Source organism: Plecotus auritus (genome assembly GCF_963455305.1).
Source record: "Plecotus auritus genome assembly, chromosome: 7".
Lineage (NCBI taxonomy): Eukaryota > Metazoa > Chordata > Mammalia > Chiroptera > Vespertilionidae > Plecotus > Plecotus auritus.
The window spans coordinates 71434275-71572538 of record NC_137774.1 but is presented as its reverse complement, the minus strand read 5'-3'; the positions used below and the strand labels follow the sequence as shown (position 1 = coordinate 71572538).

Sequence of the window (138264 nt, the reverse complement as noted above, 5' to 3'; positions counted from 1 at the left end):
TGTTTACTTCATTCCATTCCCTCCTGGCCTGATGCATTTCTGTTGAAAAATCATTTGAAAGTCTAATGGGAGATCCCTTGCAGGTAACTTTCTGTCTCTCTCTTGCAGCCCTTAAGATTCTTTCTTTGTCATTAATGTTTGCCATTGTAATACGATGTGTCTTGGTGTGGGTCTTTTATGTTTCATCTTGTTTGGGTCTCTGTGCTTGTGTGAATTTTTCTTCCCCAAGTCAGGGAAGTTTTCTGTCATTATTTCTTCAAATAGGTTTTCTATTCCTTGCTCTTCTTCTTGACTTTCTGGTACCCCTATTATGTCGTTGCTTCATTTCATGTTGTTCCAAAGCTCCCTTAAATTCTCCTCCTGCTTTTTAATTTTTTTTTTCCAATTGCTGTTCAGATTGGGTGTGTTTTACTTCCCTGTCTTCTAACTCATTGATTTGGTACCCTGCTCTTTCTAGTCTGCTGTTGAAACCTTCCATTGTGTTTTTTTATTTTTATTTTTTTAAATACATTTTTTTATTGATTTCAGAGAGTAAGGGAGAGAGAGAAAAACCTCAATGATGAAAGAGAAACATTGATTGGCTATCTCCTGCACCACCCCCCCCACAGGGGGGATTGAGCCTGCAACCCAGGCATGTGCCGATGGCTGGAATTGAACCTGGGACCCCTCAGTCCACAGGCCAGCGCTCTATCCACTGAGCCAAACTGGCTAGGGCCCATTGTGTTTTTTTAGTGTAGCTATATCATTTTTCATTTTCTCTTGATTCTTACATATGTTGTTGATTTTCTCATCCAGCTGGTTTAGGAACTTTATGACCCTTACTCTGAATTCTTTCTCTAACATATTGCTTGCCTCCATTTTATTTAGTTCCATTTCTGATGGTTTCTTCTTTTCTTTCCTTGGGAGGTTGTTTCTTTGTCTCCCATTTTTGCTGTCTCTTTCTGGCCCTGGGCACCCTGCTTGGGGTTTGAGAGGTTGAAAACCCTATCAGGCCAATTTCTGGAAATCATTAGCCCAGAGGCTGGGTCTGCCTTGAGTCTCATGCCTTTATTGTCTCTGCTCTGAGTTGTATGCCCTTCTCCCACGGATCTGGTCCCTCAGTTGTCCACTTCAGATGCTCAGGGTGGTGGGAACATGTGCACAGTTCCCTGATTTACAACTTCCTGTGAGGACCCAGAGCCCTCTGGCATGCAGTTCACTGTGCAGCCCAAGCACCCATGGCAGGGTGGCGCTCCAGGTCCCTCTGGCAACACACTTGCAGTGCGGTCCTGTGGCCCCTGGATGGGCATACCAGCTTGCTCCTGGTTGCCCTGGCAGTGCTCTCCTGAGGCCCAGAGTAGGGTGTCTGCTGAGTTGCTCGGAGTATTCCCTGCAGAACTGTCCCAGAGGCCAGGGTGGAGCAGGTGTGGGTTGCTCTGGGTCACAGAGTCAGAACTCTCCTGTGGCTTGGAGTGGGGTGCACAACTCTCTTTTCTTAAAAAACTTTTCTAAAGTTGTATAATGATTTCTTTTTCTTCCCTTTGTTTACCATAGAAAAATTGAATGCAAACCTTTTCCTTTCATATCCTGAGAGGGTTTGAAGACTCAATCTTTCTTACCCTTGAGGAAAGAAAAATTATTTTTCCATTTGCTAGTGACTTGGTCTCAAGGCTTAATTTGCCATCAAGGTCTTGTGAAAGAGCCAGTGTGACTCAGTGGTTGAGTGTTGACCTATGAACCAGGAGGTCATGGTTCAATTCCCAGTCAGGGGACATGCCCGGGTTGTGGGCTCAATCCCCACTAGGGGCCATGTAAGAGGCAGCCGATCAATTATTCTCTCTCATCGTTGATGTTTCTCTTTCTCCTCCTCCTCCCTTTCTCTCTGAAATCAATTTATATATATATATATATATATATATATATATATATATATATATATATATTTTTTTTTTTTTTTTAAAGCTCTTGTGAAAGAGTAGGGTACAGGTTTGAAGAGAGAGGAGATAAGAAATGCCTCAGCTAGGGACAGGAAGGGGAAGGATTTCCCCAGGTCTAAAAGATAAGAGGACCTGAAAATCTAGCAAAGTTCCATTTGAGTGTGCTGCTCAAATGTTCAGGAGCTGCAGGGAGCTAAGGCTTCACTGGGAGACTCCAGCCTTCCAGTGCCAGAGCCTGGGAGTGCCCAGAGAAGACTCACCTGATCATAATCTGCCCCCCACCCATGCCTGCCCTGCACAGGGCTCTACTGCCAATATCCACTTGTCCCACACCTGAAAACCAAACCCCTATACTCCCCTTAAGCAAGCAGATTTTCAGCCAGGATGTTCTGACAGAGCCAAACTGAATGTCAACTACAAGTTGGTAAGCAGCCACTTCCTGAAGCCCCTATTGCCCCTCAATGCCCAGCCATCCCCTTGACCACCCCCAAATTCTAGCAGTTAAAGAATTAATGACTGTTGAGACAGGAGACCTCCAAAGGTTCCAACAAGGTTATTCTGTTTCTTGCCTGTAAAGAACTGATTAAATATTTTTAATCTTGTCCCTGCACTTGTCCTGGGGAGAGGGGAGGAGAAAGGGTAGGGAGCAGTGCAGGAACTGACCCAAACAAGTCCCAGACTCCCTATACTGGAATAGTGGTTAATATCAACTTCATTTCTCCTGCTTCCTCCCAACCTGATTAACCTTGAGTCCTTCCCAACTTACTTCCAATGGGCCCACAACCTCTCATAGTTTGTCAGCCTAGACCTACAATTGGTAGAGCAGCCCACACTGGTAATGGCTAACACTGCTTCTGAATCATTTGGACTTGGTTCCAACAACTGCTGACTGCCATACTCAACACATGACCTCATATTATCCTCCTTCTTCTGCCCAAAGCATAGTCTTCCCCAATGCACATATGAAGAAATGAGCTCAGACAGGGAAGGAACTCACCCCAATTCACAGGGCAGTCGGGAAGGGCAGAAGTCAAATGCCTCAGTGCCATTTTACGATCTTGATAAGCCTAGAACATTCTTAGTTTTGGAGACTTCACTACATGCCATCAAACATGAACATCTACAGAGTAAATGCAATGGACCAGTAACCATATGCTTTAAGTTGCAGTTGGTTAGTGGACACAGTTATGTTTTGGAGATAGTTAGTAAACATCTGTTCTTTTCAAATTGGCAGCTCCCTTTTCCTATTTTTTAAAATATATTTTATTGATTTTTTACATAGAGGAAGGGAGAGGGATAGAGAGTTAGGTTAGAAACATCAATGAGAGAGACACATCGATCAGCTGCCTCCTGCACACCTCCTACTGGGGATGTGCCCACAACCAAGGTATATATGCCCCTGACCGGAATCAAACCCCCCAGTCCGCAGGCCGACACTCTATCCACTAAGCCAAACCAGTTAGGGCTCCCTTTTCCTATTTGAGAGCAAGAATAATGTTCCAGACTCAGACACCTTTGTAAGCTCTACTGTGATGTAATACTGAAAGGATACAATAGGCTGAAACCCTGGTATTCTCACTGTATGACCTCCCCATTTCCCCTCAATATGATTTCCATTTTACACACAAGAAAACCACATACAGTCTTCCTCTGGATGCAGAGGACTATGACTCAAGTGGCTGAAGGAAAAGAACATGACTGTATTATGGTGACTTCATTATTCTGGAAAACACCTGCCCAGGAAGACAAAAGATGGAAATAACCTTACTCTTTCACTTCAGAAAAATCCATTTAAAACCACATGACTTTTCAGCAGGTAGCACCAAATAACTGTTGAAGTTCCAAGACTCTTTAAAACCCTTACCTCACATGACAACTCCTAAATTACTATGACTTACAATCCTAAACTGTATAATGCGATCTTGACCCAATCCTTATTAAGTGCTGCATCAAAAGGCTCACCTTAAACCAGACCCCAAAACCTCAATACCTCAACTTGGCCCTTTCCATCTCCACTCAAGAACTCTTTCAAGATCGTGCTCTCCCTGAACAAGAGAAGCAACAAACTCAGTTTTGTCTTAGCAACCGGTTGTTTTGATGGTATTTTCAGGGAGCCAGCCTTTAACAAGGGGAACAGGATCCAACAGTGGACAGAGTCCATCAGGTCGAATGCAGCGCTGGAGTACATCTCCCTGAACGGGTGGCCAACAAGGAAGAACAGGGCACACATGCCAGGGAGGCAGCTAACAGTGTCTGCTGCAGAAACCAAGTTCCGTCAGGGTTAAATGCCTTGCCCAAGGTCACCCAAACAGTCGGCAGAGGGCCTGTGAGGAGGATGCAGGTTTCCTGACCCAACTCCCTGGTATTCTGCGGCGCAGGGCCTGGCCCTCTTCTGCATCCGCAGCAGAAGCCTGGGTAGCTTCCTTCCCTGATCTCCTGGGCGCTGCTGCCTCAGGGTGACTCAGGCGGAAGGAAGTTCCTGTGCCTCGTCCCTCTTGTACTCATCCAGCCGGGCTTAGGACCAGGGAAAACATAAGCCAATTGCGCTGTGATTAATTAACTCCTGCAATTAGCGACCTAGACTTGCTCTGGATCCCTAGCCAGCGGAAGTGTGGTCACTGCGCGAGGGATGCCAGGAAGGCGGAGGGGCGAGCTGCCTTCCAGCCGCAGAAGCTGCTGGGTGCGGTTAAGGACTAAAAGCTGCGTGGGCTCCGCGACTACGAGGGGATCGGTGGACTGAGAGCCTGGTTTTCCAGACCAGAGTCCTACAATGGGGACCGCCCCACCGCGCCCCGAGACCCAAGTGGAGGGGAGGAACCGTAGAGCCCAGGGGCTTCTGCCTTGGCTGCTTGCTGGCTGCGTACTAGCCTGTGTCTGTCGCCTCCCGGTGGCCGTTGTGAGGAACTAGAGCCGGCCTTGGTTCTCCCCAGTGAGCCCTGTTCCTCCTCTTGGCCTGGAGTTTCCGAGCACTTAAAAGACCCATCAGTAAGCAAAGTATGCCTGGCTGGTGTTGCTCAGTGGTTGAGCGTGGACCTATGAACCAGGAGGTCATGGTTCGATCCCCGGTCAGGCACATGCCCACGTTGCAGGCTCGGCCCCCGGGGTAGCTGAGCAATGATTCTCATCATTGATGTTTCTATCTCTCTCTCCCTCTCCCTTCCTCTCTGAAATCAGTGAAAACTTTTTTTTTTTTAAGAAGAAGTATGAACCATGCATGCAAGGAGACAACAGTGTGCTGGAACCAGCTTGTCAGGAGTCGCTAGAACTCAGAGTTAAATTTTCAGAATTTTGCAAGCTGGATGTTAAATACATTCATTATCTTTTTATTTTTTATTGAATTTATTGGGGTGACATACAGGTTTCAACTCAATAAAACATCATCTGCACTCTGCATCCTTCCTCCATCGCCCCAAGTAAAGTCTCTTTCCCTCCCCATTTTCCTTACCCTTTGCCCACCTCCACCTAGCCCCCACCCGCCTTCCCCTCAGGCTATCACCACACTGTTGTCTATGTCTGTGTGTAATGGATATATGTTTTTTGGTGAACCCCTTCACCTTCTTTCATCCAGTCCCTCAACCTCCGTCCCCTCTGACAGCTGTCAGTCTGTTCCATGTATACATGCCTCTGTTTCTATTTTGTTCTTCAGTTCATTAGATTCCACATACCAGTGAGATCATACGGTATTTGTCTTTCTCTGACGGGCTTGTTTCACTTAACATAGTAATCTCCAGGTCCATCCATGCTGTTGCAAAACGTAAGATTTCCTTCTTTTTAAAAAATATATATTTGTATTGATTTTAGAGAGAGATGAAGGGAGAGGGAGAGAGAGAGAAACATCCATGTGATTGGTTGCCTCCCATGCCCTGACCAGGAAAACCTGAAACTTTTCAGTGCTCAACCAACTGAGCCACACTAGCCAGGGCTAGATTTCCTTCTTTTTTACAGCCATGTAGTATTCCATTGTGTAAATGTACCATAGCTTTTTTTTTATTTTTTTATTTTTTAAATAAATCTTTATTCAGATTATTACAATTGTTTCTCCTTTTTCCCCCCATAGCTCCCCTTCACCCGGTTCCCACCCCACCTTCTGCCCTTACCTCCCCCCACTGTCCTCATCCATAGGTGTATGATTTTTGTCCAGTCTCTTCCTGAACCCCCCATACCCCTTTCCCCCTGAGAGTTATCAGTCCACTCCCTTTCTATGCCCCTGATTCTATTATATTCACCAGATTATTCTGTTCCTCAGGTTTTTAATTCACTTGATTTTTAGGTTCACTTGTTGATAGATATGTATTTGTTGTTCATAATTTTTCTCTTTACTTTTTTCTTCTTCCTCTTCTTTAAGAATACCTTTCAGCATTTCATATAATACTGGTTTGGTGGTGATGAACTCCTTTAGCTTTTTCTTATCTGTGAAGCTCTTTATCTGCCCTTCAATTCTGAATGATAGCTTTGCTGGGTAGAGTAATCTTGGTTGTAGGTTCTTGCTATTCATCACATTGAAAATTTCTTGCCACTCCAGTCTGGCCTGCATAGTTTCTGTTGAGAAATCAGCTGACAGTCGTATGGGTGCTCCCTTGTAGGTAATTAACTGTTTTTCTCTTGCTGCTTTTAATATTCTCTCTTTGTCTTTTGCTCTTGGCATTTTAATTATGATGTGTCTTGGTGTGGTCCTCTTTGGATTCCTTTTGTTTGGGGTTCTGTGCGCTTCCTGGGCTTGTAAGTCTATTTCTTTCACCAGGTGGGGGAAGTTTTCGGTCATTATTTCTTCAAATAGGTTTTCAGTATCTTGCTCTCTCTCTTCTTCTGGCACCCCCATAATTCTGATGTTGGTACGCTTAAAGTTGTCCCAGAGTCTTCTTACACTATCTTCAACTTTTTGGATTTTTTTTTTTGCTTTTTGCTTTTTCGGTTGAGTGTTTTTTGCTTCTTTGTATTTCAATTCTTTGACTTGATTCTTGTGTTCCTCTAGTCTGTTTTTGGGTCTCTGTATAATATTTTTTATTTCAGTCAGTGTATGTTTAATTTCTAGTTGGTCCTTTTTCATATCTTCGAGGGTCTCGTTATATTTATCGGCCTTTTCTAGGATATTCTTGAAAAGCCTTATAACCGTGGTTTTGAATTCTATATCCAGTCATTTGTTTTCCTCCATTTCTTTCGTTTGTGATCTGTTTCTTTGACGCCGCTTTTTCACTGCTTCCCCGAGTTGGTAGGGTAAATTTGTGTGCTAGGTTTCCTATATGGCCCAGTGGGTCGGCCTCCCCAGTTAACCTGAGGTGGACACTCTTGGTGCACCCCTTTGTGGACTGTGTGTACAGCCTTGTTGTAGTTAAGTCTTAATTGTTGTTGGTATCACTGGGAGGAATTGACCTCCAGGCCAGTTGGCTGTGAGGATCAGCTGTGTCTATGCTGGGAGAAGTTCGGTGCTGGAGACAGCCTTATAGGATTAGACTTGCCAAATTGCAATAGCCTCTGTGCTCGGCTTGGATGGGGTGGAGTCTCAGGGCGGAGCAGACAGTCTTGGCTTCCTGGCAGCCTTGCCCTTGTGCGCACGCGCAGACCTCTGCCTTCCCCGGCTCCCGAGTCTCCGCCCAAGAGTCCAGACTCCCCCCACAAGAGTGTGGGTCCCCAGGGGCTCGCCTGAAACTGGGGTTCAGTGCAGTCAGAACTGGGGCTCAGTTCAGTCAGGAGCCTCTGACTCCCTTCCACTAGGGAAAGCCTATGGCAACCTCCGCAGCCTTTGTGCGCACTGGCACGCGCGCGCCTTCTGACCTCTTCCTTCCCCGGCTCCCGAGTCTCCGCCCGAGAGTCCAGACTCCCCCCGTAAGAGCGTGGGTCCCCAGGGGCTCGCCCGGAACTGGGGTTCAGTGCAGTCAGAACTGGGGTTCAGTGCGGTCGGGGGCTTCCTTCCCCCTTCCGCCAGAGAAAGTCAGCCAGGCTCTCAGCCGCCCTTCCTCTCTGCGCGCACAAAGACCCTTTGCCGTACCTCCAATTCTCTGTGAGCTTTTCTCTTTCCTTCTAGTTGTAGAATTTTCACTCAGCCAGCTTTCCTGTGGTTCTGGATGGTGTCCGTTCTGTCTTTTAGTTGTAGTTTTGAAATTGTTGTGCGAGGCAGCAGTTTAGGTGCTTACCTATGCCGCCATCTTGGTTTTCCTCCTACCATAGCTTTTTTTAATCACTCATCTCCTGATGGGCACTTGGGCTGTTTCCAGATCTTTGGCTATTGTAAATAACTCTGCAATGACCATAGGGGTGCATATATTCTTTCTGATTGGTGTTTCGGGTTTCTTAGGATATATTTTCAGAAGTGGGATCCCTGGGTCAAAAGGCAGTTTTATTTTTAATTTTTTAAAAATATATTTTATTGATTTTTTACAGAGAGGAAGGGGAGAGGGAGAGAGAGTTAGAAACATTGATGAGAGAGAAACATCGATTAGCTGCCTCCTGCACAACTCCTACTGGGGATGTGCCTGCAACCAAGGTACATGCCCTTGACCGGAATCAAACCTGGGACCTTTCAATCCGCAGGCCAATGCTCTATCCACTGAGCCAAACCGGTTAGGGCTCATTTTTAATTTTTTGAGGAAACTTCATGTTGTTCCCACAGAGGCTGCACTAGTATGCATTCCCACCAACAGTGCACATGCATTCCTTTTTGCCATATCCTCACCAGCACTATCTTTTTAAAATCATTGTTAAAAATTGAATTATATAAACCTACAATTAAATTATATTAAAAGCAAGGGTAGAAAATATTCAAAATTCATCACTTCCTAATTATTTTGCTACATTTTACTATTATCTACATTCTTGAGATGTTTGTGTCTGTTATAGCTATATGCTGGAAATGCGATATAATGGTTTGGTATGGTACATTTATTTCCAATTCTATAGTCAGTGACCATGTTTGTAGCTTGACATAATGGGAATATTTACACCATAAAAATTGGCAACCTCTAGAAATCACTCCCCCACCTGCACAGATTCTGTTGTTAAACACTCACCAGCACCCCAGTTGAGTCAGACAATGGTTTGGGTGGAGCTCTTTATTAAGCAGCCCCTCCCACCTGCACAGGTCCTGACCATGGTGCTCAATAAAAGTTTGAGGAAGGGAGGGAGGGAGGAAATTATGTGTTAAACAGGGCCCTCTGTCAGTTTACTTAAGATCAGCTTGCTTAACCCTGCCTGACCCTATGACTTTCACCTGCCCTTTTTCTCTCTAACTCTCCTAACAGCCCTCATTGCAAGGTCTTGAATGCCAACAATTGAAAGAGTCCCTGGGGAGGGTCAGCTAGAGGAGGAGTTTGAGTTGCAGGTGACATAATCCAAACTTTGCTTTAGGATGAGAATCAGACCTGTATGCAGGACAAGTTGAGGAAAAAAAGGAACAGAAATAGGGAGACTATTCAAGACTGTTCATTCAAGACTTTGTTCAGCACTCACTGTGTGTCAGACCTGTGTAGGGATGGGGCTGTATAGCTTAATTTAAACCACAACCCATGGCTCCAGGGAATTCAATTTCATGGGGTGAGAGATAGTAAACAATTACTACAAATGTAATAAGTGGATTGAAAAAAGGCAGGTCAAAGTGTCAATGGGTGAGTCATTCTGTATGGAGGAGGCAAGGAAGCTGTGACCCAGCCCCGACAAGTGGGGCTTGTAGGCAGAGGAAAGTTGTCAAAAGAAAAGAGTGATGATCCCAGGCAAAGGCCTAGGCTTGTAGAGGGCCTAGGAGATTGGGCTGGAATGGAAAGGCAAAGGGGAGGAGGGGAGGAGATGGATCTGGAAAAGGGCTGGTGTTGTCACTGCTGAGCTGGAATGGTCAGCTGTGAGGGCAAAGGGTTCTGTCAGAATGAGATTGGGGAAGTTCTTTATTATTCTCCAGTTGTGTGCTCTATGTCTGCAGCTACATTCAATTTTTCAGCTATATCTCTTACCTTCTTTCTGTGGTCCAACCAGAAAGGAATACAGATTCCCCAGTGCGGCCTAGGAATCCTGACTCCATACCTGGTCGACGCTGCTCTTATACCCAAAGCTCTCTTCGAACACACATCTTTCTTTCTTTCTTTCTTTCTCTCTTTCTTTCTTTCTTTCTTTCTTTCTTTCTTTCTTTCTTTCTTTCTTTCTTCCTTCCTTCCTTCCTTCCTTCCTTCCTTCCTTCCTTCCTTCCTTCCTTTCTTTCTTTCTTTCTTTCTTTCTTCCTTCCTTCCTTCCTTCCTTCCTTCCTTCCTTTCTTTCTCTCTCTCTCTGAAATTTTACCCAACTTTATCAAGTAGCTGGATGTCTTGATTCAAAATCAGTCCCATGAGATTCTTTTCTTTTTTTTAATCCTCACCCAAGGATAATTTTCCCATTGATTTCTAGAGAGAGTGGAAGGGAGGGAGGAGGAAGGGAGAGAAAGAGATGCATCAATTGGTTGCCTCAAGCCCCTCGTGCTGGGGAACTTGCAACCGAGGTACGTGCACTTGACGGGAATCGAACCTGGGACCCTTCAGTCCGCAGGCTAACTCTCTAACCACTGAGCAACCAGCCAGGGCCTGTGAGATTCTTTAAAAAAAAAAATCCATAGCACAAATTTTAAAAATAAAGCTGCTTTTAACAACTTTAAAATGCAAATTTTTCTATTTTTATGATGTTTGCATTTTGTTTCTGCATACAGAGGGAGAGAATAGACTTTCAGTCAAAATCTGTGAAACAAAGATGGTCACTATATTATGATAAAGGGGTCAATGCATAGAGAAACTATAACAACTGTAAATATACACTGAGTGGCCAGATTATTATGATTTCTGAATGCATAATAATAATCTGGCCACTCAGTATATATATTAGAGGCCCGGTGCATGAATTCGTGCCTGGGTGGGTCCAACCAGCCTGGCCAGGGGGAGGGGACATGGGCGGTTGGCCTGCCTGCCTGCTGGTCTAACTCCTGGTCAAGGGGACAATTTGAATATTAGCCTTTTATTATATAGGATATACACTGAGTGGCCAGATTATTATGCGTTCAGAGATCATAATAATCTAGCCACTAAGTGTATATGAACCCAATATTGGAGCACCTAAGTATATAAAGTAAATATTAACAAAACTGAAAGGGAGAAATAAGCAGCAATACAATTATAGTACAGGACTTCAATATTCCACCTTCAACAATGAATAGATCATCCAGCCAGAAAATCAATAAGGAAACAGTGGACTTGAATAACACTATAGAACAAATGAACCTGACACACATATACAGAACATTCCATCCAAAAGCAGCAGAATAGACATTCTTTTCAATGCATCTGGAGCATTCTCCAGGATAGATAATATGTTAGACCACAAAACAAATAAACAAATTTAAGAAGCTTGAAATCATATCAAGTATCTTCTCTGTCCACAATGGGGTGGAATTAGAAATCCACAATAATGCCAAAACCGGTTTGGCTCAGTGGATAGAGCGTCGGCCTGCGGACTGAAAGGTCCCGGGTTCGATTCCGGTCAAGGGCATGTACCTTGGTTGCGGGCACATCCTCAGTGGGAGGTGTGCAGGAGGCAGCTGATCGATGTTTCTCTCTCATCGATGTTTCTAGCTCTCTATCCATCTCCCTTCCTCTCTGTGAAATATCAATAAAATATATTTTTTAAAAAAAAGAAATCCACAATAAGAGAAAATTTTATAAATATGTAGAAACTAAACCGTAGGCTCCTGAACAACCAATGAGTCAAAGAACAAAATCAAGAGAGAACTCAAAGAGTATCTCTAGACAAATAAAATGGAAACACACACACCAAGACTTATGTGATGCAGTAAAAACAGTTCTAAGAGGAAAGTTGACAGTGATAAGCATTAAGAAAAAAAAAGATCTCAAACAAATAACCTGAAAAAAAGGAAAGTTGCAAGACCAAAGTTAGCAGGAGGAAAAAAGTAGAGTAGAAATAAATGAGACTAAAAAGACAATAGAAAAGATCAACATTTTCTCATTTCAAATAAAATATTTCATTTCAAATATTTTTATCTTTGAAAGATAAAATTGATAAACATTTTGCTAGACTAACCAAGACAAAATGAGAAAGGACTTGAATAAATAAAATTATAACTATAATGGGAGACATTATAACTGATGCTACAGAAATACAAAGAATTATAAGAGATGGTATGAACAACTACATGCCAACAAATTGTATAATCTAGAAAAAAATGAATAAATTCCTAGAAACAATCAAACTACGAAGACCGAATCATAAAGAAATAGAAAATACGAATGAATGAATGAATAACAAGAAGATTGAAGCAGTACTACTGCTACTACTAATAATAAAAACTCCCAATAAAGAAAAGCCCAGTGCAAAAAGGCATAATGGGGAAATTCTACCAAATATTAAAAGAAGAATTAACATGAATCTGTGTGAAATTATTCCAAAAAATTGAAGAGGAGGTAACACTTCCAAACTCATTTTACACGGTTAGCATTACCCTCACACCAAAGCCAGATAAGGACACTATAAGAAAAGAAAATTACAGGCTTATCTCCTTGAACATAAATGCAAAGACTAACAAATACTGGTAAACCAAATTCAACAGTACATTAAAAGGATCACACGCTATGACAAAATGAAATTTTTCCCTGGGATACAAATAAACATTGCATTAACAGAATGAAGGATAAGAATTATATGATCTTCTCGATCTATCTATCTATATATAAAAGGCTAAGTAACCTACCATCTGTCCGTCCAACCGTCGGACCGACCGGTACATTTGATGTGCACGGGCAATTTAAAAATAAACGTTGACTCGTGCGTGCGCGATACATATAAAGCTCTCATTGGTGCCAATCGCACGCATGTGTTTCTCAAAGCTCAAGTATTAACAGGATCTGTGGAAGGAGAGGTTGTTCTGATTCCAAGAATTGATTTTTCCCTGACACTGGCCTCCCATTTAAATTAATTCAATGACAGTTTCCCGTGATGCCAGCATTTGAGATGACTATTAATAAATCACAAGGACAAACTCTAGACAGAGTAGGAATATCCCTACCTGAACCCATTTTTGGACATGGTCAGTTATATGTTGCTTTCTCTCAAGTTCGAAGAGCGTGTGAGATTAAAGTTAAAGTTGTAAATACTTCATGACAAGGGAAATTAGTCAAGCACTCTAAAAGTGTTTTTACTCTTAGTTTGGTATACAGGGAGATATTAGAATAAGTTTAATCAATTTATCAGTCATTTTTTATCAATGTTTTTATATCATGTTTTTGTTTATATTTCATGTCTTTGTTGTTGTTATATCATGTTATTGTTTATTAGTCAATTTATATATTATTTTCATATATATTTTATCTCTGACACTTCTATTATAAAGGGCAAATAGCAATATTAAAATCTTTCTTCTAATTAATTTCCTTTCAATGTGCATGAATCCGTGCACCAGGCCACTAGTTATTTATAATAGCCAAGATATGGAAGCAACCTAAGTGTCCATCAATAGATGAATAAAGAAGAAGTGGTACATATATACAATAGAATATAACTTAGCCTTAAAAAAAAAGAATGAAACCTGCCATCTGCAAGAACATGGATGTATCTAGAGGGTACTGTGCTGAGTGAAATAAGTCAGACAGAGAAAGACAATTGCTGTATGATTTCACTCATATGTGGAATCTGAAAAAAATAACACCAAAATAAATGAACAAACAAAATAGAATCAAACTCATAGATACAGAGAACATTGCCAAATGCGAGGGGGATGGATGAAAAAGGGGAAAGGATTAAGAAGTACAAATTGGGCCCTGGCCAGTGTTGCTAAGTGGTTAAAGTATTGCCTCCCCTCCCCCCACATTAAAGGATCACAAGTTCAATTTCCTGGGTTACAGATTTGTTCACCGACTCCTGTCTGGGGGTGGGGTGTGCCGGAGACAACCAATTGCTGTTTCACATCAATGTTTCTTTCTCTCCCCATCTCCCACTCTCCCTCCCACTCTTTCTAAAAACAATGGAAAAATATCCTTGGATGAGGATTTTAAAATAAATAAATAAATAAATAAATAAATAAATAAATAAATAAGGTACAAATTGGACTCTGGACATGTGGTTCACTTGTTTGGAACATTATCCCGTACACCAAAAGGTTGTGAGTTCAATTCCTGGCCAGGGTACATACCTAGGTTGTGGTTTGATCCCCAGTCAGGGTGCCTACGAAAGGCAAAGGATTATCTACCTTCTCTCTCACATCGATGTTTCTCTCTCTCTCTCCCTTTCTCTCTCTCTATAGATTAAAAAAAGGTACAAATTGGTATTACAAAATAGTCATGGGGATGTAGAGTATATCATAGGGAATATAATTAATAATATTGTAATAATTATGCATGGTAGCCGGTTTGGCTCAGTGGATAGAGTGTCAGCCTGCAGACTGAAGGGTCCTGGGTTCGGTTCCAGTCAAGGGCCCGTACCTTTATTGCAGGCTCGATCCCTGGCCCTGGTTGGAGCTCATGTGGGAAGCAGTCAATGTGTCTCTCTCACATTGATGTTTCTCTCTTTGTGTCTCTTCCCCTCCCTTCTGCTCTCTCTAAAAATCAATGGAAAAATAATTGCCTTTGTTGTTGTTGTTCATTTCTTTGTACTTACCCAGATTTTCCAATTCTCCACAAGGTCAATTCCATTAGAAAATATCACTTCCTTTTTTCTTCTTCTCTGCTGCATCCCTCCTTGAGATCCCCATTTCTCTTCTCTCTAGAATGTCCCTTTAGATGTCATCCTTGGAATTTTATTTGTCTTTCTCCTAGTCTAAACTTTCTGTTATTGGAGAGAGAAAGAGAGAGAGAAATTGATTTGTTGTTTATGCATTCATCGTTGTTTCTTAAATGTGTCCTCACTGGAGATTGAACCCACAAGCTTGGTGTATTGGGACAATACTCTAAACAACTGAGCTACCTGGCCAGGGCCCTTTCTCCTGGTTTAAATTCCCTATGTCCTTGGCTTCCTCTTTCTTCATTTACATCTTGTTTTGCTGGAGCACATCATTCAACAGTTTCATCAGATTGAAAAGAGTGCAATGGCAGAGGGCATGATGAGGACAATGTCAGCATTCCTGTCCCCTTTGTCCGTGTTCCAATGAGGACTGATTGCCCTCAATGCTTGTGGCACAGCTGTCATTCCAGAATCTCCCTTTATCAGCATCCTGGAGATTCCCTTCCCTTCTTTTCTGTGTTCGATCTGTTTTCTACAGCCACATTTTCTGCTTTCTTGGTTTATTCCTTCTTTAGGAAGAGAACATCTTTCCTCAAGTGGCTTCCCAAGAATGGTGCATGGGAGGTAAATTTTTTGATACCTCCCATGTCTTTTATATATATATATATATATATATATATATATATATATATATATATATTTTTTATTGATTTTTTACAGAGAGGAAGGGAGAGGGATAGAGAGTTAGAAACATCAATGAGAGAGAAACATCGATCAGCTGCCTCCTGCACATCCCCTACTGGGGATGTGCCCGCAACCAAGGTACATGCCCTTGACCGGAATCGAACCTGGGACTCTTCAGTCCCCAGGCCGACGCTCTATCCACTGAGCCAAACCGGTTTTGGCGATACCTCCTATGTCTTAAAAGTCTTTATTTCACTCTACACTTGACTGAGAGTGTGGTGCTTACAGGATTGCTTCTTACTGACCAGCATCTTTCCCTCCTCTTCCTTTCTGTAAACAAAGTCTGTCCTGTGGCCACATGGTGGCCATGTGACCAACCTGGGTTAGTCATAGGGCCAGGAGTCAAGTTGGGCCAGTTAATGTCCTTCCCTGAGATTGTTCTTTCTGAAGGAACAATCTTACTACAGACAGGCAGAGGAGCTCTGTCCCCCTTAGCTGGCATTCCTTAAAGAAGGGACTCCAGCGGCAGCTACGTTCCCGGCTCCTCCAAGCTCCAGGAGTAATTTTGGGGGTTATGGAATGCAGTCACCACCAGAGAGAGGCAGAGCGTCCTGAGGGTGAGAAGGGAGGCTGTCAGAACCACCCTGGGTCCTGCAGCTCTTTCTTCAACTGGGGAATCACAGGACAGTCCCACAAACTGGGTCCCACCAACTAGGACCAAAGGTCCCATGAACACCCGTTGTGCTTCATGAGTCTAAGTTCCTGTCACCTGCTTTTGGAAGAAACCCACAGGACTGCAGAACCACTCCTAGCCCGTCATTGCTGAACATCCCGCCACTTTTCTTTTGGATTGCTGCTGTTCCTTAGAAATTTAATTTCTTTTCATAGTTTTTATACTTTTACAAATCTTCATGCCTGTCTTTTTAAAATTTGCTCTTATAACATGAGCATTTTCCATATTTACCCAATCTTCATGGAAATGTCATTTTTATACATTCTTTTCAGAGGGGGTTTTTATTTATCATCACCCAACTAGTGTTTTATTCCTTTATTTGTTTCGTGTTTGTATGTTTGTTTTGCAAATGTAAGGAACCTGGGCCCTAACATCTTTGGCCATAATCCTTTTTCTACATTATTCCTCTTAGGCTAGACTTCTAGCAGTGAAGTCATTGCGTCAAAGGAAATAAATATTTTTAAAAGCTGAAGCCACAGACTGGCAAACTGATTTACAAAAGGGCTGTGCCAGTCACATGCCCACCAGCTGGCCCATTTCCCAACAGCCTTGCCTAATAGCATTCCTCCAGTGCTATGCTCACTCTATAGAGAACTGGCAAGTCTTTGCCATGGTTTTGATTTGCATTCATTTAAATACTGAGGCTGAACATTTCTCAGTAAGTCTATTAACCAAATTGGTTTCCTCTTTGGTAACATGTCTGCATGCTTCGTTCATTTCACCTTTAGGGTCTCAGTGTTTTTCTTATCAATTTCTTGAGAACTCTGCTACATTTCCTGTAAATATTTTTCCTATGATTTGCCTTTATATCTTGTAACCAATTTTCCTTCCTCTTCCAGAGTTGGTCAATGTCCACTTCTATTTTATTTTTATAAGGGATTAACTTCTTTAAAACATATTTAAGTTCTTGAATCCCTCTGCCTGGCCTCCTGCCCACACTGCACTCCTGCCCGGTTCCTGGCTCAGCCTTGAGGCTGCAGACAGAAAGCCCAGTGGTGTTGGGTTAAATCTGGGCTGCTGCTTCCTAGTCACTGGACTATCGGGGTCCTCTGAGTCCAACTTTCTCTGGCATCCTCACTTTCTGACCACATCTTAACTTTTGTTGCTTGTGTGATTTTAAGGCAGAGTTGTCCTTAGAAGAATTGGCTTTAAAGGGCGCGGGGGGGGGGGGGGGGGGAGGAGGGAGGGAGAGGGGGAGCGCAGAGAAAACTGAGAAAGGTGCCTGAGAGGAAGCAGTTGGGAAGAATCTGAACCTCTGAGATGGGGTCAGGTGCCTGGAGAAATGTGGTCCTGGACGTTTTGAAACACTTCCCACAGTTTGTGATTAGACATTTTCTCCCCCACACCTTAAGCTAAGGACTGTTTGGCTCACCTTGCTGTTCCCCATTACTGGAACAGTGTCGGACATCAAATGTGCTAAAAAAATATTTCTGGAAGGAACAAATGGAACGAATGAGTCTGGAATCCTTCCTCCCACACCCTGCGCTCCCTCATTCCCTGCAGCTCCCACAGGGAGCCCAGCTCGTCCAAACAGCCCACCTACGAACTCCAGGGACATTGCGGGTGGGGTGCGGAGGAGGAGCAGGGGAGGCAGGGAGAGAGAGAAGGCGGGCCGGCACCTGCGTGACAGTCCCTAATTGAGGGTGCCTCGTCGAAGGGGTGGAGTGAGAGGCGAAAGAGATTGCCCCGCCCACGCACCCTGCCCAGCCAGCCCGCAATGTCACTGGCGTCCACTAGAGGACTGAGCTGCGCTGACCAGGAGCTCCCGCCAAGGCCAAGGTTGAAGCGGGGGTGGGGGAGGCCCCCCACTACTCCTGCGGCGCACCACAGCACACCCAATCCACACATATCCATTGCGCAGGCAGGGAAACTAAGGCAGTGCTCTGCCTGGCGACCAGCGCACCCCACCACAGGCCTAGCGGGGAGCACCGGACCCTGCCCAGGGCTTCGCCCCCACCCTGACCCCGCGGCCCAGGCGGGGACTGGCCACCCCAGCTCCGACCCCGGCTCTGACATCAGCCCCATGTGCCAAAAAACTTCCTCCTCAAACTGCTTCCTCCCTTCGGCCACACGTCCTGGAGCCCGGCTGGCCGCCGGCCGCACCCAAGGGAGGGACGCAGGGGAAGGTCATCCCGCTGGCCCGGCCTTCCCAGAACCAGCTTCCGCCCCGCCCGCCAGAACCCGCGGGTTCCAGGAAGCCTCCTCCCCCACCCGGTCCCCGGTCGGTCGGGAGAGGAGGGTGCAGCCCTGCGAATGCGAGCTGGGGCCACCCTGGGATGTGTTTGGAACAACATGTTTGGGTGGGCGCTTCTGGGACCCAGTTTCCTGGGGAAGAGGGGAGCCCGTGAGAGGCACTGGGGTCAGGTGGGGACACCCCAACCACGTCTGGACTCCTTCCCCCGCTGTTCTTCGTTGCAAAAGTACAGGTGACCTGGACTTCTCCCTCCCAACCCCCTCCCCCACCCCCACCCCCACCCCTGTCCCCACCACACACACATTAATGTAAGCCCCAGCCTGGACTCTGGCTCACTGATGCCTGGTACATAGTAGGTGCTCAATAAATATGAATGAATGAACAAATGGATGAATGAAATAGGGAAATTCTCCTGGGTGGATTGCAGTCAACTTGCCTATGTGAGAACTGTGGTCAGTTGCGGGGTGTTTGTGGTCAGTTCAGGGTGGCAGGCAGAAAACCCAGGCCACAGGTGCCCAAATGGGACAGCTGCACCCTTACTCCAAGACTCTAAGGTGTTAGGGTGAGGGGTTTGGTCTTTTGGGATTCAGGGGGTTCAGGGCCAGGTCATGGAGGAGTTGGGGTTCTGGAGTGCCTCCTTCCTTCCAATAGGAGCTGGGCAGGCTGGGCCAACAGGTTGGGTGGCATAGCCAAGCTGACACTCACCTTCAGCATAAAACCCCACTTCATGGAGGCCAGTACCTCACACTAGTGCTCTCAGAGATCCCGTCACTGCTGTCCCCCATCCGGCGCCCCAGCCAGGCCTGAGATCATGAGGCAACCACCAGCTGTGGCCCTGCTCCTGCTGCTGCTGCTTCAGTTTGGTGAGTCCTAGGTGTTGCAGGAAGTCTTTCCTCCCTTCCCAGAGGGGCCTCCTCTGCCCTGCTTGGAGCTCTAGCTAAGCCCTACTCCCTGGCCAGGCCTGGGGCTGCAGCACATGGCCCCCTTCCCTGCTCTAATGGGGGGCCTCCCAGGCAGGTGGGAAAATCTAGATGTCCCACCTGGGGAAGTGAAGAGGGGAAGGTAGGATGCGGGGAGGGGGGGGTAGGCACAGGCCCAAGAGGCAGCGACATAGGCAGGGCCTTTGCTCTCCTCCCCCCACTTGTGTCCTGCACTCACTGGCCAAGCTCTGGGCTTGTTGCCTTTGCTTCTTCTCATCTGGCCTCTCCCTATCCTACAGATGAAGACACAGGCTGCATGAATACAGGACCTGAACTCAGGGCCCCTGGGTTCCAAATCCCTGAATGGCCATCAGCTGGGCCCCCAGAGGGCGGAGCTACCGCCTGAGCCTGGGAGCCCCAGGAAGCTGGTGGGGATTAACTGGGGATCCAGGGATGCAGGCTCCTACTCCCACTAGAGAGAAAGGGTATGGGGAGAAGCAAGCCTTGCATCCCTGTCCTGTCTTCCAATTCTGGGCTAGGGTCAGCAGGTGCCAGCCAGGGAACCCCAACTGCCAGGCCCTTCCTGGTGGGGCAGGCTACTCTCTACAAGGGAAATCTTCCCACATTCCTGCACTAACCTGGCCAGTCCAGCCACCACCTCACTTCCCTGTCCTCACATTACCTCCCCGGGCCAGGCTGGGTCATACTAAGCTGCAACTTGGCCATGGCTTCAGGCTTCCCACCAGGGTGGCACTTGGGTATGGAGGGCCAGCCTCTCTTGGCCCCCCAGGCCTCCACTTCTGGCCTCCTGGCATAAGAATAACAATATCCTTTGAGGGAGCCCAACTCAGTCAGGCGTCAGGCAGTGTTAACACAGTGATGGCTCCTGACAGGTTGAGTAATCAAGGTCAATGCCAGTAGAAACAGAGGCCTGCATTTGACTCACAAACAGCTGTGACCAGAGACCTGACTTCATCAACACCCTCCTAACCCCCACCTCTAGCTCTTTCTCCTGGAGCTGCTATCCCCACCAGCCAAGCCCCCACCAGCTGCAGGAGCATGGGGGCCCTGGACCCAGGCAAGGGGCCTGACCCCATGGCCAGCTCACCCAGCCCCTGACAGGACACCCACCCTGCAGAGCCCAGGTCTCCACCCCTTCCTGGTCAGCCCAGCCCCCATAGCCACTCTCCTTCTGTCCCTCTATATTCCCTGGGCTCAAGCCCCTGGATGTGGGCCTTCAAGGAGCTCCTGGGCTAATAGGTGAGGTGAGCAATTCTACCTCCAGGGTGAGCAAGGTGGGCAGAGCTCTGTGAGGCCTGGAGGGAAGACTGAGCGTTCAGGAGAGGGAGCCAGGCTTCCCACATGCTAGTGCAAGCAAAAGAGCTGCCCAGAGAAGGTGGCATTGCTTTTATGCCTCAATCTGGAGTAGGACCTGTAGGATTTGAACCTATAGAGACCAGAAGTAAAGGGCCTCCAGGAAGAGATGTGTTGTGAGCAAACCTTCAGAAGCCAGAGGACTCGGTGGGAATGAGAAGCAGAGTTGCATTAGGTTGGGGTGAAGCAGATATGCTAGGGGGAGGGTCTCTCTCTCTCTCTCTCTCTCTCTCTCTAGCTCGAGGCAGGTATTTCCAGATTGTTGCTGGCACTGGATGAGACTATCGCCCGGCTGGTGTCTCAAGGCTGGGGTTGACGTTCCTGTAAAGGCCTAGCAGCAGGCCCTGTGTCTGTGTCCAGAGATGTGAGGGGCAATGGATCCTGGGGAGATGGGTCCCAAGAACAGCTCTACCTCATTCCTCTGTCCCCTCACTCCCCCATCTTAGGGTGCCATGGCCAGCAGAGGGTCTTGGGCTCCAACTGCAGAGCATGCTAAAATGCCTGAGTGAAGGGTCAGCTCTTGGGAATCTGGAATCTTGGGAAGACTAACCCACAATGACCGCTGACTGGCTTTTCTCTATTCCCCTGAGACTAGAGAGACCTGTGGGCTGGGCTGTAGCCTTGGGATTGAAGTTAGATTGGAAACATGCTCCTTGGAACAGACTGTGAGAACGTCCAGACCTCTGAAATGCAAAGGCTACTCTCAGGGACTCTTCCTTTATCCCAGCTCAAAGCTGTCCAAGGTGGGAAATGCAGACCCCACAGCATCAGGACTTAAGGCTGGATCCTCCCTAGAGCTTCCAGACAAGGATGTGTGTGGGGTGTGGAGGAAGAGACCTCTTCAGGGACTAGAGGAGCCAACCTGCCCTAAGCAGGAGAGCCAAACCATGACATGGCCTCCTCATTGGAATCTTCTGATTAGCTCCATGTATGGCAAGGAGTCTATCTGCCCTTGCAGATAAGCTCTGGCCCATAGGCCTGGGCCTGCAGACCTTGAAGTGAGGGCCTGTGGGGAAAGTTGAAGGCCCCTAGCCTCTCCTGCTGGGTCCCTTTGTGGACTGTCCTGAGTCCTCAGGGGGCTGGGTATGGAGCAAAGGAGGGTCACACTGACCAGCAGTGAGGAAAGGAGGAGCAGAAACTGTTCTGGCAAAGTTGGCTGATGACCCCCCCTTTTCTCCCTTTCAGGGACTCAGATGACCAAAGCATTGAACGGTAAGCAGCAAGACCTTTGGGTGGGGGGACAGGAGTAGGCTTGATAGCGGCAAGACTGGCCAGAGGCTCTCACACTCACCCGGAAGGAGACCCAGAATAAATGGGAAGAGCAGGGCACGGGGAATCCCAAAGTAAGGAAAAGTTGTGGCTCAATGGAATTGGAGCCCAGACAGGACGAAGGTCTGTACATTGCAGATCGCACAAGAGGGCCATTGAGGCATGAAGCATGGAAATGGGGCAGGAAAAAGTGACAGGAAAGAAGCAAATGATAGAATCTGAAGATCATTCTGCTGTAACAATAACAGACTCCCTTGGGGTCACCCACCCTGGGTGAGACCCTCCCAACATACACTGTGTTTTCAGGAGCCACTGTTTGTCAGGTCCTGGGATCAGATCTCTATATGTGTTACCTCAACCCTCCTCATGGTGTCACCATTTCATGAGTGAGGTGTTTGAGGCCCATGGGGGTGGGGTCCTTTCCCTCTGACTTGCCCAAGGTCCCCGAGCAGGTCAGGGACAGGGAGGCCCCAGGATTGAGCAGAAAGTGGAAGCTGGAATGTGGGTTTGGGGTAGGTAATCAGCTGATGGAACCAACCCCCAAGTGAGTGCTGCCCTGGTTGTGTTCCCCTAGTCTGCGGGCGCCCGAGGATGTTGAACCGGATGGTGGGTGGGCAGGATGCCTTGGAGGGCGAGTGGCCATGGCAGGTCAGCATCCAGCGAAATGAAAGCCACTTCTGTGGAGGCAGCCTCATCACAGATCGGTGGGTCCTCACCGCGGCGCACTGCTTCTCCAAGTAAGTCCCCCCCGCCACACACACACACACACATTCTCCCTCACTACCGACTGCCTATGTCCACTCTGCCTCTCTCCACACCAGGGGCACCGCTGACAGAGCCCCAAGCTCCGCCATGTTTCAGCACCTTGGACAGTGCCTACTGCCCGTCCAGCACTGACCCACCTTTCTGGCCAGTCCCCACTTTGAGACTAACTTCCAGGTTCAATTTCTGCTTCCCAGCCTTTGCTCCCTGCAGCCCAGTTGGAAGGTCCACTGCTGGTCTCACTAGTGATGTGCTTGGCCAGAACTGGGGCCCTGTCCCTACAAGTGCTGGCGGGCTCCTCCATGACCTGGACCTGATCCCCGCCTCACACACCTCAGATCCCTTTCCCAGCTGTGACTCTAGTTACAGATGAGCCCAAGGACTGGAGTAGATTGTCTCTTCCTCCTCCTCACCCTGTCTAAGATCACCCATGTCATTCCTGACCAAAGGGCCAGGCTACACATCCCTGCTATTACACTGTGAATCACCTGGTCCCTGACCTTCAGGGTTTCCCAAGCACCTTAGCTCTTGCCTCATCACAGCTCTGCATTTTAAATTCAGCAATGCAGGTTCAGAGGGAGTAGCTCACTTGCCCAAGGCTCACGGGAAGGGCTGGGCCAAACCCCCAGTTGGCTGGCCCCCAGCTACTCCCTTGCGGACAGTCAACTCCTTCACCCCTCACAGCAAGCCTTTTACTGTCCCCTTTTCACAGCCAAGGAAACTGAGTCACAGAGAACTTGATAGGTGAATTGCTCAACGTCACCCAGCTGGCCAGGGGTGGACCTGGGAATTAAAATCAGAATTTAAAGCTGCTTTAGCTTATACATCTTTAACCACCTCACCCGGATGTGTGTCCCCCTGGAGATTACTTTTTTGTGCAGAGATGTCAGGCACTGGACCTGGATACCAGGAGGAAGGTGTCTGGCAGCAGGAACAAATGAACTACTCCCTTTCCCTCCTCCATTGAACCTGCAGCAATTCCCCCTTTGAAACCTCAGAGGGGCTGCCTCACACCAGCTCTCTGCTCTTTCTCACCAGCACCTCTGAAACATCCTTCTACCGGGTCCTGCTGGGGGCGCGGCAGTTGGTGAAGCCAGGACCACATGCCACGTATTCACGCGTGAAGCGGGTGGAAAGCAACCCCCTATACCAGGGGATGGCCTCCAGTGCCGATGTGGCCCTGGTGGAGTTGGAGGCACCTGTTACCTTCACCAATTATATCCTACCCGTGTGCATGCCTGACCCCTCTATCATCTTTGAGACGGGCATGGAATGCTGGGCCACCGGCTGGGGCAGCCCCAGTGAGCAAGGTAATGCGGCAGGTTCAGGAAAGAATGGGGGACATGCCATAGAGAAGGTCCCAGGCAGGTTAGGGCCACTCTGAACCAACAATCTTTTTCTGTTGATATTGGTACACATGATCTCTACTCAAATGGGAGAAGTTGGTATGGGAAAGGGGCAGCAGATGCAGGAGGAGCCATGGGAAAGTGGAGAGACGACAGAAAGAACCCAGCCTGGTGCATGAATAAGGGAAGAAGAATTCTGTTTCACAAAGCCCTAAGCGAGAAGAGGTCTAAACCCAAGCACAAAATAGGGAGGGACGGAGCTGTGCTTCTCAAGGACTGTCCGCTGAGTTGAGGCTGTTTGCCCCTCCCCAGACCGCTTGCCTAACCCTCGAATCCTCCAGAAACTCGCTGTGCCCATCATTGACACGCCCAAGTGTAACCTACTCTACAGCAAAGATGCTGAGTCTGGCTTTCAGCTGAAAACCATCAAGGACGACATGCTGTGTGCTGGCTTCGCTGAGGGCAAGAAGGACGCCTGCAAGGTAGGAGCTGAAATAGGCTGTAATGGAGGCTGAGCCCTACGCCAAGGTCAAGGTGAGAGCCAGCCCAGCCCGATGAGGCCCACTATGTGGGTCCATGGTCCAGACCACAGCTGTGTGGTCAGCCGAGAAAAACAGATTCCTGAACCCCACCCAGAGGTGTCAGTAGGTCTGCAGTGGGACTCAGGAAAATACAATTTCAACATACCGCTCTGAGCAGGTGGACTGGAGATGCTAGAGAAATGGGCAACCCAGGCCAAAAAAGGGCCAGCCATTGGGGTAAGGGGAGCTGGGCAGGGACATTCCTAGGGTGGGGAGGTGAGGGACAATGGGAGGAAAACAGGTGTGTGTGCTTGTGTACCTGTTGGCTCTCAGGCCCATATGGTTTTTGATGGTACCTCTGCTTTCCCTGCAGGGTGACTCAGGGGGCCCTCTGGTGTGCCTTGTGGGCCAGTTGTGGTTACAGGCTGGAGTGATCAGCTGGGGCGAGGGCTGTGCCCGCCGGAACCGCCCAGGTGTCTACATCCGGGTTACCTCCCATTATAACTGGATCCATCGGATCATCCCAGAACTGCAGTTTCAGCAGGCCAGGTCGGGCAGCCAGAAGCGGGGGCCCCGGGTCCAGCAGCCCCGCATTCAAAACTTTGCACCCTGCTTGGCGGCCCACACTGCCCTCCTGGTCCTCATGGCCCTACTCACCTGCTTCTGAGTCCTGCTCAGGCAGGTAGGCGAGTGTAAGCCCCGGAGCCCACATGTACATTTGTAAATAGCTGTTTCTCTCTTCTTTCAAATGCCAGTTATTTTTATTTATGTTCACCCTCCAATAAAAACCTAACCTCAGTACCAGCTGCCAGTTATGGGCTCTTAGATCAAGAGGGGAGTGGAGTGGAGAGGTACCTGATGGGGAGGTGTACTGAGGAGTGTGAGTTGTGGGCAACACTGGGTGGGGTGTGTGGAGGGCAAGGCTCCCAGTGAGAAAGGAGCTGCAGCAGGCACACTGGAGGCTGGATCACTGGAGTCCAGATCCTCAGTGTCCCGTGACACCTGCTCCCAAGATCCCCTCACAGGCAGCTTCCCTGCTCCCACCCCTGCCTGCCTCATTGTCCTTGCCAACAGCCACCCTCATCATAAGTGCTGCCGCAGGGCACCCTGGGCTAAACACTAGGGGCAGCAACCAAACCAGCAGAAAGAATGGGGGCCTGGCAGAGGGACCTGAAGAAAGAGGGCTTTGTGAGGCATGGGGGACTCACAGCCCCGACTTTCTATTTCTGAATCACCCCAAGACTTCTTCAAATAACATCAGGGGTGATGCCCCCACAACCATACTTTCCTATCCCAGTGGGGAGTAGGCAGGGGCCCCTCCAGGGGCTCCCTGTTCCCCAGGTTCCCCTTGACCCCCAGCTCCTTTTCCTCCACCTCTCCAGCCTCCACCTCCATCCTGGTGAGTCCAAAGCTGCAAGAGGAGGCTGGATTTGGGGCTCATATCCACTGGGAGACTCAGGGGGCCCTCTGGTGTGCTTTGTGGGCCAGTTGTGGCTACAGGCTGGCGTGATCAGTTGGGGTGAGGGTTGTGCCTGCCAGAAGCGCCCAGGTGTCTACATCCAGGTTACCTCCCATTATAACTGGATCCATCGGATCATCCCGGAACTGCAGTTTCAGCAGGCCAGGTTGGGCGGCCAGAAGACCTGCCCCTCCTTCTCAGTGCACCCTGCTGTAGCTTGTCAATACCAGGAATCCAGCACAAATAGGTCTCTGGAGCTCTGGACCGCAGGGTGCTCAGGCCCTGCCATGATGGCATGTTTACCCATGGGGCAACATTAGGTTCGCAGGCTGGTTCAAACAGGTCCACAGCAGGCCTCTTCTGTGGCCATGGTCAGCTCTCCCCCACATGTAGACTGACTCTCAAAAGGTACCTGGGCTTACCTGCCATGATCAGCAATAATGAACTGGATGAGACTCCTAGGAGGGCCTTGCACACACATATAACCACATACCCATGCACACACTCCCTAGCACACCACATATACACATTCATGCAGACGTGTGCACACCCATGCCTTCACTCACAGATGTTAATATTCATGCACACATACTCACCGGTACTTAACATGCACACACCCATGCACAAAGAAACACCCACACATATGCAAGCCCATGCACACACCTGTGTATACACAGGCAGAGCTTTCCACCTGGTGCCATGAAGAAAGTGGGCCTGGATATTTATGGAATGAATCAGTAAGAACTTAGCAAGCACCTGGTGTGAACTGTGCCTGGGGACAGAGTGGGAACAAATACTTAACTCCTCTCTGTGTTCCACTTTGCTGGGCACATCCCTGCCTGCAGGCAGGACCAGAAGGTGCAACTGGCAGAGGTTCATGGTGGCCCCACTCCCCTGCTGGCTGCTCTGTGACCCTCTGGGGACTGGACTGTCTGCTACACTCCTTCTCTAGACCAGAGATGGACTCTCAGTCCCTCAGGGGCCAGCAGGTACACCAAGGCCCCGGCTATGGGTATCCTGAGGACAGCCGTAGGCAAGTTCTGGATCATCCTGGCTGGGATCAGGGTCTGGCCTGGGTCCCGCAGCCTTGGAAAAAGGCCTGGCTGACCCCCCCCCCCTCCCGGCCCCTGTTCTGGAGGTATTAAAAAGCTTCATGCCAAAAAAATAAAAATAAATAAAGCTTCATGCCGAGAGCCGAGGATGGGAGAAGAGCAGTGTCTGAGCAGCACTCCCAGCTTCCTCTCCTCTCTGCACCTCGCTCTCACGGCCTGCCCACCCTGCCCCCCTGCTGCCTGCTCACCCCCCAGAGCAACTTTCACCATGTCCACCTCAGCGAGTTCCCACTTGAACAAAGGCATCAAGCAGATGTACATGTCCCTGCCTCAGGGTGATAAAGTCCAAGCTATGTATATCTGGATTGATGGTACTGGAGGACTGCGATGCAAGACCCGGACCCTGGACAGTGAGCCCAAGAGTATAGAAGAGTTGCTGAGTGGAATTTTGATGGCTCTAGTACTATGCAGTCTGAAGGCTCCAACATGACATGTATCTCGTTCCTGCTGTCATGCTTCAGGACCCTTTCTGCAAGGACCCCAACAAGCTGGTGTTCTGTGAAATCTTAAAGTACAACTGCAAACCTGTAGTGACCAACTTAAGATATACCTGCAAACGGATAATGGACATGATGAGCAATCAGCATCCCTGGTTTGGAATGGAGCAGGAATATACTCTCATGGGCACAGATGAGCATCCTTTTGGAAGGCCTTCCAATGGCTTCCCTGGACCCCATGGTCCATACTACTGCAGCGTGGGAGCAGACAGAGCCTATGGCAAGGATATTGTGGAGGCTCACTACCAGGCCTGCTTATATGCTGGCATCAAGATCACAGGGACAAATGCCGAGGTCATGCCCGCTCAGTGGGCATTCCAGATAGGACCCTGTGAAGGAATCAACATGGGAGATCATCTCTGGGTGGCCCGTTTCATCTTTCACTGAGTGTATGAAGACTTTGGAGTGATAGTAACCTTTGATCCCAAGCCCATTCCTGGAAACTGGAATGGTGCAGACTGCCACACCAACTTCAGCACCAAGGCCATGCGAGAGGAGACCGGTCTGAAGTACAATGAGGAGTCGATCAAGAGGATCAGCAGGCAGCACCAGTACCACATCCGAGCTATAATCCAAGGGGCGCCAGGACAATGCCCGGCCCCTAACTGGATCCAACGAAACCTCCAACATCAATGACTTCTCTGCCAGCGTCACCAACCGTAGCAACGCCAGCATCCGCATTCCCCGGGCTGTGGGCCAGGAGTATTTTGAAGACCGGTGCCCCTCTGCCCACTGTGACCCCTTCACAGTGACAGAAGCTCTCATCCACACGTTTTCTCAACGGAACTGGTGATGAGCTCTTCCAGTACAAAAACTAAGTGGACTAGACTTGCAGCCATCCAGCTCCTTCTAATTACTTCATCCCGCTCCCACTCTCGCCCCTCAATTGTCGTAACAAATGTAACTCAAAGGGCAGAATATCAAGGTCTTTTTTAATTCCCTGTGCCCAGTTAATATCTCTTGCTTTCTTTGGCCAGGTTAGAGGGGTCAAGTTCTTAGTCTCTACACACACACACACACACACACACACACACACACACACACACACACACACCCTTTTTCCCCCTATCACTGAAGCTTTCTAGTGTGTTAGTTGGGGGGAGAGGGGCAGGGAAACATAACCACTGCTTCACTTAATCAGGTGTTTGTCCAACAGACATAGCTATCTGGACAGTGAGCATAGTATTTGTGAAGGGAGGGGAGGACCTTTTTCTTCTTTGAGGTAACTGAAGGGGGTAGGAGTGCTGGGCTTGCTCTGTGGTTAGGTTAGATATTCCCTTTTGTGGGGAAGTTCCATTTCTTAAAAGGTTATAACCAGCTTTTTTATTTTTTAATTCATTTCAGAGAGGAAGGGAGAGGGAGAGAGATAGAAACATCAATAAGAATCATTGATCGGCTGCCTCCTGCAGGCCCCCTACTGGGGATGGAGCCCGCAACCTGGGCATGTGCCCTTGACTGGAATCGAACCTGGAATCCTTCAGTCCACAGGCCGACACTCTATCCACTGAGCCAAACCGGCCAGGGCATAACCAGCTTTCTAATTAAAGTGAGAATTAGGAAAGGTGGGGGGCAGCAGGCAGGAATATGCCCTCTTACCTGCCAACTATGACCCGTTTGCAGTGATCTGCTTCCCTGACCTGGAGCTAAGTGCCCTCACTGGAAGGCAAGCTCAGCATAAAGGGACAGGATGGGTAGCCCTACCTCCAAAGAAAATGTTCTCATTGCTTGGTCCTCCATTTATAACACAAATCAGAGTAGTGTTTTTATATTTAAATGCAAAAATAAAAAAATTACATATATGGGTATGCAGATATGTGTGCTTTTTCTAAAGGAGAAAACCCGCTCTGATCACTGGAAGCCACATTTGAGGCAAGTAGTCGGTTAGAAATAAGGCACTCTTTTGGGGGGGGGGGGGCGGTGAGGGGGGCGGTGCTTTAGAAGTTGGCTGTTAGGGGCTGTTAAACCCTCACTACCATTTAAGGGTTTCTCTGTGCCCTGCCTGCCCTTCTGGACACGGTTGGCTAACAGGAGTCAATAGCAGCAGTCACTCGAGCCCCATGACTTTGGTTTATAGACACATGTATGCACAAGGGGTTTAGAAATATGAGTTGGCTGGTCAACTTGAGCCTGTATGTTACTGACAAGGGGGTATTGGGTTATTTTCTGGGGGACTAGCATGTCACTAAAACAGGCCTTTTGATCTATTAAAAAAATTTTAAGCAAAAGCAATTTAGATTTTAATCATATTTGTAAGGATTTGAAATCTTTGTTTTACAGAATTGCTTGTTTGCTTCCACGGTCTCCTTCCTGTCTGCTCTTAGAGGGGAGGAGGACAGGACTGGGGTTAAACACTTGTAATTTTGTATCCTGGTGTCTGTTCTGAGTGTGAAATATTCATTTTTGCTCATTAAGATTCTGAGGAGTTATTTTTTCTTTTATAATAAAAAAACAAACCCCACCTTCAAAAAAAAAAAAAACAAAAAAAACTTCATGCCTAACTTGCGTGGCTCAGTGGTTGAGCATTGACCTATGAAACAAGAGGTCACGGTTCGATTCCCGATCACGGCACATTCGGGCTCAATCCCCAGCAGGAGGTGTGCAGGAGGCAGCCGATCACTGATTCTCTCTCATCACTGATGTTTCTCTCTCTCTCCCATCATCTCTGAAATCAATAAAAACATATTTAAAAAAAAAAAAAAAGAAGGCTTCAGGCCCTGTGATTAGAGATTAGGTGGTCTCTGGAGGAAAGCTCCTCTGCAGCCTCTGTGGGGAGGCCAGAATGAAGCCTTACTGCCTGGAGATGGGTGAAGACCAGGCTCCTCTCAGAGGACTTGCCACCCTATCTCTGCCTCCTCCAGCCTGCTGTCCCAGCTTTCTTCCCCCATTAACACCCCCTCCCGATCTACTACAGGGCAGGGGTCTGGTCAGGTTCTGTGGGGCCAATTGGGAGGAGGGGCACAGGTGGCAGGACACCCTAGCCTCCAGTGACACCACACCCAGTTGGGCTGGGAGGGAGAGTCTGGAGTCCCGGGTGGGGTCCCTGATGCAGCCAAAGTGGTGGCCAGCATATGACCTAGGGCACAGTTCCCCCATCCCTGGTCTCCCCCAACACTGTCCCCGCCCAGACCCAGAGCAGATGCTCAACCAGACGGCTGTGCAGAGGAAGGGCAAATACTCTTGGAGAGACCAGGATATTAAAAGGGAAAGCAGATTTATTTCATGCCTTTCACAGTTCACGGCACACTTAGTGTTGTGAACGGAGGTTAAGGAGAGACATGCCCCCATCTGTCATCAGTCCCCTTTCCCACCCTTGGCAGGGATGTGGCTCTGACACAACTTTCCACACTGTCTCCAAGCAGTACGTCAAGAGTCATCTGCCAGGGGGTGTGTGGCAGTACCAGGTCTAGGTCAGTAGCAGGAAGAACACTTTGGAGAACCGGAGACTGTCTGCTGCTCCACAGCGGGCAGAGGGGAGCAGGCCCAACCCAGGGCAGGAACCACATCAGCCTATAGGTGAAGCAAGAGTTGGGGGACCAGATACCCCTCCTGCGGGCCACAACCAAGCCCAGAAATCCACAAATATGCACCCACACCCACACATGGGCATGCACACATAAGCATTATGATCAGCCCACAGGAGCCCCAGGAAGGAAAACTGCTAGGCCAATACCCCAGACCCCTTCTAGCCTCAAGGACCAGAGGTCAGCCTTGGCTCTGATGTAGCAGGATGCCTGACTGTGTGCCTCGAGCAGAGTCCTAGGTCTGTGCCACCCACCAAGAGCTCAGGTGCGCAGGAGGCATGGAGCAGGAGAAGACAAGAGGAGATGCAAATCAAAGCCCCTAAAGCCAGAGCCTCACCTCTTCCACCGGGGGTTGTGCATGTGTCAGATTTTCAGTCTGTCTCAGGGAAGCACAGCTCGCTCCAAAGTTGCTGGAGTGGAGCTGCTTCCGCTGAAGGCGCACCTGGGCCTCAGCACCCACAGGCCTGCCACAGGCTCCGTGGGACTAATAGCTGCCCTATAGGCTCAACTCTTTATTGCCTCTATAGGGCTCAGTGATCAGTGGGTAACAGGGCACCCGCCAGCCACTGCCACCAGCTCAGGGCAAGACAAAAGATGCCAGAAGCACCTGTTGGTTGGACACAAGTAAACACAGAGGAGAGGAGGGGCAAAGCAAGGGGTCAAGGGGTGGTGCCTGCCCCTGTGCAGAGAGCCCTGGAAGGTTCCAGATATGGGCTCTGCAGGAGGCCCAGCAGCTGGGGATCCTCGAAGGGAGCCGGCACACACCAAGCACCCGCCTTCCCCTCCTATCCTGTCCTCTGGCTTCCTGGAGCTACAAGGCTGGTCGCCCCGAGGCTGCCCTGAAAGTTGTCACCTGCCCCTTCTCACACACCCCCATGGCAGGCAGACTATGCTTGGAGGATGAGAACCAAGGGGCAGGGCACCCTCATCAACCTCAGGACCCAGATTAGATGGCTGTTTTCTTTCCAGTCCTTGGCTCAAACAGAAGACAATCTGAGGACTTTGACAGAGATACCCAAGATACTCTGTAACCTCTCCCAAGTACCCACCTGGCAGAGGGAACTAGAGGCATGTCCAGGTTTGCTGTTGACATCAGGGAGCTGGGTGATGCCAAGTTTAGTCTGTTCAGAAAGCAAACTCCTCAGAGCAGAACTTGAAGTCCTTTGCCATGTGCCCTGTGCTGTACATGGAACTATGGAAGAGCCCAGCCCCCAGGCAGGCAGTTCCTACCCCAGCCTGGGCAGGTAGAACAGGTCCCCATCCAGGGCCCTGGGGCCCCTGGCCAGGCTGGCCCCACACCTGGAAACAGGACAGACACTCCCGAGAGGCTAGAAGTTTGGAATGCCGGAGACTCCAAAACTTTGTGATCGAGGACATCCTAGACAGCCTCAGGGAGCCAGAGCTCTCCAGGGGACACAGGAACAGGAATTTCCCTAACGCGTGGAGAGCACCCAAGGAGCTGTCACACAGCAGCCACCAGTGGGAGCCAGAGTGACTGCGGGGAGGGTGGCATTGGGGGTGGGAGGCTCTCAGTGCCCAAGGACGTGAAGGAATTTGAAGCTGGTGTTACTGGCCAGAGTAAGAGACAAGATAGGTGGGCACACTAAACTTGATGAGACATCCGTACTTTAAAATAAGTCACTCAAAGATGATCTTGTCCCCGGACATGTGCTGCACTAATCCCCTAGCCCAGTGGTCCGCAAATTGCGGCTCGCGAGCCACATGAGGCTTTTTGGCCCCTTGAGTGTGGCTCTTCCACAAAATACCACGGCCTGGGAGAGTCTATTTTGAAGAAGTGGCGTTAGAAGAAGTTTAAGTTTAAAAAATTTGGCTCTCAAAAGAAATTTCAATCGTTGTACTGTTGATATTTGGCTCTGTTGATTAATGAGTTTGCCGACCACGGCCCTAGCCAGTCCCCAGGCTGGACAGTAATAGACAGGTGGATGGCCCAGCTCCACCCTGGCCACTAACCATGCCCAGTGTTGCCAAGAGCTTTTCCATGCATTTTAAGATATTAACAGTTGCTCTGCTCATTCATAAATACACAATTTTATTTACTATTTTTAAGGGAAACTTAGGCATTAAACTGTCAGCTGATAAAATACGGATACCTAAAAAAGTATAAAAGTATAAATATCCCCTTAGAATAAATTTTAGCGAATTAAGTCTTAATATCTTTAAATTAAAAAAAAATCCTATCTATAATGTCAAGGTCACAAATTAAACAACAATAAGCGGCCAGCAGTGCCCCACAGGTACACCCTGAGGCCCGCAAAGGCCGCCCTCCTCCCAAGGCTCCATGAGGAGAACGGGTCACCAGGGGCTAAATATGCCCTATAGAAAGGTTGCTATAAATGGTTGAAGCCAAACATTTAACAACATACAACAGACCTTACAAAAAGTAGGTAAGTCCTAGGTGCTGGAGAACTTGGTTAATCAGGTTATTTATTGGCAAAGGAGAAGAGGGCACAGGTGAGATGCCTCTGGAAGCATTTGAAATTAGACGTGCCAGAGCCTCTGCCTGACATGTCAGCAGCCCCGGTGTCAGTGTGCACAGCTCCTGGGGGAAGCCCTAGGTCAGGAAGCAGAGAGCTGCTTGTCCGAGCCAGGTCCCCCAGACTCTAACAGTTTCCACGACCAGCTCAGAAAGGTCTGTTCTTAAAGCATGTGGATAGCAGGTTTTAGAGGAATCCTTGTAGTTCCAATGTCATGTAAGGTGGGCAGAGCCCATGTGTGGAGTCTCAAACATCCCAGAAATATCAGAGAACTGCATAGTTATACAAAGAAAATGAAAGAGCCGGCAAGAAAGATAAATATTTGTGATGCGCTGTAAACATCCAATTTTCAACATGACCCGGAATTTCAGCTCCAGAAGCTAGGTGGACAGGCCTCCCGCCTGACCTCCATCCCAGGCGAGACAAAGGCACTGACGAGCGCCAGCTCCTCCAAGAGCCCATGGGTGGGAGGAACAAAACAAAATTTCTACCTCCCTTTAAAGGACTTAACAGATCAATCCAAAATGCAGCAACACTTTTAGGCATTTCTAAAAAGTAAAAACATTGGAAAGTCTATCCACACTGGAAATAAGAGATGCAAAGGTCTCTTGCCTGGAAAATACAAGTGAAGACGACTTGACTGTTCCAGGCCAGGTCAGGCCAGGGGATCATGGCTCTGAAGGAGGCCCAGCCTTGGGGTGAGGGTCCAGGAAGTAGTGAACATACAGAGGCCATCTCTGTCAAAAGCTGCCCAAGGCTGTAAGAAACCAATCATACCTAGGCATGACTCTCTGACCCGAGAACGAGGGCCTGGTGCGGTGTGGGTAACCAGCAGACACCCAGAGCCTGGGGCCACAGCACTGCGACCACTTCCTACCAGCAAGGCCCAGGCTCCGTTACAGACTGTTTATGTAGCACCAAGAACGCTGTCCTCTAAATGATCTTCGGTGATTAAAGGGGTTGGTCAGGAGCATCCTTCCTTGGGCCTGTGTGGCACTTGGAAAAATCGAGCGAAGGCTCCCATAGCAACGCCCGCCTGGCCAGCACACCTCCTCCTAGTGGGGGATGCCCGGGCTTGGACAGCTGGTCACGTCTCTCACCACCCACCTCAGAGGCAAAAAAGGATTCACACCCAGATCTCTATAGAAAATTGTCAAAAGCAGGTTTCTTCTCACGGCCAAGCTTCCTCAACATGGCGGTTCATTTCATCTTGGGAAAAGTAAAATGTTTCGTCAGCTGTCAGCATTGTGTTCCTCACATCCTTGAACCTCGTTCTTGCAAAATCTGAAAATTCCAAATGCAGAGAATGAGGACTTGAGTTTTGCACAGGGAGGTGGGAACTATGCAGCCCTGGAACCAAGTGCCCTGCTTCAGGAAGTGGAGCCCACTGACCCCAATCAGCCTACAGATGGCTCGGCTCAGGGGCCTGAGGAAGCCAGCACCACAGCTAGGGTCTGAGAATAGGCTGGGGCTCAGCCCAGCTGACCCTCGATGTAGGGGCCTGGCTTGCATACCTCCTGGCCGACATGAGGGGCTGGCCCCTCCAACTCTCTCGACCCTCCATCCCAACCTAACATCAGAAAGACATGCTCCCACCTCCATCAGGTGCCTCCCTCGGCTTTCTCCAGGAGGTCTGAGGAACACAGGTATGGCTGGAGGGGGGACAGCTCCTTATCAGGCCCCATGGACTGCCAACAGCCGCCTCTCTCCCTCCCACTCTTCCTTGGCATTTCAGGGCCAGAGCGGCCGTACACCCCACCCAGCCCTTCCCTCACCACTGGGATCAACTGCGCATCCCATCGACTTCCAAATCGGACTGGGGAGCTCCTCAAGGCCTTGAGCCACCTGGGGACATGCCTGTGCACTGGCAAATGCCTATAGAGTTGAACCCCACACAGGTGGAGAAGCTGGAACCACCCTGTGTCCCTAGGTGGGGACTTCAGGGCTGGCAAATATTGCTGTTTCCATACATCAAGTATGGCTGCTAAGCATCAGGTAACCAGGACAGATAGGCCACAAGTCCCAGCCTTGCCCATCCTAGCCAAGGCCAATGCTGTAAGATGACCCTCCCTAGGATCCCATTAGCAGTGTAAGAGCGAGCCACCCAGGGGCATTCTGCACTTGAATTTCAGAGCTGAGAGATATGGCTTCGAGGACACTGTGTACTTCTGAGCCCTGGGGCCCAGGCACAACACAGGTATGTGCCCTGGAAGGGAGCCAGTTCTGCTTGTGCCAGGCCCAGACCCACATGGATGCTCTGGCCAGAGTGAGGTTCACTGCCTCCCAGCAAGACCCTGTAGAAGCAGGCAAAATTCTCAGGCTCACATTGCGTGTCCTGCTGGCCCCCAACTCACCAGCCAGGGCACCGCCCCTAGTAGGCACAGTCCCTCACTCAGTCATCTAGGGCTCATCTGAATGACTCAAGAAAAGGCACAAGTTCTTGGGAGTTGCTCCAGCTGTCTCGATATCTCTCCACCCCTACTGGTCCACAGGTCTGGGCCCCTTGAGTCTGAGAGCTCTGGGGCTGCTCAGACAGCCCATGCTGCAGCCCTTGCAAGGCATACCTTCCACTGTGCTCGGGGAGCAAAGGCCCAGATCAGCCCCTGCAAGTCCCTCCTGCCCCAAGGTGCTAGTCGCAGCCTGGGGCTGCGACTCTTTATCTTTGCTGTTTGCAGGGAAAGCTAGAGCTGGCAGGGACCCATGAAGTACAGAGCTGCCCTCACTTTGTGGGAACCCAGCAGAGAAGACTGAGTTTACAGGACTAAGTGGTGAAAACAATGAGGCCCACACACACGATGAGGCCCACATAACCGGAATGGCCTGAGAGCAACATGACAATACAGGAAGGGCTGCCTTGCCAGAGCAGAAGCCCCAACAACTATCTCCTAACAAGGACCTGTGACAGTCATAGCCCCGTCTGCCCTGGACACAGCTCTTACCTGAGCCACCTCCCTCAGGGACCAGGGCAGGCCATGCACCACAAGCAGCACCCCCACAGGCAGTGGCAGATCCGGAGGCTAGGGCAGCTCCAGGGCTGCTCTGTGATCAGCCCACTGCCACCCCTCCCACAGCCCAGACCTACATGAGGGCCACCACAGCAGCTCCAGCCAGCAGATGCAAGATCAATAACTGAGAAGGGGAGCTGAAAGAAGTCCCCTTGTCCCTCCCTAATGTAGGCCCAGTGCCAGTACCTGGCAGCTAACCAGTAGGTACGGCTCCACACAGCTCCCCTAAAGCCTAGCCAGGTTCCTATCACAGTTCCTACCAGTGGTCACCATCAGGCCAAAGTCTAGGACCTGCTGTCCATATGCTGCTGAGCCAACTAAGATGTGGCCCCAAACTGAGAAGGACCACAAATGCAAACTATCCATCTGATTTCAGAGACTTTGAAGTGAGAAGCATAAGTATCCCAATGATTTTTTAGGTTCAAATTAAAATACTTTTTGCATGTACTGAATTAAGAGTATTAGCATAGCCCTAGCTGGTTTGACTCAGTAGATAGAGCATTGGCTTACGGACTGAAGGGTCCCGGGTTCGATTCCAGGCAAAGGCTCGATTCCTGGCCCTGGGTGGGGCACGTGCAGGAGACAGCCAATCAGTGTGTCTTTCTCACATCAATATTCCTCTCTCTGTCTCTCTCTCCCTCTCTCTCTCTCTCTCTTTCTCTCTCCCTCTCCGTCTCTCCCATTCCCTTCCACTCCCTAAAAATCAATGGAAAAATACCCAAATATCCCCAGGTGCGGATTAACAAAAACAAAACAAACAAAAAAGGGGCACTAGCATTAATTTCACATTCTTCCTAATGTGGCTGCTAGAGAGTTTAAGAGGACAGATGGAGCTTGTGCTGCATGTCCTTGGGCTCTGGCAGCTGGTCTAGACCTCTGCTCAGCAAACATTTTCTTAAAGAATTTTCTTCAAGAGTCATATAAGTAAATATTTTAGGATTTATGGGTCAAAGGGAAAAATGGAGGATGTTATGTAGTTATATCATCACCCCCCCCAAAAAAAAAACAAACCACCAACCACTGAAAGTGTAAAAAAAGCCCCCAGTCTAAACCTCTCATGGCCAGAGGGTCGGCCTTTCAGTGCCTCCTGCCTGTCTGAGCTCCTCTCAGGACAAAGGCTGAGGGTCCCAACCTGCAGGGCTCAGCCTACAAGGGGGTTCCTGGTGGGAGAAGGGGACCCCAGGATGATGCCTGGCTCACCCACCTTCAACCTGCCCTCTCTGGGCCTCAACTTCCTGTGTGCAAGACAAGGGAGTAGGCCAGGTGGTTCCTGCTAACAGAGAACGAAGTTGGGTTCTGGAACCAGCTGGGCCTATGAATCTCAGGCAATGAGAAGAGTCTGGGAGGTGGCAAAGAAGTGAGGAGCAGCTGGGACCTAAGGAGGCAAACAGAAGGAGGATCCACACATACTCTCCAACAGCATCCTTAGCCCAAGGCACTTGGGAGTAGAGGCACTCCGGACTTTGGCTTCAGGATCGGAGTCCATCTTTTGCAGCACAGCCCAACTCCTCGGCCCTGAACCCATGGCCCAGCAACAGGGTGGGAAGGCTGGCAGTCTGGTGAGGAGGCCTGACACCCTTCTCAGGCCCCCAGTGAAGGTCTCAATCTCACCCAGACAAGCGTCCTACAGGGGACAGACAGACAGCTCCACTCCCAGACAGGCCAGCTCTACTGCAGATCTACACAACTGGCAACTAGTGTGGAAAGCTTTCTGTCAACTACAGGCATGAGACAGACACAGCAGAGGAGGGGCTGGGTCAAGGAAACTAAGGTATGAGGTCCATTGCAAGGGCGGCAGAGCTCACCAGGACATTTATACTTAATCTGAGTCATTCCCATCGTGACCCGTCTCCTCGTCATCACTCTGGCTCGGCACACACCATGCGGCAAGGGAGAAGAAGAGAGGACACCATCAGTGCAGGGCAAAACAGGGGGGCAGCAGAGGGAAGCCAGCCCAGAGAGTCCTCAGGGACCATGGATGCTCAGGGCCAGGAACTCCCTCTGTTCTGTATAGCAAACCACAGACCAAGCCTCATCTTGGGGGCCTGGGCCCCAAACGTACACGCCCAGATCACACCATGGAGGAACATGGGACTCAAGCATCTCTCTCTTTTTTTTTAAAGACATTTTCTTTTCTTTCTTTTTTTTTTTAAATATATTTCTTTATTGATTTCAGAGGGATAGAGAGATAGAAACATCAATGATGAGAGAGAATCATTGATTGGCTGCCTCCTGCATGCCCCCTATTGGGGATCGAGCCCACAACCCGGGCATGTGCCCTTGGCCGGAATCGAACCTGGGACCCTTCAGTCCGCAGGCTGACGCTCTATCCACTGAGCCAAACCGGCTAGGGCTCAAGCATCTCTCTTGCCCCATCGTCCCTGGGCCCTGGCACTCCCAAAGTGCCAGAGTTTTTCTTCCCCATTCGTAGTAAAGAACTGAACCTTGCCCTAACCGAGGTCTGGGCTTTGCACTCGGTTCCTGGTTACACTGGACAGTCTGATAATGTGATGGGAGGCAGGATCAATTGGCCAAGAGGGCTGGAGATTGCAATCAGGTATGTGGGTGATTAATCATCAATCAATCATGTCTACATGATCGAGCCCAGTAAAATCTCTGGACTCAGAGGCTAAGGGAGCATCCTGGTGGTCAATTCTCTGTTCATGTTGCCACCCATCCTGACTCCATGAGGAGCACAAACAGAGAAGCCCTGCGTCGGGCTGGTTCCCTGCCTCCACTCCACGAGCTCTCCCCTGGTGCATCTGAATCCTCCCTCTACACTTCCTGTAATAAATCGTCACCATGAGCATAACAGCGGTAAGTTCTGTGAATACTTCTGGCAAAGCAGTTGTTTGGGAAGCCCCTGAACTTGCAGTTGGTGGTGGACTTGGTAGCTCTTGTGTGGGCCGTTCCCCTTGCTGAGTTGCCCCATCCCATCTGCTCTTTCCAGCCACTTCCACCTTGACAAGGGAGGCTATTACAAGCTGCAGGCTATCATTTGGTGAACAGGTTAAGTCCGCAGTAGTGACATTCACTACCCTCAGGACATGCAGCACTGCTACAACCAGGCTGCATGTGGGTGTCCCCAAAGCACCGTCCCCAATCCAGCCCCAATGGTTTTCCATGGCTTTCCAGAGGACCCAACCGCGTTCCACATCCTTGGGAACTCCTGCCACTGCCCCCATTTAGAAGTCACTGTGGCCACCACACTTCAGAGCCAGGTATTTTTAGAGAGAAATAGGGCCGCGTTTTCAATGACAAAGAAATTTGGGGTCATGCCAGGAGCTCCCTCATAGCACAGACACATTCTTCTGCAGCTGAAAAGCCAACCTGAGGGAAATGAGGTTGGGTGGCTGCCCTGCTGAGCTCGGCTATGAAAACTTTTCAAGTTCAGAAATAAAAGCTTCTAAGAGTCCTGCAATTGCTCAGAGAGAGATGTGCCTTCTCATGAGGCTGGGGGACCGCAGGGAAGTGGGTTCACCTTCCATCCCAGATTCTGTGGGAAGCACGTCCCCAGGACCCGGCACCATGACTCCTCCATCCCCGGCGTGCCTGCCAGCATCGTAGGGAAACTGCACCAACCCCACACTGTCCTGTCCTCAGCAGCAGCAGGACAGCCCACACCTGAACACCTAGCTGCAAGCACTGCAAAAGGGCAGGGTGGGGACTGAAGGACTCAGTGGACCCTGGGCATGGATAATCATGCTATGGTAAAAATGCTGCCTGTAGCCGGTGGAGGGCCAGCAGTCAGTGACTCTGCTGTTAGTCGGCCAGTCCACACCTCCAAGAAAGACCCTAAAAGGTTCACAGGGGTGGTTCTGAGCATGTGGTGGCCAGCCAGTCTAAAAAAGCCCGGGGAGCCCTGGCTGAGTCTGAAAAAGCCCTGGGAGCCCTGGGTTAATGTGATCAGTTAAAATCCTTCTGGCTCTAGCCTTGGCCGGTTTGGCTCAGTGGATAGAGCATCACTGAAGGGTCCCGGGTTCAATTCCAGTCAAGGGCACATGCCTGGGTTGCGGGCTCAATCCCCAGTGGGGAGCGTGCAGGAGGCGGCCAATCCATGATTCTCTCTCATCATTGATGTTTCTATCTCTCTCTCTACCTTCCTCTCTGAAATCAACAAAAACATTTTTTTTAAAAATCCTTCTGGCTCTGGACTTTTCCTAAACTCACTCAAAATGCCCTTTGGCAGACAACACCCTGAGCCTTCACCAGGGCTGCCATAGAGCCTGCCCCCACCTCCTGGGCTCTGCTAAGGCTGCTTAGACCCCCCCGCCCCTCCCCAGTCCCCCTCAGAGTTGGCTGCAGAACTGTCTGGCTACCACCTGGTTCAAAGGTCTACCTGCCAGGTACAGCCAGCCCAAGCCAATGCTAGGTTCTGTCTGTCTTGGAATCCCTGACCTCAGGAACAAACCCAGAGGAGATGCCACTAGTCTCTCACCTCTGGGGAAGGCCAGCTGCTGCTCCCTGCCACAAGGCTAACTTGAAAGCAAATGACATGGCAGTTCCACTTTGGCCCTGGCTGCACTGCCCTCCCCATGAGACAGAAAAGCCGGTACCCAGTAGGGAGTGATGCCAATTTATATAGGTACTGGCCAGGGCCAGGCCAAGATAATACTCCATGGACTCTAAAATAACAGAACCTGCAGGATCCACTTCTTTTACAAACCAAACTCAACTCCCAATTCAGGATGGATGTGGCCAGGGCAGGTGCCACTTGGGCCCCATCCGGAAGCCTCTTGACCCCAAATCTCCAGGAAAACAGCCCACAAATGGTGGCATCACCTAAAAGCACAGTCACACACTTCCAGGAGCAACTCTGACTATTTAGAAGAGGGAGCCGGTGGAGAGAGTGGGTTGTAAAAGCCACAGGGGCTCACCCTGTGGGGAAGCCTGTGTCCAAAGACCTCTTGATCCACCACATCCTATGGGGCATATATGTCTTTCATTACAGGATTCTGCCTATGACACTCATGCAAGAATTACAGGATAATGAACAAGCAGCCCAGGTGAGTGAGTGCCAGGAAGCCTGCATAGCAGCGAGTGCAATGAGAATAGCAAGAAACTATAAAGCTTGAAGTGAAAACCAACCCTACAAAGGGTGCCTTCTGCCTTCACAAGCCCCTTCCATTGGCAGGAGGCCAGAGTACCTAGGGCTGCTGCCTGCTGGCCCACCATTACTCACCTTGGCTTTCTCGCTGGGCTCACTGGTAGTGCCGTACGGGGAGTTGTGCAGCTCCTTGGAGACCACACAGAGGAACTCAGCCTGGTCTTCACTCCCATAGTTGTAGGAAGAGCCAATGCTGACCAGCTGCGAGGAGAGAAGACAGGTGTGATGTGGGCAGAGCCACATACGCACCAGGAAGGAAGACCAGCCCACCCACCAGGAAGGAAGCACCAAAGTGTGAAAACCCGTGGCAAAGATAGCCAACACTAGGGGAGATTAAGGGACAGGTTTCAGCCAAGAGATTTTTAATGAAATTATGAACAATGAAGTCCTGACACATCCATATTCGGGCACATACACACCTATATCCACCACACGTGTAAACCCCATGCAGGACAGGCCTTCTCTGCAGGATGGTCAACAATTTCAGGGGTTCTGGGCCAACAGAACCCAACATCCCTCCTAATTAAGTCTACCCCTATTCTTTGGGTCTTCTGAAATAATGGATTGCACTGTAAAGTGCAATGCTACCTGACCACAGGGAGAGGGGAGCACAGTGTGAAGGATTGCAGGATGGGGGAGTCGTGCTCAGAGATGGTCCTCTTGGAGCAGGCAGTAGAATTAGGCATTTAGCACACCAGATGCTCCCTTAACACAGGCCCAAAGCACATATGTGAGAACACACACACATGCACACACGAGGACAAGCGCCCATTCTGCTTGTTCTCGAGTGGTCACCAGGCCTTCCAAGGGGCTATTAACAGAGAAGAGCTATTAACCGAGAAGGCTTATATTCTGGTGGCAGGAGGAAAGGCTGGCAGAGGAGGGCCGCAGAGGATAGAGCTGCTTGAATCTCAAACACGATGCTAGGAAGCTGTGGCTTTGCATGTCTCAGTCTCAGTCTGTGTGAGTCCACATCTTCGTGGGCTTCCAAGTCACTAACACAGCCATACAGGGGCCAAGGGCCAACCTGACTGCTCCAGCCTAACCCAGGGCTACCAAGGGCTTCTGTGCTTTTAAATGTAAAATTAACCAAAGGAAAACCACTACAATTGTAGTAAGATCATCAATAGCATAACTATAAGAGCTAACAAATACCTGGAAGGCCCCTCAATCTCTGGCCTCCCTATGTATAAATCTATACTCATAGGAGAGGCCAGAGATGTGAGGCAGCTCTGAGTGCAAGGATAGGGGAAGGATAAGATGGGAGTGGTGGGTGCAAGTGAGGGATGTTCAGAGAGATAAGGCCAGTGTGACCAGAGGAGGGGAAAGCACAAGAGGCCCATGGAAAAAGGGCGACACACTCTCCCTGTGTTTCTAGAAGTCTGTTCCAGGTTCATAATCGCCCCTCAGGAGATGGGCCCTGCCACCATTGGACCACAGTGGTGCCTGGCCCTGAATGCAGAATGGGCAGTGGGTGTGCAGTCACTTAAAACGGGGTCTGCCTGGAGGCCATGTTCTCATGAAGCATGCAAGCCTCTTCCAAACCTCACTCAGAACCTTGTTTTGTTCTCGTTACTGACCACTAGGTGATCTGCCCCACGTCCCCTGCAGTAGGTCCTGCCCCTGCTTCTGAGAGTAGAGTGTCTCTCATTAAATAAACATGACTCTGGTTCTGGGCTTTTACTGGCATGAACAATGTCCTCAAGGAACAAACTAGGCAAAGGGAATAAGACTTGAGGAAAAGAGAGGACCCTGCTCTTTTCAATGGATTTAGGATCCACTCAGAGGAGCTAAGGACAAAGTCCCTAAGCTGATCATGGGGAGGAAGCTGCCCAATCAAAAGACCAGAGGTGCACTCTCCCTCCCAGCAGGAATCACAGAGGTACTTAGCTCTACTTGAGGGTGACCCAGTTCACAGATCCTGAACTGATGATCGCAGCTCCCACCTCCACAGCCCTTGTCCAGGCAGCACGCCAAGAGGCAACAGGAGGGGCAGTGGGAGACTCCTGGGTGAGTCTCTGGCCGGATTTTGATGAGGCCAGAGCATAAGAAACACATGCAGACCACAGGACCCTGCCTGGATTCCCCAGGGCAAGGGCAGGGCAGGGCAGGACAAGCTGCAAAACCATCAGAGCAGGGACACACAGAGCAGCCCTGGTGGCTGGTCCCAGGGTGGAGGGAGGGACACAAATGCTGACTGCACTTATATTTAGTGACGGCTTAAGGGGACTCCAAGCACTTTACAATGCAATCCATTATTTCAAAAGACCCAAAGAATATGGGTAGGTTTAAGTAGGAGGGATGCTGGGATGACCATGTAATTTCTTTCTTTTTTTCTTTTCTTTTTTTTTTAAATATTTTATTGACTTTTTACAGAGAGAAAGGGAGAGGGAGAGAGAGTTAGAAACATCGATGAGAGAGAAACATCAATCAGCTGCCTCCTGCACACCCTCTCCTGGGGATGTGCCCGCAACCAAGGTATATGCCCTTGACCAGAATCGAACCTGGTACCCTTGAGTCCCCAGGCCGACGCTCTATCCACTGAGCCAAACTGGTTAGGGCCGACCATGTAATTTCTCACACTCTCTCTGGGGAGCACCTGCCCCAGATGGCAGCTATCAACAGAGGAAAATCCAAGAGGCCAGAGGGGGCCTAGTGATCAGGGCAGTCACTATGTGGGGGTAGGGTCACAACCAGTATCCTGGGCTGGGGGTCAAACAGGGTCACAAGCCCAAACCTCAGAGCCTCTGCCTAAAAAAGTGGAATAGCAACAATGAGCTGATAGGAAAGGTGCTGGCCACTCAGAGAACACCCTTGATATGTTCTGAGGCCATAGGTCCTGAGCACAGCTGCATGGGACGAGAGCAGCATAAGAAGTGCAGGGAGGGACAGAGAGCAGGAGAGAGGACCCAGCACTCAGTACATCAGTCCCAGCCTGTGGCAAGAGCAGAGCTGAGGAAAGTGGAGGGGCAGAGCCAGGCCAGCATCAGCAGCATCTTTCCAATCAAGGACAGGAAAGGGGCTGGAGGGCTGAAGAGCCGTCCCACTGGGAAGGCCATCGGTGCCACCTCCAGCACAAAGGAGCCCGAGGCACCATCTGCTCAGCCAGCATAGGAGCGGCCGGGTGGACATGAGGTGGGACAGGGAGGTTGGGCCAGGCCAGGATGTGGCCAGAATGTCAACCATACACACATTAGACAAAAGACAGAAGCTCAGAGAACAGTCCTCCCAAAAGAATGATCTAGAACCAGAATAACTGCATAATGAATGAGGGGGTGGGGCAGAGGCACTCTTAAGAACAACTCCACCCTCCCTACCAAAACACCGAGGCACAGGCTGTTTTCAAGAGGTGCCAGTAAACCACATTTCCAGGAATCACAGATGCCCAATGCCTCATTATTTGTGGTTCCTGGGGCCAACCCTGAGGACCCAGGTGGGGTCACTGTAATTAACAGGCTTACATCAATCCAGGCGGGGGTAGGGGTGGAGGAGTGTATGCATGTGCGCTTCACCTGCTCAAACTTCCAGCCATCGGACATGGTGGACACCATCTGCGTGAGCTCCTCCTCCTGACACTGAAGTACACGGTAAACATGCTTCACTGGCACCTGCAAGAACAAGGGCCACAGGTGAGACAGGCTCCACATGCCCTGCTGCTCCTGCCCCAGTCCAGCAATCTTGCCCAGGTTGCTGATTCTGGAGACAACCCAACAGGAGACTCAGTGAGGCGGACATTTCTTTCCACCTCTCAGGCTCAGGTCATGATGCCTTAAAGTGGCCCCAAACACATACACCAAAACAAAACAAACAGGCTGGAACAGCTGCCGTTTCCTTCTTCCTTGTCTGCCTCCAAATATATTTCAATTTTGACATTCCAAAATAAAATGAGTCATGTTCCTAAAATGCCAAGAGCACCTGTGTCTAGATGTGAATGCATGAGGATGTCCATCTTTGTTCTACAGGGGAACCACACAAAGTCCCTGAACCCACCAGCTGGGGAGGGATTGATAGGGTGGCTTGAAAGCAATGCAGGACCAGCCAAGACCCTGCTCCTAGCAAAGCTTTCATTCACTCACAGCAGCTCAGACATGAACTGGCTTGGACTGAACTGGCTTCCAAAAAATTGACATATCTTTTGAGCCAGCCACCATCCAACCTTCTCTGAGCTCTGTTCCAGGCATTTCTGGTGCTGGGAGGCCGAGGGGGTCTGCTCTCATGGAGCTGCTACTCTAGCAGGAGGCGGTGGCCACCACTCACAACACATGTGTAACCAAGGGAAAGGGGCCATAGGAGTGCCAGGCTGTTCTCTGATGTTAAAGCAGTGACTCACACTAGTGACACTCCAGTGACAGGGTCACAGCCTAAAGTACATTGCTTTAGTTTGAGAAAGTGAGTGGCACTGGAGTACTACCTCACCTGAGCCCTCGCATCCGCACATCGGCCCTGTGACAAGGGGCTCCTCTACCTCCACTATGCCACTCTTGCAGGGGAAGACTGAGGCATAGTTTGTACTGGTCCGGGTCACACAGCTCATTAAGTGGGGCTGCTGGATGGGGGAGGAAAGTCCAGGGAGGGTGAGGAGGTGTGAGGAATAGGGAAGCCTCTGAAGGGGGAGTGAGCATGGACACTGGAGTGGGCGTCCTGAGGATAGGCTGGACAGGGCTAGATGAATTTACCCTTCATGCCTGCCACGGTGCCATTAGGCACTAGAACAATTACAGAGGAAGATGGTTATCAAGATAAGATAGGCATCAACCGAAGGACTTGTAGGCATGCATATAAGCACAACCAATGGACACAAGACACTGGGCGGGGGGTGGGATGAGGGCATGCGATGGGGTAGGGGAGGCTGGGGGAAGGTCAATGGGGGGGAAAAAGGAGATATATGTACTACTATATGTAATGCTTTAAACAATAAAATAAAATTTAAAAAAAAAAAAAAAAGGTAAGACAGATCTCAAGGCCTCATGAGGAGGAGGGAGGGGAGGGAGCTCCACATTTGCACCAGGCCTCGGAAGCTTCCAGCACATTCATCACTGGTCTCACCTGTGATGTTTTGCTATCTCGTTCTCTAATTTTGTCCTTTACAAGTTTTATTAGTGAGGTGATATTGTAAAATTCCGCTTCCTCCAACACTCCTGGAATAAAGAAAAATAACTATAATTTTCACCAAATCAAAAAAGAAACATTTCATTTGAGCCCTACTGTGGACCTGTGGCCTATGCCTGACCCACTAAAGGCTCCTCAGCCCCCATCCTAACACCCCAAAGGTCACTACGCAGACATGGCTGGCACTCAGTAGGACTTCCCAGGACTTGGCACAGAGGGCTCACATGGAGAACTATGTGTTTAATGAACATACTCCTGCATGAATCCCTCCACGTGACCTGCTGGGTGCAGAATTCACATACAGCTGGTTCACACACAGGTCCACAAGTGTGGACTGGGAGCTCCACGATGGGCACATGGGATAGAACACAGGCATCTTTCCCTCTGCAGCCTGCATCTGTCTCTCTGGGCTGGCTAACTCTCTCCTCCCCTCCATGAGAGGCTCAGGCCTGGCCAGGCGGCCTTGTGCAGTTCTCTGAGTCATTCAGCACATCAGTTTCCCTATTCAAGTGTTAGACTGTGGCTGGTTGAGGGAGTAGCTCCTCACTCTAGGACTCTTTCCAATTTAGGAACTCCTTCTGCCCCCAAAGATGGCCATTTGTAATGTACCTTATTTAGGGACTTGAAATCTCTAAGAATTCTAAAAAACAAATTAGAGAGGCTCTGCTTCAGGGATTCCTCATGGGTATTCCAGAAGGTTCAGAGTGAGCCTGGTCATCCTGGCTAGACCTCACTCTGCACAGTACAGTTCCCACTGGCAACACCAGAAGCTCAGAGCCATGGACTCCAGCTGCTGGACCCACTCAGGCTGCCTCCTAACAAGGTCCCCAGGTGAGACGACAGAGGGTGAAGGTTGGGACAGGCAGTAGCCACCCAAAGAGAGGCAAAATCTAGTTTGTTTATTCTCAGGATGACTTAAGGCGACTGTCAACTCTTCTATTCAGATCCATGGGTGGGGAATGAAGGGCATTACAAATGAGTATCTTCTGCTTTAGTATGAGTGCTTGGGCCTAAAGGGCACATCTTTCTTCCACCTGGACACTCCATGAACTATACTCGGAAGGGCAACACCAGGAAATGGTGTTCACATGGATGTTGCTCCTGAAAACACTGTGTCTAAGTCCAGTAGGAAAGCAGGTGAGTGAGGCGAACTGGCAGGGCTTGGTCACATCAAATACCCCTTTCTTTTTTAAAATATATTTTATTGATTTTTTTAGAGAGAGGAAGGGAGAGGGATAGAGAGCTAGAAACATTAATGAGAGAGAAACATCGATCAGCTGCCTCCTGCACACCCACTACTGGGGATGTGCCCGCAACCAAGGTACATGCCCTTGACCGGAATCGAACCTGGGACCTTTCAGTCTGCAGGTCGACGCTCTATCCACTGAGCCAAACCAGTTAGGGCTCAAATACCCCTTTCTAAGCAAATTGCATTGGGAAGAAGCTATGAAGTTTAGCTTCCAATTGTACAGCTGCCCACACACAACATAAAGGAAGGGAATCCCAAACCATACAAGTGTGTAAGAAAAAAAGGGCTCCAGAAAAGACATGGAGTAAGATGTGATGAGAGCTGAGGGGGGACAAAGTTCAGTACTGACAGTCAATCCAGGACACAAGCAGAGCAGAGAAGCCAGAGACCACTCTGAGTCATAGTGTCCTGAACCTCTCCAGACCTCCCTGGTGCATGGAGCCAAGCCCATACCAGAGCATGCATATACCAGCCTTAGACCTGGTGCCCACAGGGCTGCATCTGGCATCCCTGCTCCTTGTGACCTGAGTCGGGATGTAGTATGGCATTTGGACATGCAGACAGAACTCAAAGGTGATAATACAGTGGTGCCCTGGAAGGAGAGCAGACCCGGGGTGACTGAGACAGAGAGACACCTGAGAGACTCGCATGGTGGGCACATTCCTAACATACCACCCTCAGATTGTTAAGCCAAAACATCTCTGAGAACGGGTGGTTTCCCAAGGGAGGAGTCCCCACCCTCATGCATCACTAACTAGACACTTGGAAGAGGGAGCCCATAGATTCACCCACAGTCAGGGGGACCCTTGCAGCCAGGGAGTGGGATTGCAGGGGCCTGGACCAAAGTCCCCAGGCCCTTCTGCTACAACGGTCCTGACAGGCCAGCCTGGCTCTAATGAGCCTTCACTTCTTGGAGGAGAAAAGGGGAAGAGGCCATGCTAAACAGCCCTCTCACCTCTCTGAGACCAGCATCTGCTGCCTCATGGGACACATTTGTGAGAAAGCAGGGGGACAAGTGAGGGGACTTGGGCACCTAGGACTTCTGCAGGGGCAAGGGCACTCAAGATGCCAGCCTGGCTCCAGGAGCACAGAGCCTGTTCAGGCCCAGAGGGGTCCAGTTGTCATCTTCACCAGATCCCAGTCTCAACTCACCTTCCTCTGCAAGGTCTTTGTTAATGACCAGCTTTCCATGTCTCAGGTAATTCAGCACAGGCCCAAAATAGGTGGGATCTCTGTCGATTAAATAGGCACCTGTTTCATCCTACAAAGAACAAAGCACCAATGTGAATACTGGACAAGATAGCAGTGGCCCCACAGCTAACCCACAACCAGATCAACGTTCATGGCACTTCAGTGAAACCCCAGTAGTGTTGTATACCTCCTGCCGTCTGCAGCCTCCAACCCCTATCTGTCACCATATCAAGTCTAAGCCAAGTTGAAATTGTTTTGTAACTAGGTAACCTTCCTTTAGCTACTGTGAGGCAAGGCAATTATGTATTGAGCCTCTTTCCTCACAGGACCAAAGATTTCTAAAGAAAAGCTGATCGCCAGAGCCGGTTTGGCTCAGTGGATAGAGCGTCGGCCTGCGGACCAAAAGGTCCCGGATTCAATTCTGATCAAGGGCACGTACCTTGGTTGCAGGCTCCTCCCTGGCCCAGGCCCTGATTGGGGCTCCTGCAGGAGGCAACCAATCGATGTGTTTCTCTCACATCAATATTTCTCTCTCTCTTTCACTCTCTCTAAAAATCAATGGAAAGCCCTAACCAGTTTGGCTCAGTGGATAGAGCGTCAGCCTGTGGACTGAAAGGTCCCAGGTTTGATTCCAGTCAAGGGCATGTACCTTGGTTGCAGGCACATCCCCAGTAGGGGGTGTGCAGGAGGCAGCTGATTGATGTTTCTCTCTCATCGATGTTTCTAACTCTATCCCTCTCCCTTCCTCTCTGTAAAAAATCAATAAAACATATTTTTAAAAAAATAAATAAAAAATAAAAATCAATGGAAAAATATCCTCAGACATGAGGATTTACAAAGAAGAAAAAAAAAAGCTGATCCTTTTTCATTTTAGAAACCATCCCACAAGAGTGACTAACAGACTCTCCTTAGTGGAAAGCTCTTAAAGGCAGGGCTGACACTGGTGGGTCCACTTCTGAAGGACACCAAGACATGGGCCTCTGCAGCCAGTGCTTGCCCTTCTCATTTTAGGGTTACTCCTTGGGCAAGGGTACAGGACTGAGTGTCAGGGTGATGGCCTGGGTCAGAGGCACATGAAACAGAACCACATTTTCCAGAGCTTCACAGTGACTGCTGATCACCAAGGAAGCTTCACCCATTGGGCAGTGGTCCAAGAGTCCAAGCTGTCTATAAAACAGACCATCAGGAGGACAGAAGATGGCAGCATAGGTAAATGCCTGTGCTCGCCACCTCCCACAACCACATCAAAATTACAACTAAAATACAGAACAACCATCATCCAGAACAGCAGGAAAGCTAGCTGAATGGAAGTCCTACAACTAGAGAAGTAAAGAAAGCACTCAGACTGGTAGAAGATGCGAAATGGGCTGGTCCGGCACCCACGTGTGCCACTTTTTTAATCAGGGAGGGAGATCATCTCTGCAGAAGCCGCCCAGAAGAGCAAGGGGTCTCAGCCTCACACCAGACCCCCAGCCCAGAGTCCCAGAGCTGGGAAAAGAAGAATTACAGGCTGAAAAAACCAGTGCGGATTGGGGCTCAGTGACACAGAGTCTGCTGGAGACCCAGCTGTTCCTCTTAAAAAGCTGGAACCACGAACTGAACTTATCAGGTGTACCGGTTAATAATGCAGATTTTTTTCAATAGATGGAGTTACATATGTTGATATGTATATGCAATTTGATTTGCATGCTATTTGTTGTATTGACAGCAAGCTTCAAAATTTCATATGTCAAATTTGCTGAAGGTGTTAATATCATAGATATTTTTACGCTTAAACATGTCAAATTTCGTGCCCAAAAAAGAGCATTTGCGGGAAGTTTTAATTCATTACTTTATTTTGAAGAAAAGTGCTGCTGAAAGTTATCATATACTTCGGGAAGCTTATCGTGAACATGCTCCATCTCAAGATACTTGTGAACACTGCTTTAAAGACTTTAAAAGTGATGATTTCCATGTGAAAGACAAAGAACGCCCAGAGTTTGAACTGTTGGTCTTCAAACAGAAAGAGTTTGGAGACCAACAATTACAAGCATTATTGGATGAAGATGCGTGTCAAACTCAAAAACAACTTGCAGAAAGATTAAACAATTTCTACAAACAATTTCTGATCGTTTACAAGCAATGGGAAAGATTTTAAAGGACAGAAAATGGGTGCCACATCAACTGAACGAAAGAAAAATGGAAAACCGAAAAGTCATCAGTAAAATGTTGCTTCAACGGCACGAAAGAAAGTCTTTTTTGCATCGAATTGTGACTGGCAATGAAAAGTGGATTTATTTTGAGAATCCTAAACACACAAAATCATGTGTTGATCCAGGTCAACCATCAACATCAACTGCAAGGCCAAATCGCTTCAGAAAGACCATGCTCTGCGTTTGGTGGGATCAGGAAGGTGTGGTGTACTATGAGCTTCTAAAACCAGGTGAAACCGTTAATACTGATCGCTACCGACAACAAATAATCAATTTGAACCATGCTTTGATCGTGAAACGACCAGAATGGGCCAGAAGACACAGCAAAGTAATTTTGCTTCATGATGACGCACCATCACACACTTCAAAACCAGTTAAAGACACGTTAAAAGATCTTGCCTGGGAAGTATTAACCCACCCGCCGCATTCATCAGACCTTGCTCCTTCAGATTACCACTTGTTCTGATCGATGGCACACGCACTTTCTGAGCAGCACTTCAAAACATACGAAGAAGGCCGAAACTGGTTTGGCTCAGTGGATAGAGCGTCGGCCTGCGGACTGGGGGGTCCCGGGTTCGGTTCCGGTCAAGGGCATGTACCTTGGTTGCGGGCACATCTCCAGTAGGGGGTGTGCGGGAGGCAGCTGATCGATGTTTCTCTCTCATCGATGTTTCTAGCTCTCTATCCCTCTCCCTTCCTCTCTGTAAAATATCAATAAAATATATATTTTAAAAAAAAACGTACGAAGAAGTGAAAAATTGGGTCTCTGAATGATTTGCCTCAAAACAAGGAAAGTTCTATTGGGACGGTATCCACAAATTACCTGAAAGATGGGGGAAATGTGTAGCTAGTGATGGACATTACTTTGAATAAAGCAATTTGAAGTTTCTCTTGAAATTATCATGTTTTCTTTGATTACAAAATCCTCATTATTAACTGGTACACTTGGTACAAGGTCCTGCTTCCTCTGAGCTCCAGCACCAGGGAAAGCCTCTGGGGAACACAGACACATACAAGGAGGACGAGGAGGAACTGGGTTGTCTGGCATTGGGGCAGGAACTGGGGAGGGGGGCGGGCGGCTTTCTCTCTGCCCGGTCGCAGAGCTGACTGGCAGCCATTTCTGTTTGCTCTGCCCTGGTGATTCCCTAAGACCCCGCCTCATGCAATTTACAACCCCACTCAAGTTGTGTGCAATGCCTTTTTTTTTTTTTAAATATATTTTATTGATATTTTACAGAGAGGAAGGGAGAGGGACAGAGAGCTAGAAACATCGATGAGAGAGAAACATCGATCAGCTGCCTCCTGCACACCTCCCACCGGGGATGTGCCCACAACCAAGGTACATGCCCCTGACCGGAATCGAACCCGGGACCCTTCAGTTCGCAGGCCGACGCTCTATCCACTGAGCCAAACCGGTTTTGGCTGCAATGCCTTTTGCATATGAATGGCCTGTCCTTGCTCAGGCTAAAATCTCTCAAAACAAGCTGCAGCTGAGTCAGGGAGCCCTAAATCATCATAATAAAAGGCTAATATGCTAAGAGTCGTCACACCTGACGCCGTAACGACCAATCAGCAGGGACCTGAGGCTGCATGGCATCAGGCCGGGCTGGGGGACCTGAGGCCGCACCCCCTGCCTGGCGGGGCTTGACAGGGGACCTGAGGCTGCACCGCTCGTTCAGCAGGGCTTGATGGGGGACCTGAGGCCGCACCCCCCCACCGGGAAGGGCTTGACGGGGGACCTGAGGCTGCGCATTCCCTGCCTGGCGGGGCTTGACAGGGTTGGGGCTGGCCGGGTCTGGGTCCCACCCAATGGGGGTAGGGCTGGCCAGGCAGGGACTTGACTCTGGGTCCCACGGTGTGCCCCAGACTCTGACAGGAGGGAGATTTTCATATACATTTTACTAATTTACTTTAATCTCTGACACTTCTGTTATAGAGAAAGGGCAAATAGCAATATTAAAATATTTCCTCTAATTAATTCCCTTTTAATGTGCACGAATTTCGTGAACCGGGCCACTAGTATATCAATAAAAGGCCTAAGACCCAGCACCAGCACCAGCCTACCTTGCTTCATAGCTGGGCCTCGTCTGGGTACTTCCAAACCCAATACAAAGAGGAGGAATCTGCAGATCTCTCAATAGCTCCTGCTGGATGGCCCCAGGCAGTGGCTGACTTTGCACCTCCCTGGAGCCAGTGCACCCAGTGGTCAGTATCAGACCCTAGTAGATTACAACTCCACACATCCATAAGCAACACACTCAAGGGGCAGACTCAGTGAACACCAAAGCCCCACTGAAATAAGTCTTGCACAGTAGCTCTCCCACTGTAGTCTCAGCTGATTCTCACAGCCAATTGGCCTGGAGGTCAATTCCTCCCATTGACACCAACAGCAATCAAGTCTCAACTACAACAAGACTGTGCCCACAAAGGGGTGCACCTAGAGCTCCCAGCTCAGGTGACTGGGGAGGCTGAGCCACTGGGCCCCATAAAACACCTACTGCACAAGGCCACTCTACCAACTCAAGGAGACATAGCAGCTCTACCAATACTAGTACATAGAAACAAACACAGGAAAGCAGCCAAAATGCAGAGACAAAGAAACATGTCACAAATGAAAGAAAGAAAACTACTGAATACAGAGTTATAAGGTTACTCAAGAATCTTATAGAAACCTCCAAAAAAAAAAAAAAAAAAGGAAAAGCAGACACTTACTGAAACAAAGAATAATATACAAGGATTCAACAGTAGAGCAGAAGATTCTGAGAATGAAATAAACAATTTGAAATATGAGGAAGCAAAAAAAACCCAACCGGAAAAGCAAAAAGAAAAAAGAATCCAGAAATATGAAGCTAGTGTAAGGAGCCTCTGGGACAACTTCAAGCGTACCAACATTCGCATTATGGGGGTGCCAGAAGGAGAGAAAGAGCAAGATACTGAAAAGCTACTTAAAGAAATCATGACAGAAAACTTCCCCTACCTGGTGAAAGAAATAGACTTATAAGTCCAGGAAGCACAGAGAGTCCCAAACAAGAGGAACCCAAAAAGGACCACACCAAGACACATCATAATTAAAATGCCAAGGGCTAAAGACAGAGAGAATCTTAAAAGCAGCAAGAGAAAAGCAGATAGTTACCTACAAGGGAATGCCTATATGACTGTCAGCTGATTTCTCAGCAAAAACTATGCAGGCCAGAGGGAGTGGCAAGAAATATTCAAAGTGATGAATAGCAAGGACCTACAACCAAGATTATTACCAAGAGCTTCACAGACAAGAAGTTAAAGAAGTTCATCACCACCAAACAAGTATTACATGAAATGTTGAAGGGTATTCTTTAAGAAGAGGAAGAAAAATAAAAAGATCAAAAATATGAACAACAAAATGGCAACAAATACATACCTATCAACAATTGAATCTAAAAATCAAAATAAGCGAATAAGAAATCTAATGAACAGAATAAACTGGTGAATAAAATAGAATCAGAGGTATGGAAATGGAACAGACTGATGATACTCAGAGGGAAGGAGGGTGGGGGCGCAGGAAGAGATTAAACAAAGATCTTATATGCACAGATGCATTACCTATGGACACAGACAATAGGGTGATGAAAGCCTGGGGCAGGGTGGGAACCAGGTGGAGGGAGGCAATGGGGGGAAAAAAGAGGGACTTCTGTAATAATCTCAACAATAAAGATTAAAGCAAAACAAAAAACAGACCACCAGAGGGGATTCTCCTAGCCCTTGGCCAGCCCTGTTCCACCCCCAGGAGTGGGAACATTTCTGAGAGTCAGGGACCCCTTGCTGCTCACTGGAGTCTTCAGAGTCAGTTCCAACCACAGCCTCTGTGGCTGTTGCAGCCATAGCCAGGGGAGGTAGATACTAGGGTGGGGGCAGTCCCCATACAATGACACCACTAGAGTGCACCCTGTAGAGGCTACAGAGTAACAGCCACCTCAGTATAGGGGGATGTGGTAGGGACTGGGATCCTTCAAGGCAATGGATCCAATGCTGCCAGGACACCCAAGATGTGTTGGCTGCATATCTGATTTTGGTTGATGACTATAACCTCACCCAGGCAGCCTTCCAGTGGGGCTACTGGGTGGATGAGGGACCAAACAGCTTCTGCCTCCGCCCCAGTGTATTCAGCCTATCGAGAATCCTGCTCCCCCCTGCAAGCCAGCCTGCCCACCCCAGGTAGAGTCTGTACCTGGACCAGTGGCCCCAAAGGGGCAGAGGGTGCCGAGGTCTCCACCCTGAGACTGTGACTCTGTAAACCAGTCTGAGAGTCAATGTGGCCTCCCTGTCCAGAAAGTGGATCTCGGGGCTCACAAGAGGTCGTTAGCAGGTGAGGGCCACAAAGAACTCAAGAGCAGCTGGCTGGCCGCAGCTCCAGAACAGCAGCAGGCATCTCTGCAGGGGAGGTGGAACAGTGGGAATTCCTAAACCTCTTAGATGTGACATACCCACAGGCCCCACAGCCAGAGACACAAGGAGGCAGGCAATGTCTTGACCACAAAGCAATACCTCATGTTAGGACCCTATTTTTCATTTATGAACATTAAATTCTGGAATTTATGTAGTAAACCCTCATAGTTTCCAGGGTTTCTTCCCTAAGTCCACCTTCACAAAGTTGCTATTTAGATCAGATCAGAGGATCCAAGATGGCGGCGTAGGTAAACACCTAAACTGCTGCCTCGCACAACAATTTCAAAACTACAACTAAAAGACAAAACATCTATCACCCAGAACCACGGGAAAGCTGGCTGAGTGGAAGTTCTACAACTAGAAGGAAAGAGCAAACAGCATTGAGGGGTGCACAAGCGCTGAAAAGCTGAGGTACGGAGATGCGCAATCGGGCTGGCAACGGGTGACTGGGAGTGCTGCTGTTTTCAACCCCAAGGGAGATAAGCTCCCGATTACTCGGAACTCCAGTTTCTGGGGAGACACGGGGGACCCAAACTCCTACGGGGAGAAGCTGGACTGTCTGCCGTGGGGTCGGAAAGTGAGGGAGGCTTGCTTGCAGGGCTGCGTGCAGGAATAATTGTTTATTGTGCTGGGGCATGGGACACGGGGACACGGTTGGAGACACAGAGCTGGCTTACTGGCAGCCATCGCTGTTTGCCACGCCCTAGCCTAGTCACGCCCTGAGACCCCGCCCCCACAATCTACAAACCCACCCAAGCTCCAAGCAGCGGCTTTAGCATATGAATGACCTGCCCTATTGCAGCTTAACCTAGCAAACTTTGCAGCCCGCGTCAGACAGCTCCAAAACCTCCAAACCCCAAGCAAAGAGGAGAAAACTGTAGTTCTCGCTGTAGCGCCTGCTGGGTGGCCTCAGACAGTAACTGACCTGCACCCCATTGGAGATCCAGAAGCCATTGTACCTAGTGGTCAGTGTGAGACACCAGATTTCAACTCCTCACATCCATAAGTGACACATTCAAGAGGCAGACTCAGTGAGCACCAAAGCCCCACTGAAACAAGTCCTGCACCATAAGCGTGTCTCCAGTGCAGCAGTTCTTCCATTATAGACACAGCGGGTCCTCACAGCCAATTGGCCTGGAAGGTCAATTCCTCCCAGTGTACAAACAGCAATCAAGGCTTAACTACACCAAGACTTTGCACTCAGCCCACAAAGGGGTGTACCAAAGGCGTCCACCTCAGGTGATTGGGGAGGCTGAGCTACTGGCCCCTATAGATCACCTACCACACAAAGCCACTCCATCAACACAAGGAAGCAACAAAATGCGGAGACAAAAAAACATGTCACGAATGAGAGAAATGGAGGAAAGCAAACTACTGGACGACATAGAGTTCAGAACCACATTTATAAGGTTACTCAAGAATCTTCTAAAAACTGCTGAGTAACTTAGTGAGACCCTTAAGGATCTTAATGAGAATGCCAAAAAAATGGAAAATGACCAGTCAGAAATTAAGCATACACTGTCTGAAATAAAGAATATACAGAAACTCAACTGTAGATCAACGTACCCCAAGAATCAAACCAAAGATCTGAAATATGAGGAAACAAAAAACACCCAACCAGAAAAACAAAAAGAAAAAATCCAAAAATATGAAGATAATGTAAGGAGCCTCTGGGACAACTTTAAGCGTACCAACATCCAAATTTTTGGGGTGCCAGAAGAAGAGAGAGAGCAAAATATTGAAAACCTATTAGAAGAAATAATGACAGAAAACTTTCCCTACCTGGTGAAAGAAATAGACTTACAAGTTCAGGAAGCACACAGAACCCCATACAAGAGGAATCCAAAGAGGACCACACCAAGACACATCATAATTAAAATGCCAAGGGCAAAAGACAAAGAGAGAATCTTGAAAGCAGCAAGAGAAAAACGGTTAGTTACCTACAAGGGAGCACCCATACGACTGTCAGCTGATTTCTCGGCAGAAACTATGCAGGCCAGAAGGGAGTGGCAAGAAATATTCAAAGTGATGAACAGCAAGAACCTACAACCAAGACTACTCTACCCAGCAAAGCTATCATTCAGAGTTGAAGGTCAGATAAAGAGCTTCACAGACAAGAAAAAGCTAAAGGAGTTCATCACCACCAAACCAGGATTACATGAAATGCTGAAGGGTGTTCTTTAAGAAGAGGAAGAAGAAGAAAAAGGTAAAGATAAAAATTATGAACAACAAAATGACATCCAATACATACCTACCAACAAGTGAATCTAAAAATCAAGTGAATAAAAAATCTGAAGAACAGAATGGACTGGTGAATATAATAGAATCAGGGACATAGAAAGGGAGTGGACTGACAATTCTCAGGGGGGAGGGGGTGTGAGGGGTGCGAGAAGAGATTGGACAAAAAGCTTACACCTATGGATGAAGACAGTGGCGGGGGGTAAGGGCATGGGGTGGGGTGGAAAATCAGGTGGAGGGGAGCTATGGGGGGGAAAAAAGAGGAACACCTGTAATAATCTGAACAATAAAGATTTATTTAAAAAAAAATAGATCAGATCAATTAAGTTTCCGGCCATGGAGGCACTTCCCACTCATCCCAGAGCACCTCTGTGCCCTTTTCTCCTGTAGGCCTGGCACTCAGACCAGTCTCCAGCCACCACCTGCTCCCCGGGGCCCTCACCGTGGACTTCCTGTCCCCAACCACACAGATTTCCCAAATTCACCTTCTGGCCCCACCCCCATCTAAGAAACCATGGTCACACACTGTCCCACCTGCCCGCCTCCTGGCCTCTGGCCCTCTGCTATTCTCTTAGCAAGACTAAAGGAGCCCACAGACCAGCTTGTGGGAAAATGTTACTTCAGCAGCATCCCTGCTGGTGAAAAGGACCACCATTTCCTACAGAGGGGCCAAGGTCTGAAAAGAAAGCGACAGAGAAACCAAGATGGCGGCATAGGTGAACACCTAAACTGCTTCCTTGCACAACAATTTAAAAACCACAGCTAGCCGAAACCGGTTTGGCTCAGTGGATAGAGCGTCGGCCTTCGGACTGAAAGGTCCTGGGTTCGATTCCGGTCAAGGGCATGTACCTTGGTTGCGGGCACATCCTCAGTGGGAGGTGTGCAGGAGGCAGCTGATCGATGTTTCTCTCTCATCGATATTTCTAGCTCTCTATCCCTCTCCCTTCCTCTCTGTGAAATATCAATAAAATATATTAAAAAAAAAAAAAAAAAAAAAAAAAAAAAAAAAAAAAACCACAGCTAAAAGACAGAACAGACACCACCCAGAACCACAGGAAAGCTGGCTGAGTGGAAATTCTACAACTAGAAGGAAGGAGATGGGCACACGGAGACTCAGAGGAGCTGCAAAAGGCTGAGGTACGGAGACACGCGCACAGGGAGGACGGGCGGCTGAGTGCCTGGCTAGCTTTCTCTAGTGGGAGAGAGACAGAAGCTCCCGACTGCACTGAACCCCAGTTCAAACTGCACTGAACCCCAGTTCCGGGCGAGACCCTGGGGTCCCAGACTCATACAGGGGGAGTCTGGACTGTCGGGAAAAGAGAGGAGCTCACGGAAACTCAGGCGAGCCGCGAAAGGCAGAGGTCTGGAGGCGCGCGCGCAAGTCCGCACAGAGAGGACTGACTGCTGAGTGCGCCACTGGCTTTCTCCAGCGGGAGGAAGGCGGAAGCTCCCGACTGTGCTGAACTCCAGTTCCTACTGCACTGAACCCCAGTTTTGGGCGAGACCCTGGGAACCCAGACTCATATGGGGAGAGTCTGGACTGTCGGGAAAAGAGAGGATCGCACGAAAACTCAGGGGAGCCGCGCAAGGCAGAGGACTGGAGGCGCGCGCGCAAATGCGCACAGAGAGGACTGACTACTGAGTGTGCCGCTGGCTTTCTCTAGCGGAAGAAGGAAGTTCCCGACTGCGCTGAACTCCAGTTCCGGGCGAGTTTCTGGGAACCCTGACTCATTCGGGGAGAAACTGGACTGTCCGGCAGTGGGCGAAACTCAAGGGCGGCTTTCTCTCAGAGGTGCTTGCAGCGATTACCGAGGGACACTGAGACCCAGGGGCCTCATAGGGCAGGGCTGACAGGACGCCAGGGCTGTCTGCTCAGCCCTGAGACTCCGCCCCATCCAAGCTGAACACAGAGGCTTTTGCAATTTTGCAAGTCTTGTCTTATAAAGGTGTCTCCAGCACAGAAATTCTCCCGGTGTAGACACAGCTGATCCTCACAGCCAATTGGCCTGGAGGTCAATTCCTCCCAGTGATACCAACAACAATCAAGACCTAACTACATCAAGGCTGTACACACAGTCCACAAAGGGGTGCACCAAGAGTGTCCACCTCAGGTAACTGGGGAGGCTGAGCCACTGGGCCCTATAGGACACCTAGCACACAAAGCTACTCTACCAACTCAGGGAAGCAGCAAAAATACAGAGACAAAGAAACAGATCACAAACGAAAGAAATGGAGGAAAGCAAACTGGATATAGAGTTCAAAACCACGGTTATAAGGTTTTTCAAGAATTTCCTAGAAAAGGCCGATAAATTTAGCGAGACCCTCGAAGATATGGAAAAGGACCAACTAGAAATTAAACATACACTGACTGAAATAAAAAATATTATACAGAGACCTAACAGCAGACTGGAGGAATGCAAGAATCAAGTCAAAGATTTGAAATACAAAGAAGCAAAAAACACTCAACCGGAAAAGCAAAAAGCAAAAAGAATCCAAAAATTTGAAGATAGTGTAAGGAGCTTCTGGGACAACTTCAAGCGTACTGACATCAGAATTATGAGGGTAACAGAAGAAGAGAGAGAGCAAGATACTGAAAACCTATTTGAAGAAAATAATGACTGAAAACTTCCCCCACCTGGTGAAAGAAATAGACTTACAAGTCCAGGAAGCACACAGAACCCCAAACAAAAGGAATCCAAAGAGGACCACACCAAGACACATGATAATTAAAATGCCAAGAGCAGCCCTGACTGGTTTGGCTCAGTGGATAGAGCATCAGCCTGCAGACTCAAGAGTCCCAGGTTCGATTCTGGTCAAGAGCATGTACCTTGGTTGCGGGCACATCCCCAGTAGTGGGTGTGCAGGAGGCAGCTGATCGATGTTTCTCTCTCATCAATGTTTCTAACTCTCTCTCCCTCTCCCTTCCTCTCTGTAAAAAAATCAATAAAAATATATTAAAAAAAAAAAACTCCAGTGCCTAGAATGGGGCTGTATCTGTAATAAAAAAATAAATCCTATCTAATAAAAGAGTAATATGCAAATTAACTATCACTCCGCTACACCCACCAAGCCACGCCCACCAGCCACGCCCACCAGCCAATCAGGAGCGAATATGCAAATAAACCCAACCAAGATGGCTACAGCCACAGATAGCAGGAAGGAGGCTTGCGTTTCCCCGGCGATGGAGGAAGCCAAGCTTTCCGCCTGCCCTTGCTGGCCTAGGCCTCCACTCAAGGCTACAAAGTTTCAATGATAGAAAATACATAAACCCAAACAGAAATGGCGGCAGCCACGGAGCTGGAAAGAGCAGGAGGCTAGGGTTGCCCGCAGCGATGGAGGAAGCCAAGCTTTCCACACACCCTGGCCGGCCCAGGCCTCATTTAAGGCTACAAAGTTTCAATTACAGAAGATACATAAATCCAAAAAAAATGGCTGCTGCCACGGAGCAAGCAGAAGGCTTGGCTCTGCTCCAGGCTACAAAGTTTCAATTGTAGAAGATAAATAAACCGCAGATCCCAGGGCCTCCGCTTGGGTCGCCAGGGGGCGTGGCCAGCCTGCAAACCACCACAGGCCCCTTGCCCAGGCCACCCCATGCCCCAAGGGAACCCCTACCCTGATCCGGGACACCCTTCAGGGCAAACCAGCTGGCCCCCACCCATGCACCAGGCCTCTATCCTATCTAATAAAAGAGTAATATGCAGATTGACCATCACTCCAACACACAAGATGGCTGCCCCCATGTGGTCAAAGATCCTGCCCCCATGTGGACACAAGATGGCCACCACAAGATGGCCAGCAGGGGAGGGCAGTTGGGAGGGACCAGGCCTGCAGGGAGGGCAGTTGTGGGCGATCAGGCCAGCAGGGGAGGGCTGTTGGGAGGGACCAGGCCTGCAGGGGAGGGCAGTTGGGGGCGATCAAGCCTGCAGGGGAGGGCAGTTAGGAGTGACCAAGCTGGCAGAGGAGGGAAGTTGGGGGGACCAGGCCTGCAGGGGAGGGCAGTTAGGGGTGACCAGGCCTGCAAAGGAGGGCAGTTAGAGGAAAACAGGCTGGCAGGAGAGCAGTTAGGCATCAATCAGGCTGGCAGGGGAGTGGTTAGGGGGTGATCAGGCTGGCAGGCAGAAGCGGTTAGGGGCAATCAGGAAGGCAGGCAGGCAAGCAGTTGGGAGCCAGCAGTCCTGGATTGTGAGAGAGATGTCCGACTGCCCGTTTAGGCCCAATCCCACTGTGATCAGGCTTAAACGGGCAGTCGGACATCCCTCGAGGGGTCCCAGATTGGAGAGGGTGCGGGCTGGGCTGAGGGACACACACACCCATGCACGAATTTCGTGCACCGGGCCTCTAGTAAATAAATAAAATAAAATGCCAAGAGCAAAAGACAAAGAGAAAATATTAAAAGCAGCAAGAGAAAAACAGTTAATTACGTAAAAGGGAGCACCCATACGATTGTCAGCTGATTTCTCAACAGAAACTATACAGGCCAGCCCTGGCCAGTTTGGCTCAGTGGATAGAGCGTCAGCCTGGGGATTGAAGGGTCCCAGGTTCGATTCCGGTCAAGGGCATGTACCTAGGTTGCAAGCACATCCCCAGTGGGTGGTGTGCAGGAGGCAGCTGATCGATGCTTCTCTCTCATCTATGTTTCTAACTCTATCCTTCTCCCTTCCTCTCTGTAAAAAAATCAATAAAATTTAAAAAAAAAAAAAAGAAAGGAAAACTATGCAGGCCAGACGGGAGTGGCAAGAAATATTCAAAGTGATGAATAGCAAGAACCTACAACCAAGATTACTCTACCCAGCAAAGCTATCATTCAGAATTGAAGGGCAGATAAAGAGCTTCACAGATAAGAAAAAGCTAAAGGAGTTCATCAAACACCAAACCAGTATTATATGAAATGCTGAAAGGTAGTCTTTAAGAAGAGGAAGAAGAAAAAGGTAAAGATAAAAATTATGAACAACAAATACATATCTATCAACAAGTGAATCTAAAAATCAAGTGAATAAAAAATCTGATGAACAGAATAAACTGGTGAATATAATAGAATCAGGGGCATAGAAAGGGAGTGGACTGACAATTCTCAGGGGGAAAGGGGTGTGGGGGGTGCAGGAAGAGACTGGACAAAGGTCGTACACCTATGGATGAGGACAGTGGGGAGGAGGTAAGGGCAGAGGGTGGAATGGGAACCAGGTGGAGGGGAGTTATGGGGGGGAAAAAAGAGGAACAATTGTAATAATCTGAACAATAAAGATTTATTAAATTTTTTTTAAAAAAAGAAAAGAAAGGGACAGAGCTGTCAGAACATGGAATGGAGGGGCATTCCCCCCTCACCCCCATGGATGAAAAGAGCTGAACCATGACATTTGCACTCACCAAGCTCAGAAGTTATTCATCAGCTCACTGCTACCTCACAGGCAGCTGGTAGAAGGTTATGCAGGAAAGATCAGAGGGGACAAGGCTCACTCCTCCCTCAGGACACCCCAAGGAGCCTCCCTTGTCACAAGGTGCTTAGGACTCAAGGCCAGCCTCAGTATGGTCAGATCCTGGACTCAAGGCCACACAAGCCACAACCTAGACATTGCACTTGGAGCTGGCAGAAGAAAGGACTTTTCGTTTGTGTTTTATTTTTTAGAGAGAAGATGGGAAGGAGGGAGGGGGAAAGGGAGGTAGAGGAAGAGGGAGAGAGAGAAAGAGAACATTGATCAGTTCATAGCCTGACCGGGGATCAAACCCGTAACCTGAGTATGTGCCCTGACTGGGTATCAAACCCACAACCTTTCAGTTTATGCGAAAATGCTCCAACCGAGTCACACTGGCCACGGTGAAAAGGTTCGATTCCGGTCAAGGTTTATTGAGTGCCAACAGTATGTGGAGCATAAGATACACAAAGGTAACCCAAGCTTAAAAAGCTTGGAGGGAACCCTGGCTGGTCTGGCTCAGTGGTTAAGAGTGTTAGCCCTCAGGTCCAGGTTCAATTCCCAGTCAAGAGCATGTACGTAGGGTTGCAGGCCCAATCCCAGCCCAAGTCAGAGTGTATGCAGCAGGCAATCTATATATGTGTCTCTCTCACACTGATGTTTCTCTCTGTCTCTCTCTCACTCCACCCTCTTCCCTTCCACTCTCAGTAGAAATCAATGGGAAAAAAATAGCCTCAGGTGAGGATTAACAACAACAAAAAATTGGAGGGAAAAGGTGGGATAGAAAAGAAGGGACTGGGAGCCAAAACCGGTTTGGCTCAGTGGATAGAGCGTCGGCCTGCAGACTGAAAGGTCCCAGGTTCGATTCCGGTCGAGGGCATGTAACTTGGTTGCGGGCACATCCCCAGTAGGAGGTGTGCAGGAGGCAGCTGATCGATGTTTCTCTCTCATCGATGTTTCTGACTATCTATCCCTCTTCCTTCCTCTCTGTAAAAAAATCAATAAAATATATTTAAAAAAAAAAAAAAAAAAAAAAAAAAGAAGGGACTGGGAGTCAGTGGAAAGTGCAGTAGCCCAAGCACAGACAGAACCTGGACGGGGAGCCTAGACTGGGCATGGGCGAGCTGGCACTGGGGATGGACTTTGAAATGTGAGGCTTATCCAGAAAAGGGCAGGAATGGTAGGGACAACATGTCCCTTTCTGAGGCTCAACAGCTCCAAGTCAGTTAAAGCAGTGCCTTGTGTAGCCAACTTTAAAAATCCTGACCAGTGAGGCTCAGTTGGTTAGGACATTGACTTGTACAATGAAGGGTGGTGGATTGATTCCTGATTTGGGCATATACCCAGGTTTTGGGTTTGATCCCTGGTCAGGGGGAATATAGGAGGCCACCAATTGACGTATGTCTCTCACATCAATGTTTCTCTCTCTCCCTCTCCCTTCCTCTCTTTCTAAAATCAGTAAAAACAAAAACAAACCCTACAGATCCTCAGGTAAGGATTAAAAAAAATTCATGTGAATTTTACAACTGAATTCTTGTTCTATTTTTTTGTTGTTGTTAAACTTCACCCAAGGATATTTTTTCCATTGATTTTCAGAAAAAAATGGAAGGGAAGGAGGGAGAGAAGGAAGGAGGGGGAGAGGGAAAGAGAGAGAAAGAGAGAAAGGAGAGAGACATTGACGTGAAAGAGACACATCAATTGGTCACCTTCTACACTCACCCCAAACTGGGCCAGGGATCAAACCTGCAACCCAGGTACACGCCATTGACCAAGAATCGAATCCGCAACCCTGCTGTGTGTGGGCCGATGTTCACTCAGAAACACCAGCCAGGGCAATTTGTTCTATTTTTTTAAAATATATTTTTATTGATTTCAGAGAGGAAGGGAAAAGGAGAGAGAACATCAATAATGAGAAGCATTGATTGGCTGCCTCCTGCACTCCCCATACTGGGGATTGAGCCTACAACCCAGGCATATGCCCTGAATGGGAATCAAACCATGACCTCCTGGTCCATAGGTCGATGCTCAACCAGTGAGCCACGCCAGCTGGGATGTTCTATTTTTAATACAAAAATGTTTTCTCAAAAACTTCACAGAGGCCATCCTGACACATAGAATCAAACACACTAATTTACAAAGCTCGGGCAAAGAGCATTCTTAGAGAGAGAGGTGCGCAGGGGCCAGGCATTCAGACACACAACAGAACCCTGAGCTGGGCACTCTTCCACACTCCCGGAACACACGCCAGCTCTCTGTGGCATCCAGAACCTGCCAGTCACTCCAGATATACCTGCTGTTGGGCTGACCTCCACAAGGTCACGAACAACCAGAGTGGGCTTTAGAAGGAACCCTCATCCAGGCCCTGTCAGGTAGCTCAGTTGGTTAGAGCCTCCTCCTAATATGCCAAGGTTGCAGCTGTGATCCCCAGTCAGGACACATATAAGAATCAACGAATGAATGAATGAATAAGTGGGACAAACTGATGTGTTTTTTTTTCCTCTCTCTCTGTCCCTTCCTCTCTATCTCTAAAAATGAATTTTAAAAAATTGTTAAAGGAACCTTCATCATACTGTGTTTCTCCCACATGGTATGACTCTCTGAGCTTCAGATTTGCTCAGGCATCACCAGGCTCTGAAGGTAGGACACTCAGCCCAGTGGCTCCTTCACACTGGTCCTGTTACTGGGTAATCCCCTGAATTACAGGGGAGAGCTCTCCCCTCCTAGGCTCTTGTCAATCTCCTGAGAAGAATTCAAACAGGTGAAAGAAAGCAGTATTGAAGCAAAGCAAGCGAAATTATTAAGGAAGTAAAGCAAGCAAATTTATTAAAAATGCACTCGGCATAAAGCACAAGTGGACAACTCAACTATCACCTGGTAAGGGTTCAAGGGGTTTTAATACCCTTCCCCCTATAGGTTTCAAAGTTCCCCTGCCAGTTATCTTGGGTAGCAGACTAGGTTTCAAAGTCCCCCTCTACACTGTTGTGGCTTATCTCAGAATGTTTATACATACATCTGGTCATCTTGTTTGGCAAGTCCTATAGCGGCTGACTTCTTTGTTTAGTGGGTGAGATAAAACTCCCTCCTTTTCCCCCCTTCCCCAAGATGGCTGACTTCTTTGTTCAGTAGGTGAGATAAAACTCCCCTTTCTTTACCCTTTCCTCCTTTCCTGCCCCAGCAGCTATCTTTTCTATTTAACAGTCCCAGCAACGTGGCCCCAGCACTCCCCCCAAGAAGGAAAGCCACAGAGCCCATGACCCAGACCTGCCTCGAGGCCCACCCACCTGGGCCTGGAACTGCGGGTTCACTGGGGAAACCCTGAGACATTGAAAAGTAAGCAGCCTTCAGTGACACACTACACCATCCTCCACCAGGGACAAGCCAGCCTGTCCAGCTTTGCCACTGATGAGCGACACGTAAGGAAATTCAAAAGCAGTCTCCCCTGTGGAGTCATGTCAGTACTCCGGTTTAATTTCTTCTTGTGGACTCATTTTGATTTGATGAACTTCATTAAGAAACAGTTCCAGAAAAAATATTAAAAACAAAGAGAAAAAAGAAAAGAAACAGCTCCGAGATGGCAGAGTTAGGACAGGATAGGCAACAGAATATGAGAACTGTGCTCTCACCACTGAGCTACCAGAAGGGAGATTTCAAACTCTACAAGACGTGCCAGGGGCCCTACACCAAGACCCTGAAATTCCACAAGGCCTAATCTCCAGCTGCAGCCCACATGATGACAGACTTGACTCTCATTTAGAAGCACATGAGCAGGACTCTGTGCCTCATCTCTGAGCACGTGAGCATGAGCAGCGTGCTCCAGAGTCCAGGAGCTTTGGCAAGGGTGGGCCGTGAACAGGCAACCTCGGACATCACTGCTGGGCTAGCTGACCAGATGTGTGCCAGGCGTCAGCCCCTCAAAACCTCATGTGCTTGTATTGCTAATGTGGAAATAAAGAAAAATACAGAACACAAAAATAGAAAATATCACAAATTCAGAAGTCTTAGGCTCATGTTTGCACAAGCACAGACAGGGCCATCTCAGGGATATTTATACTATGTGGTTTGTGACTGAGGCACAGCTATCAGCACGCTGCATTAACATCACGTCATCATTCCACAAGTCTGCACCAGCCCCATAAGGAGAACCTGATAATGTACACTTGGGGTACTCACACTTATACAGCAAGGAACTGGACCCAAGACTAAGACTCCTGGATCTCTTCCCTTCCTCCCTCTTTCCGTCCTTTCTTCAAGTTACATAACAAGCGTGTGCTACATTTCTAGAGTAGCCAGGCTGGGTTTCTTTTTTTTTTTTTTTTTTTTTTTTTTTTTGTAAAAGAGCCAGAATTAACACTGCATTCTCTTCAAAAGAATTCCCTCTACTGACCTTTCCCACTTCGCACTGGATTAGCATTTGACATACTTGTGAAGTGCTGGCTGTAAAACCATATGTCTACCATAAAGGCATAAAAAAGAGAAATGCTAGCCTTTGACTCTTGAACATTTAATGGAAGCCAGCATACTCCTCACTCCAGTTCACGCACTGGTGAGAGTGAGTTGGATCACTAATACTAGGTTGGCTGAATCCCTGAATCTCACTCCCAGGGGGCCCAAGGGAGTGTTGATGGCAAATGTTTGTGCACAGAAAATCCTATGCTTTTTATTTAGATTTCAATGGGAGAAACTTGACAGAAAGACTATAGCCTGCATTTAGATCAGGACACCGAACCCTCCAGTGGTCATCCCTTTTCCATTGCAACAAAGTAGTGGTGGTGTCCAATTGCTACTGTGTTTGTGGAAATCCAGAAGTGATCCAGCCAAGCTGCAGGTCTCCAGTGGAGGTTTGAAGCCTACATCCATGAGCCTGCGCCATGGGCCCCAGGGCCTGAACACGGGGGCTGCCAGGACAAAGATGAGGTCCTGGCCAAAGCCTAGAGCACGGTGCCTGGAGTCATTTGTCAAGAGAATAGGGAAGGCAAAGGCAGGGCAGAGCCCAAGTCACATGCTGTCCCAGGAGACCCCTGACCCAGGTTCCTAAACTGAGGGAGGCAGTGAAGACAACCCTGACTGAGAACCCCACGCCACCACTCCTCTCTGCCTGCCCATCAATGTTCTGAGGACCAGGAAGGCCTCCCAGCCTCTCAGACAGCCCACCCACACACACAGCTAGGTTCTCCCTGCCCATGCTCCAGGCCCAGCAGTAAAACTCAGCCCTTAAATTCAGAATTGAATGCACTGCCCAGCCAACCATCATGGATAAATTGGATGCTACTTGTCCCTAAGGGCTGCCACTCAGTGACACCAGGTTTTGAAAATGGCAAGGAACAAAGGTAGAGAATGACAGGCTCTTGCATAAGATTCTAAACAGAAAATATCTCTGTTGACATGTCACACTCCAGCTCCTTCAGTTTCCTTTATAGAGCTTTTGCACTTGGCTCCTTTCGATCACTTCCAGATTTCCACAAACACGTGTCCACAAATGGACACGACCACTACTTTGTTGCAACAGAAAAGGGATGGCCACTGGAGACCTGAAAATAAGAGGGCTGAGTGTCCTGAGTTAAATGCAAGATATATTCTCTGTCAAGTTTCTCCCACTGAAATCTAAACGCAAAAGCATAGGATTTTCTGTGCACAAACATTTGCAACCGATCTAATTAAAAGCACAGTTTTTATCCATTTAGAATTTGCACATAAAACCTTCACCTATGCCCTCTCTTCTGCTTTGTTTTCTACAGTTTCTCACATCCTTGACCAGGAAGAAGTGGTAGACATCACACATTGCAAATGAGGAAACGGAGGCCCAGAGACCAGATGCTTGTCCCAGGCAACAGATGCACACAGCAGGGATGGGACCTCACACAGCAAACAGGCTGCACATGTGCATGAGTGTCAGCTGGTTCTGACTTAGTTTTCCCTACAGGAGACCCCACAATGCCCTGTATGCACCGAGATCTGAAACCCTCCGGCACACTCGGGGAATAAAGGAAAAACAGGGCTCCAGGTAGAGACGAGGGTGCATATGACAGGGCTCCAGGTCATTCTGACCCTCAGCACTGCCCCTGGACACCTACCCTGGAAACAAACCCTCAGACATCAGGACTCTGACCCCCAGGTTGCCTCCCCAGCTGCAGACAGACACTGTTCAGTGTAGCTTTGAATTTAGGCTGACACATACGACTCAAATGAGGCTCTCCAGAAGGAAAGGCCCCCATCAATGAGCCTCCTGAGGAGGCTCCTGGAACAATTGTGCCTCAGATTATCTGAGGGAGTGCCACTAAGCTCCAGGAATAGTGGAGATGGTTCACAGGGCCCCATTCAGTTCAGCAGGACCCGACCCATTTAGAGACCATCACCCGAGTGGGGAGGACAGTTGTGAGCATAATGCTGTGGTGGACCTGCCAGCTCTAGTGCCACCTGCCCAGGTCACAGCTGCTATGAATTTTTACGTCACAAGGCAAGGGGCCATCCATCTGTCCGGTTTTATCAGGTACTTCCCTCCCGGGAGACATCTCAGGTACAAAGCTCCTGCATGTAAATCCCTGCAAATATCATGTGACTATGAGTGTGGGTGTTTAACATATAACTGCTGGCATTAGAAAATCAACTAGAGCCCTAGCCCAGTGGTCAGCAAACTGCGGCTCGTGAGCCACATGCGGCTTGCAAGCCTCGGTTTGCCGCTCTGTTGACTAATGAGTTTGCCGACCACTGCCCTAGCCAGTCTGGCTCAGTGGATAGAGCATCAGCCTGCAGACTGAAGGGTTCTGGGATCGATTCCAGTCAAGGGCACATGCCTAGGTTGTGGACTCGATCCCTAGTAGGGGGTGTGCAATGAGGCAACCGATCAATGATTCTCTCTCATCATAGATGTTTCCATCTCTCTCTTCCTCTCCCTTCCTCGATGAAATCAATTAAATATATATATATATATATATATATATATATATGTGTGTGTGTGTGTGTGTGTATGTATATATATATATATATATATATATATATATATATATATCTTTTTTTTTTTTTTTTTAAATCATGCCCTAGCTGGTTTGGGTCAGTGAATAGAGGGTCGGCCTGCAGACTAAAGGGTCCCAAGTTCGATTCTGATTAAGGGCACATGCCTGGGTTTCAGGCTTAATCTACAGTAGGGGGCGTGCAGGAGGCAGCCAATCAATGATTCTCTCTCATCATTGATGTTTCTCTCTCTCCCTCTCCCTTCCTCTCTGAAGTCAATAAAAAAAAAAAAATATTTAAAAAAAAATCAACTAGAGACGGAAACAGGTGAGAATTATGACCCCTTGGGGCAGAGGCACCAGTTGTAAGAACCCAGGGGCCCTCACTGCAAACACTCGGCGGGGGCTCTGCCAGCCTGGGAATGGGGCCTCCTCAGGGCCAGAGTTTCCAGTTCCCCCTGGACACCAGCCACTCTGAGGTAGAAGGCAAGACACTGCAGACAGGACACCAGCCTGGGGTTCATACCTGGCCCACTGCTCTCTCGAGGCACCTGAGCCCTCACCACCAGCTGTCTCCACGGCCACCGCCCTGCTGGCTCCCAGGTGGCCTCTGCTCTCTTCCTGCACTTGGCTCTGCTGGCAGATTCAGTGCAGAGTCCACCCTTCCCTCGCTCTGGGGCTGAAGGGCAGGCCTGCGGCTCCTCTGCTCCCTAACCCCTCCTAAACTTTTGTATAGAAAACTGTGTATAAAAGTTATGTGTTCTATTTAATTCTTATGCTTTTGGGCTTGTAAGTGGCTTCTAGTCCTTCTCACAATAAAAAAATTTTTGAAGATATCAAAAAAATTTTTTCAAGTTTTTTAAAAAATAAATAACTAGGACTGCCTGGGACTCAGCGCCCCTATATCTCTGTTTTGAGATACCACAGCCTATCTATCAGCAATGAGTGGCTGGCCCAGCTCATCCTTCAGAACCATCCCCACACACGTAAACTGCCTTGCAAAAGCAGGCCAAGATCCTGGAGGCCCAATGCTGAGGAAACCAGAGCCCACCAGAACACAACTGCGGGAGAGACAGTGGGTGCATCCCCCACTTAGATGCCGCCCGGATGCCTTGAGGCTCTCCCGACACACACCATCAAGGCATGGTGAACTCTGGAGCAGTGTTCTCCAGTTTCTTGCAAGAAACCTCAGTGACTGCCCAGGAACCTGTGCCCCTCCCACAGGCATAGCCTCCAGTGCCCGCAGCAGGAACTGGCCTTCCAGGACCTGTCCTAAAACCAGCCAGGAGCTCTGAGTGGACAGCATGAAGAGGCAGCCAGGAAGCAGGGAGACCAAGTGTGTGTGGCTGAGGTGGGAGCTGGCACCACGAGGTTTGGGTAAGCCAGTGAGGCTATGTAAGAGACATTAACAAAAAGACATCATGAGGGGGAGATTGAAAGCACTTTTGGTACATTCTTTCTAAAAGTACAGAAGTAAGATGAAGACTATTAAGAGCCGACTCTAACTCTACTGGACTGCAGTAGCCCAGCTCCAAGCACCGGGCAGGGCAGATGTTCCAGACATCATCTTCCTTAATGCTCACAAGGCCGCCATGACTTAGAGAGGCACATTAACTTGCCCCAAGCCACACAGCCAATTAAGTTGTGGGTGGAGTCAGTCAGGGCCAGAGTACCAGCAGGGTTGCTCCATCCCACCCAATACCCACATCCCAGTTGCAGACTGGAATTTTCTGGGTGCTCTGTAGTGTGGGGACAGATGGCCATTAAGACCTGGTGAGAGCACTGGTGTTCGAACTGGAAGGTTCCTGGGTTCCATTCTGATCAAGGCCACGTGCCCAGGTTGGGGGCTCAATTCTCAGTAGGGGGCATGCAGGAGGCAACTGATCAATGATTCTCACTCATCATTGATGTTTCTATCTCTCCCTCTCCCTTCTTGGAAATCAATAAAACTATATTTTCAAAAAAGATACCTGCTGGCACCCTGGCCACACAGACCTCCTCCCTTGGTGCCAAGCAACCAGCTCCTTTAGAGGACCTGAAAGACTGCTGGCCCAGTGACTACTGACCTGGAGAGTCCCTGGAAAGGAGCCATGAGCACCGACCGCTCACAGGTGAAAGCAGCCACTGACAACCTGGCCAGAGGTAGGCATCTCTGTGTTCCCCTACAACTCTAATGCAAAATCAGTATTCTGACGGCTGCTTAAACTAACACCAGTCACTGTGCTGCTGGAGGAGAGGAACTGAAGGATACGTGTGCATGGGGCAGAAAGAGGAACTGCTGTGCGGCTGACACACTTCCTCCGGCTACCCTCAGATGACTGAGGGTGGGACAGCCTGGGGGCCGGTGCCCTGAAGCAAGCTCTTCTCACTCTTTTTTAGGACTTTACAGCATTGACTCTAGGGCTGGCTCAGGTCAGAGGAGCCTTCCAGTTAGGCACCTTGTGAAGAGATGACCCCTCTTCTGGGAGCAAGCACCTGCTGTACTAAGGGGAGGAGAAGGACTGCTCCCAGGACACAAGGGGACCATTCCCTCAGGTCCTGAACCAACCTCGATGCGTGGTCAGGGCTAAGAACAGACCCAGAGCCCCATCCTCCAGCAAAGTGTGAACTGACATGCACCAGTGTCTCAGGACACCCACTCGTGGCCTCAGGCTGGCGCACAGCTCTCATCAGGACAGGAGCCACTCGTAAGAATTCGGCCAGTTAAGCCCTTCACCTCTGATCTAGTTATATGAAACATAATCTACCACTTCCACTCAGAATAATCCCCACTTCTCTTGCCAAGTGGCTTAAAATATCATATTTCCACCCACAGCCCCATCACTTAGCCCTGTCTATAAAATTCCTTTCACTATCTTTCCAATCCTGACTCTTGCCAATACCAAGTACACCTGGAGTGAGCCCAAGCAAAGAACTGAAAAGGGCAAGTCATCAGAAGCACCATGATGGCCCCACCCCTCAAAGACCCATATGCTGCTACAGAATCTGCAAACCCAAAGCCAGGACAACGGCCCTGTCAGAGGACCAAAGCAAATAGGCAACCCACAGTTTTCTCCCGGACAGGCTCAGCTGCAGAGACCAAATCCCCTCAATCTTACTTCATCTGAGTGGTTTACCATCAACAAGTAGTCAGATTTCCTGTTGCCCTTATACTCCTAAAGTATCTCCACATTGAAACAGGGGCTGCTTCAGCTCTAAACAAGGTCTAACCTGTTCAACAATACCTATGGGCCAGCTATCTTGGAATACAAAGAGACATAACCAAAATGAATCACACATCAAGTATTTACTAAGCACTTCCGGGAAGCAGTATTACACCTGGCCAGTCCCTAAAGGAACGTGGAAGAGAAAAATGACCCAGGACAGACACAGCCCCCATGGAGGAAGCCCCAGGAGGAAAAGAGAATTCACACATACACTGTCCATAAAGAGAACTTCATGGTGGCACTGGGCCCAAAGTCAGAACTTGAGACAAGAAGGTAGGGGATGGTGGGTCCATGATGGCATTGGGCCCAGAGTCAGAACTTGAGACAGGAAGGTAGGGGACGGTGGGCACTGGGTCCCACTCAAGCTCGTCCTGAAACAGGGAATGTGAAGACTTCGGTGAAGGGGGACCAGTTGTATTCCAACTCCCCACCTTCCCTAGCAACCCGCTTGCCCACTTCTAAAAAAACACTCTGAAAATGTCCTGTAACTCCAACTCTCCCACATGGCTTCAATGACTGAGCTCCCCACCAGACATTCTTCCTTTAACAGGCCACAGGCATTCTCCCAGTGAACTCCAAACCCTTGGAACTCCTCCCCCTTAAATCTCCCGACCCAACCCCTATCCAAGCACCACCTTCTGCAAGCCCAGGTGCTCAATAAACACTAGTCCAACGCCCAACCAGAAATCTTCCACCAGGACCACGCTGAGCTTCAGCCCTAGGATTATCTGCCAGGTATGCTTTCATTAATCTTAACTAGGAGGTCAGGGCTTGAGATTTTTACCTGTGAATCAACATCCTGTTTCTCTTCCATTTTGTAATTACTAGTGTCCCACTCCTCCAAACATCCCCTCCCCTCCTCCCTAATCCTCAGATTCCTCTCTCAGGGTTTAGTGACTCTCTGGAGATTCTTTTTTCTTTTTTTTATCCACCAGAGGATAAATTTTACTTATTTTAGAGAGAGGAAGGGAGAAAGAGGGAGGGAGCGAAACATCTATCAGTTGCCCCCGGTACCAACCCTGACTGGTATGTGACCTGATCAGGAATCAAACCTGAGACCTTTCAGTGTACAGGACGACACTCCAACCAACTGAACCACACCTGGCCAGGGCTCTGGGACATTCTTTCATCTAAACCAAGGAGAAAGAAACTAAAGAGACAAAGTATCTTATACGTTTTCTCACTGAAATAAAAAATCCTACTCCTACATCTAATGTGAATTAGCATTACTCTTTCTGACAAATTCACATTATCTGTGACTAAAATTAACCCTTATTTACTATCAACTATTTTATTTTATGAGACAGAAACTGTAACTGCTACTTTACCTTCATGTTATAAATTTCTGTTTTACATTTTAGAAAACAAATATGGCTAAGTGGATGATAATTGGAAAAGCAACAACATAGATATATTCTGATAGATTAATTACCCTCCCTCAGAGAACTATTACAGTAAAGCATGAATTTTTAAATTAGTCTTGAAACAGTCAAATAAAGGGATGAATGGACTTAACTGTGCAAGCTATAGTTAACTGGCTCAGAATCAATTGTTTCAATGTTGACTAGACAGCCATTGCCTCAAAACAACCCGAAGGACAAGAGCAATTTAAAATCTGACTCAATATAGAAACAGGAACTCCGGAGTAGCAATGCTAGTGAATGACCACTAAGACCCACTGTTTAAAAAGAAAAACAAAACAGTAAAACATACACCCACACTATAAAAGGAAAATCATAGCTCACAAAGCCTATTTCTATCCTGGATATGACTGTCATTTTCTGGGAGGTCAGTTCTCTTAGAGAACTTGCTCAAATGAGCAAAGGAAGTATCTGAGGAGTGGGGGTGGGGTGGAAGGTTGGGAGCGAGAGGGCCAGAGCGCTGGCATCTCAAAAACTCTGATTTCTATCCATGAGTGGTGGTTTTGCAGTAACTCAAGAATTCTCATTTCCTGATCATAGGTCATGCCACCCTGAGGATGGTCTCTGGCATGCCTCTCAAACTTGAAGGATGTGAAGTTTTTTTGGAAGTCTTATGCCTGGCATGTGCTGGGCTGGCAAGGAATGAAGCCAAGTGTTATTACATAGGCCCAACTGAAAGACCCAGGAAAGTAAGAGGAAGGCTTATGGATTCCCTAGGATAAATATAGGTAATAACTATATTCCAACAGCCTTTTCTGAGTTTCAATCCTATACAGCTTGTATAGCTTCCGAGATACTCTGCCTTAGCCACACAGTCTTGTAATCAACAAAATAATTTACTTTCGCCGAGACCGGTTTGGCTCGGTGGAAAGAGCATCGGCCTGCGGACTGAAGGGTCCCGGGTTCGATTCCGGTCAAGGGCATGTACCTTGGTTGCGGGCACATCTCCAGTGGGAGGTGTGCAGGAGGCAGCTGATCGATGTTTCTCTCTCATTGATGTTTCTAGCTCTCTATCCCTCTCCCTTCCTCTCTGTAAAATATCAATAAAATATATTAAAAAAAAAACAAAATAATTTACTTTCTATTACTATCTGGAACAACAGTGTGAACATTATATTATACGAAGACAAGCTGCAAACCAGCCTAGAAATTCCTATCCTTTTGCTAGGGCAGTGGGAAAACTAGGATAGTTAGAAAGTCTGAAAAAGACTTCCTACCTGGCCCTTCCATGACATCCCTTATCCACCCCTTAATATGAACAACATTCCCTTTGAAATATCACTCTATGGACATCGCCTTCTTAGAATGCTAAATGGGGTGCGTGTTGTGGCTGAAAACAATGAAGCACCAATTATCTAAATGCAAGTCACTGGGAAAGGAAGACGACCGTGTCAACTCCCCCTTGCCAACATTAAGTCAAACGTCTGGAATGTGAAAAGCGAAGGACGCCAAGGTTCTCTGGTTCCAAACCCAGTAAGTACACTGGGACGGAGAAGAGGAGGTGTTGACACACCAGGGGCCAAAGAATCTATGGAAGAAAAGAAAGTAGATCCACTACAAGTCCGGGATGTGGGAAACCTCTCGCACCGAAGATCAGTGAAGGCTAGATAGACGCAAGGTGGAGTGGCTGGGGATCCTTGAGAGTATTAGGTGCTAGGGCGCCATCCCCTCTCCTCCCGGCCGAGAGCAGGGAGTTTGGGGAGTCGGATCGAGCTAGTGACAAGGGGAGTGAGGGGCTCAGAGACTCGAATGGGCCTCCTCAGCATGGGGCAGGGGGTGGGCGGCGGGCCGCAGGCCAGGGCGACCCGGCCCCTTCTGGCCGGCCTGCGCGGCCCTCACCTTATCCGAGTCCAGGTCGGGGTCGGCCTGGCACAAACGGTACAGGAAAGATTTCGGATCCCGGCACAGCGTCTGCCGGGTGGTGAGAAAATACGTGCCGCCGACGTTGAGCCGGACCCACTTGGACACGCTTCCGGGGCGCTGGGCCAGGGCACCAAGCCCCACGCTGCAGCGGCGGCACAAGCCGACCCCCAACCCCGCCCCGAAACCGCCTGGAGCTGGCTGTAGAAGCTCGCAGTGATTCTCCGCCATGATCCCAGCAAGCCCAGCCACAGCTCCCCTTCACCGGAAGCGTCCGTTCTTTAATACCTTCCTCCGAGCTCTGTCCCGCCCACGGGTCCGCTCTGCTAAAGCGCCCGCCCGGGCGTCACGAGGTAGACGAAAATTACGGTCCGGGAAAGCCGAGGATCGTGCCCTCTTCTGGCCAGAGAAGGTTGTGACGTGGTCTGTGGTGCTCATGTAGAAGTACAGAGATGAAGACAGGCGCGGGGCTGGAGCTTGGCCTCCCTCCACCCCTACTCCGGTCTTAATACAGGTTACGACAAAGATCCACCATAGCCAAAAAAGAACTACACGGGTCATCGCCATTGTCTACGCTCTACATGCTTTTTTTTTCTTTTTTCTAAATATATTTTATTGACATTTTACAGAGAGGAAGGGAGAGGGATAGAGAGCTAGAAACATGGATGAGAGAGAAACATCGATCAGCTGCCTCCTGCACACCTCCCACTGGGGATGTGCCTGCAACCAAGGTACATGCCCTTGACCGGAATCGAACCCGGGACCCTTCAGTCCGTAGGCCGACGCTCTATCCACTGAGCCAAACCGGTTTCGGCCATGCTTTTTTTATTTTAATCTTTGTTGTTGAAAGTATTACAGCCCTAACCGGTTTTTCAGTGGTTAGAGCATTGGCCTGTGGACTGAAGGGCAGGGGTTTCGAATCCCATCAAAGGGCATATACCTAGGTTGGGGAATCCCTGGGCGTGCAGGAGGCAACCAGTCAAGAGACACATTGATGTTTTGCTCTCTGTCTTTCCCCCTCCCTTCCACTGTCTCTTAAAAAATCAATGGAGCCCTAACTGGTTTGGCTCAGTGGATAGAGCGTCGGCCTGCGGACTGAAGGGTCCCAGGTTCAATTCCGGTCAAAGGGCATGTACCTTGGTTGCAGCCACATCCCCAGTGGGAGGTGTGCAGGAGGCAGCTGATCGATGTTTCTCTCTCATCGATGTTTCTAACTCGCTATCCCTCTCCCTTCCTCTCTGTAAAAAAGCAATAAAATATATTTTTAAAAAAAATCAATGGAGCCCTTGATGGTTTGGCTCAGTCGATAGAGCATTGGCCTGCGGACTGAAGGGTCCTGGGCTCTACTCTGGTCAGGAGCACATGCCCAGGTTGTGGGCTCGACCCCCAGTAGGGGGCATGCAGGAGGCAGCTGATTGATGATTCTCTCTCATCATTGATTTTTCTGTCTCTCTCCCTTTCCCTTCCTCTCTGAAATCAATAAAAAAATATTTTTAAAAAAATATCCAGTGAGGATTAACAAAACAAAAAAAAGTATTACAGATGCCCTTCCCCTTTTTCCCCCATTGACCCCCTCCACCCTGCTCCCACCCCCTCCCCAGGCCTTCACTGCACTATTGTCTCTGTCCAGAGGTTATGCATATCCTAATATATAAAAAGCCAGGGGCCGTCATGACCGAAACAACCTGACAGACAACCGAACAGCAGGCTGCGTGGGGTGACCAGGCTGGCAGGGGGGTTAGTGAGGGACGACCAAACAATTGAACAGCAGGCTGTGTGGGACGACCAGGCCAGAGGGCGGGGGGGGGGGGGACAGTTGGGGGCGACCAGGCTGGCAGGGGGGCAGGGGAGCAGTAGAGGACAACTAGGCCAGCGGGGGTACAGTTAGGGGAGACCAGGCCAGCAGGGGGGACAGTAAGGGGCGACCCAGCCAGCAGGCAGAGGCGGTTAGGAGTAATCAGGCTGGCAGGGGGTGCAAATAGGGGTGATCAGGCAGGCAGGCAGGCGAGCGGTTAGGAGCCAGCAGTCCTGGATTGTGAGAGGGATGTCCAACCACTGGTTTAGGCCCGATCCCTGGCATCCCCCAAGGGGTCCCAGATTGGAGAGGGTGCAGGCTGGGCTGAGGGGACTCCACCCTGTGCACGAATTTCATACACTGGGCCTCTAGTCCTATATAATAAAAGACTAATGTGCAAATTGTCCCCTCCAGCGGGAGTTTGGGAGACCAGGAGTCGGATCGTACACTATGACGTGCGCTGACCACTAGGGGGCGGCACTGAACATGGTGGGTGTTGCAACCCGGTGCTGGTAGCAGGCGGCTGTGGAGGCACTGCAGGTTGATGGGCCCTGACTGGAGCAGGACGCGGCTGGATGGTGGAGCAGGTGAGCGGGCGGTGACAGGCCAAGGCAGGTGAAAGCAGGGGCCTAATCACCCTGTTGATCACCCCACAGACAGTGACCAGCGTCAGTGGCAGGGGGCAGGGCTGCCGCCCAGTTCCCAGGCGCTGGGTGGGGGGGGCAGGGGGGCAGGGGGCCCGGCCCCAATCGATGGTCCTGCAGGCAGGATGGTGAAGCAGGTGAGGGGGCAAGGGGGGCAGTGCTAGGCCAAGGCAGGGTGCCAGGTAGGGTTGTTGGGCTGTGAGGCTGGGAGTGTGAGCTGGGACCCAATCTCCACAGGCCACCTCGAGGAACCCCACCCGTGCACCAGGCCTCTAGTATGCATATAAGTTCTGTGGTTAATGTCTTCCCGCTTCCACACCTTTTTATTACAAGACTGCCATAGATACGCACAAAATCATCCAGCAACTACTTCTAGAGCACAAATATTTTTTAAAAGGAGGAACAGACTCATCAAATTATATGATTAAATCATTGACCAAATAGAAAATTTATATAATAAAGCCAGAAAAAAATTGTAAAGTATCGTTTACAATAATTATTCACATTCAATGCAGTATATCAATATATTCAACAACCTGGCCCCAAACATGAATTCTATCCAAATAACTTATATATTCAATTTTAAATAACACAGACTGAATTAGAGGCCAACAATAGCCAGCAAATAACCTTATATAAGAATAAAAATACAAAAGTGTATATCCTAATATCATTGCATTGTTTGCTTTTCATAAGTTTTTTTTTAATTTTTGCTTTACCTGTACATCACAGTTACAGCTACAGACCAGGTAGAGAATATCACACACGTTCTAAGTGACTGCCACCAACCTGAAAGACAACTAACAGACTATTACCTCGTCCAATTTTGATCAAGGAACAGGTACAGCAGCTCTAAATACTGCGGAATTAAATTTTGCCAACATCCAATCAAACCTATGATGGTGATAGAGGCTTTTCACCTGCAAAATGAACCCTATTCATAGTCATTCAGCTATATGACTTGCTTCACACCTGCCCAAGGACTACCACTGTCTTCAAAGGTTTACTCAAACAACATAGAAGTTCATCACAGTCTGGGCAAAATTTAAAGGTTAGACTAGGGAGGATTACACAGCTTAAAAAGCTTTGTTTTTGTAAAAAGGTCTCTGTACATAATGTTTGTTGTTTCCTCGTATTGAAGAAATGACTTATGGGGAAAATTCAGGTATACGAAGGCTTGTTCAGTGGCACACCACAGCTGTCTGAACCAGAGAGAAAACTGCTCTTTGCTGGAACAGCTTCCTCCCCAGACCAGTTCTCCACAGGCAGCCTGCTGACAACCCTGCCAGCAGCCTGTGCCCCTCAGAGGCTCTGGCAGTGACTCCTGCCCTGGTTTAAAGCACTTGCCCGGTAGGCTGCCCAAGAGGCCAGGGCCACACCCACTTGAGTCACCATCCGTTCCGGTTAGGTTTGGATGTGAAAAGAAAGAATATGGAAAAGCATGTACGGCAACATCTCCAAGAACAATACCATCTCCAAACTCTCCTGGCGACTGCATCCTCAGTCTGTGGACTTGCCACGGGAGTGGGGTTTGAAGATTCAGAGGAGGGCAGGAGACCTAATTCTGTGCAATTCAGCCACCGTCTTTGGCGGAGTCATGTGCCACTGAGCATGGTACCTAGAAAAACTTCTCATGCATGTTTCCCTTCAGAATCAGTGGACCCCAAACTGAAGTGGAGAAATTAAGTATAAAACCAAATTTAGGTGGTCTGGACGTGAAGACACTACCACAGAGATGGCACTGCAGAACTTCCCTTCTCTCTGCAGAATGTAAAATTCAGATGTGCAGCTTTGTGTCCACACAATTGGATGTAGAGGATCCTAAACTTGATCCTGTGGCAGCCCAGCCCCCAAAACACCTGGTCAGAACCAGTTGTGCTACCAAAGCTCAAGTCCAGTCCATGAGCAATGAGCCTGAGAACAGGCAATGGCCTAAGTCCTGTGGCTGCCCCAGTGTGAGGTTTGTCCTGGGAGCTGCCAAGGCCACACTAAAGTATAGTCTGCTAGGAGGGAGCCCACCACCATGAGCTCCCAGTCTTAGGAAGTTTGGGGCTCTTGATGTATATTATACCCCAGTGGTTCTCAACTGGGGCAATTCTGCCTCCCCACTACCTCATGGACCCTTGCCAATATCTGGAGAAATTTTGGATTGCCATACCAGGGAAGGGAGAATCTGTGTTACTAGCATCTAGTACATAGGGGTAGGGATGCTGTAATACCCCACAGTGACAGTTTGAAAGGTCCTGAACGATCTTGTAGACCCCACCCTCTCTCCCCCAGGAAGAACCCCATCAAGTGTATGGTGACCGCCCTCAAAACACTCAGTATTAGGGCAGGCCCTGTGTTGAGCCCTGAACTGCACTACTCCCTAGAACAGGAGGGAGAAAGAAGCCCAAGCACAGGGATCTGCAGAGGTAGCAGTACCCAGGTTGAAAAGCCCATGTTAAAAAATGTTAATGCTGTTCTGGATGACGCATAGAATATGGCAGAAGCAATGCTGTGTGAAATCTGAGATTTGGTTATAAACATCACTGCAGCTTCTTCCATTTTATGTGTGTGCTCTTTCTCTTGAAACATTCACTCTGGGGAAAGCCAGCTGCCATGGGGTACAGACACCCAGACAGCCCTGTGGAGAGGCCCGCCCCCTGGGTGAGGAAGTGAGGCATCTACCAACATCTGGGTGAATGGACAATCTTGGAAGTGGATCCTCCAGTCCCAGTCAAGCTTTTAGATGACTCAGCACCGCCAACATCTTGACTGCAACCTCATTAGAGACTCTGAGCTAGAATAACCCAAGATGCTCCTGGATTACTGCTCCTCAGAAACCATGAGATAATAAATGTTTGTTGTTTTATGCCTGTAAATTTTGGGGTAAGTCATTACACAGTGCTACATAATTAACACACTGTGTGAAGTTAGGTAAGTTCCGTTACCACGGAACCCCGTTTCCTCCCTTGTGCCGAGAGGGTTATAGGAATGAGTGAGAAATACCTGAGTTAGCACAGGCCAGGTGCAAAGTACAGAGCTGGGTTTCCAGTGAGTACTCCACACAAATGGCCCATGTACATAAGGCAGCCTTTTAAGCTCCCCCGCCCCCGCAGGATGGTTATGGTCATCCTCCTGCCCCTCCCTAGGTGGGACTTGACCTCACAATGTCAGACCAAGTCATTGCATTCTGTCCAGAGGTCACACTTCTGCCAGGGGCAGAGGCTCTGGGCACAGAAGGGACAGAGAAAATCTGGGGGCTGTCCCACCCATTCCTCCAGCCAGGATGCCCATGAACGTCGCTGGGACAGGTGAGTACACCTCCCCTCCTGCTCACTGTCCTGGGAAGGGCAGCCAGAGATAACACATGGAGGGGGTACCCTGCCTCTCGCCAGGAGTGAGGAGCAGCCTGGCCTGGGCTTACACACTGGCTGCCACTGAGGCCCCACAAGAGCTGAGAACTGTCCTACCATCCTCTTTCAGCTGCCACTCACTGCCCTTCTCCTGCTGCCTGCTCAGCTGCCTTCTTCAGGGCTACCACCACCCCTCTCTCCTCACCCCTTCCCTGAGGCTGGCTGAAATGTGGTTGGCTCCACCTGCTGCTCCACTGGGCTCTAGTGCTCAACCTGTTCTTTCTCCCTGTTCTCTGAGTTACTCAAGAACTACATGGCCATGTTTTGGTGTAAGAGGCTCTAAGTTTTTTAAAAAGTTTAAGACCCCAGTTCATAGTCTGCAATTTGCTGCTTTGCCTTCACTCTCCTTCTCTGCAGAACTTTGCCTTGTTCTTTTCAGTAGCTGCATAGAATTCTCCAGCAATAACTTACCATTCTCTTGTTGATATTTTGGTTGTTTTTCTTTCTTTCTGTGTGTGTGTGTGTGTGTGTGTGTGTGTGTGTGTGACATTAAAGCCACGCTGTCACAAAGATCCTTGCATAGCTTTACATTCCCATGGGAGAGCTTCTTAGAATTTCCACAAATATACCCATTTCATTAATTTTTATTTGCATCAATGTTGAAGAGGCCAAAGAATTCTAAAAAGGCTTGTCAAGAGAAACAGTAGCCCCTGCCTCATGTCTCCCTACTCATATTCCACTTACTACTGGTTTTAGTGTTTTTCCTGTGATTTATGTCCATCTTTCCAAACACTATCTCTGTACTTTGTCTTCATTCATTATCTACTGCCTTTCTGTTAAAAGGGGTGAGGCGTCAGCTCACTTATACCTTCTCTGACTCCAGTTTCTACCAAGGTGGAATATGATAATTACCAGCTGAATCAGTGCATCTGTATTATGACTGTAAATATCACCCACAGCTGAGATGAGTGAGATGCCTAGGAAACTGTGTTTGCTCTTCTATTCCTTTCCCCCCTTCTTTTCTGGTACACTGTTTTCGTGGGGTTTTCCTCATCGCTGGCAGCTTCTTAATTCAATTTTAATCTATTATTTTCTTTTTTTTATTTAATTTCTTTATTAAAGTGTTACATATGTGTCCTTATTCCCCCATTACTCCCCTCCATCCCCCCCACTCATGCCCTCACCCCCTTGTTGTCTGTGTTCATTGGTTAGGCTTACATGCATGCATACAAGTCCTTTGGTTGATCTCTCCCCCTTACCCCCACCCTCCCCTACCTTCCTTCTAGAGTCTAAGGTTTGATGGTCTGATCGATGTTTCTCTGTCTCTGGATCTGTTTTTGTTCATCAGTTTATGTTCTTCATTATATTCCATAAATGAGTGAGATCTTGTGATATTTATCTTTCTCTGACTGGCTTATTTCACTTAGCATAGTGCTCTCCAGTTCCATCCATGCTGTTGCAAATGGTAAGAACTTCTTTTTTACCGCAGCGTAGTATTCCATTGTGTAGACATACCACAGTTTTTTAATCCACTCATCTGCTGATGGGCACTGAGGCTGTTTCCAAATCTTAACTATGGTGAATTGCGCTGCTATGAACATAAGGGTGCATATATCCTTTTTGATTGGTGTTTCTAGTTTCTTGGGATATATTCCTAGAAGTGGGATCACTGGGTCAAATGGGAGTTCCATTTTTAGTTTTTTGAGGAAACTCCATACTGTTCTCCACAATGGCTGCACCAGTCTGCATTACCACCAGCAGTGCACGAGGGTTCCTTTGTGCATTTCAGTTCTTTCGAAACTTTATTTGCTATTTTTTCACATCACTTCATATTATTATTATTTTTTAACCATTTCTTAGTAATTTCTTCCTCAGTCCTTTTGTTCTTTTATTTTTCTCTGTCATGGATGCCATGTTATTTGGAAGGTTGTTTAGACCACATTAATGGCCTTTTAGGCTTCCTCCACGTGAATAGTTCACTTTTTGAATAATAAGAATTATATGTCACAGGGCGGGCATCAGGATTTTAGAGATGCTTAGGTGGGGCATGGCCACGAAAAGGTTGGGAACCACTGATCTATAGCCTAATGGTCCACGGACAGCCTCTGGCATGGTCTGGCACTATAAGACTTAGGGCAAGTTACAGAACTGTGTGCTATGCCTCAGCCCCCTCAACTGAAAAGTTGAGCAACAATAGCTGGATGTTTGTTTACAGTAAATGAGATTAGACATGAAAATTCCTTACTAAGAATAAGTGCTGAGTAAATGTTAGCGGGCTATTATTGCTACCCAACAATTAAGTCTGGCCAGTGTGCCCTGGCCGGTTTGGCTCAGTGGATAGAGCATCCGCCCGTGAACTGAAGGGTCCCAGGTTTGATTCCAGTCAGGAGCACATGCCTGGGTTGTGGGCTCAATCCCCAGTGTGGGACTTTCGGGAGGCAGCAGATCAAGGATTCTCTCTTATCATGGATGTTTCTATCTCTCCCTCTTCCTTCCTCTCTCAAATCAATAAAAATATATATTTTTTAAAAAAGTCTGGCCAGGGTGAAATAAGGGTTCGGTGATTTTATTGTTACTTCTGTATTGTCTAAAGTGTTATATATAAAAAAGAAATGCCTATATCTTTTGGAATAGGAAGAAAGAAAAAAAAGGTTACTTAAAATATGCAAATGTTCAGGTAACAAAGGTGAGTCTAATTTTGTTTAAAAACAGTGTGTGTGGTCCGGTTGGTTGGTCTGTCCTCCTGTAAGTGGAAAGGTCATGGGTTCCATTTTTAATAAGGAACCGATGATTCTCTCTCTCCCTCCCTCTCTCTCTACAAATTCAATAAAAAAAGCATATCCCTGAGTGAAGACTAAAAAATAAAACTTAAAATAACTTTATTTGCTATTTTTTTCACATCATATAAAACGTCATCGAGCAACAATGTGAATATATTTAATGCCACTGAAGTGTACACTAAAACGGTTAATGTAATACATTTTGTCTATTTTACCACAATTTAAAGAAACAAAACAGCGTCATTATCAACAAAAACAACTTCAAAAACATTCAATATCACCTTCATCAATTAAAAAAATATAAGCAAAGAAGTTCAGAAAGTGTTCCTGGGACCATTAGCGGAGATGAGATGGGACTGTTTGCCGTATAAATATGACTTGATAGCCCAAATTTCCTACCGTGAACAATTCCTACTTTTGTAACTGGTCAAGTTTCGTCTCTCCGCGTTTACGCAGAGCCGGGCTTCCGAGTCTGAGCGGCGGGTGGGAGCCCAGCCTCGCCTCTTGTTCGGGTGTGACCTTGGCGGGCCCTGCCCCTGCGAGCCACATTTTCCCAGTCTGGGCGCCTGAGATGACAGTTCGCCCCCTTCACCGCCCCGCACCGCCCGGCGGCTCCGGGATTGGCTCCCACCCGGTCGCGCCTCCACCTCTCAAGACAGGGTCGCGCGGGACCAGCTCGCTGGGCCCCGACCCGGAAATGCGGCTCCAGGAGCGCCGACTCAGCTGACCAGGGCCCCCGCGTTACGACGGCAAGCACGGCCAATGAGTGCAGGCGGCGGCCGCGGTTTGAAGGAAGTCCCGCCCAGCGTCGTGCGGGGGCGGGGCGGGGCGGCGAGCCGCGGAGCGGGCGCAGGATGAGGGCAGCCATTGCTGGAGCTCCGCTGCGAAGTGGAGGACGCTGAAGAAGCGCAGAGTCGCGCAGGGCTGCGAAGAGGTGCCCGAGCCGCCGCAGGGTCCATGGCCAGGACCACCAGCCAGCTGGTGAGTGCGCTCGCGGCAGCCAGGGCACAACGGCCTGTCACCTCCCCGAGCGCGGCGGCCGCCTGGGCCCGACGAAGCTTGGCGGCCCAGGATTCCGAGGGCCGGGCGGCGTCTCACCTGGGGCCGGGCACCAGGGCGGAGGGCCGTGGGAGCTGCGGGAACACCACTCAGTCACCGAGGGGAGCCCGGTATCCGTGAGGTGGGCGCCAGTGCTGACGGGCGCAAAGGACGGGGGAAGCCGAGGAGTTGTCACCAGCCGGTCGGGGTAGAAGTGTTTGGAAAGTTTGTTTTCAGCGCGGCCTAGAGCCGAGCCTTTGGGGTTACTTTTCCTTCTGTGTGCGGAGCCGCCGCCCGGGGCCTTCACTGCAAAGAGGTCCCGGTGCTTCTGCCCCCAGCAAAAGCAGGAGGTGCGAGCTCTTCTTACTCAAAGAACCTGATGATGCTCCGGGCCTTCCAAATTCCCGGTTAGCATGGAGTCTGAGACTCCTTTCCCGGCCCGGAGGGTGCTTTTCCTGACTTGAGTCCGCGCTCCGGATCAGGCACCAGTGTTGGGGAAAGCCCCTGGGAAGCTCGGCTTGACCCTGCTGACTAGGGAAAAGGGAGCATGACAGGGAGGAGAGGTTTTATCGGGAAAGAAAAAAAAAAGCATTTGTTAGGTTAAATGTTTTGCTAAAAGCAGCGCTAGTGTTTCTGTCTGTTGCTAAAAGTATCCCTATTATTTTTATGTTTATTTCTCTGCTAAATTCTGGACTTTTGGGAAGATGGTTTAAGGTTTTATACCTTGTGTGCGAATGTGGAGTGAGTGAGGGAAGAATGTCTAGACCAAAGTTTGGTTGAAAGGGCAAATCCCTTAAATGAAGGAAGATCCATGAAATGTACTTGACCCTTATCGTTTGGAGGTGGGGATCATGAGCCCCTTTGAGAATCTGATGGAAGGTATGCTTCCTCTCCTGAGAAAAACGCACAGCTACATTGCATTTTGTAATTACTTCAGGAAGCTCTTGAACCTTCTGCAGCTCACCCATGGACTTCGTGTTAAGAACACTAAGCTTTGTGGAGATGGGTGATAACCCAAGGTCTAAGAGGAGGAGAACCTGTTCTGTTGAAGAAAATGGTGAAAGGCAAAAGGGATGTCTTTGGTTATTGCCACATGTGGTGCCTGGGTGAACACACAAAAACACAATTTAGGAGGTTTGGTGAAGCTCAATTGAGGCTGAGGCTGATGTTAATCTTGGATATTTGTAAAATAAACTTTCACACAGTGATGCTGTTGCAATGCAAGGTGTGTGCTTTGATGGTGTCCATTGGAGGAGAAAAAGTGCATTTTCTCATAGTCTCGGTAGTTTCACAGGATGGTATTTGACACCTGGTGTTTTCTTGGCATGAGGCAGCTTTTTTCCAGTGCAAAACGCTGGAATCTAATGAGAAGAAATGAATTACAGAATAGAGACTAGACCTCCCATCAGGAAGTGAGAGGAACAAGGATTTTGTGTCTGGAGCTAGCTAGGTTCCTTTGCATGTATGTGAGACTATGCCACGTTTCCCATCAGTAATGGCAGAGACACCCCAAAATGGGATTTTTTTTTTTCCTACATGAGGACCGGTAGATTTGCATGGTTCAAATGAATTTGCTGTCAAGTTTGGAATTTTAAGGTGGCACTGTATGAGAATCCCCTGTCCAATGTTCCTATTTCTTGAAGTGTGTACAGCCAACAGGGGGAGCAGTAGGAGTTGTGAAGTCTGAAAATGGCCTAGCCCAGCTTGATAGTAAGGTGGGCCTAGGCTGTGGTACCACTGATTGAGCACTTCCTTTAAGGCGGGCGCTTGGCTAGATAGTTCACACAGTGTTGCTTGGCTTCTGTCAACAGTTTCCAGGTAGGTGTCATTCCCATTTTACAGGTGTGGGTACGGGTGCAGAAAATGTTAAGTACCTGTGTGGTAAATAGAGTCTATCTGAATGATAGCAGAGACCAGGTGCTACCCTGCCCCTCACGTGAGGGTCTGCTGGGCAGTTCAGTGCAGCACTCAGTCTAAGGAAGTCCTCCGTGCCACTGCTCAGGTGGTCTTTCCAGGGGGTTGTGCCTGAATGTCTTAACTGTGCTGGAGGCTGAAGGGAGGGACATTGTTACATGGATGGACAGCACACTTATTTCTTTGGGCAGATAGCTGAACTCTGTGACCCCCGGAGCCTGTTGCAGCCTCACACTGTCAGAAAGCAGCTGTTTGGAAAGAGGCTCTGGTTCATCATTTGAGAGCTGATATTCTGAATGGGTGAGGCTTGGAATCCTCCCTTTGGAAAAAAGAACTGTGCGACGATTTTGTTAAATGAAAAAGTGGTGATTAGCCAGAGTGGCTCCCTGCAACTGTAGGGTGGCGGTGTGTTTGCAAAGGTGGCTATATCTGTGTGGGCTGGTAGTGGGGAAAACAACATGGAAAGAAGTGGGTTCTGACTTTCATTCTCCCTTTTGGTAGGTAGCTCCTCCTATAGTGTGATGTATTTCTTTCTCATGACATCCCTACCGCAGTTACTAAGCTGAGTCCAGAGCTGGCAAGGTGAAGTCCCCATGCTAATGAGGTGGAAGTGTAGGTTTGTTCTATGCTTTGGACATGCGTTTCATAAGAGGTGTCACAGCACATGCGTGTAGAGATGTGGGGCCTGGAAAGAGGCTTTGTTTTGGGCAGCTAGTTAAAGCAGGTCTGGGCCTCTAGGCTGCCTGTGCCACAGCTTGGGGAGGAGGAAAAGGTATCTCCTGGGTGTGTGTCCCTTGAATTTGTGCCCTTATCTCCTGAGACTCCTGATGGGAGGTTTGGGTGCATGTAGGGCAAGTGCATGATGACCTAGGAAGCACTGCATAAATGGGGGGGGGGGGGCAGGAAGGTCCATTCCTTCTGAGATGATGATGTGTGGAGAGCCTTCACTGGCACTTGACTATGCCCCATCCTAAGGGGTGCCTTTTGTGGAAACCGACTTTGACTAGAGCAAGGAGTTGATGCTGAGGACACTTGATGCAGAAATGACTCCCTCAGCAGGTGCAAGGGCTGGACTCACGTGTGCCAGCTCTGTATGCCTGCCCTTGTGATGACAGCTGGCCGTAGGGGTGTGGCGCACAGTTGTTTTGAAGGCAGGTTCAAAGGGCAGATCACCAGGGAGGAAGTGCTGGAGTGGAAACTGTAAGTTTTAGACAAGTATCATTTAGGACTTGTCAGTAGTGCCTTCTCGTGTAACCAGATAGCGTTCTTGTTCAGTGTGACACGAGGCCCTCAGAAAAAAATTATTTGAATATTGAGAACTGGTTGTGTATCCACTAGCTGAGTCAACACAACAGGCGGAGTGTGTTTTCTCAAGGCTAGTGGGGAATGTGTTCGGATGCTAGTGTCTGAGAGAAGAAAGGCCTGTTGGCTTCATGATGGTTCTTGGAGTCTGTTTACAGTGCTTGATGCTGTTTGCATTTATATAATTGCACAAGGTCTGTTTCTTTTTCTCTTTCTTTTTTTTTTATTTTAAAATCCTCACCCAAGGATATTTTCCCATTGATTTTTAGAGAGAGTGGAAGAGAGAGGGAAAGCCCATCGATGTTTTGACTGTGTTAGGGAGATAGTTCATTCCAAATGATTTAGGTTTGAGGGCGCCAAATGCCTTATCAGAGCAACTGAGTCAGGTTTCTGTTTAAATAGTTGGATCACACACAGCCCTGCAGAAGCAGGAAGTGACAGCATTGCAAACTGTGTGAAAAAGATGGCCAGGTCTGACATTAGCAGCCCATGACCAGGCGCATGGCCCACAGAAGGACAAACGAGTGTGCTTTCCACCTGGAGTGTTTCTGAGGGTCCTGAGGAAGGTGGGTACATAGTTCCTGATGGCCCAGTGACCTCCTCTATCCACAGACAAGATCGCACGCCCTCTGTACCAGCCCCTGGGCTTTAAATCAGCTTGTAGCCTGCTGGGATTCGAAATATTTGCAGGCATGGTTGGAAGGAATGTCTGGATGCCAAGAAGTTCTTTCTGGATGTCCTTGTCCTTTGCATGTTTGTGGAGCTGTTAGGCAGTCCTGCCCACGTTGTAGAGGGCTGATGAGAGGCTGCATGCGGGGGGTGGGGGGGAGGGTGGGTGTGTGTGTGTGTGTGTGTGTGTGTGCGCGCGCGCGCGCTATATTATAGTCTGAATTCATCCAGCTAAAAGCTTACTTTTACAGTGAATTTCATCGTTTACGTATCATTCTCCAACCTGTTTTTCTCTTTTGGAATTAATTTAACTGCAGCAGGAATTGTATCTCAAAGTGACAGCTGTGTATTGGGTGCTGACAGGGAAGGCTGATAAGATTTGCAGGGATAGCTTGAAGCCTCACTGAAATTTCATGAAGTGCTTTGACCTGCAATGTAGTGGACACCTGTGGGAAAAGGTGCTTGCCGTTAACTTTTCTGTTCTCCGTCCCTGTTTCTGGGAGATTGGGCGGACAATGCCTTCTGTGGACCTGGGAAATCTGCCCACTTAGGAGAAGAGGGTTGTACCTTACAGATCTTGTTCTTGAACCCCATCTGAAATGCAGTGCGTGTGCTGGGTTGTAGCATGGATGTGTGTCCTCTTCTGCATAAGGAAGTAGTTACATCTGGTGGGGTTTGGCCACATGGACTCAGGCCTGGTAAGGCTGAAAATATTGACACATTCTCCTCCTAGTTTCCCTTTCCCTAATCAGGGAAGAACTAGGGTTAGGGTTAGGACTTCTTGGTGAGTCCCCAGGTTCCATGGCTCCTGTGACTTCCCCTTTCCTCTCCTGGCTTGTCACTGATTCTCCTTGATGAGGGTCCCTTCTCAGGCACCCCTACCATGTGGCCTCTGTTCTCAGCCTGCACAGCCCAGAACAGTGTCCAAGATGTTCTCGGCTGCCAGGTTCTCTTTAGGCCCTTCCTATTTGCCTGAAGAAGTTCTGATTAGTGGACCCCCACCCCAAGCTGGCTGTGAAGCGTTTTTGGACCAATCAATTTTTTCATGACTCTCCACCCCCTTGGTCTGTACCAGGTTTTGTTATATATTGTGTTCTGTTTCTTTAAAATAGGTTCTGTACCTTGTTATGCTATGTTTCTAAACCTTGAGTATCTAGATGGCTTCTGTTACTCTTTTGAAAAAAATATTTTTATTGATTTCAGAAAGGAAAGGAGAGGGAGAGAGATACAGAAACATCAATGATGAGAGAGAATCATTGATTGGCTGCCTCCTGCACACCCCACACTAGGAATTGATCCCGCATGATGAGGCTGAAAATATTGACACATTCTCTTCCTAGTTTCCCTTTCCCTAATCAGGGAAGAACAAGGGTTAGGGTTAGGACTTGCTGGTGAGTCCCCAGGTTCCATGGCTCCTGTGACTTCCCACCTCCTGGCAGATAGGTCAATGATCAACCACTGAGCCATGCCCCCTGGGCTTCTATTACTCTTTTTCACACTTTCTCCTCCTAGTTCTCATACCCAGGCTTCCTCTGTATATTTTTCAAATGCCTGCCCACCTTATCATTTTTGCTGCTTATTAACAAAACCGTGCCCTCATCCTGCATGTACATTCTGACTCCCCTGAATTCAGAACTGTATACGTTTGAGGGGTGCAGAGCCTCATCTTAAACTGTTTGTTGCCAGTTTAATGCCCAGTATGAAAGCATACCAAAGTAAATAGAAGTCAGAGGGTTAAAAACATGGACTCGTTTTTCACTTCTTCATTGTCTAAGGCAGTGGTTCTCAACCTTTCTAATGCCTCGACCCTTTAATACAGTTCCTCATGTTGTGGTGACCCCCAACCATAAAATTATTTTCGTTGCTACTTCATAACTGTAATTTTGCTACTGTTATGCTACATTATGAATCATAATGTAAATATCTGTGTTTTCCGGTGGTCTTAGGCTCAAAAGCAGCGGTTCTCAATCTGTGGGTCGCGACCCACCGGATGAGAACCGCTAGCAGGGTCGCCTAAGACCACCGGAAAACAGATATTTACATTATGATTCATAACAGTAGCAAAATTACAGTTATGAAGTAGCAACGAAAATAATTTTATGGTTGGGGGTCACCACAACATGAGGAACTGTATTAAAGGGTCAAGGCATTAGAAAGGTTGAGAACCACTGATCTAAGGCAATATAGTTTAAAAGGTCTTTTTTCTGTGTGCACATTACCTGACCCTTGAAAGCTTATATTTTAAAGCCATTGGTTCCTTTTTATACTGCAGCCCTTCCCGGAAGTCTTGGCGATCAAGTGTTGGGTTAAATCTGGTTTAGCCAATAGTCAGTGTCAGGCATGCAGTATTGAGCTGAAGTTCTCCATGTTGGCACTGCCGCCATGGCAGGTGAGGCCTGCCTTGGACCACTGTCCTCACATAGCTGGGTCCTGAGTACTTAACCTGTCCAGGAGCCAGTGTTGGTGATGTGGACCCTGCATAGGAGGCAGTTGTTTTCCCATCGGGAGGACTGTTTCTTGAAGATCTCTGAGGATCAGGATCATCCTAGCTGTCCCTGTGACTAGTTACGAAGCTGCTTTCCCTTGAGACAGAAGGACCTTGGGGGAAACGGCCCCCATGATGTTCAGTCCCTTTAACACACCTCTCTTTGCCACTTTGGGCAGGGTCAGAGAGGGCTTTTCCCAGGCCTCAACTTTGCTCTAATTTTTAGGTGTCCTGTCCCAAGAGGGGCATGTGCTCCACATACAGCACCACGGCTGTGCCCCCAGGTGTTAGAGGCTCCACTCTTCTGAAATGGTTGTGCAGCTGAGATCTGGACTCTTTGGGTAGTCCACCTTTTCTCCCAGTTTCCCGCCATGCACCTGTGGAAGGATACACAGTGAGGGACATCGTGAGCCAGAGCACCACCAGCCTAGGAGGATGGCAGGAGTGGAATGGGAACTTTAGAACCATTGTGTGCCAACACTGGCTGTCAAGCAGTGCTGCATGCACTTCTCTTTTGGAAAGCAATGGAAACAGCCCAGTCTTTGGCAAAACTGCCCAAATACTGGCTCTGCTAGCCAACATAGGCTCTAGAAAACCACAGCAGCCTGACCTGGGGAAGCAGGTAGGTTAGCAAGCTAAATTCTTCTTCTTTTTTTTTTTTTAATATATTTTATTGATTTTTTACAGAGAGGAATAGAGAGTTAGAGACATTGGTGAGAGAGAAACAATCGATCAGCTGCCTCCTGCACACTCCCCACTGGGTATGTGCCCGCAACCAAGGTACATGCCCTTGACCGGAATCGAACCTGGGACCCTTGAGTCTGCAGACTGACGCTCTATCCACTGAGCCAAACCGGTTAGGGCAGCAAGCTAACTTCTTTAGCAGTTAAGAAGCTTGATAACTGATAATTTCAGAGGTTTTGTCATTATTAACCAACTTCCTTACTTGAGAGTGAGCAATTTTCCATTTTCTCTCCCAGTGGCCTGTGATTTAGGCTGGACAGGAGGCTGAGAGAATACACTGTTTTCTCAGTGCACAATCTCAGAAGCTTAGCATTTACTGCCTTTTCCCCCCCATTGTTACCTCATTTTTTCTTTCTGCTCTTTGGCATTTTCTTTTTCTTTTTTTTTTTAAATAAATCTTTATTCAGATTATTACAATTGTTTCTCCTTTTTCCCCCCATAGCTCCCCTCCACCCGGTTCCCACCCCATCTTCTGCCCTTACCTCCCCCCACACTGTCCTCATCCATAGGTGTATGATTTTTTTCCAGTCTCTTCCTGAACCCCCCATACCCCTTTCCCCCTGAGAATTATCAGTCCACTCCCTTTCTATGCCCCTGATTCTATTATATTCACCAGATTATTCTGTTCCTCAGGTTTTTAATTCACTTGATTTTTAGGTTCACTTGTTGATAGATATGTATTTGTTGTTCATAATTTTTATCTTTACTTTTTTCTTCTTCCTCTTCTTTAAGAATACCTTTCAGCATTTCATATAATACTGGTTTGGTGGTGATGAACTTCTTTAGCTTTTTCTTATCTGTGAAGCTCTTTATCTGCCCTTCAATTCTGAATGATAGCTTTGCTGGGTAGAGTAATCTTGGTTGTAGGTTCTTGCTATTCATCACATTGAAAATTTCTTGCCACTCCAGTCTGGCCTGCATAGTTTCTGTTGAGAAATCAGCTGACAGTCGTATGGGTGCTCCCTTGTAGGTAATTAACTGTTTTTCTCTTGCTGCTTTTAATATTCTCTCTTTGTCTTTTGCTCTTGGCATTTTAATTATAATGTGTCTTGGTGTGGTCCTCTTTGGATTCCTTTTGTTTGGGGTTCTGTGCGCTTCCTGGACTTGTAAGTCTATTTCTTTCACCAGGTGGGGGAAGTTTTCGGTCATTATTTCTTCAAATAGGTTTTCAGTATCTTGCTCTCTCTCTTCTTCTGGCACCCCCATAATTTGGATGTTGGTACGCTTGAAGTTGTCCCAGAGTCTTCTTACACTATCTTCAACTTTTTGGATTTTTTTTTTGCTTTGTGCTTTTTCGGTTGAGTGTTTTTTGCTTCTTCGTATTTCAATTCTTTGACTTGATTCTTGTGTTCCTCTAGTCTGTTTTTGGGTCTCTGTATAATATTTTTTATTTCAGTCAGTGTATGTTTAATTTCTAGTTGTCCTTTTTCATATCTTCGAGGGTCTCGTTATATTTATCGGCCTTTTCTAGGATATTCTTGAAAAGCCTTATAACCGTGGTTTTGAATTCTATATCCAGTCGTTTGTTTTCCTCCATTTCTTTCGTTTGTGATCTGTTTCTTTGACGCTGCATTTTCACTGCTTCCCTGAGTTGGTAGGGTAAATTTGTGTGCTAGGTTTCCTATATGGCCCAGTGGGTCGGCCTCCCCAGTTAACCTGAGGTGGACACTCTTGGTGCACCCCTTTGTGGACTGTGTGTACAGCCTTGTTGTAATTAAGTCTTGATTGTTGTTGGTATCACTGGGAGGAATTAACCTCCAGGCCAGTTGGCTGTAAGGATCAGCTACGTCTACGCTGGGAGAAGTTCAGTGCTGGAGACAGCCTTATAGGATTAGACTTGCCAAATTGCAATAGCCTCTGTGCTCGGCTTGGATGGGGTGGAGTCTGAGGGCGGAGCAGACAGTCTTGGCTTCCCGTCAGCCTTGCCCTTGCGCGCACGCGTAGACCTCTGCCTTCCCCAGCTCCCGAGTCTCCGCCCGAGAGTCCAGACTCCCCCCACAAGAGCGTGGGTCCCCAGGGGCTTGCCTGAAACTGGGGTTCAGTGCAGTCAGGAGCCTCTGACTCCCTTCCACTAGGGAAAGCCTGTGACAACCTCCGCTGCCTCTGTGTGCACTGGCACGCCCGCGCCTTCAGACCTCTGCCTTCCCTGGCTCCTGAGTCTCCGCCCGAGAGTCCAGACTCCCCCCGTAAGAGCGTGGGTCCCCAGGGGCTCGCCCGGAACTGGGGTTCAGTGCAGTCAGAACTGGGGTTCAGTGCGGTCAGGGGCTTCCTTCCCCCTTCCGCCAGAGAAAGTCAGCCAGGCTCTCAGCTGCCCTTCCTCTCTGCGCGCACAAAGACCCTTTGCCGTACCTCCAATTCTCTGTGAGCTTTTCTCTTTCCTTCTAGTTGTAGAATTTTCACTCAGCCAGCTTTCCTGTGGTTCTGGATGGTGTCCGTTCTGTCTTTTAGTTGTAGTTTTTAAATTGTTGTGCAAGGTAGCAGTTTAGGTGCTTACCTATGCCGCCATCTTGGTTCTGGCATTTTCTTTCACGGGTTTTTTCATTGGTCAAAATTATTGTCTTCTACTGATTTTAAGTACTAGTACGTAGCTGGTTCTTATCAGATTTACAGTTTAAATATTAAATATGTGCGTATAAATACAAAATTTATTTGTGATTGCATTTTATTCTCATTCCTTCCTAAAAAAAATTTAAAATCTCATAATCTAAATTTCCTCTCTTTCCTTATTTTATTTATTTTTTTTAATTTTAGAAAACTTTCCATCCCTAAAGCTGCTGTCACTGAGCATTGTGTTTCTAGGGTGAAAGTGGGTGAGGATGGGCTGGTGATGATTTAGAGAAGAGGCATCAACAGAACAGGGCTCCGTGCTCCTGGCCTGAGGAATCCTTGGGTGAAAAGGACTGAATCTGTAGTTTAGTGGGTGGGGACAGTCTGCATGCGCTCCTATCCCTCTATGAGCCCTGCCAACCACCGCTGTACTCCTGGGGCTGAAGGGAAGCAGTCAACAGCAGGTCCATTACAAATGGTGGAGGGAAGCGTTGGTCAGCCTTTGTGGGGCTGCTGCAGAGTGGAGTCAGAAGAACCTGGAACCAGAGTGAACCTGGCATGGGGGCCAGAAGGCTGAGGCACCCAGAAGGCAGGTGAGCAAGGAAGTGGCCAAGTGTAGCAGAAGTACAAGGAGGGAGGGAGGCAGTTTACCAGGTGTACCGGTTAATAATGCGGATTTTGTAATCAAAGAAAACACGATAATTTCAAGAGAAACATCAAAAGTGCTTTATTCAAAGTAATGTTGCCAAAACCGGTTTGGCTCAGTGGATAGAGCGTCGGCCTGCGGACTGAAAGGTCCCGGGTTCGATTCCGGTCAAGGGCATGTACCTTGGTTGCGGGCACATCCTCAGTGGGAGGTGTGCAGGAGGCAGCTGATCGATGTTTCTCTCTCATCGATGTTTCTAGCTCTCTATCTCTCTCCCTTCCTCTCTGTGAAATATCAATAAAATATATATTTAAAAAAAAAAAAAAAAAAAAAAGTAATGTCCATCACTAGCTACACATTTCCCCCATCTTTCAGGTAATTTGTGGATACCGTCCCAATAGAACTTTCCTTGTTTTGAGGCAAACCATTCAGAGACCCAGTTTTCCACTTCTTTGTACGTTTTGAAGTGCTGCTCAGAAAGTGCGTGTGCCATCGATCGGAACAAGTGGTAATCTGAAGGAGCAAGGTCTGGTGAATACAGTGGGTGGGTTAATACTTCCCAGGCAAGATCTTTTAACGTGTCTTTAACTGGTTTTGAAGTGTGTGATGGTGCGTCATCATGAAGCAAAATTACTTTGCTGTGTCTTCTGGCCCATTCTGGTCGTTTCACGATCAAAGCATGGTTCAAATTGATTATTTATTGTTGGTAGCGATCAGTATTAACAGTTTCACCTGGTTTTAGAAGCTCATAGTACACCACACCTTCCTGATCCCACCAAACGCAGAGCATGGTCTTCTTTCTGAAGCGATTTGGCCTTGCAGTTGATGTTGATGGTTGACCTGGATTAACCCATGATTTTGTGCGTTTGGGATTCTCAAAATAAATCCACTTTTCTTTTTTTTTTTTAATATATTTTTATTGATTTTTTACAGGGAGGAAGGGAGAAGGATAGAGAGTTAGAAACACCAATGAGAGAGAAACATCGATCAGCCGCCTCCCGCACACCCCCCACCGGGGATGTGCCCGCAACCAAGATACATGCCCCCGACCGGAATCGAACCCGGGACCCCCCAGTCCGCAGGCCAACGCTCTATCCACTGAGCCAAACCAGTTAGAGCTTCTTTTTTTTTTTTTAAATATGATGAGTTTTTACAGAGAGGAAGGGAGAGGGATAGAGAGTTAGAAACATCAATGAGAGAGAAACATTGATCAGCCGCCTCCTGCACACCCCCTACTGGGGATGTGCCCGCAACCTAGGTACCCTGTTTCCCCGAAAATAAGACAGTGTCTTATATTAATTTTTGCTCCCAAAGACGTGCTAGGTCTTATTTTCAGGGGATGTCTTATTTTTCCATGAAGAAGAATACGGTACACATTTATTGTTAAATGAAAATAAAGGAAATTTATTACCTGTATATGGTACGGTAGTACAGTAGTTGTCAACACAAACCAGACAAACTGTGAATCCTACAGTATCAAGAATTTACTCATTTATTCAGTGACAATCATGTCATCATCTTCTGGAACATCATCATAACAATCCAGTTCCTGAATTTCCTGGTGAATTTCTTGTGACTCCATTTCTTTCAGAATCAGTGGACCAAATCTCTCATGTTTAGCAATAGCACTGTCTTTAAATGAGTACTTCTTGTCAAGGTAGCCTGCTCGCAGTGCATTTGCAATGCAACTGTCAGTGATTTTCTGCCATGAATTCTTCACCCAAGTCACAACTTCTTTCAGTTTAGGTTTCACAAAGTTTCCACGCTGATTTCTCTCCATTCTATTTTCAATGTAGTCATTAATTTCCATGCGCAAATTGTCTTTGAATGGCTTGTTTATTGCAATATCAAGAGTCTGGAGATAGGCCGTCATTCCTGCGGGAATCATTATCTGATCTATTTTTCTTTCGTGAAGAAATGTCTTCATGTCTTTAGCGCGGTGAGTGCTGGCTGCATCCCAGACTAGCAGACCTCTTTGGCTCCCTCGCATAACAAGCGGCAGCATTAAATCGACCCACTTCCTTATAACTGCTTGTGTGGCCCAGGCTTTTTCAGTTTCAAGAACAAAAACGCCCAAAACACGTTCAATCTTTTCCTTCTTGCCCTTAGAAATGATTAAAGGTGGGATTTTAGTGCCATCCAGACGAATTGCCAAAATACAGGAAACACGTGCACTTTCGTAAGCAGTGGAGGGAATGTACGCTAAGGAGGCACCCCGCTGTTCAATTGTTGTTTGAGATGATTGGCCCATAAACACTGCAGTTTCATCCATAGCAATCATGTTGGAAAGATTGTATTTAGAGAAGTCAGCATCATCAATAAAGGACTTGAATGCAAGTGCTCGCTTAATAACTTGAGTATCTTCCAACCTAAACAACGTTGGTAGATCTTCTTAAAGACAGTTCACTTCGCTGAAGGAAATTATCCAGCCAGTGTTGTGATGCTTTGAAGTCTTCGGGGGCTATGTCAAACTGTGGTGCCATTGCAAGGGCAAATTCTTGAATCTGAGCCCTATTCACAACCAAAGCCTTTGCTCTCCTGTCAACAACCCATTCACAGATCAGGTCTTCCAGCTCGGAAAATAATGGTTGCCGACCTGATCCACACTTGCGCTTTTTAGCATTTCCCTTGTCCACTTGTTCAATGAGGTTACCATACTCTGCTCGCCATTTTCGGACCAATCGGATACTCAACATCTTCTCTTTGCAGAAAGCAGTAAGATTTTGGCCCCAAGAGTCTTCCACGATTCCTTTCTTGTACTCCACGGAGTAGCTTTTTCTTTTTGCGCTCATTTCTACCATAGGGGTAAAAAAAAAGGAATTGGGGTATCAAGGTGGGGGGAGGGGGATCACTCAAAATGACACAGGGGGGATCAGAGGGGGAAATCAAAATGGCACAGGAGAATCAGAGGGGGGATTACCATTTTAGTAACCCCTTTTGATCTTCCTGTGTCATTTTAATTGCCCCCTCTGATCCTCCTGTGTCATTTTAAGTGATCCCCCTCCCCCCACCCCTGTGCCACTGAACACCTTCACCAGACATCCCCCTACCCCTTTATCAGACATTTACCCCCTGGGGCCTGCCTGGGGACTGTCACTGGGCTTGCTGGGGCCTGGATCTGGGCTGGGGCAGGGTCTGCCACTGACTGAGAACCTTCAGTCATCATGAAGGCGGCCGCAAGCTTTAGGTAGTGTCACCAGAGACAGACCAGCACTCACCACCTTTGCTGCATCCCGTCCGCTCTAATCCTCCTGTTCTTCTACACGCATCTGCGAAAGTCTCCTCCTCTCTCCCGCCCCGCGCTCACCACTCACTCCGACCTCCGCTCCGCCTCCACACAGCAGTGACGTCAGGACTCCACGTAACGTCACTGGTTGCTAGACGCCAGTCGGGGTGGCCCTAGCGACCAGTTTACGGTAAATTAATTTTCATTCTGAGACAGAGCCTGGGGGCCTTATTTTTTGGGGGATGCCTTATATTTCACTCAGAAGGAAACCTGTAAGTAGGACTTATTTTCGGAGGATGTTTTATTTTCAGGGAAACACGGTACATGCCCTTGACCGGAATCGAACCTGGGACCCTTCAGTCTGCAGGCCAATGCTCTATCCACTGAGCCAAACCGGTTAGGGCTAAATCCACTTTTCATTGCCAGTCACAATTCGATGCAAAAAAGACTTTCTTTCGTGCCGTTGAAGCAACATTTTACTGATGACTTTTCGGTTTTCCATTTTTCTTTTGTTCAGTTGATGTGGCACCCATTTTCTGTCCTTTAAAATCTTTCCCATTGCTTATAAACAATCGGAAATTGTTTGCTGAGCAACGTTTAATCTTTCTGCAAGTTGTTTTTGAGTTTGACATGCATCTTCATCCAATACTTGTAATTGTTGCTCTTCAAACTTTTTCCGTTGACCTGGATGTTCTTTGTCTTTCACATGGAAATTATCACTTTGAAAGTGTTTAAAGCAGTGTTCACAAGTATCTTGAGATGGAGCATGTTCATGATAAGCTTCCTGAAGTATACGATAACTTTCAGCAGCACTTCAGAATAAAGTAATGAATTAAAACTTCCCGCAAATGCTCTTTTTTGGGCACGAAATTTGACATGTTTAAGCGTAAAAATATCTATGATGTTAACACCTTCAGCAAATTTGACATACGAAGTTTTGAAGCTTGCTGTCAATACAAAAAAATAGCATACATATCAAATTGCATATATTATCAATATATGTGTAACTCCATCTATTGAAAAAAATTCGCATTATTAACCGGTACACCTTGTAGCATGCTGGAACGACTTGGCCACTGCTCAAATAGGGAGACCTGCTCTGCTTCGAACATGGAGGCCTTTGGAGAATGCGAGCTGAAGAAGGTGGTGGGGTTAGGAAAATTATACTAAACTTTTCTGTGTTTAGTTATCTTCACTTTTTTTCAAGTGTACTATTTTCCTTCAGTGACCCTATGTTTTTCAAATTACTTTTGAGCAGTGAGTCTGAATCGGGTTTTTAATGACACAGTATGTTTTCAGGTCCTTTAAATTTGCTTGAAGCTATCAAAATAGCCTCCAAATAAACTTATTTTTATAATCTTGATTTGGAATAATTATAGATATATAGGAAAGTTGCAAAGACAGCTCAGAGTTCCCATAATATCCTCATTTTCCCTGGTGTTGACTCTACACAGCCATGCCACATCTGTCAAAACCAAGAAATTTACATGGGCACCACTATTAAATAAACTGCAGACCTGTTTGGGATTGCATCAGTTTCAGGCCTTCCTTGTTTTTCGTGAACATGATGCTTTGGTGGAGTAATGGTCAGGTATTTCATGGAGTGTGTCTTAGTTTGGGTGTGTCTGATGTATTTTGGTGATGAGGCTGGGGTTATAGGCTCAGGAAGAACCCTACAGAGATGGGTGCCCCAGTGCATCCTGTCAGGGGTGCCTCACACCCACTGACTGTCACTGTTGAGATGAAACAAGGTTAGTGCTGGTTGACTGGAATTAGTCCCAGGACCCTGCCTTGCTCTCTGATATGTGCTGTTTGTGGTCATAGCGTGACCACGGTATTTTTATTTTGGAAGAACCTTCATGCTTATTACCCTGTTGTATTCTTCCAGTTTCCAGATTAAGACACTTGGGACCTGGAGGGCTTCAGACTTAGGATGTACCAGGTCAGAGCCAGCATGGGTGTCCAGACCTCTGCCCACTCTAACCACTTTCTGCAGACATGGACACTCGCAGGACACTTTGCAGGGGCTGCATTGTCTCTAGGTGCAGAGTGGACCAGAATTCACTGATAGAACTGGTTCCCAATCTGACGGATTGCATCCCTTCAGAACATTTGGAGTCTGTTGCTTGTGATCTCATTGGCTTTTGTGCGACCTGCAGCACAGGTTCACATACTGGGTCTCTTGGTGTTCTTTCTGCAGGTTGGAGTATGGGCTTGTTACAGGTCTTTGTGAAAGTAGGTGGTTGACTCTGATATTTCTCCTCTAGCTCTTTTCTCTCAGGTGAAGCTACAGTGTTTGTTGTCTATGGACCTTTGCCTCCAGTCAAAGACCAAGCTGTGGGCCATTATTTTGAGGCTCTTAGATTGAACCAAGAGCAGAGTATGGAGTTTGTTCTAGTCATAATTCAGAAGATAGGCACTTCAAGAAAGTCATGAATTTGGTTTGTTTTCCTAACCATCTACAGATTTGCCCTTCCAATCTCCTTTTTGTGCAACCACAGTTTTGCAAAAGCAAGACAGTTATTAAGGTAGGAATTGGTATCTTAAGCGAGGGCACTGAAACAAAGGGAAAACTCTTTGAAGAAAATGATGGTGATGGCTGGTAGCGGGCAGATAGGCCTCAGGGTGTTGAAGGCTCACCCTGGGACTCTGGCCAGTTTGGGAGCCTGTGACAGGTGCTCGGAGTTAGCTAACACAAGGTGAAATATAGACTGGCCTGGCTGTCCTCCCTGCTTTTCTTCCTCCTCCTTTCCTTGTTTCTGGTAAGTGAACTCCAAATTGATGAGTGGTGGAGGTGTGGCTGAATGTCATGCTTGGCACAATAGATCTTTCTTCGCATGCGGATGATGTTGGGAAGATATACTGTGGGAGTTGGCTGGTAAAGTTGCAACAGAGTCTCTCTGTGTCTCATTGGCCATTATTTCTCCCCCAAACAAATTCTTTATTCAAAATTTGCAGATAAGGAGCCCAGGAAGGGAGAGCATCTGTTTATGGTGCCTTTTCAGGTGTCAGGATCGGCATTCTGGGTTAGGAATAAGCTGGGGCTGTCCTGTGTTGCAAACCACCGAGTTTACAGTGCTGAAGGGGTGTTCCTGCCAGATGATATTTATTTATTACTAGAGGCCCCGGTGCACGAAATTCGTGCACAGGAGCCAGGGGGGGGGGGTCCCCCTCAGCCCAGCCTGCACCCTCTCCAATCCGGGACCCCTTGGGGGATGTCCAACTGCCGGTTTAGGCCCAATCCCCTGGGATCGGGCCTAAACGGGCAGTTGGACATTCCTCTCACAATCCTGGACCGCTAGCTCCTAATCGCTCACCTGCCTGGGTGCCCCTAACTGCCCCCCCCCCCCCCCACTGGCCTGATCGTGCATCACTGCCTCTGTGTGCCGGCCTGGGTTGCCCCCAACTGCCCCTCGCTGCTGGCCAGGTTGCTCCCAACTGCCCCCTCCCTGCCGGCCTGGTCACCCCTAACTGCCCACGCCCCAGCCCCCGCCGGCCTGGTCATCCCTTACTGCCCCCCCTTCCGGCCTATTCGCTCCCAACTGCCCCCCTCTGCCAGCCTGGTCGCCCCTAACTGCCCCACCCCCGCCGGCCTGGTTGCCCCCCTCCTGCTCCCCCCACCAGCCTAGTTGCCCCTCACTGTCCCCCCCACCAGCCTAATCGCCCCCAACTGCCCCCCTGCTGGCCTGGTCACCCCCAACTGCACCCCCCCCCCTCCCGCCGGCCTGGTCGCCTCTTATTGCCCCCCCTGCCGGCCTGGTTGCCACACAACTGCCCGCCTTCCAGCGTGGTCGCCCCTCACGCCCCCCCACGCCGGCCTGGTCGCTCCACGCAGCCTGCTATTCAGTCATTTGGTTGTCCCTCACCAACCCACCTGCTGGCCTGGTTGCCCCATGCAACCTGCTTGTTTAGTTGTTTGGTCATCCCTCACTAACCCCCCTGCCGGCCTGGTCGTAGGCAGCCATCTTGTGAGGGTGTGAGGGTTAATTTGCATATTACCTCTTTATTATATAGGATGGCCACTGGCATTCTGGGAGGCTGGTTTTTATTTTTTACCTATTTTGAAGAGAAAGTCTATAATAAAAGTCTAACTACATTAATCTTGCATTTTTCTTGCAGGATAGCCTGTTAAGGTTATTAGAACACTTATTCATATTATTGTGGGTATAGGTTTATGTGTGGGGAACACTGATGGAGGGTAAACGAAATCTAGGTCATTTTAAGGACTGTGGGAAGTTCTCACAAGTCCCTGTGCTGCTCTCAACAGTCTTGTATCTTGCCGGAGAGATGCTATTTCTTTTGGGGTACATAAGCCATGTGTCGGCAAGGACAGAGTACAGTTCAGTCCACACTGAGGTTGAAGGACACAGGAGGACAGGGCAGAGCTAGTGCATCATTGTCAGTGAGGGGAAGGTTAGCGTTAGCTGCAGAAATCAGGTGAGAAGTGCTGAGGGTCCCCAGCCCAGCAGAGGGCACCAGAGAGGGAAGGGGATACTAGAGAGGAGGGATTAGTAGGGCTGGAACCCCAGAAAGAGGCGCTCATTTCACTGGAAGTGCCCACATGCTTTAGGTTCTATTTTAGCTTTTGACCCATTTCCTGTCAGGTGCTGGGATTGGAAGCTGGAGAGTGGGAAAGAGGAGCAAAACAGCTCAACCCCTGCCGGCCTCACCACATCACTTTACTTAACCAAATAACCTATTTTTGGTCAAGTTATATGTCCCTCAGATCCCAAAACTAGATCATGGGGGAAAACGTTTGCTGTATGTATGTAATTTCCAAGGAAAGGTTTCTATTGAAGTGGTTTATTTATTTATTTAATATATTTTATTGATATTTTACAGAAAGGAAGGGAGAGGGATAGAGAGCTAGAAACATCGATGAGAGAGAAACATCGATCAGCTGCCTCCTGCACACCTCCCACTGGGGATGTGCCCGCAACCAAGGTACATGCCCTTGACTGGAATCGAACCCAGGACCCTTCAGTCCGCAGGCCGACGCTCTATCCACTGAGCCAAACCAGTTTCGGCTGAAGTGGTATATTTATTAACATGACTTTATTTTTATTTATTTTTTAAATATATTTTTATTGATTTCAGAGAGGAAGAGAGAGAGAGAGAAAAATCAGTGATGAGAGAGAATCATTGTTTGGCTGCCTGCACGCCTCACACTGGTGATTGAACCCACAACCCTGACCGGGAAATGAACTGTGACCTCCTGGTTCATAGATCGCCGTTCAACCACTGAGCCACGCTGGCTGGGCTCACTTCACTTTTTTTTTCCACTTCACATTTTTGAACACTGCCTAGTACTCCTCTCTCTAAATGAACCAGAGTAGCCATTGTTCTACTGGTGGACATTTACATAAGCCGTTTCCAGTTGTTAGGAGTCATTTCTTAACGAATGTTTCCTTAATTTCAGTCTTACTCTCAATTTCTGGCTCTTTCAGCTGGGTTCTGTGTAGACGAATGTGTCAGGTCAGAAGGGCAAGAGCCCAAGGTATGATATGGTGCTGATTCCTAAATGCTTCCCAGGAAGGCCCTGCCAGTTTAGGGCCCCCCTTCCTCGGTCCCTGCTGACACAGAGTATCAGCATCACCCAGACTCTCTACTAACTGGTACTAACTGGAAGGGGTTGAGAGCCAGGAGTTTGCATATGGCTGGGCATATGATTATGGACAAGGACCTGCTCTGTGCCTCAGTGTCCCCATCTGTGAAAAGAATGCCACTGGTTTTCACACCAACAGTTGTTTTGAGGAGTAACTGTAATAACATATATGTGAAACACTCAAAAAAGTGCGTGATGGACCATAAGCACTTAAATGTTAGTTATGATTTTTAGAAGTTGAGAAAAATAGCATTTCATTAATTTTTTAAAATAATTCTTTATTGTTCAGATTATTACAGTTGTTCCTCTATTTCCCCCCCATAGCTCCCCTCCACCCAGTTCCCACCCCACCCTCTGCCCTTACCCCCCACTGTCCTCATCCATAGGTGTGCGATTTTTGTCCAGTCTCTTCCCGTACCCCCCATACCCCCTCCCCGCCGAGAATTGTCAGTCCACTCCCTTTCTATGCCGCTGATTCTATTATATTCACCAGTTTATTCTGTTCAGCAGAATTTTTTTATTCACTTGATTTTTAGATTTACTTGTTGATAGATACGTATTTGTTGTCACTTTGTTCATAATTTTTATCTTTACCTTTTTCTTCCTCTTATTAAAGAATACCCTTCAGCATTTCATATAATACTGGTTTGTTGGTGATGAACTCCTTTAGCTTTTTCTTATCTGTGAAGCTCTTTATCTGACCTTCAAATCTAAATGATAGCTTTGCTGGGTAGAGTAATCTTGGTTGTAGGTTCTTGCTATTCATCACTTTGAATATTTCTTGCCACTCCCTTCTGTTGAGAAATCAGCTGACAATCGTGTGGGTACTCCCTTGTAGGTAACTAACTGTTTTTCTCTTGCTGCTTTTAATATTCTCTCTTTGTCTTTTGCTCTTGGCATTTTAATTATCATATGTCTTGGTGTGGTCCTCTTTGGATTCCTTTTGTTTGGGGTTCTCTGCGCTTCCTGGAATTTTTTTTTTTTAAAATATATTTTATTGATTTTTTACAGAGAGGAAGGGAGAGGGACAGAGAGTTAGAAACATCAATGAGAGAGAAACATCGATCAGCTGCCTCCTGCACACTCCCACTGGGGATGTGCCCGCAACCAAGGTACGTGCCCTTGACCGGAATCGAACCTGGGACCCTTCAGTCCACAGGCTGACGCTCTATCCACTGAGCCAAACCGGTTTCGGCCGCTTCCTGGACTTTTAAGTCTATTCTTTCACCAGGTAGGGGAAGTTTTCTGTCATTATTTCTTCAAATAAGTTTTCAGTGTCTTGCTCTCTCTCTTCTTCTGGCACCCCCATAATTTGGATGTTGGTACGCTTGAAGTTGTCACAGAGGCTCCTTACGCTATTTTTTTTTTTTAAATAAATCTTTATTCAGATTATTACAATTATTTCTCCTTTTTCCCCCCATAGCTCCCCTCCACCCAGTTCCCACCCCACCTCTGCCCTTACCTTCCCCCCACTGTCCTCATTCATAGGTGTATGATTTTTGTCCAGTAGCTTCATGAACCCCCCCATACCCCTTTCCCCCTGAGAGTTATTAGTCCACTCCCTTTCTATGCCCCTGATTCTATTATATTCACCAACTTATTCTGTTCCTCAGGCTTTTAATTCACTTGATTTTTAGGTTCACTTGTTGATAGATATGTATTTGTTGTTCATAATTTTTATCTTTACTTTTTTCTTCTTCCTCTTCTTTAAGAATACCTTTCAGCATTTCATATAATACTGGTTTGGTGGTGATGAACTCCTTTAGCTTTTTCTTATCTGTGAAGCTCTTTATCTGCCCTTCAATTCTGAATGATAGCTTTGCTGGGTAGAGTAATCTTGGTTGTAGGTTCTTGCTATTCATCACATTGAAAATTTCTTGCCACTCCCGTCTGGCCTGCATAGTTTCTGTTGAGAAATCAGCTGACAGTCATATGGGTGCTCCCTTGTAGGTAATTAACTGTTTTTCTCTTGCTGCTTTTAATATTCTCTCTTTGTCTTTTGCTCTTGGCATTTTAATTATAATGTGTCTTGGTGTGGTCCTCTTTGGATTCCTTTTGTTTGGGGTTCTGTGCGCTTCCTGGACTTGTAAGTCTATTTCTTTCACCAGGTGGGGGAAGTTTTCGGTCATTATTTCTTCAAATAGGTTTTCAGTATCTTGCTCTCTCTCTTCTTCTGGCACCCCCATAATTTGGATGTTGGTACGCTTGAAGTTGTCACAGAGGCTCCTTACGCTATCTTCATATTTTTGGGTTCTTTTTTCTTTTTCGGTTGAGTGTTTTTTGCTTCTTTGTATTTCAAATCTTTGACTTGATTCTTGTGATCCTCTAGTCTGCTGTTGGTCCTCTCTATATTATTTTTTATTTCAGTCAGTGTATGCTTAATTTCTAGTTGGTCCTTTTTCATATCCTTGAGGGTCTCACTAAATTTATTGGCCTTTTCTAGAAAATTCTTGAAAAACCTTATAACCATGGTTTTGAACTCTATATCCAGTCATTTGCTTTCCTCCATTTCTTTATTTTGTGACCTGTTTCTTTGTCTCCGCATTTTGGCTGCTTCCCTGAGTTGATAGAGTGGCTTTGTGTGCTAGGTGTCCTATAGGGCCCAGTGGCTCAGCTTCCCCAGTTACCTGAGGTGGACACTCTTGGTGCAGCCCTTTGTGGGCTGTGTGCACAGTCTTGTTGTAGTTAAGCCTTGATTGTTGTTGGTATCACTGGGAGGAATTGACCTCCAGGCCAATTGGTTGTGAGGATCAGTTGTGTCTAAGCTGGGAGAATTTCTGTGCTGGAGACACCCTTATGGGGCAAGACTTGCTTTAGTGGGGCTTTGGTGCTCACTGAGCCTGCCCCCTGAGTGTGTCTCTTATGGGTCTGAAGAGTTGTAATCTGGATGGTCTCACTCTGACCACTGGTACACGGGCTCTTGGATCTCCAAAGAGGTGCAAAGTCAGCCAGTGCCTGAGGCCACCCAGCAGGAGCTACAGAGAGATCTACAGATTCCTCCTCTTTGTTTGGGATTTGGAGGTGCCCAGATGAGGCACAGCTGTGAAGCACTGCAAGCTGCTGTGGGGCCTTGGGCCTTATTTTGGAAGTTCTGGGGCTCTCTGACCCAGCTGTAGTTCGTTAGGTAATTTTAGATTGCAAAAGTCCAGGCCATTCATATGCAAAAGCCTCTGCGCACAGCTTGGGTGGGGTTGTAAATTGGGTGGGGCGGGGTCTCAGGGAATACCAGGGCAGAGCAAACAGCAATGGCTGACCGTCAGCCCTGCCCAGAAGAGACCCCCAGGTCTCTGTCCCGCGGCACTGTGCAGGAGCAATGATCGCTGCAAGTACCTCTGAGAGAAAGCATCCCTTGTGTTCCAGCCCGATGCCAGACAGTCCAGTTTCTCCCCATATGAGTCTGGGTCCCCAGAGTCTCGCCCGGAACTGGAGTTCAGAGTAGTCGGGAGCTTGTGTCTCCCTCCCGATTGAAAAAGACAACAGCGTACTCAGTTGCCAGCCCCTTTCCACGCATGCGCCTCCGTACTTCACCTCCGCACCTCCTCCGAGTCTCAGCGTGCTTTTCTCTTTCCTTCTAGTTGTAGAATTTCCACTCAGCCAGCCTTCCCGTGGTTCTGGATGATATCCATTTTGTCTTTTAGTTGTAGTTTTGAAGTGGTTGTGTGAGGCAGCAAGTTCAGGTGTTTACCTATGCCTTCATCTTGGTTTCTCTCGCATTTCATTAATTTTATTTTGAGAAATGGTATTCAAAGGTGCATCTGTAAGGTATGTATACACTGAGTAGCCAGATTATTATGATCTCTGAACGCATAATAATCTGGCTACGCAGTGTATATCTTATATAATAAAAGGCTAATATGCAAATTGTCCCCTCGACCAGGAGCTCAACCAGCAGGCAGGCCGGCCAACCACCCATGTCCCCTCCCCATGACCAGGCTGGCCAGACCCCAACCATGCACGAATTCATGCACCAGGCCTCTAATATATATATATATATCCTCCTATCTAATAAAGAGGGAATATGCTAATTGACCATCACTCCATCACAAAGATGGCAGCACCTACAGCTGAAGCCAAGTTCCCATAAGGAGCCTTAACGAGCAATCAGCAGGGACCTGAGGCTACGCCAGGGGTGGGCAAACTTTTTGACTCGAGGGCCACAATGGGTTCTTAAACTGGACCGGAGGGCCGGACCAAAAGCATGGATGGAGTGTTTGTGTGACCTAATATAAATTCAAAGTAAAGGAGCGGAGGGGAGAGCAAGAGAACCGGATAGAATAGCCGGATCCGGTCCGCGGGCCGTAGTTTGCCCAAGGCTGGGCTACGCCCTCCCCCACCCCCGTAGGGCTTGACTCAGGCCACACACCCCACCACGGTGCCAGGCCAGGGGACCTGAGGCCATGCCCTGTGCCCGGCGGGGCTTGACAGGGGATTTCAAGGTGCGCTTCCTGTCCTGGTGCTGGGCTAGGGGACCTCAGGCTGCTCCCCGCACCCCAGCACCAGGCTGGGGGACCTCAGGTCACGCCCCCCGCCCCAGTACCGGGCCAGGGGACCTGAAGCTGCGCCCCTCTGCATGGCTGGGCTTGAGAGGGGATCTCAGGCTGTGCCCCCCGCCCTGCACCGGGCCAGGGGACCTGAGGCTGCGCCCCCCTGCCTGGCTGGGCTTGACGGGACCTCAGACCGCACCCCCCACCTGGCGGGGCTTGATGGGGGACCTCAAGGTGCGCTTCCCGTCCTGGTGCTGGGCTAGGGGCCTCAGGCTGCTCCCCCTGCCCCAGCACCCGGCCGGGGGACCTCAGGCCATGCCCCCCACCCAGCAAGGCTTGACAGGGGACCTTAGGCCATGCCCCCCACCCAGCGGGGCTTGATAGGGGTCTCAGGCCATGTCCCCCACCTGGTGGGGCTTGACAGGGGACCCCAAGGCATGCCCCCCCAGTGTGGGCTGGGGGGGATCTCAGGCCACGCCCCCCGTCCTGGCACCAGGCCAGGGGACCTGAGGCTATGCCCCCTGCCCGGCAGGGCTTGACAAGGGTGGGACTGGCCAGGTCTGGATCTAGCCCAATGGGGGCGGGGGCTGGCCGGGTCTGGGTCTCATGCGATTTTGAGGTGCATGTGGGTGGGCGGGGACTTGACTCTGGGTCCCGTGGTGTGCCCCAGACTCTGACAGGAGCAAGGTTTTCATATCCGTTTTACTAATTTTCTTTCATCTCTGACACTTCTATTATAGAGAAAGGGCAAATAGCAATATTAAATTATTTTCTCTAATTAATCCCCTTTTAATGTGCACAAATTTAGTGCACCGGGCCACTAGTATGTATGTGTATACACACACACACACACACACACACACACACACACACACGAGTGGCCAGATTATTACGCGTTCAGAGATCATAATAATCTGGCCACTCAGTGTATAATTCTATGGGAAATCTAAAGAATGAACACAAAACACATTCCCTTGTGCCCACCACCCTGCTTAAACAGGGTTTTGTTTAGAACCCTCTGAGAGGCCCTCCTGATTGTAATCTTTTTCCCTTGGGTCCAGAGGTAACCTGCATCCTGATATTCATGTCAATCAAGTTCGTGGTGTGTAAAGTATACTGGTAGGCAGTTCCAAAGTGCAGGAGGTGAGCAGAGCTTCAGTGTCGATGCAGCGAAGTCTTGTATTTCAGTATTTCATATAATATATTTGGTGACATAAGTGCAAAGTTAATGTCAATGGTGAAGGTTGGCGAAATGCACAGGCACGGTGTTTATGGAGTCCTGAGACCAGTTAAGTCTGAGGACTAGACTTCAGGCTGCTGGCAGCCCAACCTTGTGTACCCTGCCCACCTTACCTACCTATGGTTGGATAAGAGGCTCTGAGAAAGGGCTGGAGGAAAGAGTGGGAGGACAGATTAGGTGACCTACTGGGGTGAAGGTACCTAGTGAATGCTTCACACCCTCCCTTCTGGTCCTTTTCCCTACCCTGCTTTGTGGAACAGTAGAAGCAGACATAGTCTGGACTTCATTTAAATCCAGACAGCCACCACCTGGAGCTCTAGTTCCTAAGTTGGTTCCATGTTGGTTAGGACAAGCTGCATTTTGCTGTGTGTTGCACTGCACAAGAGCATTGGGGACCACTTATCTCATGTGTGCCAGCTCCCCATCTGTCTTCAGTCAGAGTCCAAGGTGGGTAGAGCATGTGGCACAGTCTGTTAGGAGCACACACAGGCAGGATCCTGGGCCCAAGACTCCCCTGCCACCACCTTAGCCAGTAAGTCATGCCGTCTTCCCCATGAGCATACGGCATACTTCATCCAGAGAGCGCCTTCCTGTGTCTGTTGTCGGTGGGGAAGCCCTGCAGCCCTCAAGCGGTGGGTCAGTGTTATCAACCTCATTTAATAGAAAAGTAAAATATGGCTCAGAGAGAGTGTGGCTTACCTTTGGTTACCACCCGTGGTTTCAGCTAAGTCACAGACCTAGAACTCAGGCCCTTGGTTTTGCTGCTCCACCATACTTTTAATTTTTTTAAATATAATGTTTATTTTTTATTAATTTTTAGAGAGAGAGGAAGGGTGAGGGAGAGAAAGAAACAACAGTGTGAGAGAGAAACATCCATCAGCTTCCTCCCACACGAACCTGGGCATGTGCCCTGTATGGGCGTCAAACTCAGAACCATTGGTGGCATGGGACAATACTAAACCAACTGAGCCACAACAGCCAGGGCTGTGGTTCTTCATGGAGGAAGTCTGGGTATGGGAGAGGCAGCCGTGGTTACTGTCCCTACCATTGACTGGTTTTCTGTGCTGGGCCTAGCTTTGTGAAATTCTTGGGGTGAGAGAACATTCTTAGAACGTTCTTTGTTGGTGAGCACAGCTGATCTGAGAGCAGAGTTCCTTTAGGGATGAGCTGGTTGGATTTGACAGCAGCCCCCACCCCTTTTACACAGGTCCTAGAGGAAGGTACCTGTCCTGGTGCATTCATACCTCCAGAGCACACTCCACCCAGGCAGCACTTAAAGGCAGCTTAACTTTCTTGAGTTTGGGTTCATTCCTCTTGCTGGCTGTAGCCCTAAGCTTTGTGACAGTATCTTGACCATACAAGACCCTGATTTTGATGTTGTTTCCTCTGCTGGTGTGTTAGGGGAGCTCAGCCTTCCTATATTGTTTTGTCTGACTCACAGTTAGAATTGGGCCTTGTAATATAGTATATAATTAACTTGGTTTTAGTTACAGATGAATAAGCAACACTTGGAAAGGGCCTGAGGGTCTTATTTTATGATTTGATGGTCCCTGGTTGGAGAAAGTTTGTGTCTGTGTCTTCTGTGCTATTTAATGTTAAAAATGCTCCTAGCACACTCCCTTCCAGTCAGATTGAGTACTTTTCATACATTCACTCGTTAAATCCTCACAGCAAGCCTGAGGGTTCCTGTTCTCCTTATCCCTGATTATGAGGTAAAGGGTCTGAGCCACAGAGAGGTGACGTACCTTGTTCAAGGTGAAGCAGCTAGTGAGGAGCAGTGCTTCAACTCAGCAGAGTGCGTGTTCTAACAGTTCAACAATAACCCTTCTCTACTTGTACCTGTAACTGTGATTGTCTATCCAAGGCCCATGACTAGTTCATATGCAAAAGGTTTACACAGTTTAGTAACTAGTGATTAAGCTGTTGGAACTCTTTATTCGTGTGATATCCTGCAGTTAGATTCTTCCTCAGCAGGTCTGTAGAAACTAAAAAACTCTTAAGAGCCAGGACACATTTAAAGAATCCAGTTGTCGTTGCTGAACTCTCTGGGGTATATAGGCCCCAGCTTTGAATCCTTGGTCCCTCTGCAGATCTAAAGGCTTCCTCTCAGGATGAAAGACTGTTCACCGCACTGACCCTGAGTCTAGCTTCAACATCCCCAAGCTCAGTCTTCATATGAAATCCTTGCTTAATTTGCATTTTATCCTTCCTAAAGAGAGAATGATACAGAGACAGATAAAGATGCAGGAGGATCTGAGGATCGTCAGTCAACCTTCTACTTCCAAATTCAATTCCTTGGCCTCCTGGTGCTGACTCAGGGCTCACTTCCTCATCTGCCCAGTGCAACACAGTCCTCTCTTACCTCCTGTGTGCTCTCAGGACAAGCTTCTGTAACTTCATCGCCACTGAGAATTGGGGGAGGTGTGCCATTTAAAAAACATGATTCTGTATTGTAAAAATCAGCTTCCATCTGCCTGGCAGTTAATCTTTTAAGGGTGATGGAAGCTGTTGTCTGCAGCTATGGAGGAGGCGAGGTGTCTACTGTGAGACTTGATCGCATGGGGAAAAAGAAATCCAAAAATATCCTTGGATCATTTGTTTCCTTGCCCCAAGTTCAATCTATTTGTCAACCAAAATGTTTGCTACATTTAGCAGATTTGAATATTGGATACTGGATATTTTGATGCTGGTATTTTCCTAAACTCTCTTGGTGGCTGAGCAAGGTACTCCTTAATTAAATTGAGCCTTGAAATGTTTTTGGTGGCTATGAAAATGTAATTTGATCTCCAAGTAATTTTCCCTTGAGAGTTTCTACTTCTAAGAGGAGACTGCTGAACCCAGTACTCAAAAAGTCAAAGAAGTTAAAACTCTTAAGTTCTTACTTACAAATTGTGTGAAATAAATTGAAGTCTACAGAAAATGCCCAGTTTACATATGACTCTATTTCAAGTTCATTTGGAATTCAGTGGTTGAAAACTTGTCTTTGTCTTCCTGTCAGAGGTGCCCTTGCGAAGGGGTGGTTATCGTGCTCTCCAGCCCCGCCCCCCCCGCCCCCGCCCCGCCCCGTGCCTGCTCTGAAAAGGTGGAGTGAGCACAGCAGGTGGCAGTCCTACTTACAGATTCACCATGACACACTAAGAGGGTGTAGAAGGAGGTTTACCTTGAGTGGGATTGTGGGACATGGTGAGACCCACATTTCCAGAGACTCCAAAGGTGCTGATGTCAATGGCTGACGCTTCCTAACCAAGGTCATTGAGAACAGGCGTCCTTCCTTGTTCTTGATAGCACTGTGCCATTGGCACACCTCCCCCAATTCTCAGAAGCAATGAAGTTAGAGAAGCTTGTCCTGAGAGCACACGTGAGATAAGAGAAAGAAGCACAGGAGGGGTCCTGAGGGGAAGTCGGAGATGGATGTGGTGCTGTTAGTGGGAAGTAGGGGAAGAAGAGTGGGGCTGGGGCACAGCCTGTGGGAGACTCCTGATGGGAAAGGCCTGGCATTGATGTAGGGCTGTGGCCATGGAGAGCCACGGGTGACCCTGAGGGGCTTGCATTTGGGGTGCATGCATGTCTGTGTGTAAGAAAGGCCAATGATCATAACTCTCATGGTAACTCGGTGCCTGCAGGACCGGGCAGAGGGCCATGTAGTTGAGAATGTCTCTCTGACCAGCTCCATTTTATTAGGGAGGACAGGGATAAATGAATGGCACACTTAGGGTTTTGTTGCTTTAAATTTTTCCAGAGAGCTCTGGCCGGGTGGTTCAGTTGGTGAAGCGTTTTGTACACCAAAAGGTTGCAGGTTCGATCCCCCATTGGCGTGCATATGGGAGGCACCTATTCAGGTCTCTCTCTCTCTCTGAACATATCCCTGGGGGAGGGTTTAAATTTTTTTTTTTCCTCTCCCGAGATTGAAATTTCAGAAGCTATTGAGGAACCAGAAGTACAATAGAGGTGTGCTGGGAGGGAATGACTCACCCACAGGACCTGAGGGCTGGCAGGCTGGATGGGGATGACTCAGGAGCCCTCACTGCCACACGGGACCACTGGTCAGCAAGTGTACTCCAGATCCTGGAGGTGTCAGTGCTGTTTGTGCAGCTTAATTACTTCTCAAGTTGTTTTTAAAAATTATCCCTTTAGAATAATACCTATAGTATAAGTAAACATTTGGAGTTTTCATACTGGAAGAGGGCTTTTTTCTTTTGCTTTTCATTTCACGATTGATGCTTAAATGCTTTACAAGGTAATATTGCAACCACCATTTTCTTTAGTTGCAGAAGTAAAATTATTTCTTAAACATACCCATGCTAGTGAGTTATGCCCGTGGGAAGAGAAAGCATGAAGCACCGAGTCGACCCTGTAAACATCTCCATCTGGGAGAGTCCCTGAGACTGGTCTTGCGCTGAGGTGCTTGCTGGCTCATGTGGCCGAGGCAGGAAGGAATCCCACGAAGGAGGAAGGCTGCTCATGACTTGTTCCTGTGTCATCGTGCCCATAGTGTGGAGTGCAGGGGACACTGCTGGGGTGCTTTTGCAGTGGTAGTGGTCTAGTGACTAGCATCTCAGCCTTGGACTGATGCTGGACGGTACAGCCTTGGTTAGGCTGTCATCAGACAGGAGGTGCCTGGGTCCTCATGGGCAGCCCTGTTTCTCAGGCTCCCACTCCTGTGGGTTGAGGTGCCCAGAAGGGGTGTTTCAGGGGTGCTGAGGTCCCTGCCTGGCACCCAGGGGTTTGTCTGGAGGTAGTCTGGCCCGCTGTGAGTCTAGAGCTGCTCCTGCCTTGGGACCTTTGCACTGGCTAGTCCTCTGTGGAGAAAGCTCTCCCCAGGTGTCCTTAGGGCTTTCCCCACATCCTCAGATGTCACCTTCCCAGTGAGGGCTTCTCTGTTTACGTACATTTACACCAACCCCATCCAAATACTCCCATCTCCCTTCCCTGCTGTATTTTTCTCACAGTGATTATCACCATATGACACGCTGTAGCTGTTATCTGGTTCTGTTTTTTGGGGGTCTTTCTACCCCACTAAAATGTGGGCTTCTTGAGGTCATGGGCTCAGTTTTGCTCTTTGCTGTCTCTCCAGTGCCCAGGAGAAATGTATGGCACACAGTAGGTGTTCAGTGAACCTTTGTTGATGAAGTGGATAAGAGCAGTGTGATCTCGAGCACGCATTTGCCTTAAAATCATTGAAGCTGCCATGAGGTGCTGGCGGAGGCCCTGCCATTTCACATAAAGCATGTGATGGAGAAGCAGGGTGTGTGTGTGTGTGTGTGTGTGTGTGTGTGTGTGTGTGTGTGATCATCTATTGTTGCCATTTCCAAACTCCAGAGTTCTTTCTATACTCACTTGGATGCTGATTTCAAAATGACTGGTTTTTCCTTCTGGCTCATGAAGGCTGCTGTGTTGAATCTGAAACATAGAGGAAAGCAAAACTTTAAAGCATTTTTAGTTTTGCGTGATTAGCTCTTCCTACATTTCACTTTCTGAACATTAGTATCTCTCTCCTGGCCATTGCAGCACCATCTGAGCCTCCATCACCTTCCCTGAACAGTACTGCAGCCCTCCAAGCCCCTCACCCACCCACGCTGTGGACCACAGCAGCCAGGGGGCTGCTCTGTACCCCCAGCACTCGTCCACCTCTGCGATAGCCACCCTCACAACTCTAACCAGCTAGTTCTGTAAATGACGTCGGGGTTGTCACCCCATTAAGATGTAGCTTCATAGGGGCAGGGACCCTGTTTGCCTCAGGCCGTGTCGTGGGACCCTGGCTGGCACAGTGGCCATGTTTGTTGAATATTTGTGTTAATAGCATAGTTGATTTACCTCTTTTAAGGAACTCTGGTCAATGAAATGAGTGCATATATTTTTTTAATGAAATAATAGGAAAACCGTGGCTTTGAAGAGTCAGGTGTTCTTAGAGAAGTCACTCCATGGCCTGAGTTGCTTGCACTGGGCACGTTAACATCTCAGAGCTCCCCTTGACCACCCCAGGGCTGAGGATATGGAATTGTGGGACATGCTGTAACTGTGGCAAACAACAAGATATGCCTGCTGAGCTGGGTGGAGCAGGCGGGGGTGGCTAGAGAGGTTCCTGGGGTGACTCTCGGAGTCCTGGGAATTCGAGGTGGAGAGGGATGGTGCTTGTGGACCATGGGTGCTGCCAGCATCCTCTCCTTGCTTCTTCTCATCCTGACTGGTGGGCCACCTTCCTCATCTTCCTGTATCTCTGCACGCTCCCTGTTCTCTCCTTGCACTGTGGTACCCCCAACCAATGCAGGTGTAAGTTTCTTATTGTTTCCCTTTCACAGCCTTAGGATATTTAAACATGCCTTTTTCAACCTGCCGCAGCTACCTCTGGATCTCAGCTCCCTGTGCTTAGGTTTCTTTCTCTTTACTGCTCTGAGGGGTGATTCAGGTTCTCACTGCACAAAGGGCCTGCCCTACTGCTGAGTGCTTTGAGGGTCGTCACTGAACACTTGGTGGGGTTCTTCCTGTGGGAGGGAGGGTAGAGTCTACAAAATAGATCAGGATCTCTTACGTAGGAACTGTCCTGTTTATTGTTGGGTACTACAGCATCCTTTCCTCTATGTACTAAATGCCAGTAACACTTTCTCCCTTCTCCAGTTATGGCAACCAAAATATTACCAGACATTGCCAAGGTTTGGGGTCAGGGAGGCACAATTGCCCTAGTTGAGAACCACTGGGATAAAATATGCATCAGGGGCTCCAAACTTCCTGAGGCTCCCTCCTAATGGATTGTATTGAAGTATAGCCTTGGCAGTTCCCAGAATGAACCCCAGCTTGGGGGTAGCCACAGGACATAGCCTATTGCCTATTCTGAGGCTCACACTTATGTACTGGATACGCAGGCTCACCTGAATAAGGAGCTTTGTTAGCACATTTGGTCTGACTAGTTTTTGGGGCTGGGCTGCTGCAGCATCAAGTTTGAAATCCTCTACATCCACATATGTGGACACAAAGCAGCACATCTGCTACTTAAATTCTACAGAGAGAAGGGCAGCTCTGCAATGCCATCTCTTTTGCTCTTTCTGCCTGAATCATGTCTCACTGTCTGCCACTCCAACACCACCAGTAACAATAAAACACTTTTTCCTTTTCAAATCTCAGTGTTTGTCTCACCTTCTGTCTCCTCTCTCATCTGCTCTGGTGTCCATGACGCTTACTTTCCTCACGTGTGGATAGGTGTCAGAGAGGAAGTGAGCAGGTTTTAGCCAGCACAATGTTCTACTTTGTCCCTCCTTAGTGGGTGGCCAGGTGCTGCTCCAAGTCACTGGGTCTTCCTACATTCCTGACCCTACATTGGGTCAGGTCCAGCCATGGAATCTGGGAATGGGCAGAGGAGTACCAAGGGCCGCCCACCTGGTTGGCACCTGCATTCAAAGTTGGCCTAGCCCGGATTGGGTGCAAACCTTCATTTTCTAAGGTAGTGCTCTCCTTTGAAGATCTGTTCTGGAGACCTTCTTTTTTTAAAAAAAAATAATCAAAGATACCACTTTGATAAAAGGAAAAGAAAGCTCTCAGAAACACATGTTTATAAACCAGTCTCCTTAAACTTAACCTTCTCATTGTCTTTGGGGAACTTCTCTCCATGGCCTGGGCACTTGTTCAGTTAGCAGTCAGGAAACTTGAGCTGAAGACAACTTGTCTTGGCAAGTGCTCCTGAGGCCATCTTCTTTGTGTCAAGGCCCTCCAAGAGTGAGAAAAGGATTATCTGTTTGATGGTGGTCACACCCAGGTCTTCGGTGACCCCTTGCTTCCTGTGGACTCTCAGACACCTGCTGCCTGCTGTGTCTGATCTCTTCAGCCATTGAAGCTGACCCTTTGGGAAACTCCTCACTGCTCTTGGATGTCACTTATGATACCTCCCAGAGTTGAGGTTCTGCCTACTGAGAAGAAGCAATGGACTGTGCCAAAAACCTTTATGTGACAGATACGTTGGTGCCTTTGCTGGATCGTCTTTCATCCAGAAGCATGTGATGTACAATAATATTTTTCCAGGTCCATGAATCAATCCATCACATTTTGTTATTTAAAAACTTCATGTTTGACATTTTATTCAGTAGTTCATTTGTCAGTTATGAATTAAAAACATTTGTCACTGTCCTGTGTGCCTCTTTCATTGTTTCCTTGAGTCTTGCTTGGCATACAGCTGGGCACGCAGGTTTAGATGAGGCCTGTAAACAGGCCCATGTTAATCTGATTTACACATTTGTGTGTGTGTGGGAAACAGGTGTGGTGGGGAGGGGCATGACAGAAATAGGTAGTGTTCTTCCTTCCTCCATCCTGTGGGGGCAGTGATGGCCACCTAGCAGGCATATGGCCAGGTAGATTGCAGCAGTGCTGTAGTGCTCAGGACTCTGTGTGAATCTCTGACTCCTTCTGCTTCCCTACACTCGCGTGTGTTTCTTCAGGTCACACAGTCCTGCTTCTCTTCAGTCCTGGGCCTGAGACTCTGCACTCAAGGATGGCCCTGGAAGCCCAAGGAGCATTTCCCCCTTGACTGTGTAATGAGAACCCAATGAAGTGCTCAGTGCTCTGTGTGTACAGCTCTCACTCATAGTGTAGCTGGCCTAGCTGGTGAGGACAGTCCAGGCCTATCATGGATCTTGATGGGCCTCAGCCTGGTGACTGACCTCTTTCCCATTTACCACTGCCTCTGAGGACGAAAAGTTTCTGCTTTAGAGGAATTCCCAGGCAGCAAAATCTCAGACATATGCCGAAGCAATATCTTTTTTTTATTAAATATATTTTATTGAGTTTTACAGAGAGGAAGGGAGAGGGAAAGAGAGTTAAAAACATCGATGAGAAAGAAACATCGATCAGCTGCCTCCTGCACACCCCCCACTGGGGATGTGCCCGCAACCAAAGTACAGGCCCTTGATCGGAATCGAACCTGGGACCCTTCAGTCCGCAGGCCGACGCTCTATCCACTTAGCCAAACCGGTCAGGGCTGAAGCAGTATCTTCACTGATACAGCTCCTAGGGCAGTGGTTGGCAAACTGCGGCTCGTGAGCCGCGGTTTGCCGCTCTGTTGACTAATGAGTTTGCTGACCACTGCCTTAGGGAAAAGCACTTAAAAAACATTTTAATAATGTATTAATGTCTTTAACCTGAAGTCAAAACTTCTGGGTAAGGGTAATGCCTTATGCAGTGGTCGGCAAACTCATTAGTCAGCAGAGTGGCAAACTCGCGAGCTGCAGTTTGCCGACCACTGTCCTAGGGCAGTGGTCGGCAAACTCATTAGTCAACAGAGCCAAATATCAACAGTACAACGATTGAAATTTCTTTTGAGAGCCAAATTTTTTAAACTTAAACTTCTTCTAACGCCACTTCTTCAAAATAGACTCGCCCAGGCCGTGGTATTTTATGGAAGAGCCACACTCAAGGGGCCAAAGAGCCACATGTGGCTCGCAAGCCGCAGTTTGCCGACCACGGTCCTAGGGCAATGGAAATGAAAGAGAAAATAAACAAATGGGACTACATCAAAATAAAAAGCTTCTGTACAGCAAAATAAACCAACAAAACAACAAGAAAGCCCACTGCATGGGAGAACATATTTGCTAATGATATCACCGATAAGGATTTAATCTCCACCATTTACAGGGGACTCATACAACTTAACAAAAGGAAGATAAACAACCCAATCAAAAAATGGGCAACGGACCTAAATAGATACTTTTCGAAAGAGGACATAAGGAAGGCCAAGAGACATATGAAAACATGCTCAAAGTCACTAATCATCCGAGAGATGCAAATCAAAACGACAATGAGATACCATCTCACACCTGTCAGAATGGCTATCATCAACAAATGACAAGTGCTGGCAAGGATGCGGAGAAAAAGGAACCCTCGTGCACTGCGGTGGGAATGCAGACTGGTGCAGCCACTGTGGAGAACAGTATGGAGTTTCCTCAAAAAACTAAAAATGGAACTCCCATTTGACCCAGTGATCCCACTTCTAGGAATATATCCCAAGAAACTAGAAACACCAATCAGAAAGGATATATGCCCCCCTATGTTCATAGCAGTACAATTTAGCTACGATTTGGAAACAGCTTAAGTGCCCATCAGCAGATGAGTGGATTAAAAAACTGTGGTACGATAATGGAATACTATGCTACGGTAAAAAAGAAGGAATTCTTACAATTTGCAACAGCATGGATGAAACTGGAGAGCATTATGCTAAGCGAAATAAGCCAGTCAGAGAAAGATAAATATTACATGCTCACTCATTTGTGGAATACAGTGAACAACATAAACTGATGACCAAAACAGATCCAGAGACAGAGAAGCATCGATCAGACCATCAAACATCAGAGGGAAGGTGGGGTGGGTGGGGGTAAGGGTGAGAGATCAACCACAGGACTTGTATGCATGCATATACTAATAAGCCTAAACAATGGACACAGACACCAGGGGGGTGAGGGCATAAGTGAGGGAGTGGAGGGGCAATGGGAGATAAGGACATATGTAATACCTTAGTCAATAAAAAATAAAAAGTTTCTGCTGATCTCCAGGTAAGTAATTGACTTTGAATGTACTTCTGTTATGATTATATACTTTGCTTATAGGGATAAATTATTAAAGTACTGACTGAACCTCAGAGCATGGTCCAACCTTTGTCACCTCCTGTGAGATGGAGTGTTTATAAAATGTATAAGGCACACTTGACTTACTGCAGAGCCATAAGGCATTGGAGAAAACAGCAGTTTTCCATAAGTAAATGTGGCACTTTGGGCTCCCATTCCAGCTAGAGGATATGTACTGCTGGCTGCCTCATTTAATATCAGATTCTCTTAGATGTTTTTTACAAAGTCAGTTAGTCATATTCTCCTAACATTTCATTGATACTGTGTGTTTGGTTAATTCCTTCATATTTTCATACTTTGCCTGGAGTTATAATGATCTTAGCAGACCTTTAAGTAAAAGAAGCCTGACTCCTCTTGGCTGTGGTGCAGCTCCAAAGTTCTTATGTTGGGTTCTTGGTTGGGAACAGGGACGTGGTGTGTATTCTGGGGTGACCCTGCTTGAGCTTGCCTGCCACATGGAGCCGAGGTTTATATGGCACTGCGGGACTGCCTAGGCTCCTGCCTGTTCTTGCCATCTGCTGCCTCCATTCCCCACCTCCATGCTCATCGTGTTTGGGTTACAGGATGTACTGGCTAGCTTTGGTTTTGACTTTGTTATGTGTTTTACACATCTCAAGATGAACATCGTCTCTTGTGGTGGCTGAGCTGTCACCCGCTGCACACTGTTGATTACTTTGTGCCCACCTGTCTTTCCTGTTCTAGGTGCAGTTTCTATAGGACTCTGACTTCTTCATAGTTTTCTGTTTTTCCCTTCCCTATTTAAGTGGAAAGAGGATTATTTTTGTCTGTCCTTTATGAACAAATACATACACAATACAAGGAACAGCTTTGTATGGCTCCACTCCCTTAGCTATTCAAATTTATAAAATTAAGCATTCAGTTATGTTATAATATTGATATACCTGTATGTATTGTTACAGACTCATGATTTTTCCCTGTTTTAGCTTATTCTAATTAGCTGTACTTAACTGATCTCTTTTTAGTGTTTATAACACAACTTGGCCAATAGCAGCCTCTACGGGCCAGCTTTCCTACTTCTACAATTTGTGAAGGCACCTTCTTTCCAGTCCCAGCAAGGGATTCTTGGATCATACTAATTATCTTTCTTCTGTTATAAGACATGGAGTCACATGCTCTCCTGGTTCTTTTAATGGGAAGTACTATTAGAAACAGATCTGGGTGCTCTGAGTTCACTTCATGTTGTTCTATAGCAATCTGGTGGTGAGTAGGCTAATGATGTCACTGTTAAAACACTTCAGGGTCAGAGCTAGAAAATATTTCTTTATGGTTGTGGGTACAACTTCTATGTATTTCTGATTTGATGCTATCTAATCCTTTCTTAATTCCAACCTAAATTTTTAACTGTATTTATAGCCACTTTTTTTCCGTATTTCTATATCCTATTGACAACTGTTCTGTTATCGCTTTATGGGCAAATTATCAAATTGCTTTCCAGAAACATTATAATAGCATCACAGGTTTATGGTGCCAGCTGTACTTGTAGGAATATACTTGCTTTATTCTAGACTTGCCAGCATTGGGTGTCTCTGTGTATTGAAAACATTTAATCATTCTTATCTATTAATTTATCCTCCCTAGTTGAAAATTTACCATGCTGCCTCTGGTTGCTTTAATGTGTGTTTTTTTTTTGTTTGTTTGTTTGTTTGTTTTTTTTGGTAATTTTTATGTATTGATTTTTAGAGAGAAGAGGGAAGGAAGAGAGAGACAAACACCGATTTGTTGTTCCACTTATTTATGCATTCATTGGTTGCTTTCTTGCATAACCAGAGATTGAACTCACAACCTTGGCATATCAGGACAACGCTTCAGCCAACTGAGTACCTGGCCAGGGCTCTGGTTGCTTTAAATTGTCTTTGAATACTGTGTATGTTTTCATCTCTTGGTTACTTGAGGTATTTTGGTGCCTGTTCCTTGCCTATTTCTTCTTTAAAAGTCTTGGTGATTTTGCCAAAACCGGTTTGGCTCAGTGGATAGAGCGTCGGCTTGCGGACTGAAAGGTCCCAGGTTCGATTCCGGTCAAGGGCACGTACCTTGGTTGTGGGCACAACCCCAGTAAGGGGTGTGCAGGAGGCAGCTGGTCGATGTTTCTCTCTCATCGATGTTTCTTACTCTCTATCCCTTTCCCTTCCTCTCTGTATAAAATCAATAAAATATATTTAAAAAAAAAAAAAGTCTTGGTGATTTAGAGATTTGTGTGTTGTTTTTTTTTTACATTTTAATTTCTTTATTGATTAAGGTATTACCTATGTGTCCTCATTGATTTAGAGATTTGAATGAGTTCTTATTATAATTTAATGCAGTCATATGTGATACAACTATCCTATATAATAAAACCCTAATATGCAAATCGACCGAATGGCAGAACAACCGGTTGCTATGATGCACACTGACCACCAGAGGGCAGACGCTCAATGCAGGAACTGCCCCCTTGCCGTCAGTGCACTCCCACACGGGGAGCACTGCTCAGCCAGAAGCCAGAAGCTGGGTTCACAGCTGGTGAGTGCAGCGATGGTGGCGGGATCCTCTCCCGCCTCTGTGGCAGCGCTAAGGACCCCTTGGGGGACATCCCCAGGGGGGTCCTGGACTGCAAGAAGGCGTAGGCCAGTGCTGCACGAATGTTGTGCACCAGGCCTCTAGTATTTTATAATAGCTCATAGAGATATAATTCATATACCATACAGTTCACTCCTTTAAAGTGTATAATTTAGTGGTTTTTAATATATTCACAGAAAACATCACCACCATCCAATTCCAAAACATCTTCATCATTCCAGAAGGAAACCCCAGAACCATTAGCAGTCACTCCCCATTCTCCCCTTCTCCCAGCCCCTGACAACCACTTACCTACTATAGATTTGCCTGTTCTGGACATTTTATGTCACTTGAATCATTCAATATGTAGCCTTTTATGCCTGGTCTCTTTCACTTAGCATCATGCTTTCCATTTTCAACTATGTTGTAGCATAGGTCCATACTTCCTACCTTTTTATGGTTGTGTACTATTTGATTTTATGCCTACACTATGTTTTGTTTACCCATTTATCTGTTGATGGAATTTGGGTTGTGTCCATCTTTTGGCGCTGATATGAGTAATGTTGCTATGAATAAATGCGTTTTCATTTCTCTTGGGTATATACCAAGTAATGGAATTGCTGGGTTATATGGTACCTCTTTTTTTTTTTTTTTTTTTTTAGGAACTTTCATACTATTTGCCAAAGTGCCTGCACCATTTTATATTCCCAGCTGCAATGTGTGAGGGATCCAATTTTTCTACATTCCCATTAACTTATTATTTGTCTTTTTTGTTCTAAATATCCTAGTGGGTTCAAATGGAATCTCATTGTGGCTTTGATTTGCATTTCAATAATGTCTGGTGAGGTTGAGCATCTTCATGTGCTTATTGGCCATTTGTATTTCTTTTTTTGGAGAAATGTTTATTCGAATCCACTGCCTATTTTTTAAAGTTGTATGTGTGGTTTTTTAAATTGAGTTGTAAGGGTTCCTTATATAGTCTGGCTACAAGTCCTTTATCAGATATATGACTTGCACATATTTTCTCCCATTCTGTGGGTTGTCTTTTCACTTTCTTAATGGTGCCTTTGAAGCACAGAAGTTTTTAATTTTGATGAAGTCCCTTTGACCTGTTTTTTTCTTTTCTTTTTTTACAAAAATTTAATAAATCTTTATTGTTCAGATTATTACAATTGTTCCTCTTTTTCCCCCCATAGCTCCCCTCCACCCGGTTCCCACCCCACCCTCTGCTCTTACCCCCACACTGTCCTCATCCATAGGTGTACGATTTTTGTCCAGTCTCACCAGCACTTCCTACACTCCTTCCCCCCTGCCCCTGAGAATTGTCAGTCCACTCCCTTTCTATTATATTCACCAGTTTATTCTGTACATCAGATTTTTTTATTCACTTGATTTTTAGATTCACTTGTTGATAGATATGTATTTGTTGTTCATAATTTTTATCTTTACCTTTTTCTTCTTCTTCCTCTTCTTAATACCTTTCAGCATTTCATATAATACTGGTTTGGTGGTGATGAACTCCTTTAGCTTTTTCTTATCTGTGAAGCTCTTTATCTGCCCTTCAATTCTGAATGATAGCTTTGCTGGGTAGAGTAATCTTGGTTGTAGGTTCTTGCTATTCATCACTTTGAACATTTCTTGCCACTCCCATCTGGCCTGCATAGTTTCTGTTGAGAAATCAGCTGACAGTTGTACGGGTGCTCCCTTGTAGGTAACTGTTTTTCTCTTGCTGCTTTTAATATTCTCTCTTTGTCTTTTGCTCTTGGCATTTTAATTATGATGTGTCTTGGTGTGGTCCTCTTTGGATTCCTTTTGTTTGGGGTTCTGTGCGCTTCTTGGACTTGTAAGTCTATTTCTTTCACCAGGTGGGGGAAGTTTTCGGTCATTATTTCTTCAAATAGGTTTTCAGTATCTTGCTCTCTCTCTCTGGCACCCCCATAATTCTGGTGTTGGTACGCTTGAAGTTGTCCCAGAGGCTCCTTACACTATCTTCATATTTTTGGATTCTTTTTCTTTTTGTTTTTCCGGTTGAGTGTTTTTTGCTTCTTTGTATTTCAAATCTTTGACTTGATTCTTGCAATCCTCTAGTCTGCTGTTAGATCTCTGTATAATATTTTTTATTTCAGTCAGTGTATGCTTAATTTCTAGTTGGTCCTTTTTCATATCCTCGAGGGTCTCACTAAATTTATCAGCCTTTTCCAGAAAATTCTTGAAAAACATTATAACCGTGGTTTTGAACTCTATATCCAGTCATTTGCTTTCCTCCATTTCTTTCATTTGTGACCTGTTTCTTTGTCTCCACATTTTGGCTGCTTCCCTGAGTTGATAGAGTGGCCTTGTGTGCTAGGTGACCTATAGGGCCCAGTGGCTCAGCTTCCCCAGTTACCTGAGGTGGACACTCTTGGTGCACCCCTTTGTGGGCTGTGTGCACAGTCTTGTTGTAGTTAAGCCTTGATTGTTGTTGGTATCACTGGGAGGAATTGACCTCCAGGCCAATTGGTTGTGAGGATCAGCTGTGTCTACGCTGGGAGAACTTCTGTGCTGGAGACACCCTTATGAGATAAGACTTGCAAAATCTGTGCTCAGCTTGGATGGGGCGGAGTCTCGGGGTGGAGCAGACAGCATTGGTTTCCCGTCAGCCCTACCCTAATAGGCCCTTGTGTCTCAGTGTCCCTCGGTAATCGCTGCAAGTACCTCTGAGAGAAAGCCACCCTCGAGTTCCGCCCACTGCCAGACAGGTCCAGTTTCTCCCCGAATGAGTCTGGGTCCCCAGAGTCTCGCCCGGAACTGGAGTTCAGCTCAGTCGGGAGCTTTTGTCTCCCTCCTGCTTGAGAAAGCCAGCTGCGCACTCAGTTGCCAGTCCTCTCCGCGCGTGCTTCAGTACCTCTGCCTCCTGCAGCTCCTGAGTCTCAGTGTGTTTTTCTCTTTCCTTCTAGTTGTAGAATTTCCACTCAGCCAGCCTTCCTGTGGTTCTGGATGATGTCCGTTTTGTCTTTTAGTTGTAGTTTTGAAATTTCTGTGCAAGGCAGCAGTTTAGGTGTTTACCTGTGCCGCCATCTTGGTTTCTCCCTGTTTTTTTTCTTTTGTTTCTTGTGCTTTTGGTTTCATATCTTAGACACCAATGCCAAGGTTATGAAAATTTTTTCATATTTTTCCTATATTTTTCTCTAAGAGTTTTATAGTTTTAGTTCTTACAGGTAGATCTTTGATCCACTTGAATTAAATTTGGTATATGATCTGGGAAAGGCATCCAATTTCATTCTTTTGCATGTAGATATCCAGTTGTCCCAGCACCATTTGTTGAAAAGACTGTTTTTTTCCCATTGAAGGGTTTTGGCATCCATGTCAAAAATCAGTTGGTGGTAGTAGATGTAAGGGTTTATTTCTAGACACTGTTCTATTCATCTATGTGCCTATACTTTTGCCAGTACCATCTTGTCTTGGTTACTATAGATTTTTTGTAAGTTTTGAAATCTGGACATGTGAGTCCTCCAACTTTGGGTTTTTTGTTTGTTTGTTTTGTTTTTTTGAGATTGTTGTGGCTATTCTGGCTCCCTTGAATTTCTATATGAATTTTAGAATCAGCTTGTGAATTTCTACAAAGAAACCAGTTGGAATTTTAATAGGGATCACATTGAATAATTTTTAAAATTAAGTTTTTCAGTTTGTTTGGTGTGTAGAGGGCAGTTTGGCTCTAAATCAGTTACTGTTAACCGATTACGCCACTATTGTTTTGCTTTGTTAAGTTTATTTTTTATCAACTATAACTTTTATGTGTAATTGGCAATTCTTGGACTCTTCTTTCCATTAACTTATGCTTCTGTGTTCCAGGAATGCGTGGTTAACATTCTATTTGGCTGTGGGATGCAGTCTCAAGCCAGTCTGTTTGTTCAAGCCCTAATTGAGTGCCTTCACATGTATCCAGTCTTATATCAGCTATGGGTGGGTGAACAGGGCCAGGGGTTCTGAAACAATATATACTGTGGTCATAGGGTTTGGACTGACTTTTCTTTTTGAACAAGGGTTGGCTGCAGATGGTATTTAAGCTGGGCAGTGATGGGCAGGCTAATTGGCCATTGAGTGGGGTTGGGAGTGTGTGTTGGAAACTCATATAGTGCTAAGGAAGGAGGAGGAGGGCAGATTGGTACTGGGTGGTAGAATTCTTGGGAAAGCAAGACGGGGAGGGCTGGGATTTGAGCAGGGAAGGGACTTGGGAGAGGAAGGTAGCATGAGCCATGTGGCAGAATTTCAGATAGCCTGTCTGTACTTTGTGTTTGTGTTTCAACAATGTCAACACTTGAGTTCATGCGTTTAAGAAGAGCTGCTTTGAGTCTTAATCTCTTTTTCCTGGGTCCACCAGTATGACACCATTCCTATTCAGTCCAGCGTGGTGTTATGTTCCTGCCCATCCCCATCAATGGTGAGGACCCAGACTGATTCCGGCACGGCCCCTGTTGTTCCCAGCGGTGGTAGCAGGCAGGGCCCCACCATGGACAGCACTGCGGCTGAGTCCCGACCAAGTACCAACTCACTGCAACATGCTGCACAGCCACCACCACAGCCTCGGAAGAAACGGCCAGAAGACTTCAAATTTGGGAAAATTCTTGGTGAAGGATCTTTTTCAACAGTGAGTACATGCTGCTGTTGTTGAATAAGCATGTTTTCCTTGGATAGGCTGACCTTCCAGGCTCAGAACTGGGAGAACCTGATACAAGGTGGTGTTCTTCCCCGGAGGAGGGTTTCAGGCCTCTGGGGGTTCCTCTCCTATTCTGAAGGTGACTTGGGGCCACAAGTAGATCATGTGGCTAAAATATCTAAGCCATGATTTTGTAGTTGCAAGCTTTAAAAGGCATCATTTGATCTTGTTTTTTATTAAATGGCAGTTCATTTTATTCAAACCAGGCATCAGCAGGTGACTAACATTTCATGTCCTTGTATCACATTGGCAAGACTCTGGGAAGCTTTTCTGTTCCTTAGATTAAAAGTTAGTATTGGTCCTGGCCAGTGTGGCTCAATGGTTGAATTGAGTCAGGAGGTCATGGTTCGATTCCTGGTCAGGGCACATGCCCAGGTTTCAGGCTCAATCCCCAGTAGAGGGTGTGCAGGAGGCATCCGATCAATGATTCTCTCTCATAGTTGATGTTTCTCTCTCTCTCTCCCTTCCTCTCTGAAATCAATAAAAATACATTTTTTAAAAAGTTAGTATTGGGCCCCAGCTGGTTTGGCTCAGTGGATAGAGCGTCGGCTTGTGGGCTGAAGGGTCCTGGGTTCGATTCCCACTCAAGGGCACATGCCCGGGTTGTGGGCTCAATTCCTAGTGGGGGTCATGCAGGAGGCAGCCAATCCATGATTCTCTCTCATCATGGATGTTTCTGTCTCACTCTCCCTCTTCTTTCCTCTCTGAAATCAATAAAAATATATATATTTTTTAAAGTTAGTATTGATATTCGTATCTTCTCAGAGTTTTGGGGGAAACATTTAAAAACCTTTATTTTAAAATATACAAAACCTTACATTCTTGACACTTGCTAGAGTTACAGACCAAGACCTGCTGGCCTCTAGATTCTGTGTCCTCTGTTTTATAAACAAATGTTATCATGGCACTGTCAAGTCACACTCAAGGTAACTCTTTTTTGCTCCTTGTGTCTGTCCTATGGTATTTTTCCTCTTGCAGCAAAGAAGTGAAGGTTCAAATCAGCTCCTTTGTTGAAGTGTCAGCTCCATGTGGCTATGGCAGTGCTGCAGGCTTGCTGCAGGCTTGGTGGAGGCTGGAGTACTTGTTCTCCAGCTGGGGTGCACAGTCTCAATCTGTACCTTCATAAAAAGATAGCTCCCATGGTCTCCAAGCTGGGCTCAGCATGCATTATGGTCACAGCAGGGTGGTGCTTGAGGCCCCTAATGCAGCAGGGTTTCTGAACAATGAGTCTTCCTTGCCTGGCTTTTGTGAAGAAACCTTATGTGAAATTTGTTTTCCTTTTCTCTTTTTACATTTATGAAATATTTCAAAATGCAAAGAACATGAAATATTATAGCTCACTTATGTTTTCAACGTTTTAATTAATATTAATTTTTGCTGTCCTTACACATTTTTTTTTTAATCCTCACCTGAAGATATTTTTTCCCATTGATTTCTAGATAGTGGAAAAAGAAAGAGAGAGCCCTGACCGGTTTGGCTCAATGGATAGAGCATTGGCCTGAGAACTGAAGGGTCCTGGATTCCGGTCAAGGGCATGTACCTTGGTTGTGGGCTCGATCCCCAGTAGGGGGAGTGCAGGAGGCAACTGATGTTTCTCATCATTAATGTTTCTAACTCTCTATCTCTTTCCCTTCCTCTCTGTAAAATCAATAAAAATATATTTTTTAAAAAAAACAAGAGAGAGAAAGATGGATGTGAGATACACACATCAATTGGTTGTCTTTCACAGGTGCCCTTACTGGGGCTGGGGTACCTGCAACCGAGGTACATGTTCTTGACGGGGAATTGAACCTAGGACCCTTTGGTCTGGGGGCCGACACTCTAACCATTGAGCCAAACCGGCCAAGACTCCCTTTATACTTTTGATTTAGATTTTTTAAAATGAGCAGTTTTTGTTTAAATTACAAAAGAATTGTGTCCTAGAATAAAAACCTTCAGCCCTAGCTTGTTTGGCTCAGTGGATAGAGCACTGGCCTGTGGACCAAAGGATCCCAGGTTCAATTCCGGTCACAGGGCACATACCTTGGTTGCAGGCTCCTCCCCGGCCTGGCTCATGCAGGAGGCAACCAATCGATGTGTTTCTCTCACATCGATGTTTCTGTCTTTCCCTCTCTCTTCCACTCTCCCTAAAAATCAATAGAAAATTATCCTCAGGTGAGGACTAATAAAAAACAAAAACACTTCAACTGTGAGGATAATCCCCAGTCCTTATGGTACTTACAGATCCTTTTAGGAGGACGAAGCTATTTTGAAGAGAACCTTGGTATTCTGCATGGTTTCTTACAGTGGTCCAGTAAAAGAAGAGTTCTCTCCTTTCTCAACTTTACTTCATTGGGCATTTATTTTGACTGGAAAATGAGGACTTATTTGTGAAATTCCTCCATGTCTGGCTTTCTGAGGCTGATCTTGACGTCCAGATTAGTTCTGTAATCAGCCTGAGTGGTGGGGGGCGGGGGGCGGGGGGGCGGCGGCGCAGTGTCAAGTCATGTCCTATGGAAGAGGGGCACTCCCTGCCCTGTGTCCATAAGGAAACCTGTATGTGAAATACTGAATTCACACACAACAGAAAGATGACATAACTATCTCCTTCAGAAAGGTTTCCATTTAAATATTAATACTCTTTAACAGTTCTTTTTACTTACATAGCTAGTGCTAATCCTGTGAAGAAATTTAATATTGCATAAATACATAAGCAGTTCTCCCCCATCACTCCCCAGCGTGTGAGAACAGTCCACATAGGTACATTCTTCTGGAAAGATCTTTGAGATCTTTCCACTTGAGTATGTACAATCCAACCTCATCCTTAATGACTGCAGGGCGTTTCACACAGTACTTTTCCAGGATTGAGTCTGGTGAAGAATTCTATACTGGCATTTAACTCACACTCAGGGGCCAGATGAACCCGGCTGTGGCCTCCTGAGGTCTTCCCAGAAGGCCCAGGGATACCCCAGGAGTTGGGCAGGTTTTCATCTATTCTCTGGTCCTCGGGCTTTCCCCCTGCAAGTATCTTTGAAGAGATGTTTGTACCAGCTGGCAGTGGTGGGGGCCACCCAGTACATCGTCAAACTGGGCTCATTAGGCATTTGGAAGTTGGTGCTTAGGTTGCACCTAGGGTTTCCGTGTGTAGAAAGGCCTTTTCCATGTTGTGCGATGCCCCATTGGCACTCTGTCCCTCAAACAGAGTTTGAGCACCAGACTCAGGTGTACCACAGAGAGGACACAGCTTGGAATGTGACTGCGCTTCTGATGAGGGTGTAGGACTCCCAGGAGGCACTGTCCGCAGGCCACTGGTGATTTCGTTTCCTGTGCCCTTGATAGCAGAGATGGTATTTATGGTATCTGAGAGCAGCATCAAATGAGATGTATGGTAACAATTATTTGAAAAAGCCTAAATACAGTGTGACTTTTTGCAATGAACATATACTGAGGACATATTTTTAAAGTTATTTTTAAGACATTCCTAATACCTACTTGTGGAGGTATTATTTGTTGCTTCTTCCTACTTTTGGGGAGGGTGACACAGGTCTAGATGTTCCTGCACATTCCACTGCACAATGGGGACTATTGGCAGCTGATGAAGAACCTTCTGGAAACAGTAGAGAGAGATATGTGTTTGCTGTTAACTCTTGTAATGAATTAACTTTGTCATTGACATTCAGCTATATTTGTTAGCACAGGACCAAAAATATTTAAATGTAATTTTACAATGGGGGTGGGGTAGGGTAGCCTGTGTGATTGGTTGCAGGGTAACTTGTGAGACTCAATGCCCTGGTTACATTTAGTGTGTGTTTTTTTTCTCTTTCTCCCTTTTCTTCCCAAACCAGGTTGTTCTGGCCCGAGAACTGGCAACCTCAAGGGAATATGCTAGTAAGTACTAACTCCAGCAATCTTTGTCTGGGATGCAGGGACAGTACACTTCTGGGCACATGGGCACTCGGCACTGCCCAGCGCTTGGGGGTTTCTGTGCTGATTTTAGAGGAGAGGACACTGTTGGTCTGTCTTAGAGACTATGAAGCCAGTAGCCACGTTATGTGAAAAATTTAAATTTATGCCAAAAATTTGAACTTTATGAGTTGTGTCTTTAGTGTTTTCTTACCGTTTCAAATCATAGTAACTTGCTTCTCTCTTACCTTAAGTTAAAATTCTAGAGAAACGTCACATTATCAAAGAGAACAAGGTCCCGTATGTAACCAGAGAGAGAGACGTGATGTCGCGCCTGGATCACCCCTTCTTTGTTAAACTTTACTTCACGTTTCAGGATGATGAAAAGCTGTGTATCCTTTGAATAGTCAAAGCGTTCTGAAATCACACAGTGACCCCTATTAGTTTGGCATCATGACAACATTGTTGTTTTTGCAAGTAGTCCTTTCTCCTGGAAAGGAAAAGGGCTGTATATTCTAAATACAAAGGAATTCAGAGCATGGCTGTGGCCCCCTGGGGTTACTTTATGGGAGACCATCACAAACATTTTTTCATTTTTTTTATCGATAAACATTGTATATAAAGGATTTTTATTATTTTAACCCCGTGGTTGCTATACATTTATTCAAAGGCTTCCCTCATTCCTCTTACGAGCATCCTTGGAGTATCTATCAGGTGTCAAGTCCTGTGCTCAAAGCAGGGAAGTGAGAGAGGAAGAATGATCTTGGGCACCTGGGGCTCCTAGAAGGTGGTAACTATCTGACTTCTTTGGCTCAGGCATGTGGGGTTTGGTTGGAAGGGACATTTTTACCAGGCTCAGCCCCCAGGTGAGAAGTTCAGGGAGTGACCCATAGGAGTCCAAACCCTTTCTCCCTGTACATAGATGCTGTCCTCTCCCTGGGGTCTCCAACCTCCCTCCTCCTGCTCCCTATGGAGTCTGCTCTCAGTGCCTTTTTAAAAAATCTCTGATCACCCAGTGCTTCTGGCTGTTCATGGCTTTGCAACTGCATCTCCATCAGAGATATCATACTCACTGATTCTTTGCTTTGTTTGAGGGCATCTTATGTTTCCTGACTTCTCTAACTCTTTTACCTTTGCTTGGGGATAAGGGAGGCAGGGTACCATGGCAGTCAGGGTGGACCACATGTCTATGTCATGCAGCTTATCTTGAGCCTACCCATCATGTAGACAGACTGGCCAGTATTTCCTCACTTCTCAGTCCCTTTACTGTAGTTCTTCCAAACCAAGACTTCCCTCAGCCTCTGTTTGCCTTATGACTGTTCTCAATGTCAGCAGACGCTCTTGGTTTCTACTCAACCAAGAGAGGTTGGACTGTCAACTGGAGTTGGTTAAGAGCTTGCTCAGGTTTAAACCTCAGTCTTTGTATTTGTTCTTTTCCTCTTGTCTTCAAGGTCTCCAGAATCCCTTCCCCTCACCACACCACTTCCAAAGTTGGTCCAGTGCCTGAGAGTTTGCCTTCCCTATCTTCCATTCCCATCGGTTCAGGCTTCCTTTCCCCTCCCTCTCTATACACAGGTTCTTCTGGGTTAAAACTTTGCTCAGTCCTGTTCCCCTTTTAACACCATTTTCTGGCTTCATCAGCTGTCAGCTGAATTTGTTCTTTTGTTTATTGAGAAGTCTTTGGTGAATGCTGGGTGATGGCAGTGTGCTGGTAAATGAGATAAGGGCTTTGTCTTCGGGGACCTTAAATTTCCATGCAAGAGTTAGGTAACAGGTGATCAATGCCTAAGGGACCAAGAGTAGTAAAAGCCAGGAAAGGGAATGTTGGAGCATGCTACTGTTTTAGCTTGGTGGTCCTATTTGACAATGTCAGGCAGAGACCTGCACTGGGTGAGGACCGGAGCATGTATGTGTAGATGGAGCGAAAAGGCTTGGTAGGGGTCAGCTCTTTGAGCTTCAGAGGCCTGATGAGAATTTTGGATTTTCTTCTGAGTGTGGCAGGGAGCCCAGAAAGGTCTCCAGCAAGGCAGCCGTTCACTCTGGCTGCTGCTTCAGTGAAGGTTCTTACAAGTAAACGGGCGAGGGAGAACTGAGTCAAGGTGGTTCTCAGGGGTGGACCTCAGAACCTGGATGCACAGTGGTGCTGTAATTGAGCTGGAAGAGACTGGAGAGAGGCCAGGCTAGGAGTGGATGTTGCATTGGCATTTGACACATATGTAGTTGCTAGCTGCTAGAGGGCCAAGTGGGCTGCTGGGTGACTGCCAGCAGAGCTCAGGGAGGAGTCAGGACTGCCTTAACAGGCTAGCCAGCCACTGAAGGGCACTCAACAAGGGGAAAAGGTCTTAGGCCTGAGCCTGGGCCACCCACATTCACAGAGATTGGCACTTGGAAGGGACTCTTTTAGAAGGCAGGGGGGAGGAGGTGTTGCTAGTGAGATGAGCGGATAGAGACCCAGGGGCTACAGTACCAAATGGTTTCTGAAGAAGGGTGCTGCAGCCAGGCCAGATGCTGCCAAGTGGTCAAGTGAATGGGGCAAGGGCCTCACCTATGGATCGGCCCTGGTGCAAGTTGTCATTGTTAGTGGCAGTTTGGAAGTAGGAGGAGGGTTTGGGAGAAGTGAGGAAGTCAGACAGCGCACAGGGCAGGTTCTTCCTAGCGGGTTCTCTGTAAAGGGGGGCAATAAAGTGGTCTAGCAGCCAAAGGTATGGGAGGTGGGGAGGGGGTTCCTCATTGGTGTTTTTTTAGGTGTTATAGAATGTCTCTCCACCTGGTTCCATCACTTCTTGTCCCTATCTCTTTGTTGTCATGCCATGCAGCAGCCATTAATGGCTTCCTGAGGACATTGAAGGGTCCTCTTCATGTCTGTTCTGTGTCTCTCTCACCTCTGGGGCCACTTTGACCCTTTGATCCTTGTGCTCCCTGGGACCCATGTGACTGTGCTCCTGGAGCCTGTGGGGATCTCTGGTTGCCAGATTTCCTGGAGGCCCAGGCCTGGGCTTTCTGTAGGCCCATGAGACAATGTGTCTTGTTGGTTGGGGGCTCCAACAGATCGCACATACCTGGCTTTATCTTCTCCAAAGGCCATGTGAGGTGCGATTAGGTGGTTCAGAGTCTAGATGAGTGAGCTTGCTGTCTAATTTTAGATGGGATTGGCCAGAGCAATGCAGGTGGAGGGGACTCTAGGGGACTTGGTTCAGTGGTAACTGTTACTCTTAAATTTTAAGGCAAATTCCAATGCCTGTGAAGGCTGTGAGGGCTTGCTTTACCTCTGACAGCAGTGAAAGAGGGACTTCTACCTCAAGTTGAAATCCTTAGTGGCATACATTGTATTAAGAGAGAAAGAAAAGGAAACACTCTGCCTGAAGAAAGCCCCAATATGCACACCACACTCCCTTTAGCCATAATTTACACATTGAGGAGACACTGGAGTGACTGCAGGGGCAAACTCCCCTCAGGACAGGCAAGGCAGAGCCTGGTGACATCCCTGTTGCAGCCTGGAAACCAGGGCTTTGGACAGGGAGCCAAGCTCCAAGACACTGCTGAGCTCAAGCCCACCCTTCCTCCCAGGCTGCAGTGATGCATTTCCCTCCTGCAGGGATGGAGGTTGAGGGGTTTCAGAGGCTGTTACTCAGCTAGCCTGCATTCTTCCTCCATCCCCCACCTGCTCATCTTTGTGTGTCCCCTCTTGCAGCTTGAGGACAGGAGCAGTGCACCTAGGCCTCAAGAGGCTGGGCTTTAGTCCTGTCCTTCCTTGGCTTTGTCACCTTGAATCAGTTGGGTTGCTTAATCTCTCTGAGCCAGGTTCCTCTGCATAGCGCAGGCTTTGGGCTCACCAGGCTCTGCAAAAGGCCTGATCTGTGCTCATACTTCTGGGAATGTACCCACTTCATGCACTAGAACAGATTTCCTCAGTGTTCTACGGCATTGGCTTTGCTGAAGGAGGTAGTATGGGAAATGGACCAATGAGATCTGAAAAAGTATTTCTGGAGGATGAGAAATGTGTGTGGTTGGAGGGAATATGGGCTTGGAGCTGTGATCCTTAACATCTGTTATATTCAAAACCTATCAATCACCTTAGCTTCACAGTTGAGCACAGAACTAGAAGTATCTCTTAAATAGGAAATAGGAACACAGAGGATGTTCAGGCAAGAAGCAGACCCCGTGAAGCAGGAAAAGGTGCTGTTACTGTGGCTGTGGCTGAGCCCCTGTGGAATGTAGGCTCCTGGGAGATGGCATTCCTAACTGATGAAGCTCCTTGGCTAGTCCAGGTGAGGCCACCTGCCCAGGCAGTGCTGAGCTCCTACTTGGGTTCGGGCAAGCCAGAATCTATAGCCTTCCCTGTGGAGGGGGCAGAGCAGGACAAGGAGGGAAGGGGGCCTGGTTGAGACCCTTTGAATTCCTCAGAAGTAAGGTTTGTTTTTTGCCTCAGGTTCCGGTTAGATGTCCTGGTTAGAAGGGCTTGGGTGGTCACAGGTGGGGCTGGATTCAGAGCAGGTTTGGGCAGCCTTGGTGGTTGGTCCCTTCCTCCTGGGATTGCCCTCACTGTACTGCAGCTTCAGGCTCCTTCTTGGTGGGAATGGTAGTACTGTGGCAAACGGAAACGAGATGGAACACCCTAAGCTCCGGCCAACCCTTTCCTGTCCCTAGCTGCCAATGGTGAAGTACCTGTAGATTTCTATTAATAGGCACATATGTTTGGTGCTTCTAGGAGGAAGAAGTTATATGGGATCCATTTATTTTTGCAACCATTAGTCCTCTTTGGAAAATGGAAAATAGATATAAAACATATCACAATGTAGTGGTGTCCAGAGGAAAGATGACAGTGTTCTTCCAGTCTCTCCCCATTGGGTGCCTAATAAATAAATTGAAGCAAGAAGTTAATAAAACAGCATTTCTCTTACAAAACTTGTCACTTTATACTTGGAAACAGAGCGTTCATTTGAGAAACCTTTACATGAATTGGCTCTTAGCGCAGCATGTGGAATGCAGCTGGTGCTCAGTAAATGTATACACATTGTGCAGGTGTGGAGACTGGGTTATGATGGAAACACGCCCCCTCCCCACTCCCATGCACACACCTTGGCTGAAGCCTGCAAAGAGGCATTTGACTGCAATCTCTAGCAGCTTCCCTTCACCGGGGCCACATGTGCCTTCTGGGCCAGTGGAATCTCAGAAGGGTCACTTGGGCTGAAAGGCTCATGTCATTGTGTTCTTGGTGAGAAACTTATCCTTGGGCCTCACCCTG

At 47.8% G+C, this 138264-nt stretch overlaps 3 protein-coding genes and 1 pseudogene across 6 annotated transcripts in view; 3 read left to right on the top strand and 1 right to left on the bottom strand.

The window, feature by feature from the left end:
- Window positions 1-21139: 21139 nt before the first annotated feature.
- On the top strand, window positions 21140-25058 carry PRSS27 (serine protease 27; the record flags this gene model as incomplete). Its single annotated transcript, XM_080678182.1, has 6 exons — window positions 21140-21236; window positions 21679-21705; window positions 22337-22499; window positions 23542-23834; window positions 24183-24352; window positions 24765-25058. The coding sequence occupies 6 exons, from the start codon at window positions 21140-21142 to the stop codon at window positions 25056-25058; spliced, it is 1044 nt and encodes a 347-aa protein (XP_080534308.1).
- Window positions 25059-27170: 2112 nt separating this feature from the next.
- LOC308253094 (glutamine synthetase-like) lies at window positions 27171-28277 on the top strand (annotated as a pseudogene). The gene has a single exon. The product of its transcript is annotated as a glutamine synthetase-like (transcript).
- Window positions 28278-33010: 4733 nt separating this feature from the next.
- On the bottom strand, window positions 33011-77136 carry KCTD5 (potassium channel tetramerization domain containing 5). Its single transcript, XM_080680010.1, has 6 exons — window positions 76810-77136; window positions 49098-49206; window positions 46634-46725; window positions 45100-45195; window positions 41663-41788; window positions 33011-34759 (listed from the first exon to the last, which is right to left on the bottom strand). Exons 1-6 carry the CDS (start codon window positions 77059-77061, stop codon window positions 34730-34732), a joined length of 705 nt encoding a protein of 234 aa, XP_080536136.1. The 5' UTR covers window positions 77062-77136; the 3' UTR covers window positions 33011-34729.
- A 9065-nt stretch (window positions 77137-86201) lies between these two features.
- The window catches only part of PDPK1 (3-phosphoinositide dependent protein kinase 1), a 92059-nt gene continuing 39996 nt past the window's right edge, over window positions 86202-138264 (top strand). Inside the window, exons 1-4 of one of the 3 annotated variants that reach the window (XM_080681285.1) lie at window positions 86202-86368; window positions 128823-129068; window positions 132962-133004; window positions 133274-133411. In XM_080681285.1, the coding sequence (XP_080537411.1) occupies window positions 86345-86368; window positions 128823-129068; window positions 132962-133004; window positions 133274-133411 (451 nt within the window). In that variant the 5' untranslated portion in view covers window positions 86202-86344. Of the gene's footprint in view, window positions 86369-128801; window positions 129069-132961; window positions 133005-133273; window positions 133412-138264 lie in introns of all 3 variants that reach the window. The other 2 variants (XM_080681284.1, XM_080681286.1) reach the window with 2 other exon arrangements.

Bases quoted from the DNA above. Each gene is read 5' to 3' on its own strand.
- KCTD5 (XM_080680010.1), bottom strand. From the start codon at position 77,061: ATGGCGGAGAATCACTGCGAGCTTCTACAGCCAGCTCCAGGCGGTTTC. The intron at 49,207-76,809 runs GTGAGGGCCGCG...TGTTCTTTGTAG, and splicing joins CCGACCTGGACTCGGATAAG to GATGAAACAGGTGCCTATTT. The intron at 34,760-41,662 runs GTGAGTAATGGT...TGGAATTTTCAG, and splicing joins AGCCCAGCGAGAAAGCCAAG to ATTTTGCAAGAACGAGGTTC.